Source organism: Fundulus heteroclitus, chromosome 3 (genome assembly GCF_011125445.2).
Source record: "Fundulus heteroclitus isolate FHET01 chromosome 3, MU-UCD_Fhet_4.1, whole genome shotgun sequence".
Lineage (NCBI taxonomy): Eukaryota > Metazoa > Chordata > Actinopteri > Cyprinodontiformes > Fundulidae > Fundulus > Fundulus heteroclitus.
The window spans coordinates 27366364-27504152 of record NC_046363.1 but is presented as its reverse complement, the minus strand read 5'-3'; the positions used below and the strand labels follow the sequence as shown (position 1 = coordinate 27504152).

Genomic DNA, 137789 nt, shown 5'->3' with positions numbered 1-137789 from the left:
CCTCAAAGAGCCCAAAGCTCTCAGACTGTGCAGCGAGTGACCAAGTCAGGAACACCTCAACATCTTAATGGGTGAAACGGAAAACAAGTTTTCCTAAGGAGAGCATCTATTTAGTTTTTACTTTATTGGACACATTTTTAACATTTTTCTAGACGTATCTGTAATGCGGTTCTCTAAATATAAACAAAATATATGTACAAAAGCAGCTCAGTCAGGTAAAAAAACACGTCTAATATGTACCTGACACTTGATTATCAGCCAGAGTGTTTAGGGGATCTTAAATGTGTTTTGTTCTGCTCCCTTTGCGCCTGCGATCCACTAATTAGTCATGCTTTGTTAGTGTGATGGGTGAATGGCTAATTGCATTGTGAGGCCTCCGTGTGTACATGCAGTAATGACTTAACGCTCTAATAAGATTGAGTTACAGGCAGCTGGATCACGGTCTCCCCAAACACTGATCTGAGGTCAGCACTATGCTTTTTCTGTAATGATAATCATAAGAGATTGTGGGAGATAAACTGATCTTTGATCTCCCATGAGTGATTTAGATCACTTTCATTAAGATCCATCATGAATCTTAAAGGTAAAGGTGAATGTGGTGTTTCTTTTTCAAAGTGATTATATATGCATATGGTGGCCTCACTCCCTGTTATATTTATATGCAGAATAGTTGAATCTTTTACAGCAGAAGCATACATTCACACTGAAAGATTTATAAAAAAAAATGGATGCATTTATTGTATGTAGTAGCAGATGTAGTTTAGTTGTTTTTTTTTTTCAATCTTGAACAAATAAATATAATCAAGCAGCAGTCAACAGTTTATTAAACTTCAATTACAGCCATTTAATTTAGTTTAAATCCTAAATGTTGCAAAGATTTAAAAAGGTAAAGGCTCAAGCTCTTCAGTTTATAGAAGTATACCCTTTAATTCTCAATTTCAGATAACCATTAATGCTCTTGAAGGTTTCAGTGTAGCAGATAAATACACTATTACTATCATCACTCCATTTTCTATTTTGTTAATATATACCTATCTATATGCAATACACACAAGCACACATACATACACTTTTTCCGTTTCTTCTTCATCCCACTGTCTTCTCCTTGGTTCTGAAAACCATTAGTCGAGATTTCTGCAATTTTGTAGTACATTGGTGTTGTAATTTTTTGTAAATATATGAATTGTCTCTTCTTAATCTCTTGGCTGATCTCCTTACTCCAATCAACTGAAATCATAGAATAAAAACCTATGACATCATCATCTGTTCTTAACCAGATTGTTTAAAGGAATAAAAACAATCTCCAATATCTCAACCAATATTTGGCAGTTAGCAAATATATTCACATTTTTCATTTTACATAGTGTAAATATCTGATTTAACTCTATTTGTACCAAATGAAAACAGGAGGCCGTGTCTTAATCTGGGCCGGATTAACCATATGGGCAGCTGGGCAATTGCTCAGGGGCCCACAATCTCTAAAAGGCCCAAGGAAGTGAGGGCACAAGCAAAATATTTGGTTATCTCCCACTTCATGTTAAACTCTCTGCCGGAGTCCTTGCGCTGCACAGAGAGACCAGAGAGATATAACTCTCTATACGGCGCTCAGATAGACGTTGAGAGACGCTGCCTGTGGCTGTGAATGTGGTTGAGAGAGCCTCTCCCCATTAATCAGTCCGTTCACATGAGGCGGGTCAAAGGTGACACCAATCAACGTGCACTTAGTAGTTTGTGTGACGTCAAGCGCCACAATGCAGCTCAGAAAATTCAGACATGGACAAGTTAAGTGGAAGCGTAGAATTAAAAAAGGAGAAGGACATCAGAAACATGGAAAATGTAAAGCATCTACCGTAAATAGGTGATTTCTTCCCTTCCCTTAAAGCTGCTGACTGTTTTGTTAAGTCAGCTTCCATGGTTTGAAAGTGGTTGCTTATTTATTTTTTGTGAAAATGGAGCCCATTTACTCTCAATGTAATGGGTAAATTTTACCAGATTATACTGATGCTGATGTGTTTTGCTGCGTCGTTTCTGCATTTGGGGTTAGTTAGGGCCTGGGCCCACCAGATGTCAGTGTGGAGCTCTATGTTTGCAACAATAAACATCTGAAATCGTAGTGCGCACGCCCAACATGCTCTCAGTAGACAGCCGTGGGGCACAAATCCTCTGGCCCCAATCTCGGATCGTCCAAGTAAAATACTGGAATTGCACACATTACGTTTACCTTTTGCCAAATACTATGTGACCATCTCATGTTGGTTGGCCTTGTCGGCTCGTTGAAGGATTGATGTGCATCTTTTTTGTTCACTAAATTAACATTTTGAGTGAGCCCTTATTTGTAGATTTATGTATAAAAATTTAATTACATTTAGCTCATATAAAATTGCATTTTTAGTGCGTTGGTTAGTGCTACTTTATCGTTTTTTTCTAAAATGTATCAAAGTTAGGTTGTATAAATCACAGAAAAATCAGTTGCTGGCAATGGGTGTTGAGCTTTTGTGCTCCACTTAACTTATCAAGCCTGAGACGCCACTGGTGTTTTGTTGTCCTTGCATCATATGTGAGTGTCATTGACAAGAGGGTATATAGTGCATTTGTAGTTCTATGACTATTTATTTTGTGGATCAAAATACACTTGATGACAGAGTTTGAAGTATAGTTTACTGTTTATTATGTCAATCTATTCTGTATTTTACCAGATTATGGTAATCTCTGGGTCATGATGATGGGGCCCTTGAATATTGTTGCCCAGGGTACAGCAAAGTGTTAAACTGGCCCTGGTCTTACTCCTCAAAACTTAAAAAAAAAAAAAAAAAAACCTGTGGTGAATTTTAGAAAGTGAAGCATAAATAACAAACAACCGACAGTTACATTTATTTTTCAGGACAGGTTATGGGTACCAGTATGTGGCACCAAAGATTTTTGTTTTAATGTTTACTTATTAGGATGTTTTTCCCCATATGATAAAAGAAAGAGCTGAATCTGAAGTGTTGGTGTGAGAGTATGCTACTGCAATTAAAGATTAATTATTTTAAGGCTTCTTAAATAGAGGCAACTGCAAATATGACATATTCCAGATTTTCTCCTGAATATTCTGCTCTCCACCTTAGTCCTCTAACAAATCTCTCTCTCTCTCACACACACACACACACACACACACACACACACACACACACACACACACACACACACACACACACACACAGTATTGAGTCACACACACACACACATACAGTATTGAGTCACACACACACTCATGACCAGGATGTGCTGCATTCCTGCTGAGGTGCAGCAGATTGATTCTGTAGTGATCTGCCGCCGGTTCCCTGGGGATTTGTAACGCATGCCTGCAGCACGGGGGCTTAACACTCTCACTCTCTTTCCGTCTTTGTCTCTCTAATTTTATCTCACCGGATTGCCTCTTGCTATGCAATGTTGTGGCTTTATCCTCCTTGCACCTCTGCACCTTCCATCTGTTTCAGGAATCTGCCAATAACACGCACCCTTCATTCTTCAAGTTATAGCTGTGCACCTTTATATAATTTTCTTTACTGTTCTTTTTCCCGATAGCTTGTTTCTTGCAGGCTTCTCAGAGGCTTAGGGTTTTTCACTGCTTTCTGTTGATTCTTTATCTAATGTTTCTTCCTTTGGCTCCATTTGGCAAACTGCACATGATGAAAATTTATCTGAATTTTTCTCCTTATACAGTATTTAAAAACGCTTATTTTCTGAAATATTTGTAAATTCTTTATCAGTGTCTGTATATGTTGACACACACTTCACTTTCATACACACAGCACACGTGAAGAGGATGTTCCGTTTCATTTTCATCATGTGTGCAGGGCTGCAGGCATCTACAGCTCATCAGCTTGATCTCTGGAGTTGAAAAAAAAAAACACCCAGAGATCCTTTCATCTCATTTTTTATAAGCTACATACCCAGCCTCATGTTTCCTCTATTTTCACATGAGGCTCACCAGAGCCGCAGCCAGTGATAAATGACCAAAGAGCCGCAGCTGATTCCACCAAATTCACTTGTGTGTGAGAGAAACAAACTATTTCTGGTCGGTTATAGGTGTGTATCTGTTATTTATAGTGCCTTTATTTAAATTATATACTATCAGGGCATATGTCAGTTTAGTTTAAGTCAATTTATTCAGTTCAGTGAACTTATATAGCACCAGAAAATGTCATCTCAACACTTTATTAGAGAAACGGGTCCGATTCATACCCTGGTATTATTGTTCCTCTTTCAGTCCATTTCAAGTCCAATTGAAATCAATCAAATTAATTACAGTAACAGTTAGGAGGGGGGGTGAGGGGAAAAGAGGTCAAATATAGAACAGTGATCAAGTATTTCTTTCTAAAGGAAACAGAAACTAAGTAAAAAGAAAAAAAGGTGGTGCGCCTAGTAAATGACAATATCTCCATTTATGTTCAAGCTAAACAGTATCAGCACACAGAAAACTGAAAAATAATTTCTACCCAGGGCTAGGGTATGCTATTACAAACATGCATTTTCATAATGTAACTAATAAAAATATCCTTTAGCGTCCCACAGTGGGGAAATTCAGTTGTACTAGTGGGAAATTAAAAGGCAATAGAAGCATGCAAATACACACAAAGGTATAAAAAAACTGATAAGAGACTGGACAGAAAGGGCAAATTTACACAATAAGAATAATTACAAAGTACAGTTATCTAGATAGCGTACTAATGACAGTAACTAGTGCCCCTAATGTCTGACACATAATGTCTGATTTGATTTTTATGGCGCTTCAGTCAGTGTTGTTGATGTCTCTAAATATTATAGCCAGATGGTGCATTTTGTTGAGCTTCCCTAAACCCTTGATTCTCTTATGTAACTCCAATTAGATTCACCCAGTTAGCTTCACACTGAAATCAGACACCTGCTCGGCAAAGAAACCAGTGTTACTGCAAATCCATGCATTTTGTTTTCTAACTGAAATAACTCTTTTAACTACCTCTATTTCTATGTCCCTCCCACCATACAATTAATACTTTAATAGTCCTAGTAAGTTTGAGTTATAATAACAATATAGTTAATATAATTCATAATCTTCTGCTTAAATTAAAGTAGAAGAAAAAGGAATAACTTTAAACTAATGTTATGCTAATTATGTGTCTGTCTGTGTATGTTGTAATTTAAAACTAAGTTGAAACTTTTTGAGTGCCCATTTGACAGAATTTAAAGTATGTTTGATTTTTTCCAGCATCATCACCCCATCTAGGACATTGTAATTATTCATAATACTCCTTTATTTGTCTTGTGGTGTGTGTCTCTCTTTGCGTGCCACCAGCCCAATGGGAATTCATCCTAGAAAACTGGGATGAAGATCAAGATATCCACAGACTTGTTCATTATCCAATCGCCCACCTTATCCTGAATCCCCCTGCCCTCTCGCTTTCATCCTTCCCCTCGAGCGCAGTTTGTACACAACCTCCTCTTCCTTCCTGCAGCAGAAGCTTTAGCAGCCCAGAGTCAATGCTTTGAGATTTCTCTTAGCGTGACGAGTTCTCAATGAATAGTAATATGTTTCAATGTGCACGGCTGTTATATCCGTGTTAGCAATTGATCTTCCTGATTCGCCATAAACTCAAACTCAGCATTTATGCAGTGGCAGAATCTGACCAACACAAATGCAGTATTTACAGATATATATTTTCAAGCATGGGTAGAAGAAGAAACATCAATAATTGGGTAGATAAAGCCTAAGATCAACATAATATGTACATGGTGCCTTTGGAGTTAGGCTTCATGCTAATTTATCTTCACCCACCGATAATTTCGACCTGAATGAGCCCCTCTTTCTGCCGCCCACACACAACCAAAAACACAACCCCACTCCCTGAGAAATACCGTTCTTCAAAAGGGACTTTAGACTTTGTAACCTATCAGACATTCAGAGAGGTACTTATCTAGGAAGAAACTCTTAACTGTGCTTAAAACCATCTGCAATCACTGCACAAACATCTGGTCTGGTTTTTCCAGCAGTTTTCTTTTTTATGGACAGTTAAGCACAAAGATTAGTATCTGCATGTTCTCTAAATCAGCAACACAATACTGACTTCAGCTTCTATTTCATTATATTTATTTGTTACTTTGTTTTGTTTTTTTGGCTATTTAAATCAGCTCTAGCTTAAAAGTCAATATTCTGCACTCAATTTGCGAAATTGTGACTCGATTAATTGACACAAAATCTAGATTGTTAAAATTTTTGGTACATTTTTTTCTGTTTTTAAATGTTTAAAAATTAGGAGTTTGTGTCTTTTATCCGGCACCTAAACCAGAAACAACATGTAGAAACTGAAGGTCTAGATGCCAAATAAGAAGTGTAGTCCCTCTTTGAAAATATTTTATCTGTTGATTCTGTTATGCTGAAGCTATTTAATAATAAAATAATTGTTATGGTATTTCAGAGTCTGATTTTCTACCTAAATTCATTTATAATTAATTTTTTTTAAATATTACACCCGTGTAGCAAGAATAAATAGTCCAAAAAATGGGGAAAGAACGGCATGTGGCCTTTCTTTCAAGTTCATAAAGCCCTGTAAAACTAAACTTATCAAAATGTTTGGCAAAAAAATTATAGGATTTGACAAATCAGAAGTTCTGAATTATATTTAAATCCCAGTGAAGAGCCTTTTAGTCCAAACTAATAAAGATTTGTTTTTATCTTTCAGATAACAGAATTATGTAAATGTCTGGAAATTCAAACATTTTCCCATACTCTTTTTTTTTCTTTCTTTTATCCAGACCTGGATAAAGATAAAATTTTCATATGTCTCAACATTTTTCAACCCTTGTCCAGATCTAATGTGGTCCTAACGTCCCATAGTCTATATTGTTTTTTCTATGAATAATAACAAATATTATTTGTGAGTACTTTTTAGAGCCACCTTTTGTGGCAATAACATCTGCAAGTTACTGTGGATCAGTCTCTGAGCTTGCCACATCTGGCCTCTGGGAGTTTACCCAGTCCTTAATGTAAAACTGCTCCTGGTCCTTCATAATTTTCACTCGTGAACAGCGATCATCAGGTCTAACTCCAGCTTTTCAATTAGATTAAGGTCTGGACTTTAAATAGGCCATTCCAACACATTTAAATGTTTCCTCTGAAACTACTCGAGTGTTGCTTTAGCAGTATGCTTTGAGTGAACCTTCGTCCCAGTCTCAAATCACAGGCAGACTGACACAGGTCAAGAACATCCCTGTATTTAGCACCATCCATTTTTACGTCGACTCAGAACAGTTTCCTAGTCGCTGCTGCTGAAAGACATCCCCACACAATGATACTGCCACCAGCATGTTTCGCTGTGGGGGTGATGTTCTTGGGTTGATGGGAGGTGTTGGGTTTCCGCCAGATATGGTGTTTTCTTTGATGGTTGAAAACTTCCCTTTTAGTTTCATCTGATAAGAGCCCCATCCTCCATACATTTGGGGAGTCACCCGCATGCCTTTTGGCAAACTTAAAACATACCTTCTTATTTTTAACACTAATTAATGGCTTTATTTTTGGGTACTATTCCATAAAGCCCAAATCATTGAAGTGTACAGCTTATTGTGGTCCTATGGGCAGATCCTCTCATCTCTGCTGTGGACCTCTGCAGATCCTTCAGGGTTACCTTTTGTGCTGCTTCTCTGGTTAATGGCCTCCTTCATTAAATTGTATACTATTTTCTAAAACCTTTGTCTTACATCCAACTTCTGTCTGTTTGAGTTCAGATCTCTGTTTTGAGAAGTCCTATCCTATAAAATATGACAGGTTATGACCCGCTGATCAAACTAAAGAACTCTAAGTAGATTAATGCTGGTGGGTGCTATTTACTGGAGTCACAAAACTGCATTAACAGTAGACTATGCGTAGCTTCTAGAAAATTATATTAAATAATTAGCTGTCAAAGTGAGTACTAAATGTCTAAATTGGGGTAGAAAGTAATGTATTTTCGAAACAAAATATTCTTGTGACAGGAAACTCAGTATCATATCAGGCAAAGTTGAGTAGGAAACACCAAAAAAAAAACTACAAAGGTATAAAATGGTGAAGGAAGAAACGACCATCAAGTTAATCTTTAGGACTCTTGTATCTTCTGTTTATGTTGTTTTTGTTTTGGTGTTTGATCTTCCTTTTTCTAACCATAGCTTTTCCTTATTCCCAGTTCCTTTAGTTCAAGTTTTCATGTTCTAATGAATATTTTCAATCAGCTTACCTGTTTCCTTTCACCATTCGCCCCTCCCAGTATCTTTTCTAAGCCAGTTCTCAGATCCTCTGTGCTACTGACTCCATGTTGCCTGGCACGGCTTTGATTTTGCCTTTGGACCTCCTATGCGTCAGATTAATTATTAAAGTTTTGTGTTTTGGTACCACCACCTGCCGTTCTGAGCCCTCCTGGATGTCTACATTTGGATATTTCAGAAGCTTATTCAGCAAAGACATCACTTCAACTAAGCATGTTTGTTTTGTTTTTTTAGTTTCTTAGGTTTTTTAATCAAACCATAGCTGAATCTTTAAACTATGGTTCTGAAAAGTTATCATCATTAGATGGTTGGGTAGCAACCAATACTTTAACAACTGCAGAGAGGGTGATACCTTACAATAATTCTTTCAGTTTTAAATGTTAGCCAATCATGTGTAACTTGCTGACATTTTATTCAAGATATTCAGCTAATCACGAATTAACATTTTAATAGCAATGTAATAATGTTATTACGATATTGGCCAGTTGTCATGTTACAGTTATAGCATTAAAAAAATTCTAACTGCATGTCGATAATATGTGAAAAGAACTGCATTGCTAGGAAATAAAAGATTATTTTGGTGGTTTTTATGCCTTTTGCTCATCAAGAACAGGTATAAAGGATGGCATAGTCCTCATAATCATTATATTCATTCATTAAGGCTAAGCACCATGCTGCAGACTGTCCCTATTTATTATATTTTAATTTCATTAATTCAATGTAGGCTATAGTTTATCTGTTTAGATATGTATATGTATCATTAATTCTATGAATACATTTTTTAAAATAGTTACTGTGAAGTTCATGTGGCGGTTAGGTCAATTAGTGTAATGTGAACAGAAAAAGTGGTCATATGGCCTAAATGTGTTACATTTTGTTATGATATGCCCATTACGTAGTAACTTTGTTACACTATTAGCTAAAACCTGTAGTAGAGAAGAGTGAGGTTTTAGAAAGAGAAACACATCTTGGCAGTGCAGTGAGGCTAATGGCTAGTGTTGCTGTGACCTTTTCTGGCCACATAAAACAAGTCTAAGTGAAAATTATTATAACAGGGTAATCCAGTCATCTTCATCCTTTTGCATGATGCTGTTGTTTAGGTTGTTACTGTTTTCTTAATTAAACAACACCAGCGTTATAATGTGAAATCACATGTGCTTATGTAGCAAGTGGTGTCAGTCCGCCTGATCAGTCGATACTGTGATTCCACCGGTCCGAGACAATAAAAACAAGGAATTACGTCAGCAATGAAGAGTTGCATTTCCTGAGGGGATAAAAGGATATCTTTATGAGCCAGAATATACAAAGGAAGAACTGTTAGAGGAAAGCGAGACAGAGCAGAGGGAGATAAGAACAATATACCATGAACAGAACAAAGTCTATCTGTATTGGATCACATTGTAATTGCTATTGTTACCATGAGTAAAACTGGTTAAGGACACAGCTAGACTGTTTATCCAGTGACAGAATGTGCTTTACTTTTTGTTCATAGCTTTTGTGCTATCAACATCCCTTGAATCTATTTTATTGTGGAGAGGCACGTCCTTCAGACATCTATGTAAGTGAAGCAAAGGAATTTGAATGGTAACCAAGCTTGCATTCAAGAGCTTTTCCACCTCTTGGCAGGTTACAAATGAACAATATAATGATTTTTGTCTGCTGAATTGCATATTATACGATCATGTCTTGCAAAAGAGTGAAGGTTTTACTGTCTGATAAAATAGCAATGGATAGCAACAGTGTAAATGTTGTCACTTTAACTTGATTTAAGATGTTAAAATCACCTTTATCAGGGGCTGCATGATGGTTAGTCATCAGGCATTCTTCCTCTTTTGTAGCTATTACTGCTTTCTAGTGCAGGCAAGTAGATGCAAAAATAACTCCACAGAACCCACTTAAATATATCCAAACTATGTTTCAAACATGGATAGAAACACTCATTGGTAGATTTGACAAAATGTCTCAAGAGGCCATATAAATCCTTTTAAAATCTTGTAGTTTCCTGTTAAAGTGTTTTTAAGGTTTTCTGTGATAAAAAAAATTATTAAAGGAACAATAAGTAATAGTGACACCTAGTGGTTAAAATCGGAACAACACATACACGATGCCTTTCATGGAAACCAGCCATTTACTCAACGGTCCGTTGTTGCACTGAATTTTTACGTACACAGGACAGGTATATGATGTTGTATTTCATTCTATTTCTGGTCCTCTTTTCCTACTGGCTTCCATGTTAGCAGGCTGAAGTAGAAGTAAACACGGCTACACTCTGAACCGAAGTAGTTCCTGACCTTACCGAGAAAAACGTGACTAAGACATTGTTGACGGAAAGGACTGATCGTTTATAGGTAATGTTACTTTCATCCTAGGTGACAAATGAGAATGTTTTAGGTTAATTTTATAGTAAATATCTTACTTATAGCTCCTTTAAACATCGAGAAGTGATGGAAAGGTCAAGTCAAGCAAAAGACAGATCTGACTAGAGACACTATTCGCATGTTTAAATGTTTTCTTATTGCTGTGATAATGTTTGAAATATGGAAAACAGTGGAGTGTTTATTTCATTGGCAGTTTTATTTTTCTGATAATAAGCATTCGGTCCAAATAGTCTGGGCCGGATTTTAGCAGGGGCTTACCGGGGCCGCAGCCCAGGGCCCTGGCATTTCGGGGGCCCTGAAGTATGTTTTCTATTTTTGTGAATGGATAGTGCCCGCGAGGATCGCACACCGCCCGCCCGCCGGCCAGACGGCCGGCGGGCGGGCCGGCCGGCTGTCTTTTGCTTGACTTGACCTTTCCATCACTTCTCGATGTTTAAAGGAGCTATAAGTAAGATATTTACTATAAAATTAACCTAAAACATTCTCATTTGTCACCTAGGATGAAAGTAACATTACCTATAAACGATCAGTCCTTTCCATCAACAATGTCTTAGTCACGTTTTTCTCGGTAAGGTCAGGAACTACTTCGGTTCAGAGTGTAGCCGTGTTTACTTCTACTTCAGCCTGCTAACATGGAAGCCAGTAGGAAAAGAGGACCAGAAATAGAATGAAACATTTTTTTCAAAAAATGTTTACCGCCCCAAAGTTGTTTTAACATATTAACCCTCATGTCAAAAAGTTTGGACACCACTGCCCTAACCAGTAACACCAAGCCCTTTCAGTAATGAGTGAAAGGGTTATCAGACATTTAAGCCTTAGTCTGATATGAAATTTGAACAGTTGCCCACTTTTCTGGATTTTTTTGCTGGAGGTTTCCCTTGATGCTTCTCCTCCCCAATGCGTAAGATGCGTCAAAAGTGGACCAATAACAAGCAAGCATTCAAGATGGACGTTTGCCAGAACAAATGGCGTTCAGCGAGTGAGTTATTTTTAGAACGTGACGTCATATCACGTGGTACAGGTAGGGCAAATATGCGTTTTCCTCCACTCTTTCGCTGTACGTTACCCTTGGTTTTACTCAGTAAAACTACTGCTTTTTCTAAGTCTAAGATGTCTCCTAACCATGGTTTTTAAAAATTGTTGTTATGGAACGTGCAACAGCGACTCGAGGTACGCTGATAGGCCGCATATCAAGGATGTTAAAGCCGCAAGCGGCGTCGATCGGCCCTCGCAGCCAAGCGCCGCTGCGGTGCCGGCCTGCGGGCGGGGTTTGCGCACCACCCACCGGCCGGCGAGGATCGCCCGCCCGCCCGCCCGCCCGCCGGCGGGCGGGCGATCCTCGCGGGCACTATCCATTCACAAAAATAGAAAACATACTTCGGGGCCCCCGAAATGCCGGGGCCCTGGGCTGCGGCCCCGGTAAGCCCCTGCTAAAATCCGGCCCAGCTTACAGTATTCAGCAAAGCTATCTGGCCACTGTTGAGCAGTTTGCTAAGGTGCTAGGCTAACATCTTCATGTTTACCTTCCATTTTGATATGACCCGTTGATGAACTGACTCATGATTTATTCCGGTGTGATTCTAATCAATCCTGTGTGAATAAAACTTACAGCACAAGATGCTCTTCTTTCTCAAAATCATACCACTTTGGTTTCAAAGTTATCAGTGAGAGTAGGCTTCTCTGTAAAGCTCTCTTTGACACTCAGCGATGTCCATATACTTAAGCACAGTGGGCAATGTTGCCTGCTCCTCAGTATTAGCTACCTAAGTAGCTAATGGCTGTCCTAAAGGTTGCTACATGTCAATGGCTGACATCACCTAATTTACAGTTGACCGTATACATGTGGAGTTGACAGATTTTTTTAGAAGAGAGGGGTAAGACAAAGAATTTATAAGAATCCCCAAAAACTTTAGAGCTACAAATGAACTTTGTTCTGTTTGTTTGTTTTAATTAATGTATATTTTACAACAAGCAACATTAATAGTATCCAGTAACACTTTATTGTGTCTCTAATACCCAATTAAAAAGTTCAGATTTTCTGCTTGTTGCCAGCGAAAAAAATATGCATTACCACAGTGGAAACGGGTAGAGCAGGTCACATGACACAGACAGACAGACAGACAGACAGACAGACAGACAGACAGACAGGAAGCCACTACAGCCTCTCTTTCACTGTGACTGCCAACATACCGTGTGAAACAGGCCTCGACTCTAGTTAAAAAGCCAGATTTTACCAAACAATAGTGTGCACAAACCACAGTTTTGCAAGTAAAAACGGTTGTGGATAACATGGCATTGTATCTTGGTGGAGGTGCAAGTGACAAAATCACATCAGATCAGCTTTTTAAAATATCTGGGTACCTGGGATCAGATCAAGACCTCTCTACGTTAGAGAAAACATAATATGCTGAAAATCTAAATATATGAAAACTAACTGGAAATGTTTTAACATCTATGTCCTTATACAGCTGATTTGATTTGCACAGTTGGTTGTCGCTTTTGCATCCCACTTTCAATTTCAGCCTTATTTGCTGTTGCACTGAAAGACAGGTCAGCAGTAAAATAAATATGAAGGGCAGGGTTATTGGCTTCCACACTCACACTGAGAGTTTGTTGCCCATGTTGACAGACCGTAATCGCCTGCCAAATGTCTCATCTGACTGGCTTTGAGGTTGGTTGCTCTCTTCCAAAAACACAGCAGACCCTACTCTTCATTAACAAAACAAATAGAAGCGCTCCACACCAAAAAAAAAAAAGAAAAAACATGATAAACTGGCAAACTGAGCCAGTTTGGTCATGAGTAGACAGATTTAATAGACTAGCTATGATTTCCACAGACACCACTTCTCCCCTGATTCCAAAAACAACAGGTACAAGTCAATTTACCTTCATTTCTTTGAAGGAGAAAGCCAGCATGCCGGGTCGAAGCCGCAGCTCAATGCGAATGAGCGCTCGTTAAACAATAATAGATGCACGTAATGGTTAAAGCGCTGATTGCTCCCCAACCCCCCGACAAAAGATTCTATCAGTGGTGAATTTTCTGTTTCATTAGGCCATGGTCAGAAATAATAAGATAGCCATCTGTAGCCAGAGACCAAAAGGGAGAGAATATACCCTGACGGTGAGGAGTAATTTAGAGACAGTTTAGTTTTAATAGTGTTTTATTAATTCATCTATCCCTACTTTTCACAATGCACCTGTCAGTGTTTTTATTTATGCTGTACGAATTTGTGAGTTTTTGCAGAGTCTGTGCTTTTTTTTGTTGTTTAATGCATCACTGGCTGGCTGCGCACCAGCCTGCCACTTGCTTTTATGATCAAACACTGGAAACAATGCTTCGTTGGGCATGCAAAAGCACCCTGATACAGAATCTTTGGAGCCACACATGCTGACTCATCTTTTCCGGAGAAGAAATTGATTTTTTTTAAATGTTTTTTGTTCTTAAATGCGCTGTTTAATTTCAGCACCGCAGCTTGTGTTTTTGTGGCTATGTCTCTCTTTCCCTGTGCACCACTATGCTTATTCATTCTCCTCATTTGTTTGTGACAAAAGAACATGACTAATCCAAGATAAGGCTGATGGAGAGTGAGAGTCTTATGAGCCAGAAAATGATGTCAGTAAAGGCAGCTCGTCTGGTGACGGTCTGTGTGCAGGAAAGCCCCCCTATCATACCCAATCAGCTGCTGTTTCTGCATGACTAATGCTGAAATAACATATCATTGTCAGACACGGCATGTTCACACAGCTGTTTCATTTTTTTTCATGCACAGGCACTCAACAATAGCCTCTGATGCACGCGCACACATTTCTGCACGCAAACTCATCCTTATCTTTCTGGATGACACCATTTTGCTCTCTAACAATCTTGCTAATTATAATTGTTAATTAATTTTCTGCCTGTGTCCTCATCAGGAGACTAATAACCTACATTTCCATTAATTAGACCTTCAACCCCTCGCTCCCTCTCTCAGTCTCTGTGTCCCACACCAATCCACCCCATCATCCCCTGTTCGCCTGCCTCTCTGCTCCCGTCTCGCAGGATCTACTAAGGACCAAATCCGTGCATGGACAGCGATTATGTGTGTGTGTGTGTGTGTGTGTGTGTATCACTGACATTGAGAGGACAAACATTTGTTCACTCTGTTGGGACTCAAATATGATTTTGGTGCAAAACTGCTTGAAAGCGTTAAGTTTATTTAAGCTTGAAAAAGTATTTTTACTTTGTGGAAAATATTGTTTTATTTTCTGTTGCTATTCAGATGTAAAGATGAAAAAGTCTGTGGCTTTTTTCGTTTTACTTTTTTATCCTCAACCAGTTTCCTCAATGACCCTTGTGTCAGGTTTCACAAACAAATTTGGTTACAAAGTGATCATTGAAAACGGTCTATGTTTAAAGCTCTCCTGCCATCAGGAGCCACTTGGGTTTTAGCGTTTGTTGCCCAAAGCACATGAAATGGCCTGAGATCAGCAGGTTTGCAATTAGTAGACAACCTGCTGTTCAATCTGAACCAGTGCCATTCTGCTGTGTGACGCAAAATATGAAACCAGATTTGCTGCTGGTAAGCTCTGCACAGCATAAAACCTGAAGAGAGAGAGCATCATTTGTCTCTACATTTTAAAAAAATATCTCTTTACTGACATGCAGATAATGCGTTTAAACTTTTAATCTTTTAAATTTTTTTTTTACATGCAGTGATATTCAAAATATTTCTTCCTCCCACATTTTGTCATTTTCCACCCAAAACATTCAGTGTATTTCTTTGGGATGATATCTGGTAGACCAACTTAAAATAGCACATCATTGTAAGGTGTATTTTTTTTTCCTTGCTACAGACTGGATATAAGTCTGGACTTTAAGTCTGGACTTTGAATGGACCATTCTAAACCATTTAATTGAACTTCTGGCTCTTGTGTTTAGGGCTATCACCTCGGCAGCCTCTAACAGGTTTTCTCCCAGAATCAACGAATATTCAGCCACATTCATCTTCTCATCCACTCTAGTCTTCGCCTCCACAGATTCTGGCTCCAGAGCTGTGGATCTCTCCAGAGTCACAATGGCCCTCTTGGCTGCTTCTGTCATTAATGCTCTTCTTGCTTGGCCTTTCAGTTTCTCAAAGAGTAAGCTAGCCCTGCTGTAAACCTCTTCTCTCCTTCATCTGCCGGGTGTATTCTGTGGTCTTAATGATGCAGTTGTTTTTCACTACTGTTCTCTGATAAAACTTTGAGGCCTTCAAAGAATAGCTGGATTTATAGTGAGATTAAATCATACAGAAGTGGAATAGTGATTAGGTAACAATGAAAGTTGTTACACTGGATTTTATTAGGTGTATTTAGGGGTACTAGAGAACAGGGGACTGTATACAAATGCACACAACAATTTTCAGATCTTTGTCATGCTTACTCTTCCTTTAACTGCAAAAACTCTTCACTACTTGGTTTGATCTATTACATAAAACTACCCCCCAAAAAATGCATTGAGGTTTGTTGTTGTTATGTGAGAGAATGTATTACTTTTGAAAGACACTTCATGTATGGATGGCCAAAAATACACTTTTCTGTCGATTTTCCCATGAGCTTCTTTAACACAAGAAACTTTAAGCCTTTTTCAAGTCCATCCATGCTTTATATTTGTGGTGAGCTGTGGTTCCAAGAGATCTGAAAGGACTCCAGTCGACCCAAAGGTCTGATGTCAGCTCCAAAAATGATAAAATATAAAAATCTGTTCCTAATAGCATTATTTTTGCCACAGGAAACTCACAATTATTTAGTATTAATTTAAATTAAATCTTTTTGGCAATTTTCTTAGACTACATATTAATAATATGCACTTCACCTATCTCAATGCCTCTTTTACTTCATCTCCATCTTTTCTATTCTCCTGTTTCTAAAATGCTTATCTATCATGCACTCAAAAAAAGATTAACTTAGAAACATACACACATCAGACTTTTCATGGCAGGCAGTGGCTCTAAAATGCAAATTATTATGCCAGTGTGATCTTAAGAAAAAATAAATTGGTTACAACTTGTGATTTTATTTTTATATATATATATATATATATATACACACATACATATATATATATATATATATATATATATACACATGATGGATGTGTGTGTGTGTGTGTGTGTGTGTGTGTGTACCACAGTTATTTTTCACTGTGGTAGTCTTTCCCACTCCCTAAAAGGTTGGCTTACTTCAGTTCAGAAATGTTTCAACAGGAAAATAGCACGTGCTTCCTAATGATAGATAACTAAACTATAACTTATATAGCAAATGATTCAAAGTCTAAAAGAAAAAGAAAAACACTGAATATTGGAATAGTTATTCTCATTTCTGTCTGCGTATTTTGTGACTTCACTTGTGGTTGTAAGAGGGAAGACACTTTGAATAATTCAAAAAACCAACCTTGCATTTCAGTCCATATATCAAGTGATGGTGAAAAAAAATCCTAGATGAGATTTTTTAAGCTATTGCTGCACCCTTTACTCTGACTATTAATACTTTAAATCCCCCCGTTCTGTTGGTAGGGCAGAGTTTAGCATTCTCCAAGACATTTCACAGGGTTGGAGCACACAAAGACAGGGTTCTTTGAATCTGGGGAACCATTTCTATGTTTATTTTCCCAAATTATGCATCCCTCCTGAGAGAACTGATGACCCATTTTCAGCTTTGAGACTGGGATGCTTTTTAAAAATTGCCTGCCATTCCCTCTAGCAAGGCTCCCAAGGCATTTGTGAGAAAAACAGGCCCACAGCATCACAGATCTTTCCCCATACTTAACAGGAGTCTGCTGAACTGCTTTTCCATGCATTCATCCTCTATTTCATGGTTTGTTGCTGATAGGGTTCTGGGTAAAGCCCCACTAGCATTTAGCAAAGTACACGTTCCTATAACTGTGATGGTAGGACATAAAGACCTTTTTTTTCTAAAGCTAGGTACAGACTACACACATTTTTACTCGACTGTATCCCCAATTCCCAGTCGGGGAAAGTCTGCATCAGTCTGAAGTAACTGCAGTGAGCGGAGAGTGGGTGTAAAAGTCTGAAAATGTGAGACAATGTGAAGACTAGAGTCTGCAAGTGTGTGAGGGGAACCAACCCGGGCTTAGTCGCAGTCAAGCAAATACTATGTTTGAATTTTTTGAGGCGCTTCTGAATGCAGTTTGGTGGGGTGAACTGCTAACCAAACCAACCTTACACATAGCTATATTCTTAATGTAATCAGCATAAAATAAGTCTCAATTAATTAATTTAGGTTATCTGCAATTGTGGAAATCCACACCTTGCACTTTCACACTTTAAAGTGATAGCTCTCCGAACCTGTTGTACACATCATAACAGTGAGTTTTGTAGGACAGGGAAAGGCTACCAGATTATCTTTGTTTTAGCCAATTTTAGTCATTTAACCCCTTAAATAGCATATATTTGTTCATATTTGATACACTGGGCTTTTGTAAATTATGCCGTTATCAGCAGCACCCTCCAGCAGGGGACCCCCTAAGCACCCTCTTATACGGTCTATGTCAAAGCGGGCTCTGTTTCTTATAATCGCTTCTCATGAAGATCAGCATAAATTCTGCATTACTTCAATAACGTGTAGTTAAAAGAAATGGGTCTTTGCGCCATATGATATTTATGCCCGGATAAAACTGAAAGTCCTGATTAAATAGTCAAAGACTCCTAGAAACCTGATAAACTCAAAAGTAAAGTAAAACACGGCTGAACAGAATAGTTTTAAAATTTTTTAAAAGATCTTTAAGGTGTGGCAAGAAGTGTATCATCAACAATTTCCTTTTAAATAACTATTTCATAATGTGTTTTTTTTTTTCTTTCATCTACTAAATAAATGTGTTTAAATTAGGAATTTGGGTTTTTACTAGAACAGAGTATTTAAACCACCTTGACCTACTGCTCTTACAATGTATCTCTATATCACTTTTCCTCCTCCCATTTAAACCATGCCATACAAACTAGAAAAATAGCTGCACTTATTGAGTTTGAATGATGACCTTATTTGTGACAGTTTTTTGGATGTGTGGGTGTATACATTTACAATCGATAGCCCGCCATGCCCTCTAAGAAGGAAACTACCATTCCCATCAGGCTCAGCTGACCTGGTTTCAGGACAGAGTGGGGTGCTGTTATCATGTCACCACTTGTTCTGATCTCAAGTCGTTGATATGCAGTGGACGTCCTGCCACTGCTCATTCTGCAGGCCTGGCGATCGTTCTGTCAATCAGATCCAAGCTTTGCTGAACCTAACTGAACATTGCTTGGACTCTCCACCTCTTGTGTTCTTGGATCTTTTCTGGTCCATGCAGAACGCTCCCTCTCTTCTCCTTCTCTTCTCCCTCTCTTCTCCCTCTCTTCTCCCTCTCTTCTCCCTCTCTTCTCCCTCTTCCTCCTTCTGTTTGGCACAAAAGGAAGTGGGAACCAGTTGGCACTTCAATTTCCTTACTGTACTGATTGTGGCAAAATGGCAGCTCCTGCTTCCTCTGTCCTCCTTGCTGTGGTTCCCTCACCCTCTCCTGAGAGAAGTAACCCAGATTTCAAAATGAATCGCCGCCTATTCCCCTCAATCTTTCTCCTCTCTCTAGCTCTCTCTCTCTTCATCTATTTTTTCCTACTCTCTCTTTCTCCCTGATTCTCTCTCTATCTCTCATCATCTTCCTCGTAAAACAGAATCAATCTTGGAAAGAGAATACCACCTCTCCATCCCGTACTCCTACTCACCCTGCCTCTGGGTTAACGGATATATACCGCTTCAATCCTCCGTATTTGCCTCTTTGAGAATTTGAACTAGTCAAATTGCCTGTTGCGCTCATTTGAAGGTTTTTTTTTTTGTTCTTTTTCGTTTCTTGAGCTGCTTTTTCTCTCCTACCCATTGGTTTTTCTGGCTTCTCTACCTCTTTTTGGGGGTTTGTTTCTTTTTGTTTTTTTCCTGTTTGAGTTGATCTGCTACAGGTGCACCCAGATTTTTAATTGAAGGCATTCAGGCGAAGAGTGAAGGAGAGGACGAGGGGACAACTGTCACTGGCGACAATTTTCTTCAGAAATACCCCAGACTAAGGTATTTGGAATTTTCCTTCTTTCTAGTACAGGTTGCTGCAAGTGTCTGAAGGATTTTCACCAGATTTCTTTTTTAACAGTTAACCATTTTTATTTTCATTCATTTTTTTATTAACCACTTCTTTGCTGAAACATCATCATTTATCTTTTTTTTTTTTTGCTACAATCTTATTTATTTATTCATTAAGTTTCGGCTGGCATTTCATTTATCATTTAGCAGCATGCAGCTCACTTCCTCCATCCAAGATTTGCCATTTTGCACTTTTTCCGCTGCACGCCCCGTTCCCTGCAGACTCGCACATGTTATTCTGGTCCTAACTTTTCTGTAGAAATAGAACTAATTGCTAATAAGGGCAGGCAGAGAAACGACGAGAGGATGCAGGCTCCAATAGTGGAGCAGCTGGTGGGGTGTTGTTGACATGGCAACAGGAGGTAGTTGACATAACGACCGAGGGGTGGGTGGGGTGTGGATATTCATAGCATATGAGGGGTGCAGCTGGATGGACAGCCAGTATGTGGGACACACAGCGAGTTGAGCTAATTGTTTAGCTTCTCAGAGTTTCTCAGGAGACTTTTTTCTCTGTGTTTGAATTAACCTCCCTGTCTTCTTCATTATGCTTCTTTCTCTTTTTCTTTTCTTCCGGTTTCTACCTGTCGCTTTCTCTACACTCCTTCTATCCTCTTCTTCTCAATCTTTCCTTTCATCACACCACTGTTTCTCTGCTTCCTACCCTACATTCTGGCTTCCATTAATATCACTCATGTCTCTACACGACCTATTATGTCCGTTGTCCTCTGTGTCCTTGCCCCCCTCTCCACATTCTCTAACGCACAGCTCTCAGCCTCCTCTTGCCACATCTCACAGACATCATGTCCACCCCGGTGTCCCCTTCCCCATCCCTCTCCCCCCTGACACTGGCCTCCCCCACATCACCATCCTCCGCGCTGCCTTCGCCCCTCTCCCCTCCGCCCAGGGTGCCCGTGTTTCAGAGGAAGGGAGCACTCAAACACAAGAGGATTGTCGAGGTGAAAGACCATCAGTTCACAGCACGCTTCTTCAAGCAGCCCACCTTCTGCAGCCACTGCACCGACTTTATATGGTAAATCACACACACAAATTCACACGCTGTGGCACATTCACACCAAAACCACCCCAGCAGATCATATGCTGCCTCCTCAGGCGTCCCAACTCTCAATCTAGCACTGGCTTCCACCATTCCCCCCCCTTCTTTCTTCAATTCCAGCTGCCAGCTGGAGATACTGCCCACACTGACCTGATGTGATCACACAACCTCATCTCCACACTGCTGCCCACACCATGCAGGAGTCAGTTTGGAAACTTCATGCTCTGTCTCACACAATATGCACACAAACACAACTCTGTTAGGACTCATCATGGACTGATATGAGATCCTCACAGAATGGAAACCATGATTAAAAGCATCAAGGTTTTACAAATCACAGCATTTACACTAAAATGTTACACTTTCATGCATTATGCCATTATCAACAACCCTTGCCAGATTTAAATTAAAGGTAAACTTTTAATTTGGCCAAAATGGTATTTTATTTCTAACTGAAGGTAATATTAATGTTTAGGAAAGGCCTAACTATAGTCCTGACTTAATTCTGATAGACAGTCTTTGGACAGAGCTAAAGATTAGGGTGATGGCACAGAGCCCTTCCAACCTCAAGCACATTGAGCTCACAACCATAGCACAATGCCAAAATACCAGTGGAAAAATTCTATAAGTGTTTTGCAATTATAAATTAGGTTTTATTACTGTAATACCATTTTTTTTAAATCCATCATTATTCAGAAGGATATAAATGATTTTTGAACATGATTTTATTGTTTTTAAATACATGTAAATAAAATCAGATAGTATATATTTTTAAATTGGTTCTTCCATTGACTTAGTTTTATTGACTTGTTAAAGAAATCTGTCTCATTTCCTGTAAGAAACATACTCCTTGGTCAAATGAAAGTATGTTCAAGTCTAAACCTGCCATACTATGAACTATTTGGAACTTAACTCTAATGGTTTTAGTAAATTACACATTTATGTGTAATATAATAACATAATAACACATATGTGACAAATAATACCAAATAGTCTATAGACAATAAAAATATATAAAAAATGTTTTTAAACTAAGGTGGCTACCTATTTTAGCATTTTCCAATATTATTCAGTCAAAAAAAAACAAAAAAAAAAACCTTGGCTTAATTATCCCAGGTGGGGCTTTTGCATGCTCTTGTCTCATTCATTCGTCAACCAGCTCTTGTATTTTAACAACAAATATTTAACAAAACAAACAAAAAAAGAAAAAAATATATAACAAAATGATTGCACTAAAATTAGTCATTAATTTTAGTTCAACATTAGTTGTGTATGTTAACTGTGTAATATACACGTCTAAATACAATAGACAGTTGTTACAGTTAAGGAACTTCGGTGTCTGATATGTTGCTTTATTTTGTCTTTAAAACTCTAATCAATTGATTAGTCTGTCAGAAAACAAAACTGTTACCTAATTCAGCTTAACTTTTCTAATTGTGTCTTTAGCATCACATTCATTTGACTTAGATATTATCTCCAGCAGTCTATATGCAGATCATTCAGTCATGTGCTGTGTTTCAGTGTTATTAAATGAAAAATATACTAAATGTAAAAAAAAAAAGATGCCTCAGCTGCATGTAAACTGTGAATTAATTACATGAAATTAATGAATGAATGAAAGTGTGTTTTGCACTTACTGCTCTTGAGGTATTCTCGAGAACAGATGATAATGTGATGTGTGATGTCCATTTGAATGGGCAGGTAAATAACTGCAATTTCCTCAGAATGTGAAATTAATGTTTCCTAATTTTTAGGAAATACTACTACTTTACCACTGTTGGGTCTCTTGACATTTCCACGTATTCTTTATTATGTTTGCATAACTTTGACTATGTTTTTGCAAATCATATCCACTTTGACAAAGGGTTCATCCAATTTTGCTTTTTGTGGGCGTGTCTTCATTTTATATTTTCCCCTTCAAGCCTTTAATGGATAGAGCCTTCTGTGGTTTTTCTATGTTTACTATTTTTGGTATGGTGAGGAGTCAATAATGGTATTCATTAAAATTGTTATCCTTTTAACCGGCATAGTCAGAACATCAAAACGGAAACAAACTTGAGCTAAAATCTCCAAACTGTTTCTTTTCATAAAGCCTCCTCATCGTTAGCTACATCTACAGGAAGTAACGGGATCCTAAAGTTTTCAACCTTAAACATGGAAATTTTGAATTGTTTTTCAGACAAAGTTTTGTGTTTAAGTTTTTATTAAGGTATTTTGTCACAGGGAACAAGTTTATATTTAATTATATCATATAGTTTAACAACAGACATTATAATTCCTGGTAATGAAGAGATGACCTTAACAATTTTACAATTTGTACATTATCTAAAAATAATGCTGCAAAAACTTACAAAAGCTCTAGAAACGGGTGCATTGTAATAAATAACATCGACAAAAGAAGCTACAGTCAACCTCTGATATATTAATATACGTTTTTTTTTAAAGATGTCAAGCTGTGAGTGTGTGTAGCCCAGGGAAGACTTCATAGCAGCCATTTGTGTGTGGCAGTGCTCGTATGTGTGGACATATGGTGGGGATGTACCATATGTCGATGCAGGCCGCTAACTCTGCCAGCAGCCTGTGGGCATCTTTCAGGACTTTTCCCCGACTTGCTGCTGTCTTTGCTGGCAGGAGCTGAACATATTTCAGGGTGAAAACCATCTTCTTTCAAACAAGACATCAGCACAGCAGCCCTCACCTGGCTGTCTGACGCCCCTGGAGGGTTTTTCTGATTAATTAAAAGATTAATGTTAGAATTAATACTTTGTATAGCGTGTCAAGTATGAGGAAAAAGGGAGCTGAATGTTATTGGTTATTTTTCCATAACTTGTTTTTCACAACTGAATTATATCTTGATCTAATTTAAAGGATGTTAGAATCATGGTTTTCATGTGTTTAACAACACCCAATAGAGATAAACACACAAACTGGCTGTATTTGTAGAAAAGGAGAAAAAGCTCAGCAATGTTGAGCATCGTACTAAAATTATTCTAACTTACTTAAAACTATCAAGGACGTCAGAATATTTTCTTTTGTAGTCAAAATTAGCAAGTTGTGGCACCACCTGGCTCCCTGTATCTCAGAGAATAGACTTTAAAATACTTCTATTAGTCTATAAATCTCTAAATGGCTTAGCACCTAAATACATCACAGACTTGTTATCAGCGTATAAACCCTCCAGACCACTCAGGTCTTCTGGCTCCAGCCTACTCTGCATACCTAGAACCAGAACTAAACAAGGAGAAGCAGCATTTAGTTCCTATGCTCCACTTATCTGGAACAAACTTCCAGAAAACTGTAAAAGTGCAGAAAGCCTGAGTTCCTTTAAATCAAGATTAAAAACACATTTGTTTAGAATTGCCTTTGAATGTTCAAGTTAAAATGTTTTACTGTTTTCAAATGTTCTTTTTTTGTTTCTACACTATCCCTACTTGCTTTTATTCTGTTTTATCTTCCAATATTTTAATCATGTAAAGCACTTTGCATTGTCTCTGTACTGAATTGTGCTATATAAATAAATTTGCCTTGCCTTGCCTTGCCTTACCTGATTAAATCATTAAGCGACGTGGCTCAATGGGTACTTGTCTTGCAATGGGAAGGTTGTGATTGATTCCAGCTTTGCCTTGTCACAAGTTGCCTACCAATCTACATAGGTCAAAGCATGAGTGAATGCAATTGTATGAATGTGGCTATAGTATAATGCACTCTCAGTGGCAAGACAAGAAACATGACAAAATGACAAGAAAAGCGCTAAACAAATAAAAAAAATAATAAATTATAAATTTACCATTTACCATCAGCCAAACAAATATGTCAACAACTTTGTCAGGTATTGTCATGTGAATACCAGTCTGTTTAGGTGGTAATATAGAACAACAGGTAAAGAAGTGAATTCATGCATTGACGTTCTCAATCAGTAAGCACTGCCCATATACACAGAACAAACACAAAAAAACGTATCTCCAAAGCATCGTAATTTTGTAACACAATAGTTCTACTCTACAGTCAAAATGTGTAATGAACTCTATAGCTACACTAGAAATGTTCACCTAAACTACCAAGCATACGGAAAAGTTTAATAATCTAACTGATGAGCCACTGAACTAATAAATACTAATAAATAAATATTGGCCTACACTTGTACGGCGCTTTATCAAGACCCCAAAGCGCGTTACACTACTTTCAGTTATTCACCCATTCATTTACACATTAACACGCTGACGGTGGTCGGCTACGTTTGTAGCCACAGCTGCCCTGGGGCAGACTGACCAAAGCAAGGCTTCCTTAAAATCAGCACCACGTGGTCCTCTGGACCTAACTAACAACCACTGTCGGCCATTATCTCATTAACAAACATATAATAGTGAAGATTATGACAAACAAATGAAAAACCAACCAATTAATTATTAATAGAAAAAAAGACAATGTAGCAATGCCTAATGGCCTTCTTACCCTATTTGATTTTAGCTGCCTTATAACACTATTATCACTGTGTGATGTGGATTTAATAGTTTTTCGTAAAATATCAAGTTTGATGTGAACGCAATGTATGATTACCGTTTACTACTAAATCGCTTACGACGTACAACAATTAGCAACTTCATCAGTGTCATCCATATACAGCACCAGCTAAGATAGACAAACAAAATCAGCTGTTCAGCTACATACATTACACTCTTCGATCCCAAATCCATCTGAAGCAAAACCGATCAAATAAGTAAAAAAAAAATAATAATAGTACAGTAATAAATTAAAGAGTTCTGTTTGGATGAAACTGTTTAATCAAATGTCCTTTCATAAACAATAAGTAATAGAGATTTGACAAAATGTTCTAATTCAGTGCATCAACGTCCGCTCCAGGCGCAAGAAGAAAAAAAAATCCAACAGGACACAAAAATACGTTGGAGTTGAAATTATTTATCAGTCTTGATCTAGGCTACCACAATAAGAAAACAATAATGAAAGTTGTCAGCAGTTTGTGGCTGGCGTGCAATCTGACATGCATGCAGCTGATAAAGAGGCACCTGTTCACAGCCCCCAATGCTCCGTGTGGCGGTTTATTTGCTCCCATCAAACAAACTTGTCTGATCTGAGCAAACAGGACAGGTTATTCCTGACAGGAATTGACTCACAAATCCAAAACGTATTATATTATTCTTTGTTTGTATAAAGAACCTTTTCAGAACCTGTGCAGCCTCTCAACTCATAATCTCTGATTAGTAGATGTAGGTTGTAGCAGCCGTCACACTGTGAGAGTTTGATTCTAGATATTCGACACTGGCTGATAGTGATGACAGGTTATCTTTGGCCCCAAGATGATGTAAAACCACACATTTAAAGCCACAACCAAAGATTTCTCCACCATCTTCCTTCAGTCCTCGTCTTTCATCTGCGTCAGCCAAAAATTGCATTGTGTCTACCAGGCATTACACACTTACACACCAGATTGGCAAATTAAAATCAAGTCACTGGTAAAGACAGGACAGGCCAGTCAAAAATCAGCTCAATCCTTTTTTTTATTTTTATTTTTATAGTGTCCTGTCTGGCAATGTGGCAATAAGAATTGTTGTCTTAACGCCAAAAAGAGCCCAACAGATTTACTTTCACAAGCAGAAAGTATTCGCCATAGTACTCTGCTTCATTTATACATGCTAGAAGCTTTATTATAATTTTTGCGGGGAATATTTTATGTTCTATGGACACTGAAACAAGAAGGTAGAAAAGAAAAAAAGGGAGAAAAGGTGAAAGAAAAAGGAGAGAAAAGGGAGAGAACAATATAACCTCAGTCTGCTTCTTCACCTGCAAAGAGAGATGTAAAAAGAACAGCACAACCAGCCGGTAAAGTATTACAGATATAATCAAGTAACACCTTGATACCATCACTGAAGAATATACAGTATTAATTATTATAACATGTATAAAGTGACGGATGAAGATAATAATAGGGGTTTTCCTTATAGAAGTGAGTATGTGATTAAAAATTAGCACAATCCTATGGGGCCAGGTGGATTTGAATACTGGTATAGAGGGGTGCCGTGGATTTTGTCATGTTTCTGCGTGAGGAATGTCATGTGTGGCCTGAGTGTGTGTGTGAAGTCAGGCAAATGTGTGGATCTCACACTCATTGTGTGAGACTTGACAGCTTTGCCATATGTGACGCAATATTGAAACTAGTGTGTGTAAGACGCGAGGGAGAGGGCTAAAAAGGCAAAGCCGAAAAACAACAACATAAGCAGACGCAGCAACATGGGTTTCCAGTGCTACTCACAATCTAACCAATCATGCAAAACAGACTCAGCAACCTGCTATGAACTCAACCAGTTAATAAACACAAAGCAAAAAAATAATCACACAATGAAATGAGCAATTTTTAAAGTAAACCGTGGGGAGGGTCGGCTAGTCGACCTGTACGCAACAGTTTAAAGTACATTAAACAAACAATAAAACAATGTCTAAATTGTTCAGTCTTAAACTAATTTATCTCTGCTTAGATACAAGCATCTTACTGTGAGACAACTCTGGGTAGCGTTCTCAGAATACGGAGTCTGGGAGGTCCAAGGACCCTGTGGCACCCAGCAATTGAGCTCAGTCAGCACCTGAATGGCTCATGCAGCTAATATCCTGGTACGGTCTTCTGTTGGTAATGTAGGGAAACCACTTCATTAACATAATTAGAGACATATGCATGTCTTCTTGGACAATCTATGCTTAGATTCTATAGGGCTGGTACCGCAAGTGGCATATCTCAGTTTTCGCTTGTAATGATCACCAGATACTCAGACAATGATCTTAAAGCTTTCTGCCAAGCTTCTTCTTCAAAGGTTCAAAGTCTTCTAATCGACTAGCGAAGTTCAAATGTTCACGGGTGCACAAGCACTCAATTACACACACCAAACCGTTGGTATCAAAAGCAAAATTTATGTCTTTGCATCACCTCTTATATATATATATATATATATATATATATATATATATATATATATATATATATATATATATATATATATATATATATATCAATGATGTCAGTGGAATCACCGGCACTACTGTGAGATGGGATGGTGTGATATCAGTCCTTTTTTAGCAATATACAGCAGGCATTAGGACCAGGTTATATATAGAGATTTTAAAAATATCAAGATTTTATTTAAAGGGATATAAGATGAGACTGTATTATTTTATTGAGATTGTCTATGTTGTGTTTTAAATCTACTTTTATGTATTGCAGTAGTATAGGCTACTTTTCAGTCGTTTCTCATATTTATCTACAGCTGTTTGTTTAAAAAATGTGCCTGTGCTGAGAAACATTTGGGATAAAGCTTTGATTCAGTAATACATTTACATATAGAGATAAATATTGTTGTCGGCATTCAGCTTAAAATATAAAGATATTATTACCCATACGCAGTTTTTGTTGTTGAGCTTGAATTTTACTCTTTTTATGTTTTGAATACAATAATTTTTGTTGGGGGCAGAAGGGGAGGGGGAGAGTAGTAGCCTGGTGGTTAGAGCGCAGCAGTCTTCCCTGTATCCAGGGAGCTGCAAGATCCTCGGTTCAAATCTCACTGAATCTGGGGCTGTGTCTGGAAATGTTTAATTATAGCTCCTACTCCTTGACCTTGTGTAAGGTCAACAGTAAGAACTCTATTGTGGGTAGGAAATGAGCTTCGGACTACTGTGCTGGTTTCGGACAGCCTTTAACTCATACATTTACACAACGGAAACGCACATGGATGATGCGGGTCAAATGTGGGCCTACAGCCTTCCGAAAAAGACTAAAGATACAAGTCAAACAAATGCAGAGAATAGCTGAAACCAAAACATATGAAGGCGCGTAGATTTGCATTTGTCACACACAGTACAAGTGAAGCAATAATATCACTGTGAATGGTACTAGCGTTAATGACTGACCTAGCATCTCTTCACTCCACCTCGTTAATTTCCGTGAGGTGGGCAGTGATTGTACGTCATGTGATGCAAAGGATTGTTGGGTTCCTTATAGCTTCTTAGCACCAGTGACTGACATCACAAGCTCCTATGTTAAAGTAACTATGATAGGAAGCATATACTGTAGGCTTTTTTTCCTACCTCCTTCCCTCCTGACTGCACTATTCGGACAATACTTATCATTGCGAATGCTGATGGTCTTTCACTTTGGCTAAAGAGTCCTTACTAATTAGACCTTCTCAGATGCTGCCTGGGTCTCTGAGCAAGACCCTTAGCCCCAGAATGCTCCTCGGGCACCGCACAGTGGTAGCCTACTGCTCCCTAAGGGATGGGCTAAATGCAGAGGACACATTTTAATGGAATGTGCACAGCTGCAATGAACAATAAAGGTTATTACTTATCCATCAGTTTTGTGCAGAAATTGGATTGACACTTTAAATATTGCATGTTTACTGAGCAGGTTAGAGTAACAAAAATAATGTGGGGGAATTTTGGCCACCATTGATTCAAACAATGTGTGAAATTTTCATAAACATCTTGATTAATATTAATTTGGTCTAAAGTTGTTGTTTTTTTTGTCCACGGGTTATTTTTTTTAAATTTACATGTGGGCTTGTCTTAGTCAACATTGACAAGCATAGGAGAATAAGCAGTCTAAGCTAGGCCTCTCATTTTCCAGCATAGTATCTTTACCAGCTGAGCTACACATCAATACAAATGACTATGCGTACAATTTCTAAGTCCAGGACTCTATGTGCATTCTGTTTATGGCTTTTTGTTTTTGTATGTTGTTTGAGAATTCATTAATTTTAACAAATGCAATTTAAACTCTCCTCATCTGCCTCAGTCACACTCTGTCAGAACTTCATGGTTTCTATGTTGCAACAACAGCTTAATAAGTCTCCTTCAAATGCACAACGATGCTGCTATTATACTAAAATGTAATAGCTGTTGATGAAAATTATAATTTATGCTGAACAACTTAAAAAAACTCCTCAGTATTGTTCTTGGTGATACACTGTATAGCTCAGCTGTTTAAATGAACTGTGGATACAAATAGGTGTTATCCTGCAGTACAGGGCAAATATGTAAATACTTCTCCATATTTCCAGTTATTTTCTCAATCTTTTCAGTTTCAGCCCTTGAATAAAGTCTTTTTAGTATAAACGTAACAGCACAGTTGAAAAAAAAGAGTAATTTATTCATACTAAATCAAATGAAACTGTCTTTGTATTTCAGTTAGAGTTTTAGCATTTCTACATGATTTACAGGCTTTTCTCCAATCAGTAGGAATTATTTCATTCTCTGTTTGAACCACTTTTAGACCAAACAGTTTTGCTAGATGTCCATTTATAGATCTAAGTCAGGACATGGCATATACTTTACATTGACTCATGTCTAAATAAGATTTACGTGTTGCCTCAATGACCAGATCAGCTCATTAGAATGTTGGTCACAGCACAACTCAAAACTAAAGCAGTTAATTAAAAGATGACCTCATTCTTTTATTTAGTACTATGTTCAAATAAAAACAAAGTAACATCAACATATTGGACTTCGGTATAACTAATTGCCACTCAGTTTTCCAGCCTTTCTTTGCCATGCTCTGCTTTTTCCCTACCAAATGGACTCAGATACAAATTTATCATTATTATTTACATGATTAGTAAAGAGGATCATGATAAATGTATCTGTTGTTGCAGAAGCTCAGGGGTACTCCAAGCTTTCAGAGCTACTATCCTTCAACTTTTGGATGCATCCCCGTTCCAGCATACCTGAATGAAATCAATGGTTCAATACCAGGCGTCTGCAGAACTTAATAACTGGATGAGGAGATTGTACAGATACTTAATTCAGGTGAATTGAAGCAGGGATGTACTGAAATGTTGCAAAACAGTTGCTCTTGACCTTAATCTCACCTGAAAAAAACAGCCTTATGATTTTCACAAAATGTTAAATCGCACAGTTATTGCAATTAAAGTTAACCGAACCATTGGTTATGTATGCTTACGTTGGTTTAACTGTGTAAAACCTTTAGAAACAATTCGTAGTACATGACTCTGTTTCCTTGTCGTAAAAGTGACTCCGAGGTTCATTACTCTCAGAAATTGGCAACCACTCTGGACAAGGACCCATGCTCATCTTGCCGCTGCAGACACTAAACAGGATCATAAGAGAGTGAAAACAAAATCAGCTCGCTAACAGAGAACTGAAGAACAGAGGGACATCTTTGGGTCTAAAATCTCCATACCCACAGGACACAGGCAAAAGTATTTTCTGTGCTGCCACCTTTAAAAGGAACCATTGCTTTGGTCAGATGTGTCTAAGATTGAGCTTTAGGTAACACACACTCCAGGTGGGTTTGGTGCGAAACAAAACATGAGCATGTGTCGTCTTCATCGCCACTGTTTACTAAGGTGGAGGGTGTGTGATGTTTTGGGCTCAGTTTTGTTCCAAAGGCCCTTGGAACCTTGCAATAGTAGGATCATTTACTCTTTAAAGGGGCCTTGTCACATATTTTGACCATAAAAAGAAAACCCAAGAAATTATACTTTCATCTACAAATAAAACTATAAATGCCAAACGTTTGTCCTGATAGTTTTTACTTAGTCCCTTTTGAGCCTGAGAAGAATTTTGCACCAAAGCGACCAGCAGACATTAACGTTGTTGTGCCATCTGCCACCAGGGGTCCGTTCTTCGTACGTCGCTAACTCAATTAGCAGGATTTCATTGTTGACGATTTGGCATGATCTTGGATCGTTTGGTTCTTCGAAAGACTTCCTGCACTTGTTGTCATAGCAACAAGTGCGCCAGCTTGAGCCTGCTCCAGAGCAGGCTTATTTCATGTAAACAAGATTAGATCACGGCTTTATAAGCGGAGGAGATGGGAAGTCTGCCGTAGCCATGTCCATTTTTACGACTGCAACCTGATGCGGAAGGTGCAAGAATAATTTGCAGAGTTTTTCGAATTAATCGCGTATTGCACAATAGACAGGATCCTTTAGAGCAGCGCGACAGTGTAGAGATTTTTCTTGGTGGCTGTTATAAACAGACAAACACATCATTTAACAGTGGCTTTTAAAGAGGAAAAAGTGATGTTGGAGCCATAAATCTAAAATTTTAAGTTATTTGTATGGTGGTTTGCTTTTTATTTTTATCATATTCAGTAAGAAGATTTGTTCAGGCCATTTTATTGTGAAGTTTAGTTTACTTTGAAAGGCTTGCCTTCTGTTGAGCCGTATATTGTATTAGAAAAAAATATGGTTGGATTATCTAGACACGGGGCAATACAGTTTTACCGTGTAAACTGTGGATGACTTGGAAAAGGAAGATTTTCATTTTTTATGGATAAAGATTGTTTTTGTTTTTTTGTTAAAATTCCCAGTTTGCACGTGTCCTTTACTTCCCGTATCTAAGGAATGACACTGAAATTTGGATCTCTTGACATAACAAGTGCCTTTTTAAAATACAGTATAATAATTAAAGGCTACCATTTTGTAGAATATTCTTGTATTTCACTTTTACTTGTCCCCATGTTCTAGTGGGTCCCGTGGAGGCTCTGACATAAAAGAACAAAGTAAATATGAGATTATTAAAATGCAAAAATTAATACTGTAGAAAGTGATAGAAACATCTACCATGGACAGTATTTACACATTAATTTGTCTGCTGCTTTTTGCCAGCCCTCTCTCCTGGCTTTAACAGATTTTTAGGTGTTTTAATTAATGACTCAAATTCGGCATAACCTTCCATTAAAAGCTTTTGTTCTGCTGGGAAAAAAACTGTGGGCGTTCTTTGTTCATGCTGAACAGCCAATAGCAGCGTTGCTGATCAATGTTTCTACTATCGATACATTTCCCCTTTTAAACAAACGCATGAACGCGCAGTTGTCTCAGATAACTCAATCCAGCCATATTAATCATAAACAACAGGTGTGTTCGAAGAACCCAATTAGCCGGATCATGATTAGCCGGATGAAATCATCTTGGATGTGTCATTTGATCTTGGATGTTTTAAGCAACGTACGAAGAACGGACCCCAGTACCACAGCACTATCAGAAAGCAAGATGGTAACAATTGCGGCAGCTACTATAAGAACAAGTAAACTCACCGTAAAGTGACATATTGGCATGTTCAAAGACCAACTTGATCAATGGGGTGAAAGTTACTTAACCTCTTTCTTTTCGCACCTCCACTGGACATTGTTGACTCGTTTGGCTCCATTGCATCTGCTTGCTTACTCATTGCACACAATGTTGTACTTCCGGTCATGTGGTCTTGTTGTAGTAAATATGCACAGAAGTGCTTTGTTTACTAACAAATAGCGCCAAAACACTGTTTAAAGCCAACAGGTCGTGATAATTTAACTGGAAAGCCTTTGTATGCAACCGGAGTGAGCTACTGGTGTAGAAATTGGTAAAGACTAGATCTCTTTAAAATACCAGAGCATTCAAAACAAAATCTGCTGGCCTCTGGAACATATACTGGGTCTTTCAGCAGGATCATAAAAATAAAAAATTACCATTTTGAACTAGACATTTACTTCAGTACAAAGCATAAACAGCAGTCGTCCCGGTGATTTTATCAAAAACAATTAGAAATTAATGTGGGATTTTCTTTTACACTAAACAAGTGTCAAATTATAGGTTGGATTTTACAAAAAAGTTTTATTTCTCATTCCATTGCAATTACAGATTTCATTGTTCGTAGGCTTTTTACACATCTTTACCAGAGATACAAATTATTTTTGCTTATTTCCATTCAGAAGCTTTGGTTGTTGATTTTCTATGAAGCTAAGACTTGTGTACACAAGAAACATGTAAAAATCTGTGAAAAGTATATTTCAATTTGCAAAGGGCTTTATGGTACATCAAACTAAATATAATTAAAATTGTCACAGGTGATAAAAATGGAATAAAATTCAAGAGGCAATGAGCAATAACTTCTTTAATCTAGTGTGACAGATTACTTGTCATTGTCAGGTCTCTGAGGACATTTACTGACAACCAGCTGACATAGATAAATAAAAAAAGAACAAAATGTTGGAGATACAAGTCGACAAATGCCTTCAAAGACATAAAATATCTTCACACGTTTACGTCTTGCTGACAGTGTGACATTGGATGTGAACAGATGGCGTAAAAGAGGTGGAAAGCTCATCCAAGCATGTTCCCTCAATGGCAGCGGAGGATCCATTAAGTCCCAGTTGTTTGTGAAATTACCAGTTGTAAAATAGTCAGAGACAGATGACACCAGTTTCACATGAGGGTTCAACCAAAACAAAGACTCTTATATGAAATGACAATAAGTCCTAAAATACATTGATTTTGAAATGTCGCTGTCTTGTTTCTTGATATTTACTTCTTCTTGCTTCTTCTCACTTATTTGCCCTGGTTGTGTTTTTCCAATTAATTGCTTACTGATAGTTTCACACTAAAGCAGCTTTGTTCGGTTTTAAAAGGCAATGCTAAAGACTAAAACACATTTTTTGATGCTCCTCTCATATTTACGAGTGCCATTTTAAAACATCCACACATGCATTTCTCTTACATCTACTAGAATATTATTTAATAATAAAGCTGCATTTTGTTATACATGCTCCCAACTGGCCATAACTGCTTTAATGTTATAAATTTCAGTGGCAGTGTTTTGTTATTGTCCACTTTGAAATTTGTCCATGCACATATTTGTACTAATAAACCACATCGACTGAAATATTATTTCACTATCTCCCTGCGGAGTTTTGATCCTCTTGACTTCAATTGTTTTGCAAATGCTTCATAGGAAGTGTGGTTTCTTTGAAAACAGCAGTCCTCTAACTGAGTTAGAGGAAGTCTTAAATGCAATCTTGCTCCACTGCATCCCCGGGCTACAATATCTTTAAAGGCGGGGTGTGAATGAGCTCCCAAATGTAGTCTGACAGTCAGTAGGCAGACAGGTGAGCTATCAAACTTTTATTTAACTAAAAGAAAGCTGAACGGGCTGGAAGGCAGGAAGTCACAAACGGATGGGTCCAGAACTAAAGAGAGCAAGAATAAAAGCTGACATGATGATGAATAATACAAGGTGAAACAAATGCAAGGATCTGACACAGAGCAAAGAAAACCAGGGAGTATATTTGAACCGAGGGAGGATGAAAACCGACATGTTGCAAGGGAAGTGGTCAGCAAAGCATGAGCAACTGAGAGGAAAAGTCAGAAAGCAAGCTAGTGAAAATGCTATATATACATATAAATTAAGACAAGATAAGATAGGCTTTATTGATCTCACATTGGAGAAATTCACTTGTCACATCGGCTCTGTAGTCAATAATCAGAAGAAGGTGCCAAAAGTAGGACAAGGTGCATCGGTTATACACAGTGTGTCCTCGTTTATACAGTGGATCATCAAAAAAAGAAGTAAATAAGAAAAATAAGAATAAAAATACAAAAAAGAAATAAGGCAGAGGATGTCTTATGTACATTCACGGTGACTTATGTGCATATGTATTGACATATATTCAGGTGGCAATAGCAGCAGAAGTCACTTCTTTCAGGATTATTGCACAGTGTATTAAATAGGATTGCACATTAGTTATTGCACGTTGGTTATTACAGTTATAGTTACAGTTATAATGACGTTATAATTACAGTTATAGTGCAGCATTGTATAATCTGATAGCAGCAGGGATGAATGACCTGCGGTGGCGCTCTTTTTTACAGACAGGTCTGTCACTAAAGGAGCTGCTCAGCTCCTCATCAGTCTGGGGTAGAAGGTGTTGTCCATGATGTGATCAGCAAAGCACATCATGATTAATACTGGTACACCAGATTAATACTGGTTTTAGCGCATTTAGCGCATTTAACAAACACAAATCCTGAAAAGCATATTAACCTCTTAAAACCTGACAGCTTTAGTCCAAACATAGGCATTTACTTAGATGCCTGAAAAAAGGCTGAAAAAAGATCAGTTTGTATTCGATTATATCAATTGTCAGCCTCATTTACAGATCTGTCTGGAGAAAAAAATATATAAGTTTGAAGAGAAGCTGAATATTTTAAGGCATCACAAAGCCCATGTTTAGACTAAAATGTATTGTCTCTTAAGAGGTTAATGAAACACTGCAGTTCAGAGTAAACCACTTTTCATTCATATTACTTCTTCAACAGCAGTTGTTTATCTATTTGATCCAGATTTTGTCACATTACAGCTGCAAACATTTAATGTATTTTTTGGGGGAATTTTATTTGATAGACCAACACAATGTAGTGCATAGTTGAAGGTTGGTAAAAAAAGATTGTACATGATTTTTTTAGCTATTTTCATTAAGACACAACTTGCAGCTGAAATCAAATTCCTTGTTGTTTGAAGCCACTTGGTCGATCTAATCTGATTCTGATTCAGATTTTCAAGATGGTTTTACACAAAAAGGGAATTGAAATGTGACGTGCACTTGTTTCAGCCCCATTTCATAACCCTAAATAAAATCCAGTGCAACCAACTGCCTCCAGACATCACCTAGTTAGTAAACAGTGTCTACCTGTGTGTAATTTAATCTCCATATAAATCTGTTCAGGGAAGGTCTCAGAGGTTTATTAGAGCTAACATCAGTGGACAAACGGCATCATGTAGACCAAGGAACACTGTAGGCATGTCAGGGAAGAAATTGTGGAGACGTTTAAAGCAGGGTGATGTTATAAATCTATATGTCAGGCTTCTCACAAAGTACTGCTCAGCTCATGTCTAAAAAGAGTACAAGGCAACCAAAAACCCACCAAGACATGGCTGTCCACCCAAACTGATAGACTGGGTAAAAATAATTAATCATAGAAGCTGACAAGCAGGCTGTGGTAACTTTGGAGGAGCTGCAGACAGCTATTTGTCTTGCGTTTCACAATTCTTGCTATGACTGAATAGTGGTAAGAAGAAAGCCATAAGAGCTGCCATTTGCAGCTGTGTCCTCTACTGGCCAGGTAAGGGACGTTGCAAATAGATAGAAGAAGGTCTCCTGGTCTGATGAAACCATAGCTACAATTTGCGCTAAACAACAAAAAACCACCATCATATTGAAGAAAACTAGCTCTGCACACCACCCTGAAACGAGGCAGCATTATGCTTTAGGGAGTTCTTTCATCAGCAGCCATAAGATTGGTAGGGCTGCATAAATTCAAGACAATCCTGAGAAAAAATCTGTTAGGCCCTCCGAAAGACAAAGGAATGGAGCAGAGGTTCATGTTTCATCAGGACAATGATCCTAAACCTAAACGGCTTAGGGCAACACAAATGCATGTCTTAGAGTCAGACCTAAATCTGTGGTAAGTCTTAAAAATTGATGTCGTACTGGTCCATCCAATCAACAAAGATGATTACAAAATGATCTACAATAAGTCAAATTAACCAATGTTTCATGGGGTCCTTGAAAAAAAGAGTGTGTCAAACAATTAGTCAAATGGTCTATTCACTATTGTTTCTGAAAAAAATATAGAAGAGGTTGATTGCCCATGTATTAGGGAAGGATAGATTTTCCATGAATCTCCAATTGAGATATTTTAACCTTGGGTTAAAATGAGGTCAACAAACTACACAGTCAAGTTCTGAACATTGGTGATGTGATATTTTAACAGTATTACTCATTTATGTATTATCCATGCTCTTTACTATCCAATATGTTGAATATAGCAAATAAATCTAAACATTTCTTTAAACTGTACTTTTATTTTTGCATTTGTAAATTTGTTAACAAGGCTTTTCTCAGATAAGCGGATATTGTGTACCTACATTATTGGAGGCATTTACTCAATCTGTTCATAAATCTGAAGTACACAGCACTGTATTTATTTGCTCATCAAGGGACGCACTCAGTTCTCTGTAGACCAATTTCTGGATCTTCATTGCCCCCTGCTGGTGAATTACCTGTACTGTCCTGGAATCATGTCTGCAGACAGTAGACTTCCACTGAATGCTGTTCAAGGATCAGACCCCCTTAATCATTCCTCATCCAGATGGTAAACTGATTGCAAATCAGTGTTTATGGTCACTTTAAATCCCCCCGGGGGCCTTCGGTATGATTGTATAGGAGCTCTTTGCCGTGTCTCAATTGTTTGACTTTCCAAACAACCAGATCAACTTGATTCACATCGGTTCGGCTGCTGAAGGGACGCATTGTCCAATCAATGGCTTTAATTATTCAATTAAAAGCTCTGTGGAGACACGGGGAGTAATCCAGTGTTTTACAAGAATTAAGTTGGTGTTCTTCTGTTTGACCAAGTCAGCTTTTTTGCTGTTTCACTCACAAAAAAGGTTGCTTATCAAGTTTCTAATGTAGTCAGTGGTGTTTTTGCTTTCTTTATTTTATGTAGGACAGAGTTTTATTGAGGTTGGATTGAACAATGAATTTCAAAAAGGAATCAGTGCAGTGTGTTTCTGTGTCCTAATCGCTATTTCTTTCTCATTCAGGGGTATTGGCAAGCAGGGATTCCAGTGCCAAGGTAACGATTAACCTGCTGTTTTATTTTTGCCTGTCATTTTTATTTTCTCTGATATGCCTCTCTGCGAAACAGATTAAATTTTCAGGCTCATCTCCCCTGTTTTCTGCAGTTTGCAGTTTTGTGGTCCATAAAAGATGCCACGAGTTTGTCACCTTCACATGTCCCGGATCTGTGACTGCCCCCAGGCCCGAAGTGAGTGTTCCTGTTATCGCCTTCTGCGCTTCCATTTATATCCTCAAGTTTCCCACCTTTGCCTGGACTTATACGGAGCGCCATCATCTACACATTTAGCCATCCCGCTCGGCGCCGGTGGCATGTGTGCGTGACTCATCCGTCAATCCGTGCTTCTTCTGCATCTCATCTGTGACATCTACGCTCATGTCATGTCATCCTGCAAGAGGATGCAGGGGGTTTGAGATAGAGAGGAAGGTTGTGGGGCAGGGAGGAATGCAGGAGGGGAGTGAGAAGGACTGATAAGAGTGAGAATTAGACGACGGTGAGAGCAACAGACTCCTCAGCCTTCCTCTGTGTGGCATCTTGAGGATATTAGGGAGATTTGTCTTTTCCTCAGGAGAAGAGCAGGGTGACAGCGGTTATTAATAGCAACGAGGGAGGGAATACAGTTTGGGAGAGAGGGTGGCGGGGTGGTTATTAAGAGATAAAAATGATTCATTCCTTCCTGTACGGTAAATATACACTAATGTACCCGCAACCTTGCATGGATGCAGCAAATTTCCTCTCCCAGTGGGGAAACCTAATTGGCTTGTACCTTCAAACGCCACCCACCTGATACGAGGGTGGAAACGTGTGCCTATGGGCATGCTGTTTAATGTGTGAATTCTCCGTTTGTTTGTTTGCTTTTTTTCATTCCAGGACCTGAAAAGTCGACACATGTTTAAGGTCCACACATACTCCAGCCCCACGTTCTGTGATCACTGTGGATCACTGCTGTACGGACTCATACACCAGGGCATGAAATGTACCAGTGAGTTTCGCCTTCCATTGTGACCTTCCACTGTGCACTCCGCCGCACAATCCCAACAAGTCGCAATGTTTGATATCAGTTTGGATAAAAGTTTACGCAAAATTAATCTCTGCATCATTAAAGGGAGAAAAGACATTGCAAAAAAATTACAAAAACGTAATAGAAGGGAAGGTTCTTACAATACGATATGTAACCTTCAGTAAAAACGGCAGTTTTACTGTGCTGTAATATTTTTTCAAAGATTTGGAGTGAAAAGTTCAACATGACCTGACAGATTTTAGTTACAAGAGAAAAAAATTCCTCTTTTAGCTAAAATACTGTGAAAATGCAGGTAGGTATATAAACAGTTAAATTTTATTTTGATTCTAAACCGTAGACTTAGACAAAAATGTAAATTATACACATGCTAAATTTAATTAACAGAATATGTTCTCTTACATGGTTTTGCTCTTAATTGAGTAACACAGATTAAACCAGTTGATTTTAGCTGTTTAATTAGTCAGGCTTTCTGCTAAAGTAGAGCCTGCACTCTGCTGCTTCACTGCCGTGTCGCCTGTAGCTCAACAACTGTAGTTTTAAAATATCCTCACCTCAGAAAGAGAGCTGGTGGTGCTCACTTAGCTTCCACATCACGACTGTTTCTTACTTTCCGACCAGAAATATGTTACAGCCAAATTTGTCTTTTTTGTCAGCAAGAGGAAAAGTGTCGTAGTCTTCTTTGATCTGATCGACGGTGCTTAGCAGTAGGTGAGGTAGGAGACACTCTGACCGTTCTCTAGCAGGTTCTCTAGCATCTCAGTAAAAGTACTTTAAACTACAGGAATGATAAAATGGAAAATGTAGCTGTGAAAAGGGGAACTGGATCCACCCCAACCGCCATTATAACCAGAAACAGTTAATCCCAAAAGGACGATCAATAAACACACTATGGAGAACCACATCTCGTCTGGAAAAAAGAAAATATTTTGTCCAGATGAATTTAGGTTTATGATAACTTTAGAACATTTAGCAAAGCTGGGGAATCAGAATCAGAAATACTTTAATAATCCCAGAGGGAAATTATTGTTTCAGTACAACCGCCATCACATACATCACAAACATTTCAGGGGGAGACGATTAACTGAGGCCATGCGGCAATGATCTTTCTTATTGTCATACTCTGGCAATGAGAATAGGAAAACTATTCATTTTCTTCCACTAAATTTAAGCAAAAGTTCAATTACAGAAAGTAATCTTACATGTTACTGCACGCATGATGTGAAATGATTGCTACATTCATACACTTATGGCTATGTGAACAAAGATAGAGAGAATGCACATCTATTTTTTTTATCTGAGAAGTTTGTCTTTTTTAAATGTCTCATATCGACATCGTCTTTTGTATTGTCACACACTACACGGTTGTTTTGACTGTGTTGTTTGCGCGACAAGGTTGCGACATGAACGTCCATCGGAGATGCGAGACCAGCGTTCCCAGTCTGTGTGGACAGGATCACACAGAGAAAAGAGGCAGAATCCACCTGACAATCAGAGGAGACAAAGAGGATATCTACGTCACAGGTGAGAGGAGCCGTTGGGTTGTGAATCAAAAAGCACCTTTATCCAGATGATAAAAGAATTCTTTTTCACTCTTCTTTTTTTTTCATTGATTTATTCTGTTGCCATCCTGCAGTTCGGGAGGCTCGCAATCTCATGCCTATGGATCCGAATGGCTTATCAGACCCATATGTAAAACTAAAACTGATTCCGGACCCGAAGAGCCACAGCAAACAGAAGACTAAGACCATCCGCTCAACACTCAATCCTGTCTGGAATGAGAGTTTCACCTTGTGAGTCCCTGTGAAATTTAATCCAAGGTGGAAACTTAATAGAAGCTCCACCAGGAATAAAACCCGCAGAGATAAATTTGTAAATATGCTAAGATGCATCATTACAACCTTGACATATATTTTTTGATGTTATTCTCTATTGTTGTACCTTCTGTGCTGTTTGATTTCTGGCAAGTTAGACAAAAAGATCCCCTACTTGAGTTTGATTTTTGGGTTTCCTCAGTTCAGTGCGGGGCAACCAGTGGGACAGGCGTCTGTCTGTGGAGGTGTGGGACTGGGACCGGACGTCCAGGAATGATTTCATGGGAGCGCTGTCCTTCGGCGTCAGCGAGATCTTCAGACGTCCTATTTGCGGGTGGTTCAAGCTGCTTGCACAGGATGAGGGGGAGTACTACAACATCCCTGTGCCAGATCCAGATCTGCAGGTAAGGCAACGTCTGTTGTCCTCACCGCATGAGGCCTGTGGGATAGTTATTCATGGAGCAACCTTTTCATTTCTTAGTAAACTTTTATGGGCTCATAATTATCTAGAGCCAATAAAAACAGTGGTGACTACTTAAACTGTTTCTAGGTCTTGAGTTGTCCTCTATTTTACAAATAATCTGATCAACAAATGCATGATTTATCTTAGCTTTTTATTATTATTTAACAATGCACTGTGTCACAAAATACATTCCTTTTGTTGCATTATAATTAAAACCTTGAATGTATTTTATGGGATTTTATGTAATGGCTTTCAATTTTATTAATTTTTTTGGGAAAACTGTGTCTCTGCATATCTATAGATTTAATTTGTGCTTTTTCTTCTTGGCCTTATATGTCAAAGTTGCTCATATTAGATAAAGCATGTCTGTATGCTATTACTTTGGAGATCTGGCTGCGTGTTTAGGGTGGAAGTTGAACCATCACCCCAGTCTCATGACTTTTGCAGCCTTTTAACAGGGTTTTTTTCAGGATTCTCCTGTAGTAAGTTTTATATTTAAGCTTAAAGGTGTGAGGATATACAATCCACACTTCTGGAATTTCTGCTTGTAAGTTTTCCTTCTCAATCATCCATTTATTAGTGTTGTTTTTTTCACATAAAATCCCAATAAATACAATAATAATAGTAGAAATCCACTTATTTGTTACGTTTTGCATCCGGTAGGATGAAAATTGTTCTGACAGATAGCGGATATGATAGTTTTGTTTATGATTATGGTAAAGCTGGACCTTCCCATTCGTCTCTCATCTGTCTCCTTATGACCCTCCAGGAACCTCAGCCAGACGTGACAACGCCCTCTCTGCCTCCGGTGTTGGTCGCCCCAGTGCCTGAGCCTTTTCCCGTGGTCCTGTCCCCGACCCCTGTCCCGTCCTGCCCGCCCATGCTCTCTCCTGTTCCCGGCAAAGTCAGAGTGGGAATGCACGACTTCAACTTCCTCATGGTCCTGGGCAAAGGCAGTTTTGGCAAGGTAGCCGCAGTGGATTCAGAGGCAAAATGTCATCCTCTTTGCACACAATCTGATCCACCGGCTACAAGCAATATCAAAGAGGCCACTTGTGCTGAAAACAAGAACAATTATTCCTGGCTATAAAATCTCTCCTATGGTCATGACCTTCAACTAGTATTTCCTTTATAGCCCCTGGAAACACTAAACCTGAGTTGGATTCAAAACACATTTTTCATTTATACTTAGATGCTTGTGTATTCTTCCCCTACTAAATGATTCACTTGACCCTGAGAGTTTCTTCAATATGGTAAAAGGCCGCACAGGCAACACTCATGGTGTTCATTTCAAGGGATAGTCTGCTTTCTATTCTCTCTTTAATTCCCCCGTAGATGAAGAATAATGAAGAAATATCAGTTTCGAGTCCTTTCCCCTCCGCTAAAATCCCCCAGCGTTGTTTCATAACTATCAGATAAATCCTCAGAGGACAGGGGAAATAGTCTTGACTTACGTAAGATGTGTGGAGAAAGAAAAAAAAAAAAGGAAAAGAAGAGACAGGCCCCGGGGCTGCTGAGTGAGGAAAAGTGAGAATGAAACTGACAGAGATGGAAAGAAACAGAGGAGGATTACTGAGCTGCTGAAAGTAGCAAAATGACCAAAAGAAAATTGGATTACACCGGAAACGAGAAAAAGTATGTGTTGCTGGGATTCTTAAAAGTATGAAGGATGATGAGTCCGGTATCTTTGTGAATTTTTGTGAAATCACAAGACAAACCAGGAGACACAATCAAAGACGGACAAAAGTGTTTCTCACAGTGGCTGCACACACACAATCTTCTGCAAAAAGCCGTTTTTTAGCTGCATTGATTTATAAAATATGAAAAAGTGTAATTTTCTCTGCCATTCAATTTGAAATGAGATGCTTTATCTCCAATAGCCAGAAACCCCTTACAGTGCAGCACTGCAGTAAGGCAGCAGAATTTTGAACAGGGTTGTTGTCAGCATATTGCACTACTCCTGACCGTATCGCTTTACTAAAAGCAGTGTCATGTGGCTCTCTTGAAGTGGAAAATCATACCATCATTAGCAGTCAGAGCTGCCCACAAGCAGCCAATTTCAAATCTCCTCTCAATGTATTTTTAATGTCTGATAATAACCAAAGAGCTGCTTTGCTTTTTTTTCATTTATGACATTAATGTTTCGAGAAATGTTCAGACTCGGCTTCTCTTTGATTACACACTTCATTATGTGAGGCTGAGCGTAGTTCTGTCTTCACAAAGTGATGATCCCCCCTGCATTTCTAATACATTCTCAACAAGTTCTGGCTTGAAATGCATTTTATCACAAGATGAATTAACCCTTGAACATATTTGCATGTTTTTGCAGCTTCAATATATATATATAAGAGATTTTCAGTGATAAATATTCACTTTTACTTCAATATCATGCAATTATTTGCATTGCTCTATCACATAAAATTTATTTAAAATACACTGAAGTTTGTTGCTGTAACTTGACAAAATATGTAACATTTGAAGTTCTATTAATACCTTCACGAAGCCCTTTAGTCATAAACCATCCCCAATGAAACAGCAGTAAAATTATTTTTTTTTAAGATTGAACTTGTACAGCAGCGTATGAGAAAAGTCCGACTTTGCCCAATTTTCTGGTAATCTTCCTGAAAGCCATTTGAAAAGTGTTTTTTTTTTTATTATTCAGACCTTAAATTGACCTCAACAATTTCTTTTAACTTCCCTTTTTTAATCACATTATAAAGCAGGGGAAGTGCTCTATGAAAATGCTATCTTCTGCCATTTTATGGGACTCAATTATTTTAATTTTCATAGTCCCAGGCAGCTGGACAGAGGAGCCATGCTTTATTGTTAGTAGTGATTATGAAGCCTGACCTATCCTTGACTATAATGGTGGCAGTGAACAAGCCACAGTCAGAAGCAGCATCGGCGTGCTTACAGTCTCACGAGGTGAAATGCATGGGGCAGTGCAATCTCCCCCATTTTTTTAAACCATCTCCACAGGATTCACAAAGCTGATTGCTGTAAAAATACACGCAGGAACAAACAGTCCAGCAGAAAGGAACAATTTGCACCTGTCTTTGCATAAGAGTGCACTTGTTCCTCCTTTAAACCACCATTAGTGGAGATGCAGAACTGATCAATGAGAGATCAAATAATTTTTTAATATCATTTTAATTAACAAAGACCTCCAGGTCCTGACTCAAAGCATCCTTCAAAACACATGACTGGAGAAATCACATCAGAACTGGTGCTGCAGACCGTAATAAACAGCGGGATACTTTCCTTCAACTAATTACTTTAGACACAGGAAGCAAGTGTTTGAAGTTACAAACGTGTTACATGTAGTCTACAAAAATCTGCTCTTCTAACTTGCAACTCTATCAGTAAAAAAAACAAAGATTTGTGTGCCAACACGTTCTTTTAACTTTGCCTGCTGAATGAAACGAGGGGTGCTGGTTTCTGTTGTGGAGAGCTGGCTGTGCTTAAATACCCTTCTACCCCGATTCAGTCCCTCTTCCTCATCACAACATCAGTGCAACAGCCAACCGGAGTGAACTCCGACTAAACTGCGCGATATGGACAGATATTCTGTAACAGACAGAGCTAATTTTATTCTGTTCTCTTTACGAACATCTGCAGGTGAAGCATCAGTTGGACTGTACCCCAGTTTTGTGTTCTTTATCTAAAGAAAAGACAATATTGTTTTTAAACAGAATTTAGACAATCTATTTGATTAGAAAACTTATTTGTAGAAATGTAAATCCAGTCCTCATTGGAAGAACAGATGATTTATATTCTCTGTGAGATCCCTGACACATTCGCAATAAAACAAGCAGCACAACCAGCTGCTTTTTCCTCTCCTGTCCCCAAGTTAGCAGCTTTCAGCTGAAGGTAGTTTTTTTTTCCCCTGCCGGCTGCGTGACACGAAGAATTTCTGATCGTGTAAGAATTGAAAGCTCTTTGCTCTTTCATCAATATAGATACATATAGGGACATTTTGAGGAGACCACAGGCGGATTGAGTTGCAAGAAGGAAAAACAAGCTCAGCAGGTCCAAAATAAAAAACTCAAAACTCTATAAGACACTGTGACAGAATAAGACAGAGGATATAACAATGAACTGAAGAAAACAGGGATCCCAAGCACTGGGAGGGATGATCGGAAAGACAAATCATGTGTGAAGTGCAGGGAGCAAGAAGGCATCAGAGGGCTTAAAAGATTGCAAGACAAGAAATAAATCTTCTCAAAATACTACAAGCAAAACAAAACCATACATAAATAACAAGCATTCATAAAAAATGAAAAAAGCAATGAAAAATACGACTATGAATGGCTTTTTGCAGTAGAAATGTGCAGGTCAGAGCTAAAAGGAGTGGGTTCTAGGGAACGCTTTCACACTAACTGATTGATCAGCTTTTTAGTTTTGCAGTTATTACCTCCTGAAGATATTTTCATTTTTTAGATTTCACCTCTAACTAAAGAAAAAAATTAACTCGTTTATGCCATAATTTTGCCTCAAAAGCACAGTGAAAGAACTAGTTTTCTCCCAAGTAGAGCACCTTGTCATTCATCACACAATGACCTAGAAACGTGTCACAGCTGGCAGCAATGTGCTACAGTAAATGGTTTTTCAATTAATATGGTGAATAAAGCTTGGCTGAGAATCAGTTTTTATCAATTATCCTCAGTTTTATGATAAAGAAACTTAAAAAAAACCAACAAGTTGTACATTTCACTGGTGTTTTGAATCTGCGGCAATTCTGGAAAAAAGTGAACCTTGAATCAGAAACTGCTTTATGCAGTGTAAGTAATATAAATATTAAATTTGTACAATTTAACAAGCCACCCTAGAATATTTGTTGGTTTTGGTAGACGTGCTGCTCCATCTGACACGATTTCTCTTCATTCATTGGTCCTGTTCAGGTGCTGCTGGCAGAGGAGCGAGGCAGCGAGCGCCTGTTTGCAGTGAAGGTCCTTAAAAAGGACGTTCTCTTCCAGGATGAGGACACGGAGAGTGCTCTGGTGGAGAGGAGGGTTTTGGCTCTCCCCTCTCGTCCTCACTTCCTTACTTCGCTCTATTGCGCCTTCCAGACCGAGGTGTGTGCGTGAACCATATTAGCTTTGTTAAATTGTCCATGAACAGGCTTGACATTTAGGCTCTAAGGAGTTGTTCTAGTGCAGGGCGGCTGCTTTTGCTTTTAATAAATGAAATAATTAGCTCGCTCTCTTTAACAAAGTCCTTGTTCCTGAAGGATGGGTTGTAATAGAGTGCTTTTTAATTTGGGGAATACAACGCTCGCGAACCCCTTTCCCACATTTCATCACACTGCAACGACAAGTTTCATAGCATTTTATTGGGATTTTATGTGATAGACCAACACCAAGTAAAGGAAAAAAATATTATACACAATTATGAAAGATTTTCAAAAACAAAAATCTGAAATATTTGTTGTGCATTTTTATTCAGCCTTGAGCTTTGGATCCCTGCAGCATACCATGACAGCCATGTCATGATATGTTTGCAGTTGTGTTATATTCTTTCCCTTGACAGATGTTGGATTAAACAAAGCTCTGTGGGATGTTCAAATCTTGAGATATTATTGAATGACCGGACCACTAACCAAACCTCTCCATAATTTTCTCCCTGACCCGTCTGCTCTGTTCCTTGGTCTTCTTGATGCTCTTTGCTCACTAATGTTCCCTAACACAACGTTCTAAGACCTTCACTGAACAACGAGATTAAAATATGCGGTGATGGACTCTGTTTATTCAATAGAAGGCTGTTAGTCACAGAGCGAAAGGGGCATAACATGTATGCACATTTTGTAAATTTAGTTCACAGAAATGTTTGAAAAAAACAAATCCTTCTATGTCACCGCCATGCACTACTTTGCGTTGCTCTGCTACAGAGACTCTCAAACAAATGTATTTTCTTCATAAATCTGGGATTATAAAGCGACAAAATGTGAAACAGTGTAAGGCGTCTGAATCCTTAACACAAGTGTTTTGTTTCTACAGGACCGTCTATATTATGTTATGGAATATGTCAACGGTGGAGATCTGATGTTTCACATTCAGCAAGTCGGGAAGTTCAAAGAGCCACATGCAGCGTATGTAGTCTGATAAAGTCTCGCTTTGATCTCCGCCTTCTTCTACACAAGTCTCATTACCTTTCTCTCTTTTATCTCTGTTTTCACTTACCTGCGTAGTCATCTCTTAGCTTTGTTCATTATACCTGGTGACTCATAAAAAAAAGCCATCAGCTCAAGTAGCAGCCTTCTCCTATTTCCTCTAACTTTGTCCTCGCTCTAATCTATTCTACTCATCACAGTTTCCCTCCCTTCTGGCTCTTCATCCAATCTATAATCTTTGATCAATCATCCAAACTAATTTTTACCCTGTTCCCTGTTTCCTTTTCTCTTTTTTTTCCCAATAAGCTTTCTTTCATGTATCCTGGGCTACTTTCCGCTTTCATCACCCTCTCAACCTCCTGCTCTGATCATGCTCCTGTACATTACCCTAAAAGATCTTGGTCAATTTTCTGAGAGATAAAGTAGCTACAGTGCTTTGCTCTTCCCCCTCCTCTCTCCCTCCAGGTTTTATGCAGCAGAGATTGCAGTTGGCCTCTTCTTCCTCCACAGCAAAGGCATCATCTACAGGTAAAGATGTGGCCCCCGCTGTCACTGCAGAACACAGACCTGACACAGATTTATCGTGCCTTTTTGTGGCCAATGACTGATGAAGATGCTATCCATCAAGATGATTTATAGCGCCGTAACTTATCTCCCTCTTTTTTTCAGAGACCTAAAGCTGGATAATGTGCTGCTCGACAGCGAGGGCCACATAAAGATCGCTGACTTCGGGATGTGCAGGGAGGGCATGTTCGGGGGCGACACCACTCGCACGTTCTGCGGCACGCCGGACTACATCGCCCCTGAGGTTCTCTGACTCCCTGCCCTAACCCATGGTGTCAGATCCCCCATTTCAACCCGCTTTGCATGCATGACCTGCTTTGCATCACTGTTAGACGCCCAGATGCTTCACAGCGGCTCCTCTCATCTGATCTGTCCTCTTTGACCTTGTCAGCATTTTAAAACAATTAACCTAACATGATTCAATTGGTAGTGGACCTGGGCACATACAATGTTGAACAGAACATGTTATTGTCCTTCAGAGACCTTGTTTTAATAGTTTCACTATAATACTTGAGTTAGTAATATTAAAATCTGTATTTAAATTGACAAAGTTCTCAGCTGGTAGATTTTTTTTGCTGTGATTTGTACCCTTGATTATTCCACTCTTAAAATGTCTCTATGCCAAACAGATTGTTGCTGTAGATCATAAAGTTTTAGCTTCATGGTTTATGTCTGCAAAATGTTTAAATTTAACTTAAAAATTAAGCCTTGGCTGCCTCAGTTTGACGAGTTCAGTGAGTGTCGTAAAAATATACAGCCCATATATCCTATTCCCTCAGTGTCAGAAGGTGCACATTAGTACTATGATGGTGTCTCACCAGTGGGGTCTGATTTTTTTTTTGATGGTGACAGATCTTAACAGGAGTTTCTGACAGGAGAGCACTGTAAGGTGCTCTGGCATGGGGTTCATTTTGTTAAGAAGGCTGATATTATTTTTGCCTCAAAACGCACAACGCATTACCAAAAGCCCTGCACAGCTTTATCACTTGTTTCTAAACATATTTTTAAAAGAGCACCAACACTCTTTCATAAACACATTTTTTGCTCCTTCTGTTGGTCAGTGCAGATTTATTTTACCTTGAACATCAAAAGATGAATGGCTGCTTTGCTTTCTCCAACTCACATTTGTCACAGAGGCTATTGAACACCCAGATACAGTCTCACTGTACAGTGATTGTCAATGTAAAGGGTGAAAAATACTAAACAGATTTATAAGATTAATAAAATAATATATATATATAACCTGGAATACAGCTTTGCAAGTCAGTATATAGAAATGTGACACTATCCAAAACTTATGATCAGAACGGGACATGCAGACCATCCGGACACAGCACAAAAGTTAATTCAACATGTTTCATGGTAAAAAATTCAACCACAACTTGCTTCATGAATGAATGAATGAATGAATGAATTATAAAACTAAAGGTAGCATCAAACTGTTCATTTTTCATCAGGTCCTTTACCAGCCCTAATTTTCACTCGACATTTACCAGACAGCGGTCATATTGCTTTAATATTAACCAACCATATTGGTTTGTAAACAGTAACCTTTTCTAGTTTATATTAAAGGACTGTTAAGACACGTACATGTAAGGGGGAGTGGAGATCTAGTTTAGAGAGCAGGGCACTTGTTCCTAGTTGGTCTCCCACAGACAGCCACTCTGCGTCCCCATTGCTCGCTAAGGCAGTGGTTCCCAACCCTGGTTCTCAAGTACCCGTGTCGTGCGTGTTTTAGATGTGTCTCTGTTCCAGCTCACTAGATTCAATGGATTGCATGATCTCCTCTGCAAGACATCAATGGCTGCAGAAGTGTCTTAATCACTCATTCATTGAAGTCAGGTGTGTGGCAGCAAAAAAATACATCAAAACATGCAGGGCAGGGGTACATGAGGATCATGGTTGAGAACCACTGCCCTAGGGAATGGGTTAAATGCAGAGGACAAAAAATAAATAAAAAAATGCAGAGGACAAATTTACTTGTAATGTATGTTGCAATGACAATAAAGATGATGATCATTAACAACAATAAATTAATAACTAAACCATCTCTTGTACTAATAAAGAAAAAAATCCACTTTGAAGAGATAAATATAAGAATAAAAATTCCTTTATTGTCCCGCAATGGAGAAATTTGGATGTGACAGTGAAAAACACACAGACAGTTACACACAATTAATAGCAATGAGAAAAAAGAAGAGCAAACCGGTCTAAAGTTTGTTCTAAAGAAACACCAAGAGTAGAAAATAAGAGTATATACCAGAGTAAATATTGAACAAAGGAGAAACTATTAGACAGTGGGGAAAAAATCCAGCCTATTTACATAACACACAATAATAGAATATGCAATATTTACATAACATAAGATGATACAATATACAATATGTATAGTAGTGCAGCATCATCCTTGGCTAAGGCATGTGCAAGTTGCCTTAGCATTTGGGAACAGTGTAAACAATTAATGGTTGGATCAGAACATGTGCAATAATTAGCATGATGTAAACAGTTATCTTAGCATCTGGGAGCAGTGTAAACAATTAATATATTTAAGGATTAGACAAACATATGCTTTCAGCCAATAGATATTGACCAAATCAGGTCCTAAACTACTTTGAATTGCCTCATCTTAAAAGATGAAAATGAGTTTCTATATTTTACAATACCTCCATTCATATTCTTAAAAAAAAATAGAATCTTCTACATAGCTTGTGTATATAGGGAGCCAAGCTAGTTGTAAGTGAGTGGGTGCGCATTTTTAACATTAAGCTGACATACTATATGATCCATGAAGAAGTGATGACGAGCAGCGAGGGAGGAGATTTCTTCTTAAATGGAGGGCAAAGCATTTGCCAGTGGGAGGAGATGTCACCTTAAATCAGGGACAGCTTGTCAGAGAAATCTCAGTTCCTTATGTAATCACAATGGACAGATTAAATGTGCTATAGAAAAATATTAACTACTGGGAATTACTTGCAGATTCAAGCTGTAGCCACACTGTTTTTACCATGCCACATATGTTGGCATCTTAAAAATGTTTTACATGAGTTCAAAGAAAGAAGCTCAGTATGTGCGATATACACATTTAAGCCCCAAATGATTCATGCCCCTGGCAGATTTAAGTTTAAAGTACTCTTTTAATTTGACCAACACACATTATGGCTGGAAATAATATTACCATTTTGGAGTCCGGACTGTTAGAGAACATGTGGAGACAGCTAAATATAAGGCTGATGGCAAGAGGACCTTCCACCTCTAAAGACTTAGAGTTAATCACCAAAGATAAATAATCAACATACCAGTGGAAATGTGCAAAACTTGTTTAGCAATTATAAACATGATGTGCCTGCTAAAATGCCAATAATGAATTTCCCATGGGAGGGGCATGGTAGGAATGAATTTGGTCTTTACTGTATCTACACACTATTTTAGAGCCCCCAAGTAGTCAATAGTTATTAGCTGATAACAAAAATCAACTCCCCTGCCACATCAGCTACTTCAAGCACTTGACATGTCGAGGTGAGTGACCATCATTAGTGCAGACAGAGCATCTGCATAGTGTAACACGGTATTAAGTAGGATTATTATTTGGGCTTTTTAAATTGTTTGTATATTTGCAAATTCACAACACATGTCATCTTAAGGGACTTTACAAAGTCAAATTTAATCAAATCATACAGAGATTAGTCAAAAAGTTTCATGTCTAAGGAAACCCAATATGTTATGACATATGTGAAAGATTTATGCAAATCTTTCGTAGTTGCACTTAAATACAGTGTACATTGATGTTTCAGACCTTAAATGCTTCTGCTGTGTTTTTACACGTCCAAAGGTAGACTTGGCTTAGCTGTGGATTGCATTTTGTATACTGGTTACCAGTGGCTGCTTGTTAAGACGGGGCACTCGGGCACCGCTACCATCAAAATTTCAGGAAAAAATTATAGACAGCTAAACATAAAATACAAAATAAAAAGTAGTTGTCATATTTGTTCTCCTATAAAATGTGTCTAACGTTTGATTTTTTAACAGTCCCGTTTGATGTGTAGTATTATTAAGTAATGTTCTTGTGTATAAGTCTAAATTAATATTTTTCAATGCTGACGGTGCTAGACAGATGAGTTTGTTTATATGTTCTCAAATGTTTGGGTTCCAAGTGACTTAATGCTGGTCTCTAATTGGTTACTTAGAGATTCTCGTTGGTAGCACAGCTCTCTGCACCTGTGGCCAATCAGTGCTTTTTATGTCATTGTTCATCCAATCAGTTTAACTGATCATACCAGATCATACCTGGCATTTTAGATGAGCAGGCATTAAAGTGACCCAGACATATGGATTATATGGGTACACTATTGCATGTGGACATATGCAATAGTGTCTCAAGGGATTTATAGTCAGTTTTATAGCCAGCATGAATAAAATCTGCATGTCCTGGAGATTCAACAATTTCTTTCTGTTAAGTTTCAGACATGTTGATAATGTATGTACATCATTCAAAAAGTCAGCATTGGTGTAAATCTCTATTTGAGCTATATTTGAGCAGGGCATCCTGTGTATGTACAAGTATATATATATATATATATGTGTGTGTGTGTTGGAGGGGGTTTATTATTTATAAAATCTAAATTTTAACATTAACTGTTGGAGAAGACTTGGGAGTTGACGCTAAGTATTTTCCTTCTCAAAAGTCAAATTACTGAAATACCAGCACAAGAGTCCAAGCAGAACTTCAGTGAAAACCCAAATGTTTGGAAATACTACAGAAGTTAAGTTGATTTTGCACAAAAACCTCACTTTATATGCAAAACAAAATGTTTAAAATATGCGTGTGAAAAGAATTGTGAAGAAGGACGTTTGGATATGTGTTTGGTAGATGTAGAAGAGCAAGAGAGAGATAGAGAGAGAGAGAGACGGACAGAGGGAGGACCTGACTGTTCTGCTTGTCTTTGATATGGTAAACCTTGCTGTGGAACCACTACTTATTGACTCTCTTATGTAAACACCTATTGATTCTCTTGGATCTGCCATTTTGGAATAGATACAATATAATTCCCCGGGGGGCTGGGAATTGTTCACTCGTGCCTCTCCTCCCTGTGCGCACTCGTACACACACTCACGGGGCAAAATGCATAATCAGGCAAGCACAGACACATAAACCCAAAGTCGTGTCTCATTCATCTCCTTCCTTTCCACAAAGCTTTTTTCTTTTTCCTTCGCTGATTTTTGCCTGTCAGAGTCTGAAAGCTCTCCTCAGGCTATTCCTATTGTGACAATTTGGTTTGTCTTCACTTCATGTTTCCTTTTTTGTTTGCCTATCTCCACCCTGCTGCTCTTCTAATTCATCTCCTCTCCTGCTTTTTTCAGATTGTGGCTTATCAGCCCTATAATAAAGCTGTGGACTGGTGGTCTTATGGAGTACTGCTGTATGAAATGCTGGCAGGACAGGTAACCCTCAGAATAATAATGCAGTAATATAAAAGCCTGTGGTGCTTTGTAATGACTTTAAAGATAGAACCAACACTATGTGGTTAAACTCTCTCCTTTAAGCCACCGTTTGATGGCATTGATGAGGAGGAGCTGTTTCAGTCCATCATGGAGCAGAGTGTCTCCTACCCCAAATGTCTGTCTCGGGAAGCTGTTGCTGTCTGCAAAGGAGTGAGTTAATTTCTCTTCTCATTTCACTTTCAGCCTTCAGACATTTAAGGCAAGATTTGTATCAGGAAAATGTAATAAAAGTGAATTAAAATAGTAATATTAATCCTGCACACGTTTTTGGAAGTTAGCTTTTTTGTTTATATTAGAGGCAGTCGGGCTGCTCTCTATGAAATTGTATGCAGGGGCCAGAAGCTTTTATCTTCAACGAGCAATGAGAGTATGAGCAGCAGAAACGGCGAGCCTCGACTAAAATTAACAAAACTCAACTGGCTGTGAATACAAATCACTCTAATTACAAGGCCTGGCAGAAATCTGCGGCACTGTTTATTCCACTTTAACTTTTTTTCCATTTTGCTACATTAAAACTAGAACTTTAAATATGTTATATTAGATTTTTTTGTTGTTGTGAAAAACCAACATAAAGTACTGTATAATTGGGAATTGAAAGAAACATTACAATACCTTTTATGAGTAAAATCTGAACAGTACAGTGTTTGTTTGTATTAGTTAGAGCCCCCTGAGTCATTACTTTTAGAACCACCAATTACTCCAGTTACAGCGCAAGTCTTTTGGGGTATGTCTTTACCAGCTTTACATATCGAGAGACTGAAATCTTTGGAGAAAATCTCTGAACATTGGTTTGCAAATCTTGCATTAGATTCTAGATTGGATTTAGCTGTGGACTGTGACTGGGCATAATCAGATTATCAGTTCATAATCTTGGTTTTCATCCTCGTTTGGGCTGGTTGACGTTCATTAAATATGTCAGATTCTGACACCTGATCAATCCAAAATAAGTCTAAAAGATCTTCCCGTTGCAGACACAAAATAAAACACAGTCAGTGATGTTCACGCAGAAAAAGGAACCATTTCATACCTGAAATAGTTGGGTTACAATTGACCAGAACAGCAAGGGTATGGAAATGGGGCCAAATGACGAGCCTCCACAGCTGACCAGAAACAGGAAGGAGAAGCAACCAAAATAAACACCATCAGAACAACTATAGTGGAAATCAGCTACTCTAAAAGATATTAGTGTTCATGACTCAGTTGACCCAATGGCCCATTACACTCCCTATACTGATGACGTGTTCATAAGGGGTAAATCTATCTGGATTATAAGAGTAAGGCTGTTTTTGTTCCATCAATGTTTTGTTCCCCTCAGACAACCTTAGATTTCTCTTTACTGTGTTTGGATTATTTCTTATCGATATTGTAAGACTCTAGCTCTCTTCTGGTTCTAACAGTGGATCGCCACCATCAGTGGCTGTCATTGAGATCTGTGTCTCTCAGGATATCCTGTAGTTTATCGCTGAGATCCGACTCAGCTGCTACCACCTCCTCAAAGTAGCTCAGAGGACGGATATTGATACTGGGTGAGTGTGTAGACTCGCTGAGTGCTGACAGTGTGGGGTACTTCTGCAGAAACTGGTTGTGATCTTCTGTGTCTGAGAGCTGCTCCAGCTCAGCGTCTCACCTCTTAAGTTCAGTGATCTTCTGCTGCGGCTTCTCCTGAAGCTGTTTAACTCGACTCGCTCCAGTTTCCTGCTGGGATCTGATCTGCTGCTTCACATCGGAGCTTCTTTTCTGGATGAGGCGGATTAGCACAGTGAAGACATTCTCTTCACTGCTTTATCAGGAGAGACATTGATGGCTTCCTTCCCCTGATGAAACAGTTTCACTTCTCCCCCTTGGTCTTGGATTCTCTGCTAAGCTTGTTGTTGACTCACGTTGACCTCCTTCTGCTTCTCCATCCTTTCTGCTGCAACTTGGACTGTATCACAGCTTTTTTTTACTTTACTAAGAGATTCACAGTGAAGTTGGAGGTGATTCTCACAGTAGGTGATATTCACAAACAGAACAAGCAAGACTTGACAGCTTTCATTTTTTCCTGGTGCAGATGTCGCAGTCTACACCTCGAGGTTCAGCATGGTAGGATTTAGCTTGGAGTTTAGTCTTCTTCAGATCCTCCACTAAGACTTCTGACTTGGTATTATTTCTTCTGGACAGGTCTCGATACAAATCTTTTCCTGCGCCAAAGGCTGGTCTGGATTCCTCCCTAACCTTCTGCATCCCAGTGGGATTTAATGCAATGAATACAATGATGTGTCTCCAGGGAATAGTCCCTGGATCTTCAATAGATCCAAACGTTGAACAAGAATATTTTTCTCCATCCTGCTGAATTACCTTATTTGCCATTTCACCCTTCGTTTCACTGTCTTGCCAGGGAAACTGGGTTGAGCTCTGTTCTAAATATCATGTGAATATCACGCATCAGTGACTGAGGCATGTCAGCTGTTTGGTCCCGCCGTTCATGTGTAAATCTGAAGGGAGGGGCCAAAGAAGTGTGTTGACAAAGTGCAGCATTTGCAGGAGCTATTAGACCTTTGATTCCTGGAAGCGCTCTGAGGTGTGTGTGTGTGTTTAAGCTTCTTTCACACCAGACTGATTTTGGTTTTCCTATTTTGTCAGCTAAGACAAACAGAAGCATCAAACATTGTCTGGTCAGACTAATAAAAAGACGGAATAAAATATTCCTTCTCTTGCATAATTTAGCTTATTAACTTAATTCAAGCAACAAAAAGGATAGCCCAAGGCATCATAACGAGAAAAGAACAATTTTAAACAAAACAAAACAAAAAAAACATAAACAATGAAAAATCATAATCAAAAGTAAAAAACTAAAATGAAATAAGTTACGATCAAAGAGATGCAATTGCACATTCTGTTCCATTTTTGTGTGAATGCACAGTGCCTTGCAAAAAAAAATCTCATTTATTATAGAGTTGTAAACTGTGAGATGTTAAAACCACAAACTTGTGGTTTACTGGGATTTAAATAATAAAGCTGGAGATCTCCAAACATGTGGTAAGATCGAGGAAGGTTTGCAACGTTCTGACACAATTCTCTTGGTTACCTCAGCTCCTCACGAAGCACCCTGCCAAGCGTCTGGGTGGAGGAGAGGAAGCTGAAAGGGAGATCAAGGAGCATCCATTCTTCCGTTGGATAGACTGGGACCGCCTGGAGAGACTGGAGATACAGCCGCCGTTCATACCCAGAACCGTGAGTTTAAATTTTTATTTGCTTGCGTGTTTATTTGGTCGCCTTTCATTTCCTCTTCGACACCACCTTTTTTCTAAATTCTCCTTCTTTCTGTACATCATTCCTCGCTCTGTTTCCTCACTCTCTGGCTCTCCTCCCTGTCGCTCCAACTCGTCAACTCGTTCTGTCTCTCATCACCTCAGCGGGTTCCCGGTTCCCGGCTCTGGGCACTCACTCACAGAAAGTTCACACATAACAGACAAGACCTCTGAACCCAAGGCTGCTTTTTACTCCTCCATATGCAAATGCATGTCATCATTAGCTCGCCGCGTGCTAGTCCGCCACCCCATCGGCCAATGGTGAAGCATGGCAGGAGGAAGCTGACTGTGCTCAGGGGTTAGAGGTCAGGCCCATTAGCCAAATGAGATTCATTTCATCCAGCAGAAGGGCTGTCATGAGGGGTTAAGGAGGTGGAGAAGATATGTGGCCGGCTTTCATCCTAAGACAGCAAGAAATGAAGGGTGTGGGTGGGCAGGAGAGAGATGTTGGCAGGTTTCAATATTTTTTAAAGGAAGTCGGGGCTTTCCAGAGTGATTAGCCGTGACATTTTTGTGTGGCTGGAGTGATTTATGTCGTGTTTACCTGCCTTTCCTCACCAGGGCGGGAGAAAAGGCGAAAACTTTGACAAGTTCTTCACAGCGGCCCCATCCGTCCTCACTCCATCGGATCCAGATGTGCTCGCAGCCATCAACCAGGAGGACTTTCAGGGATTCTCCTTCCTCAACCCAGACTTTGCTCCCTCGCCTCTCACAGCTATTTGAAAACTGCCCCCTCCGGGTTGTCCCTGTTATTTATCAGATAGTAGTTTTCTAGCGGAGAGAGAAAACATGAGAAATAGCAAACAATTATTTCACCTCTTGTAACCAAATTCTGACGTTTACATTAAAATGCCAAGACCCTTTGATAATCCCTCATGTTCTATTGCTGCATGTGTATCGAACAAGGCAGTATTATGGTTTGCCACACTAGAGTTTTTTTCTTTTTTTATATAAGATCTATCTTAACTTGCTGTAAGATTATTGTAGTGTCAGACAAATAAATGAATCTCTTTGCATGCATAATTTTTATAGAGCTAGAAGGAAGATAAAAGTCCTCAGTTGTCTGAATAGGCAGTTTACCAGTGGCATCTTTATTCTCACAGCTACACAGACAATATAATGTGCAAAAAAAAAAAAATGAACGTATTTTCGTCATAAGCCATAAATTATGTTTTTTCAAGGTCTATTCAGTTCAAATGTGTTCTCATCATAGATAGCCTCTACAGTGCCCTAAATGTGCATTTTTACATCTAAATCTAAATGACTCATGGACTGACTAACCAATCTGAACAGCTAGATATATTTCTTTGTCACTTTTTTATTACATTATCATGTGAAAAGACTCATTCAGGCTCCTCTGGCCTGCCTCAACCTCTCAGTTTAATGTCATAAGAGTGACCTCAGCTGATTCATGAAGGCACATAAATGAAGCAGCGGGCATAATGTGACGGTGACTGCATGTCACTGCTCTAAGACTGCTGGAGTTTGAGATGCATTACTTTATATCACACATATCATCTACTCTAACACAACCCGTTGCACAAGTATTCATACCCCATAATCCTTTTTTTTATTGACACGTTTATTCATCACAACAACAAACTTTATTCAATTTAATTAGGATTTAATGTGAGACACCAACACAAAGTAGTGAATAGTTGTGAATTGGAAGGAAAAGAATACATGGTTTACTTAAAAGAGTTTATGTATATGTATTAACCCTTCTCATTTCAATAGCAGAACATCATTTTGCTGAAATTACAACTTTTTGGGGTATGTCTCTACCAGCTTTGCACATTTAGAGTCTGACATTTTAGGCCATTCATCTTTCCATATCAGCTCAAGTTCAATTGTGCTGGATGTGAAGGTAAACTGTCACAGTTTGCCATAGATCTGGACTTTGACTGGGCCAGTCCAAATAATTAATGTGCTTTGACCTAAACCAATGTAGCTCCGGTTGTACATTTAGGGACATCGTCACTCTCCTGTATTTCACTTCATAAGTCTTCCCATCAAGTCTGATCACTGGCTGCTGAAGAATAGCCTCCCAACAGCAGGATGCTGTCACCACCATGTTTCACTGTGGGGATGATGTGTTCAGATTTAGGAGTAGTGTTAATCTGCAAACACAAGGAGGTCAACAAGTGAATGTTTTGTGTCATCTAACCAGAGTTATTCATGTAATGCTCCAACTCAGCTCGAGGCTAAGTTTAAACAAGACTTGCTATTTTTCTTTCAGTAAAGTATTGCTTCTTGCCACTCCTCCATAAAGGCCATGTTTGCGGAGTGCACCAGAAATAACCCAGGCGTTATCTTTGCTACACGTTAAGTTAGACTGTGGGTCTTTTGGTTGGTTTTCTAAATTATTTTTTCCTTGCCTGGCCGGTGGGTTTATGTTCCTGATGTGTTTCCTGGGTCTCCATGATGCTGCTCATTCACTAAAGTTCTCAAAGAAGCGTCATAGGCCTTCATAGAACAGCTGAATGTATAATAAGATTAAACTAAACACAGGTGGACTGTGTTTCTTAATTAGATGGCCTCTGAGCATAGTTTTCTGTACTGGATTTCATTAAGGAGTGCCAGAATGAGGAGGGGGAAGTAAAAACTCATTCCCACTTTTTGATTTCTATGTATTTAAAACAATTCTTAGAATCATGTCTTTTTTTTTCTCTTCTACTTTACAACTATGCTGTACTTTGTGCTGGTCAATCACAGAAAATTTAACAAGGATTTTGTATGTAATGGGACAACTTGTGAAAAAGTTTCCTTCTTTTCCAAGGAACTTTAAATTGAACGTTTTGTTTCACTGCAGTTTAAGAAAAAATAATCCTCCGTGGTGTATTTTTCATACAAGCTTGTTCGCCTGTTACAGTATAGAAGCGTGTGTTTTCATATGTGTACACCAGAAAGCTTTTTTACTGTGTAATGACATACAGCACACAGTATTGATTGGGAGTAATTGAAGGCTGGCTCAATGGGACAATCCAATACTGTCCAAAAAATAATACAAGCAGTGTGCTAATTTTAACCTGCCTGATCAGGGCAGGTGGCTGCAACATCCCCAATACAATCCCACAAATTGGATTTTATGTCTTTGATAAAACTTATGGGTTGATGATCACTTTCTGTCACGACAGGGTTTCAATACAATAGAGACAAGATATGTAATAATCAGCGATCTATTATGGTTAGTTTACCTAGTTGTCGGTTGTGTTAACTTTTTTTGTTTTCATGTGCTGGAAAAATAACTTCAAAATAAACCAACTGAGAAAGTCACACTGACATGTCTCATTCTGTTGTCGTGTGAAGTTGCAGAGAAATGCCTCCCGCTTTGTGTTCTCCGCACGCCTCTCTGTCACTCCTTCACTTTCACACATACTTACACTCCAAACAGAACAAAACACAGCAAAAAAAAAAAAAAAGGGCAATCTCCAGCATGTTGACTTTCTCTGTCACACACACATGCTGGGAGAGAAGATGCTGACCGCTCTGTTTGCTGTGGGACCGGAGTTGTCAAAGCAGCAAAACTGCCCCCTCCCCTGCATCGCACTTTCACTCCCTTCTCCTCTGAGGCAGCCTTTCACTTTCTCCTCCTCCTCCTCCCCCGCAGCTGCTCCGCCCACTCCCCTGTCTCTTCAGCCCCTCCAGCACCAAGCAGAGACTAATATCCCTGTAGAGATCCGAAGTTATAACAAGTTGACCTTCACATTAAAATCTCATCAACTTCCAATCTCCCTCTGTACCTCCCCCTCTTCTCTGCACGTCCTTCACGGCTCTTTCAGACTTTTTCTCACAGTTTTGGACAGCTAATGTGTTACTGCACATTTTGAAACTACGCTCTTTTAACTATACAATCAGAAATGATTGATGAAAGTATCTTTTTGATATGTCCCGTTGTCGACTGTTGATATAGGTTTTTTTTTCCTACCTTATAATCAATAATTTTCTGTAACACATGCTGCTGTCAGATTTTTAGACAAATGTTACCGTCAAATAGACACTTAAGAACCAGATCCTGAAGGTCAGGGATTACAACAAAACCATAAAATCTACTTGAACTAACATTTTTCTGTCCTTTCCTTCATGCCGGCCCATTTTTCAATGACTTTCTGATGGAAATATGTCATTTCTCAAACAGGTCTCTCTTCCATAGAGAGCGAGGCTAGTGCACTCAACCTCTCCTGGGTCATGGTGTTTCTGAGAAAAAAAAATTCTACTCTTTACAAGTTTGAGAATCATATCATGGGTGTGGTGATGAAAATATTTAAAAGAATGACAGTTTCTGAAAAGACCTTTTCTAGGTTATTTTCCATGAATGGCTATAGAATGTACACAGCACCACAGCAGGCTCTGAACTCTCCTTTGCTGTGGATGAGACCAAGTTATGTCTTCAGTGCTTGTCTTCAGGAAATGACCTGGGATGTTCCTCAGATGTGTTCCCCTGCAACAAGGTGGCACAGACAAGACGGTCTGTGACGTAAAGATCCAAACGTGTGAAGCGATCCCCGGTGTGTCCCAGAGTGGTGTTGTAGACCTACAAAGATAATAAAAATGTATATAGAGAAATAATATTTAACTAATTTAATTCTGTTGAGACACCTTTACTCTGTTGCAGCTGGAAATTGGAAATAAATATCCTGCTATTTTGGCGAGTGCAATTGTAAAAGGATTTGAAATGTTTTTGATGCATTTCATGGTTGTTAAAATAGTGACTAGGTGATAGGCTGGACCATCAACATAACAATTATATAGTTTTATTTAATGAACATTACAACCTCCATAGAAAAATGGACAATGACAGATTTCTTCAACATTAACCCTCCTCTTTTGCAGCCCTTACTCTGAACATGGACCCAGATGCCTCCTTGCTGGGAAAGTCTCACAGTTTTGCTCACCCCTGGAATAGAGATAATTTCTGTGAAGGATGAAGAGAGGTCACAATAAAAATCAAAAAGGCAATGTGATGATCAGGTTACCAACAGGAAAGCTTATCACCTGGTGTTTGGTACGTCCTGTTTGACCTGCTGGATGTGGACTGAGTCTATGTTCTTCTTCTTCTGGAGCTTGGCATAGAGGAGGTCCAAATGTAGCAAGATCTAGTTAAAAACTTTAAGTTCTGATTATATGGCAGCGTGGCCAGAGAGAAGTTTAAGGTCTCTGACCTCCACTGCTGTCAGTAAAAAAACTCAGTGCCAACACTTTAAACAAGCAAGCAGGGAAAGTAATAAAAGCATTTCTAACGTCACATCCAGCTGACCATCTGTGTTTGGCACACCACAGGCGTCCAGCATTGCTCACTTGCCAGCTACTGGATTGTTTAGTCTGGTGGGTTCAGTCCAAATTCCTCAGTCCATTATTTTTACATCGGCAAAAAACCTTGTGAAAATATTAATTTGTGAATAAATGCCCAAACTTTCATTTGCTGTTGTCATTGTCTTTATTGCTGTTATCTGACTCTCCCTCATGTGTGAGTGGCATTCTAAGATGCCAAGGGTGTGACTTTGATTGACAGGTATGATGAATTAATCTGATTGGATAAAGAATGACGCAAAAAGCGCTGATAGCCATGGGCGCAGAGAGCTGCATCCTGAGGAGAATCTTTAAGTAACCAATTATGACCAGTATGAAGTCACATTGAAGCCAAAAGTTTAAACACACACACACACACTTTCTCCCATGGCTGGTGTCATATGTGCATTTAGACATATAAATGCTGAAGAATCTAAAGTCAAACACATTTTATGAGAGAGCAAGAGTAATAATTACGTTTTTATTTTGTAATTTGCCCATACCTGTTTCCTGCAGTTATAACACAACAGCGCCCTAGTGCCCCCTACCAACAAGCCCCCTCTGTTAAGAACTAAACCAATGTATAGCATTTTCTACTATTTGGAAATAAGCATGAACATTTGAAATACTTTTACTTGTTTTGTATGGCATCATGAAAACAAAACCTATTTTCATAACTACAATGAAAATGAGTTTTTTTTAGCTTGTAAAGGTGCAGAAATGTGTGTATTTACATGTATATACATTTTTTTATATTGTTTTTTTTTTTATGTCCAAGTCCTACAATGCGTCCTTTTATTGTTGGCTCAACAATTATGCACTACTTCATGATTTTTTTATGACATAAAATCACTATAAAATACTGTAAAGTTTATGGTTGTAATAGGAATTAAATGATTTTCATGATTTTCTTTTAGTCTTGTCACTGTTTATTCGAGCTGGGAGGAGTTATCTGACAATTAGCTCACAGTAAGTAAAACTTTGGAGGAAAAAGCATCTTAAGTTGTCTCTCAGCCATCCCTATGATTCCAAACCCTGACCTCTTACTGCAGGGAGACGCACTCATGCCCCATCACTGTCAATCTCAGTCAGATGATACTGTCCCTCTTCTACGGCGCTGCTACCTCCTTTCTTTGCTCCTATCTGTCCTTAATCTCTCCTCATTTTCCTCTTCCTCTCTTAGTCTCTCTCACTCATGCCCTGAGGTCAGAGTGTGCTGTAGACTATTGATATCGTTGCTAAAAATATAGGATTTCTCCACCAGCCGGGTTATAAATAGAATAAAGGGACACGGCTCACAGGGGACAAAGAAGGAGGAGGGGGACAGAAGAAGTGAAGGATGTTGGTCCTATTGAGTCAAGTATTCATCTACATCCACAGTGTGAAGCCAAATAAAAGTGATCCTTACAAGATGGCTATTGAAAAATCTGCATTCAGATCGTAACCTTTGTTTGCTGCTTGTATTTCTTGATTAAATGTTTAAGGTGTTTGAATCCAACTCACAAGTCTGGTTTTTGCATTTATTTCCAATCTTTTGTCTTTCATAAAGGCATCTCTCCAAAGTTAAGTTGTAGATATTAATGTGTACATTAATTAGACATAATTATATAATAATAATATTTCTAGCTCTGTTATACAGTTTTATGTATATGAACTCCAACAATTTTGACAAATAGCGTAATAAATAAGAGCGCTAAGTCCTGCTTATTCAGTGAATGAGACTCTTATACAAAGGTTTGACCAACAGAGACAGTGAAGCGGAATATTTCAGAACAGCAAAAGGTCAAAGGAACTAAAACTAAACATCTATTATGAATGACATTATGACCACTGACAGTTGAACTGAATAACACTGCGTATTTCCTCATCACAGCCCCCGTTAGTGGGGACGCTTCATTATGAACAGGAACATTTTATCCTCAAAGTTGCTGTGTAAGCAGCAGGAAACATGAGTGAGTTTGACAGGGGCCAAAATCTGATGGATATACGACTGGGTCAGGGCTTCCAAACGGCATGTCTTGTGGGTTGTTCCCAGTCTGCAGTGGTTATGAGACAGACAGAGTCATGGGGGGTCAAGGCTTATTAAAAGAGAGGTGGCCTGTGTGGTCTTATCCAGTAGATTACCAAATAGCAACTGTAGTTTAAAAAGCTACAGAAGTCAGTGCTGCCTGTGGTTATATGAGGCCAGAATAGACAATCCTTCACAGCTTGCTATATCAGTGGCTGCATAGCCGAAGGGTCTTCAAGCCCAGTGCTTGAGAGCCAATGTCCTGTAGCTTTTAGATGCATCCCTGCTCCGACACAGCAGACTCAAATGGTTGAATGATCTCTTCAGCATGCCATCAAGTTTGGCAAAGGCCTGGTAAAGAAAGATTCGTCTGATTCAGGTTTTTGGGAGCAGGTATGCATCTAAGAGCTATAGGACAGTAGCTCTCCAGGACTGGAGTTGGAGAACCTTGGCATAGGCACAGATCATTAAGAGTGCCCGTGCCAGTCATAATATTATGCCCGATCATTGTATATACTGACAATGAAATACAAAATTAAGAAATAGGCTTAGAAAGATGCAGTCTTCTGCTGCGTGCTAAACTTTTAAATAACGCCACAAGAACCTTTGGGTTGTTTCTTTGAACTAAGGGTTGGATTTATGCTGCAGGGAGAGATGTTTGGTAGTTTTAACCAAACATTGTGACTCAGCTCGTTGAGTTAAGAAGACACTAGATTTAGCCTCATCATTCTTCACAGGCTGCCATTTAAATTACCTGATCAGACTTTACTGGACAACGGGATGAAATAAAAAATGGCAATGTGCTAAAATTATGCTTTATAATAACATTAATGTGATTGAGTTGTGTTGGCTTTTGGTCACAATGGCAAATGAGTTCATTCAACAAAGATCATTCTGTCCTTTTAAATTAAGAGCAAACTGGTGCTAATTGCGTTCATTAATTACATTTTGACCACAGAATGGGTGACAAATTTTTAATTTTTAAAAGCTATGTTTTATACAGAGCTATATATATATATATATATATATATATATATATATATATATATATATATATATATATATATATATATACATATGTGTGTGTGTGTGTGTGTGTGTGTGTGTGTGGGGCTGTCCCAATTCAACTGTTTGTCAGAAAATATCTTGACAGAAATTATGACCTTCTCGTCATTTTCTTATCTATTTATTTGTTTATTTTTTAGGTATTTTTAATGTGTCCATTTATTTTTGCTGGTGCAGTTGCTAATGCTGTTTTCAAGCAGCAAGAAAGTCCTGGGTTTGAATACTGCAGTCTTTACAGAAAAGTCAACAGAAGAAAATACTCCAGTGCAAATTCTTTAAAACAAAGTTGAGCTTTGAATATTTACAGACTGTCTCAGGAAACCCTATGCTGTGTGGAAACAGGTTGCTAAATATATTTTGAGAAAACATTGTGGATCTAAGGCTGCATAGTGGCACAGTTGTTAGCACTGGTATAACACAATAAAAATGTTTTAGGTTGAAATACGTTTCTGCGTTTGTTTGTTTGTTTGTTTGTTTGTTTGTTTGTTTGTTTGTGTGAATGCATGTTCTCCCTGTGCATCCATGGGTTCTCTCAGGGTGCTCTAGCTTTAACCAACAAACAAATACTGTATATAAGTGTTAGAGTAATTGGGCATTCTAAACTACCCTAGTAGGTGTATGTGTGCATGTAACGTTGTTTGTCCAAGATGATGTAAAACTTTTTATGGTGTTTGCAGTTTTTCACTCGCTAACTGTTGAATATAGCCACCAGCTCCCCACTAGGATTAAGCAAAAGTTGAGTGGATGTTGAATCTCAGGAAATCACTTCAGCAGTGAAGCACAAGCTGCAGATGTCAACAGAATGAGGGACATCATTCTGGCTCAGGAATGATCCAAGCTCTCTCTCTCTCTCTCTCTCTCTCTCTCTCTCTCTCTCTCTCTCTCTCTCTCTCTCTCTCTCTCTCTCTCTCTCTCTCTCTCTCGCAATACATATCTATCTATCTATCTATATATATATATATATATATATATATATATATTTCTCTCTGTTTCTCTCTCTCTCTCTCTCTCTCTCTATATATATATATATATATATATATATATATATATATATATATATATATGTATATACATACACACACACACACACACATAAAGCATCAAAAATCTCTAGGAGTTAAATTGTGCATGCAGTTTTTTATGTTCTTATTTTTTTTGTTTTTGTTTTGCTTCTTGTCCTTTGTGTTTCTGTGTTGCCTTGTGATACAACCTGTCACATATGTACCCTGCCTCCACTGACCACTGGAGATAGCTTTTTTTCTCGTTGCCATTCGTTTTTAGGCTGAGATATATTATTTGTCTATATCTGTGGAGACAAAATATAATATTTTTTTGACGTTGACAATATTTAGCTAGACACATTTATTTATTTATTCATGTATAGCCTTGATTTTTGAGCATTTTAAGTGTTTTATGTCCAAGTCCTTTATTCTTTTATGACTATTTTAACAATGGTCTCTGGTCTGCCAAACAAATCTACCTATGAGTTTTAACAAACTCACCTTGATCACTGAACCGTGAGTAGCACCAGAGCCCACAACCCTACAAGGTTCAAGCGAGTCCAGAAGATGGATGGATGGATGGATGGATGGATGGATGGATGGATGGATGGATGGATGGATGGATGGATGGATGGATGGATGGATGGATGGAATCATCATTTTCTTCAACCCATTTGTCAGTGGCCTTGACATTAAACCCACTTAACCTATTCAGATAACATAACCCTGCATGCTGGGTTAAACCTACAATGCAGGACCAGACGGATCCATGCTTGGCTAAGGATTGGGTTAGTGAATAAAGAAGGAAAAAACATTTTTTCTTGCTTTTAACCAAACATATTTAACATTTTTACAGTGTAAATTTGCGCACATCACACAAAACACTAAAACTAACAACAAAATCGACCTTAAAGGGCAACACGTGTGGCAAAATGCAGGTTAGATGAAAAGTGCATACATACATGTATCTCTCCCTCTCTATCTCTCTCGCTCTCGTTCTCTGTCTCTCCCTCTCTCCCTCTATCTATCTCTCTGTTTCTCTCCCGCACTTCTCCCTCCTGCCCCCGCTACAGCATCTCTCTGTGTTTGTAGCCAAAGTAGCTCAGTGAACGATCCACCGCAGTGCCTGGGACAGACTGCGTGGAAGAGGGAGAGAAACGGGATTTCGAGGATGGGAAGGGGGACTTAAGGGTAAACACCCAGAAAAGGAAACAGAGGAGGGAATAGAAGAAAGGAAAGAGAGGAGAAGAGCAAAGGACAAAAAAAAAGAACCAACACAGCCTCCCCTGGTGTGGGGTTTCTTGGCTTACTGACGTGTCTGCACGACTCTCGGTGGCACTGTGAGTATTTTTCCTTCTGAATTCCTGTGTTTTCTTGGCAGTAATCACGATGCTGACTGAGTCATTTGAATTGTAGGCGCGCATGTGTGTGTGGCAGCTGTGAAAAGAGCAGGATTCATGACGCGTCCTGGCGTCGTGTTAATAAAGACAGACAGCAGCTCGTTTCGGAGCGCACAGGGAAATGATTTTATTCTGACAGCCAAGTCATTCTCACACAACTCCACTGCAGTTTCACGTCGTTCGCATGTTCCTCACTCTGTTTATCATCCTCAGAAACTCTGTGCGCAGTCTCTGGCTCGGGTTCTTGATGCGCACACATGTATTCAACAAAAAAAAATGACAGTGTGGACGTACGGCTCTCCTCTCTGCTGTGTGATAATGCTTTGACACGCGTGTTGCTGCACAGAGAAAACGTTTGCTGAGATAAAACTCTCCCGTTCAGTCACTTGAAGTCATTTATTTCCCAGTGAGTGATTTCATAGATTTTTTTTTCTGAGCCTGATTTTTGAGGCGCTGCACAGAGGGATAATTAGTTCAGCACATCTTCTAGTTCCACTGCGTGGACGCAGTCCTGCCGTGCGCGCCCACGTTGGATACTCCTTCCATTTTTTGGGCCAAGGACTTTTCTTTTTTATCTTCTTCACTCGTTCTTGGTTCCTGTGTTTTGACTCTTATGATAGCTGAATGTTTTAACATCTTCCTACCTAGAAATCCTTTCATGCATGAAAGATTTCCTGGGTCGCTTCTATGCCCCCTTTTTATTTTAGTTTTTTACAAATGAAGTAAATGTTTCATCAAATGTAATCAGTGTAAAATAATCCAGTCCAAGGTTGTCCAGTCTAGTTATTCTTAAGCTAATTTCAGGTGGTGTTAATGATCAGATCTCGCTACTGGGGTGTTTGTGATTGACTCCATTCAAATGGGCCTAATATATGCATCAAATAGTTTAGTGTTTTCACAAATACAGCAGCGCCTTCATTGTTATAAAATTGTGTTTTGAAGAACCCCTGTTCAGTGTATAATAGTCCATTCAAAGTCTGACCAGTCCAAGTATTTCTGATTCTGAACCAGAGCTGAGCGAATGCAGGCTGCAGTTCTTAAAACACAGTAAAGTAGCCCTTTATTTCCGAATGAAAATCTCAAATCAAGCTTGAAATAAGCTTCATTAATTGAATGCAAAGTGCAGATATATTTTCTCTTTTATGGCTGCACTCACTCTCTATTGACTGGAGAATTGAGAGAAAAAATGTTCAGGTCTAAACTGACAGTTGACTTACATTTCTTACACTATCCGCACAACAGTGTCTCAAACGTTTTCTTCTACCTTGGGGTGCCCACCCCACGAAACATTTGGTTTTCTTCTCAAGTGATTGTGCCATGTTGCCCACATCAAAATTCACCACTACAAGGGATGATCATGATAAGCAACAAGAAACCTGTTCCATGCCAAATATTTTCCCCTTGCAGCGCCCCCCACATCTTACCACTTTGGGCAGAAAGCCATATCCCCTATATCAAAACCTGTTACTGTTCTTATCCCTCCCTGTTATCCATCACACTCTCTTTTTACTTGGCATCTCTTTGTCCTGTGAGTTATAAAGGCTGTGCCAATCTGTAGATTGAGATAGATTAGAGTGAATTAAACCTTTTGTCCCCCTTGTGGCTTCTATCTAACCAGTTAAATTGGTTCATTGCTTTCTGGGAGAAAGAGACAGAGAAGGTGTCAGAGCCTTAAAATGGGATCGCTATCACACTTTTGTGAAGGAAATAGATTTTTTCTCTACATTTTTGGAGTCTCCATCACATATCAAAAAAGTTTCCTTTTTAAACAAGCGTTTTAGATCTCACTGGTTCTTGGGCTTCTATGTCAAATTGTATGTGGATTTGAGTTGTTTTTAAATGTGCCTTTAACTGTAGTTTTACAGTGAAGCACTCCATGACTGCCCATATGAGAAAGGTGCTATACAAATAAAATTTACTTACTTTCTCTAAAATTTGACGTCATTCCATCTTCTTAGAATTTAAGTCAGTTTTATTTGGAGCTTTAAGAATTATTTTTATTTTATCATTGTATCTTTATATTTTTGGCTTTTTTATCAGTATTTCCTAAGTGCATTGTGCTTATTGCTATTTGTGTTTCACTACTTTATTTTTTATTACTTTATCTATTATTTACCATGGGCTGCATGGTGACATAGTTGGTATCACCTTAGCCTTGGCACTCACTTCTTCTCATTGTACATTAGAGATGGACAATAATTAAATATCAATATATATCGCAATATAACTTTATGCAATAACGGTGATATGACATTTCAGATATTTCAATGTACATTACAATCAATAACTACAGCTTTTGTGACTGACCTTCCAGGTTTTATGTAGTTTTACATTTAATTTTTTAAAGCAAATATTTCTAAAATATAATATTGGAGGAGTTATATAAACTAAGTGTCAAAAAATTTGTACAGGCATCTGTTGTGGGCATACTTGGCAGTCTTTCTGAGGCTTATAATTATCATAATAGGATATCATAATTATAAGGTATGGTAGTATATGGCATGTATGTTTGTTTGCTTTTTTTGTAGTTGGAATGTGGAGGTCTGTTTTTTTTTATTATCTAAAACACTTTTTGTTGCACAAGGTTGAATTACATTTCCTATAAAAATGACGTTTGACAGTTTCTTAAAACTGCACCAAAGCTATAGTGCTCAAAAAATACACATATTAAAGTACCCTCTTTGTACTCTGACCATTTTCCAATTATTTTGAGTAAAAATACATGTGAATAGATTTGCATTTAAAACAAAGAGAAAGCAAAACAGCTTATTTTTCGTGACGGCTGGTGGTGAAGGTGCTGTCCATGGTGCTGAAAATCTTAGAGTACCTTGAAGACGTTCATCCACTTCTGCAGTAGTCTGACTACTAATTGAATCCAACTCTTTTCTAACCACTTAGGTTAATTTTTTATATTGGTATATCGTGTGATGTGTCTGAGTGTCTGAGTGTTTTTCACATGCTGATTATCTTTTTGTGTCATCCATTTGTGTACCCTGTCAGGCTTTCTTATTTCAGTAATGCTCATTGATTTTAAAGTGGATTTATGCATAACTTCCTCTTGCACACATGGTCTAACATTCTGGGCCCTTAGAATGATAAGCATCTAAATAATAAGAGAAAAACTGAGAAAAAGACAAAAGTGTTTAAGAACAGGTTTGCAGCAAACTGATGTGTAGCTTAACTATTTATACAAATCTTTAGTTGTGCTCTGGTACCTAAAATGACAGAGTTAATTTTTCTTTAAGCTCTTGCAAATCTGGTTTTGCATCTTTTATATACCTTGTTTTTCTGATTAGATTCTTTATTTTGGTCATACAGTTTCCTATAAAATCTATCTTCCTTATTACTAACCGTTTCCTTGCTTCAGCTGCTTACTTTAGCATTTCAGATGCCTTAAAACCATCAACTCTTAGATACTTTTCTTTCTATTTCTGAAGTGCACCCTTTACCTCTCTTCTTACTTTTCATCCTCACTCCTCACAGACAAAGGAGCTCAATTCATCCATGCTGCAGCAGCACAGAAAGCTAAATAACTTCTGTAGTAGTCACATCTCCCACAATGGCTGTCCACATAAAAAGAGACCATGCTTAATCTTTGAGATTTTATTCCCCTGTAGGACGAGTGTTACTGTTATAGCTTAGATTTAAAAGGCCTCAAGGATTAGTCACACATGGACAAGGCAGAATAAAGAAGTAGCTTTTTTATTTTGCTTTGGGTTTTTTGGTTGGCAGCTTTGGAGATGACTGATAAATGGTTAAAGGCATCATAAAGATTTAACCTGATGCTTTGTAGTTTATTTTTTATGTGATTGTTCTCTTCAAGGACAGTAGCTGGCTGCAGGACAACTCTCCCTGTTGCCAATTTGTAGTTTCCTGCTTCCATTACATAATATATGTTTAGATTAATATGAATATATTTCATTTTTAGTTGAATAATCTCTCAAATAAATAATTAGATAAATAAATAAATAATGCATTAATCTCACTGAATTTTTTAATTTATTCAATTGTATATTGCAACTTTGCATTACAGCCTGTATCCATCTGATCTGTTTTTGATCCCTATTTGAATAAGCTGACTCTTATGGAGAATAACAGATTAGGACATCTGATCAAGTCAAAATACCTCTTAGCAGACATCTGTTTGTTAATTTTATTTTTTGTAGTCTTATAACATTCCTTTTGAGTACAGTATCCAGTATGATTACTTTCAATTGTTGGTTGTCAGATTTGCTACCAGAAAATGTCTATGATGAATAAATTGATATTGCAAAAATGCCAAATGGCAAAGTGGCAAAATGAGCAGCACCCTCTGTGGTTCAGGATCCTAGTCTGCTAAAAAAAAATATCAAATATCCCTGATGAATTGAGGAACACTTTAGACATTTAACACCTTGAACCTGCTTTGTTACACAGAGAACATCTCTATGCTGTTACCTACTGCATGAATAGCAGGGTGTGAAATTACATTACAGCTAAAATACGGTGCTTATTCAAATGTGTATACATAGTTTACGTTACCAATATTTCATAAAAATGTTGTGTTGTGTGAAATATTTGCCCCCTTACAGATTTTATTTATATTTTTTTCACACTGAAATCTTTCAGATCATCCAGGAAATTTTTTAATCAGACATAGATAGCCTGAGTAAATATAGAAAGGTTTTCAAACAAAAGTTAAATGATAATTTAATTTGTAAAGGGGGGAAAGAGTTACCCAAACCAACCTGACCTTGTGTGATAATACAATTCTCCCTAAACCTTGTAACTGGTTGTTCCACCCAACAGCTGCCATCAAGCGTTTAGGATTTCTACCAATAGCTCGGTTAAATGACTGCAAAAGAACTTGGGCCCACTCTTCTTTGCAGAATGATTTCAATAAGGCCACCTCAGTGGTTTCGAGCATGAATAGGCCTGTCAAAGGTCATGACACAGCTTTTCAATATGACTCCGGTTTTTATTTAGGCCACTCCAAAACCGATTTTGAGCCATTTAGATGTGGATGTTCTGTTGTGTTTTGGAACATTATTCTTCTGGATAACCCAAGTGTACTTAAGCTGAAGTTTACAAACAGATAGCCAGACATTCTTCTTCAGATTTTTTGTTAGAGAACAGAATTTATGTTTCCATTAGTTTCAATGATTTTTGCCAAATCTTTCTGTACAGAGTAAACTTGGTAGGGCTGAATCATCCTGGGAATGTTTACCACTGTTCTATGTTTTTGTCATCTGTGCATAATAAATTTATCTGTGGTTCCCTGGGAGCCCAAAGTTTATTTTATTTTTTTTACCCTATCAAGACTGATGGACATCAGTAACTGTGTTTCTCATTTATTCTTCAATTCCTTTGGATTGGGGCATGGTCTATTGCTTTTTGAGATTTTATAGTCTATTTTGTGTTGTCATACGGGTTATTGATTCTCCAGACCTGGAAGTAAGGAGGTGTGGCTGGTGAAATTGAGCTCAGCTTTCCAAAAATAAAGTGTGGCTAAAGAAAGGTAATAAATATTTAACACAAGGATAGATCTCATTTTTTTCACATAGGGTCAGGTTGGTTTAGGTAGCTTGCTTTCCCTTTATTGGTGAAATCTTAATTTGAAAACTTTCTTTTGGACTTATCCATGTTATCAATTCAATTCAATTTAATTCAGTTTCATTTATATAGTGCCAATTCATGAAACATGTCATCTCAAGGCACTTTACATTTTTGTCTGATATTAAAATGTACCTGTATTTAAGTGCAAAAACATTGCAAAAACAGGAAAACTATGAGGTTGGAAATAGTATTTTTTTTTCACAGTATTGCATCCTGCTGTAGCAAATGTTTCAATTCAAAATAAAAATAAATAGTTTGAAACCCCTCTGAGCAAGTCTTTGTGGAAAAAAAAAACATTTAATCTGTAGTCCAAGCAACACGATATTCTGTTTGAAAAGTGAAAAAACATACACAAAAAGAGGTCTATTGATGTCTAAATGGGATTAAACAGTGCATAGAACTGATGAAATAGATATAAAAATGTGACTTTCAACATTGTTGGATTATATATGTACTCAACAGCCTCATCACATAGAAACATGGACATCTGCTGACGATTGCCGAATTACAGGCAGAGGTCCTGAATCCACAAAGCTTATCATCAAGCCTCTGCTAATTATGTCCAATTAAATCACTGTCAAGTGTATCACCCTGGAAAACTCTATAAACTGTAATTATATTATACAATGAAGAGCCAGTTTATGTATATGCAGAAGAAAACTGTAAATTAACACAGAGGAGACACACAATTAGAAAGAATGTCTGCAGGTCTTCAGTGAGTCAGCCTCTTTACCTTCCTTAAACAACCTGCGTTAATAAGGTGAGGCAGCCATTATGCTGCCTGAGAGGCGAATCCGGAGGAAGATGAAGTCTGCTGAGCACTCCCTCTTGTTCGTTAGGCTTATTGCTGTGTGTAGCGCAGCGTAATAAGCGAGGGCACGCTCAGATGAGCCAGAATCTTTCTTTTTCTGATTTTTTCTCCAGTACCACATGAGGATAAAAGACAATTCAGGGAAAAATGGACCCTGGGGAAAATAAAAATACAACCAACAAAGATAGCTGCCGATTTTACGCTGTAGCACAGTATCTAATAATAAGTAAAATACCATGTATAAGATCATATGATGGCAAAATGTAATCCTACCCTTCAATTTTCTCCCAGTTTGTCTTGTAGCCACGATCTTTATAGAAGTGACAGACTAACACAAAGTTTTACCTAACTGCAAAGTGAAAGGAAAATAATACATGTTTTTATATTATTATCATTGTTATTTGGTGTGCACATAAATCCTGACGTGTTTACTTTGATTCCTATAAACATGTTACAGTGTAACCAACTGCTTTCAGAGACACCCTAATTAGGAAATAGCATCTGCTTGTGAATAATTTCAACTGCTGTTCTGTGAAAGCCTCAGAGCTTCATTAGGGAACTTTTTGGCTTTCATGTAAAACACTGTATTTGTGTATTTATAATAAAATTTTAGTGTTGTCAAAAGTTTGGTCAGATGACACCAAACATCTTACTAAACATCTAATTGTGACGGTGAGATGGTATTTGGCTGGAGTTTGGGGGCGGCTTTTTGGTTAATCTGGACAAGTCTGACTCCCCCTTGATATTGTTTAAAAAGAAAGATTATTTGATGCAGATACGCATGAGGATGGAGGATTCCACATGCAGAAGCTGCATAGTTGAATGCTTTATACTGATGTATCGGATTGGGCTGGGAATATTTTAGGTTTCCTTTTTTCAGGAATTTAATCCATTCATTATGTCATTCATTAGCCGACATGTAAAATGCCATTTGGTGGAAAACTAACACTGCACATCACCCTGAACACACCCATGCCGGTGTAAAACATGGTGGTGGCAGCATCATGCTGTAGGGATGTTTTCTTCTGCAGGGACAGGTTGGTCAGATTTTATAAGTGTTATATGTGTATTATGAGCTAGTGTCTCACCAAAACTTCATTATGGTTACATAATGACAAAAAATATTCTTGATTCTTGATTGGAAGATGGATGTAGCTGTATGCAGGGCAAGACTGGATGAATACCCACAAAAGGCTTAAGACTGAGGGGGGGGGGGGGGCTAGTTTGTTTCTAGCTGGAAAACATTGCTAAACAGAAAACCAGGGCTAGAATGGCATGTTTTCTATTTAAGCAGATTACATTTTTTAACTGGCCCAGTCAAAGTCAAATGACGTGCACACATCCACTCTAACTAAGCTTGAACTATGGCATCAACAAGAATGTGCAAACATGCTATACTCTAGACATGCAATGCTGGTAGAACCACCCCCCAAAACACTTGCAGCTAAAATTGCAGCAAACACTGGTTCAACAAACAGTTAACATTGGGTTTAAATAAAAATAAAGTTTTTTTATACAAACACACTTTGTGTGTTTGAATAAAAAACTTCTTAGATATTTTTTGACATACAAATAATTATTTTATTTTATTTAACAACTATGTGCTATGATCTGTCTGTCTACCACATAAAGTCCCAACAAAATAAATGGATGTTTGTTGTTGCAGCATAAATAATCGTGAATAGTTTTGCAAGACACTGTAGTCACATTAAAGAACATGCCTCTGTTTTCTCTGTGTTTTCTTTATTTGCCATGCTGATTCAAATGAACAGCAGTCCAAATTAAGTGGAGGCCAGAGGCGGAGCAACCACACGCAGCACACATGCAGACACATGAATCTATAGAGACAGCTCGCTCAAACGTGCAAGTGCAATTCTGCCAGAACTAAGCCACAGAAAGCCTATGTCTGAGTCACCGTCTCCTTTATGCTTCTGTTCCCTCAATCGCTGGGTTTTTAAAATCCTTGTCTAACTTCACCGGTGAGGTCATCATCTGTTACATTGGCTCCACTCCGACCTTTAATGTGATTGGCTGCCACCGCGCGTGTCACTAAATCATCTCCAGCAATAACAAGGCGAGACCAGAGGAATAACCAGTCGCCGTGTGTCCCTGGGAATAAAATTCATGTTTGATGAAAGGGTTCCCCCCGTTTTCAGGGATCTCCTCTTCATGACCTCTTATTTTTCGCCTTTCTTTTCACAGTTTTAATGTTGAATTACCGCTCTCCTCTGTCTGTCCCTCTGCCCTCCAGATGAGTTCATGCAGCAGCCGTGCATTGACCATCCTGTCTACAGTGTTTGGAGCCTGCGGACTGCTGCTGGTGGGGGTGGCTGTGTCCACTGACTACTGGCTGATAATGGTGGAGGGAATCATCCTGCAGCAGAACCAGAGCATGGAGGTGAAGATGGCTCTGCACTCTGGCCTCTGGAGAGTTTGCTTTGTGGCTGGTAGGAATATAACGTCACACTTGTGTGCATATGTTCACACTTACTCACGCACACAGCATATGCAAGAAAGTAACAAAGAAGCACGAGATGTTAAATATTGGCAAGCAGTGGGAGAATCAGGCTGGAGAGAGAAAATAAAGAGGAGAGCCTGTGGCTTGTGGAGTCAAATCTGTCACAAAACATGATCGTTAACAGCGGGAGAGGCCGCAGAGACCTGTGCTTCTTCATGCATGACCGACTCTGACCCTAAAAGCAAATCTAACGTTCTCCAATTTCTGTTGCCTCTCAGGATCAGAGAACGGGAGGTGTGTTGCGTCGGAGTACTTCACCGAGCCCGAAATAGAGATCACCACCGAAAACACTGCCAACATCCTGAGTGAGTGAAAGATGGATGGGATATTACACGTCTGGTATTTACTTAAGAAAAACTACTCTGAAGTTATACCGAGTTATGTATCCATGACTAGATCCGAGTAGTGGCAATGGAGAAGGCAAAGAGTGAAGGATCTGAAGTGAAAGGTGTTGAAAGAAAAAAAAAGTTGTGGGGGGACTTAAAGACAGGTGGGGAGTGGGGGGGGGGGGGTTAAAAGCCTGAGTTTCAATGGAATTAATATCTGAATCTTGGTTTTTAGCCCTAATTCAAATGTTTTATTATTTTGGGCAAATTCTTACCCATTTTAACCAACTTATATTTGGTATATTTGGTATTTTGTAAACATATTTAGGTGTTTTGTTGTTGATTTCTAGTAGTCTAGGTAATGTATAAAAGGCAACAAGACATTTCTTCTAATGGAGTAAAACATTATCTGTTAGTGTAAAATAATTTGGTTTTCCTATTAAATACCACACAAATTGCCTTGTAAAATCATTCATAACTGCTTTATTTTTTTTATTCACATTTAGTCACCACAAGCTTCACTGTGTATTATTGTATTAGCGTGGTTTTATGTGACCAGCACAAAGTTGCACATACATTTGAAAAGGAAGCAAATGAGACATGGATTTTTGCAAATTAAAAAGTCAAGAGTGTAGCGGAAAGTTGTGTCAAGCTATATTTACTGTGATACCCCTTAATAAAGTCAGATGCAATAAAGTGTCACCAGAAGTTGCTGAGTTACGTTCTAAAACAATATCCCAAAGTTTAGTCCACTATTTGAACGGGGCATGAGTACGCCACGACGGCTAACATACCTGTGTTTGAATAATATCTATTCTGTAGCGACATCCTTTCACTCAATCTATCCAGGGAACATCCGATGAGCTATTTTTAACGCGGCGACCTTTTGTTCCCACAGAGATGGTGCGTACGGCCACACCCTTCCCCATGGTGTCTCTGCTCTTCGTCTTCACGGCCTTCGTCATCAGCAACATCGGACATATCCGGCCTCAACGTACCATCCTGGCCTTTGTGTCCGGCATCTTCTTCATTCTTTCAGGTGGGACCCATTACTCATGCCGTCCTGTCACCGTTCACTCGTATTATGATTGATCACAGCAGCCTGCTGCCCTGCGTCACACGCGGCGATGCTTTGTTAATGAATCTATTTTTGGACTGGGATACAGGTGTGCAAGTTGTCATTGGAAGAAAGTGACATGATTCCTTTTCAAGATCCCCCCCCCCCACACACACACACACACACACACACACACACACACACACACACACACACACACAAACACAAACAAACACGCAAGGGGTTTAACATTTTCTTCTGTTATAAAACTGGCTTTTAAGTTGGCCAAAAAAATCTGTGCTCTGCAGAAAACACGACTTGGGTTTTTTTTTTTCTTCAGTGCTGTAGTGACGCTTCTTCGGCAGCAGATGGCTGTAATGTTCCCCTTTCCTGTGCAGGAGTGCGGAGTAAAAGCTGTCAGGAGGCACACTGCAGCTTGAGCTCTCTGGAGGCTTTTCCTTTTGACACTTTTTGAAAAGGAAGCAGAGATGAAAGGATTATCAAACCGATTCTGATACAACAGCTTTAACATCCAGGGACGTGGGTAAAAAAAAAAAAAAAAAAAAAGTGCTGTACAAAGAGTTATGTAACGGGTTATTGGATTAGAGCTGCATTTGTTGAGGTGTCAGTGTTTTACGTAGTTAGATGATGAAAGTATTTGCATTGAATTGCTTGGTTATGATGCTGCAGTAAACCATTACTTCTAGCATTCCTCTCACATTCCCTCTTAAGTCTGTTGTGGTTGTTGTGGCTTCAGTGGTATATGGATTATTCAGCATATTCCTTTTGTATCCCTGAGGCGGTGGTCTGGAGAATATTGCAGTTTTCGTGTAGTAACACCATGTTCTGGTTAATATAATACAATTCAGATAAGAAAAAAAACAGCATAGAGCCACAGATGTTTGAGCTTACTTGAAGGCTAAGGTTGTCGTTTCCCTTCCCCATTCCTGTTACTTCAAAGTTGGGCCATGTCCTGTCCATGCTCACTGCTCCTTTTCTGTCATCTTCTTTTGGTGGTATCACTAGGGATGCGTGAATGAAGATGTAACGTCATGGCACTGTTGACAACAGCATGGTTTCTGCATTTTCCATGCCTTCAGACTTTAAGTTGACAAGGAAACCTCTTAGACCTGCCAGTTGAGTGAAAAAGACCCAACTCCTTGCAGCTCTGCACCACATTTGAGTGTTCCAGTCAAATCTAAAATTATTCATATCTGCTTCTTACTGCAAACAGCTGTCTTTGAATATGGATTCCTTGATGGATGCCATATGTTGCACCTCATGCATTTAACATTTTCAAAGTAGTGGAAAGTGTGTGTCTGTGTTGCTGAAAGATGAGAGGGTTTAATGATGTATGGGCTACATCTGGGGTAAAGTAGCTATATAGTGCTGGCCACATTTATTGGCAGACCAGGTAAATACGTATAAAATGCTCTCAAAGGAATTCATCTTTTATTATCATTTTCATTAAGTATCTTAAGCTTGAATAAAATCCCTTGGAAAGAAGCAATATTTTAACAAAACAAGGTTTATGATAGTTTTTCCACAAGATTTGAGCAAACAGATAGAAAGATCTTTGATAGTTACAGTTTTTTCAGCTCTCTTAGGTGCTGGGACTTTTCTTAGGTCCTCTTCTCTTTAGCTCCCTCTACAAGTTTGCTGGCTTGTTTCTGTATAGATTTGTTTAGATTTTTTGCATCATTACCCTACCAAAATGACTGAAAATGGAACATTTTTGTTTCTGCAGAGTCAACAGAGTTCCATCTAAGATTTCCAACATGCTACGTTATCTAACAAACTTCCCATGACGTTTGGAAGAGAAACAGGCCCACAGCATCACAGATACTCCACCATACATACCGTGTGCATGATATACTTTCCCAAATATTCATCTTTGGCTTCACGGCCTAAGGTTGCAGTACCAGAGTTGAGTAAACACTCCATGTTTACTGACTTGTTCAATGAATACCTGATTGTCATGGAGATATTGTCTAGACTTGGTGGACCCAAAACGCCCCACACTAAGATTTTTATTTTTTTATGCTACTTACGATCTGGCTGACTTTGAGTGATGGCAAGGTAAAGGTAGGTGGTCTTGCAGCCGAGTGGCTAAAGGAAACAGCCCTCTATTTTACATCTTCTTTACACCCAAGGTAAAAAGGAAGTCATGGCTTACTAATAAGAAGCTTGTTGAAACTCTGATCAACCTCCCAAAGTAGAAATGCATAAAATGTCTTAGTTAGATTTATTTCTGTTGTATTGTGAGAGTGTTAAATGCTGTTGTTAAGTTCAAATATTTCATCCTGGGGAATCTTTTCCCCACAGAGGATATGTACTCAAATTAAAGATTGGACGTTTCTGCATTTTTCAGTATGAGAAAATAAGGAGTTACACACCTTTATAGAAATAAATTTGGCCAACACTGCAGCCTAGTTTCAGTCCAGAGAGTGACCATTGGCTTTCTATACCCCAGTTCAACTGAACCTAAACATAAATGGGGCAAGGCTTTCTAAACAATGCAGTTTCCACAGAAAGACTTAAAACTGTCACGAACGGGAGATGGAGGACCCAGTATTCAGGACGGACAAGAAGATGAATGAAAAAACAGGTTTAATGGAGGCGATCTAGAAAATACAGGGACAGGCAGAACTCAGCGGTCAGAATGACAGTCCAAAAACGGTACACAAAATGGCAGTCCAAAACAGGCAGGAATACAAACAGGGATAAGGCAAGCTCCGATAATCCAAGGGCAGAATCAGGTCAGCAAAACGAGTGAGCAGTCAGACAGGGCAGGAAAAACAGGTTCAGGATGGCTCAGATGTCAAAAAAAGGCAATTGGGTAATATCAACAGACAATATGGATCCTGGACAAAACTCACCAAAGGCTTGTTAAGACAGAACCTAAACCTAAGACAGAATAGGTAAAATAGAAAGAAGTACAAAACAAACCAATAACAAAACTCCAATCATGACAAAAACCTCATCAGCTCCTCACTTTTCTATGTAAAATATCAAACTCCTCAGATGAACTTTCTGTACCTAATGTGTAAATTAGATTTTCTACATTTATGTGATCCACAGGTTTTCGAACTCTCTTCAGAATCAGAATCAGAAATACTTTTCCAGTACAACCGTCCATCACATAAATCACAAACATTTCAGGAGAACGATTTGACTGAGGCCTTGCTGCCAAGGACCCCGCCTGACGCGGTTTCCATAAGGCGCTGCCTTTAACTCTGTGGAAAGATAGGAGCCACATTTGGGGAGGGAGAGGAAAAACAGGCATATTTCACAGTTTATCATTTTCCAGGATACAGTTTGAGGTTTCAAAAAAAAAAAACTCTTACTCTTCCTTTCATTTTAATTTTCTCTGCCTTTTATCATACTTTTGGTGAAATGATATTCTGGCAAAATTAATTAAATTAACATGTCCAGTTAAACACACAGCATCATGAAGGTAATATTATTGTGTGCTGGATATGAAATGGCTTTATTTTCATTATGTTCAAATCTACAAGTAATATATCACCTTAAAGCTGTTAAAATCATTTGAAAATATGTTACTATGAAGGACATGATTAAAGAAATCTGTAGTTTTAAAGCATTGTGGGGTAGTCTTATCATCAAATATACCCATCAAATATATGTTCTGAATGCAATACATCGATCTAAACTAAAGCATCTAGACTATATTAATGTCATAAAAAACTAAAAGTTTATTTAAAAACTTTTAGTTTTTCTTTACTTAAACCTGGTCAGGTTTAAGTAAAGATTGAGGTTTTGATTGCAATGTGACCTACTTAAAATGGACTCTGCGTATCATCAGTGTTTATCCAAAGCATTAAAAAAAATCACCCAAGCAAACACATAGTTGACTGCCTCTAATTTCCTCCTGGGACACAATACATTGCATCTCTAACTATTGTGACTGATCATTTACCCAAGGGAACCATTATTTGTTTCCCATCAGTAAAAGGTTTGTCGGACTAGAAGGTAGCACCTGAATGCTGCAAAAAAGCATCGGCCGCTTATTGTCACACAAACTAAACCTCTCTTCCTTGTTGCATGCAAATTGGGCTTAAGGGAATAATTTATACACAGGCCCACATTATAGACTCTAGAAATAATTGCTACATGTTCCTGTGAAAACTCCTTAAATTTCTCAAGCTTTTTTTCTGTTTTATGACATGCAATTTAAAAAAAAAAATTCATTTGTAGCTGGATTTTTAAAGTAAAAGGTCACTTCAAAGCATTTTCTCCTACAAATGGCTCTTGCATCTCTCTCATCTCGTTATCATTTTGGAGGCTAATTGGTTGTCATGGTCAGCTCATATCTTTCTCTCTTTCTCTCTGTCTCTATCACAGTATAATGAAGTTTCATGTATCTGACTCTCTCTATCTTTCTCTGCCCCTGTCATTGTAACTGTGCTACATGCAGGCCTCAGTCTGGTGGTGGGCCTGGTACTCTACATCTCCAGTATTAACGACGAGGTGATGAACCGGCCCAGAGAGCCCGAGCAGTTCTTCAATTACCACTACGGCTGGTCTTTCGCCTTCGCTGCCTCTTCCTTCTTACTCAAAGAGGTTAGTGTGGGTGTGTGCGAGGCTGTCTGTTTGCATGTATGGTCTGAACTGTGATGTCTGCCAACATAAGTTCGTATTGCTCATTTGTATAAATATGTCAGGATTTCATCTCGCCATCAGCTTCTGCAGCTGCCTGTTCTGAATGGATCCTCATAAAAAAAACACATCATATACCAACAAAACAGAGAACCCATTTGCACAGTGGAAATGAGTGTTTCCTTATTTTTAAAGCCAGTGCAGTCAGTGTGCTTCAGCATGGTCTGTTTCACTCAGACTGTGTGTCTTTTGATGGGAATGAGCATCAGAAGTCACTAATCAAGGTGATTAGAGATTGGACCTTCACCCACAATAACTCCTCCCCTCCTTTAAGATTGCTTCAAAATATCCTTGATGGACTTTTTATATGATCCAAACTCTTATCTGATGCCAGTGATTTCCCAGAATGTTAAAATCACATGAATGTTTTTGTAACCGATGTGCCTGAATGACTAGAGTATATGAATTATCTAATTTTGCTGATTTAAAACTTCAGAAAACTCTCTTACATAATCCACAATTATTTAACTAAATAGTGTGTGTAATAGGTTAATCTCTCATTATGCAATATAATCAATACAATACAATCTAACTTTATTTATAAAGCACTTTAAAAACAACACCGTTGACCAAAGTCAACGCAGAAAAACCTTGGCAGCTCTAGCAAGCGGAATTACAATTAAACTATGTTCAATAAAAAGAATATCAGAATAAAAAAACGAATAAAAATAGATGAAATAATAAAATAGAATATCCATAATAAATAAAAAAATAAATAACTAAGTAAATGAAAACCAACTTCTCAAACAGAGTTAAGAGCCAAGGAGAGGCAGCCGAGTTCTGAGACACACAAAGAGAAAGAGAACCGACAAACCAGCAGGACGCTGTTGTTTGGCTGCGTCAGAACCAAGCCTGTCCAACTTGTCAAATTTGTTTGGGAAAAATCTTTTGGCTTCATAAAATGCTTTGTTGCTTTCTTTGTTAATTTATGTGTGACGTTTTTTGTAAAGTTTTGTGTGTTTTTCATCTCCAACATTACTCAGTGACTTTCAACAAGTGCACCACCCGGTTCTAAGTGATTCGCCTCAAAACATCCCAAAAGCCAGTACCAGAAAAGCCCAGCATGGCTTGTCTTTTTATGAAACGGGTTTGACTTTTTGGAGTAAACAGAAGAGCTAGAAGCTAACTCCCTGTCGTGCTGGAGGAGGGACCAAAGCGGCAGAACCGCAGGGCAGGATTACTATTGGTTCTGAGAAACTAAACAGTCTTGTCTGACCCGCTGTAGGCACTTTTCTTTGTCCCCGATGCTCTACTTCAGTTTGCTGGATACTTGGCAATTCCAAAACTTTGAGTTTCTTTTTTCCCTTATCTGAAACTCCTAGCAAATTAACCCTAGCTGTTAAAAACTATTTCTTTAAACTCCTGAGAGAGGCAAAATTACTTAAGAAAAAAAGTTAAAGGCTACAGTTTTATATTTCTTATTCATCAGTGATACCAAATGCTATAAAATACACAGTTTTAAATGAAATAGTTTTAGGAGAGAAATATGACACAATTTTTGGTATTCTATGCGTATTGGAGGAAACATAAAATAATGCCAAACATCACCTTCTTAATACTTTAAGCTTGACGTGCGAATGATTGTCTTGACAGTATTTGGTAGAGCACCTTCTTTCTGCACAGTTTGCATTCATAGAGGCCCTTAAGGTTGAGTGTAATACTTGTTGTTTTGCAACAAATAAAAATATCCTAATTCCAGGTCTTTCTATAGATGGCTGCCAGTGATCCTTGGGTCTTGAATAACAAATTTTCCACATTATTTCCACTCCTATCAGAGGTTCTCTGAGGAAAACTGCTTATGGCTTGTTTATTGAAATTCTGTTATTTTCACAATCACGTGAAACAGTTTTTGAGACCTTCTTCCTTTTACTAAGACATGTTTCCTGTTGATACCTTTGTTATGAGAAGTCTTTTTACAACTCATCATTGAGGACTAAAGCAGCTGATATTAAAGGAGACACATTGGGCTTTTCAGTTCTTCCTTTTCACATTGAAATCATCCAGTTGTGGTCTAAATAAAGTGGAACTGTAAGGCTTTGGTCTGAAATTCTCATTGATCTATCCCCACATTCTCCCTTTTTAGCACTGTACTGAAGTGTGTCTGAGAGTAACTCGTTTTGCTACTGTCTCTTTAAATCTAAAGAAGAGACTTCACACACTGATCCCCTTCATTCCACTTCACCCTGTTGGGATATTTTTTTTGTAGTATGGTGTAATGAGCAATCAACGTTTTGACTTGTTTACTTGTAGCTTCGGTATCCTTCAGCTCAGAGAAATAAAAGTTGTGGATTCTCAAAATTGGCAAGCAGGAAGTCGATGATCGTCTTTAGATGTTCTGCAGTAAAAACTGTGATGTTATTGAGAGAGAACTGAACGGCTTGAAAAATATGACGCAATAAGAATATAAAATATATATACGTAGCACCTGGACAAACTACATTAAAATTTTCTGCTCTCCCAGAGACTCCAAGTACACAACTAAATATATTTAAGAGCTAAAAAAAAAGTGGATTTTGCATGACTTATCCCCTTTAATTAATTCAGTTGATGACCTATTTTGCTTCCTAAATACTGACATTTATGCTATTTGTATTATTTGTTGCACTGTTTGATACCAGCTTTCCCTTGTCCAGAGAATAATCTATCCACAGGGAGACTAATAAAGAAATCTTGAATCTTCACAGATATCATCCAGGATTCTGCCTTTCCATGCTTTCTTTATTTCTTCAAACATATTTTATAATCAATAGCCTCATTAGAAATATATTTAACAACGATATAATTGACATGCTGAACACTCATCTCTGCCGCTGTTACTTTTTCTTTCAAAGTGTGTCACTGTTCAATACAGTGTAGTCCTAACTTTCTGCTTCTTTTAAAATTGAATCTCTCTCAGGGGGCCGGAGTTCTATCAGTCTATCTATTCATGAAGCGCTACGCTGAGGAAGAGATGTACCGCCCCCACCCTGCGATCTACCGCCCCCGCTTGTCCGAGGGCAGCGACTATAGCGGCCAGTACCTCCACCCGGAGTCCTCCTGGCCTCCGCCAAAGAGAGGCCGCCGGACCTCGGAGGCCTCGAGTGACATCTCTATCCAGCTTAACCAGACTCCACCAGGACCACCAAAATGTACCCTCCAAGTTGGTGGCCAGGGGAGCCCTCCTTCTGTGTCTTCTTCTGCAGGGAGCTACCAGATGCAGCCACAGCCCTCTGGTTACCCGTCCACACACACCCTACCCAGGTCCCACTCCTCACACCCTCAGGGCCAGGCTCTTCCTATGACCATGCCGCCATCACCTGTACCTCCCCCTCACTATCACACACATGTGCACATGAGCGCCTCCCCCTGTTAGGAAAAGGGAGCATCAGGACAGGAATACGAGCCACTGACTCTTCATTATCAAATATACTGAACATTTAGATTTGGATCAGAGTAAACGCTGAGCTTTGATCGCGCATCAAATGAAGCAGAAAAATGTAGCTTTGAGACATTACAAATCAAAGAAAGAGAAGGAGAGGTCTTTTTTATGGATTTCAGATGACTTCAGAGAAACTGTGAGAGACGGAAAGAATAAGGAAAAAAAACAAAGAAAAATGCAGTTTAAAAAAAAGTCATCTGGTGACGTTAGAAAGAGGCAAACTGTTCTCTAGAAAGACGTTAGAGGTTAAGCTGATTGGCAGAGCAGGTATAAGGGAGGGAGAGTGAAGCAGGGAGGCTGCGGTATTATACAAAGATGCTGCAGTGCTGCAGGACTCTGTATACACTTGGAAATGTACAATGCAAAACACTGATCTGAAAAGACTGAGAATGCACATAGATTTTTACATGTATAAGTCATGCCAACATGTGGACTACTTACGTTTTTACCAATTGGTAATGTATGGTTAAATATATGATATTCTTGTCTGAATTTATTACATCATCAGTTCGATTTCATAACCCATAATGTCATGATAGTGCCCTCTGTGTTATTAAGTATTAGTTAATACGGCATCTGTTAAACGAATCTGCACAGAATGAATGTTGTTAGGCTTCTTAACATACAGAGATAACATTAAGAAATATCATGCAAACAACTTATTGTTTTATGTATTTAAGATACAGATCTTTAGCTTCTTGTACATAGCTGCACATCAGGATTTGGGTTGTGAAATTGCAAATTAAGCTTTTGCACAAGTCACAATGAGAAAATGTTTTTACTCGTTCAACTTTGGATATCAGAGAAGCAGATGTAATAACGTCCTCTGATGCAGAGCATGCTGATTTGCTCCAGGGTTACAGGAAAATAGTGCCATCTGCTGGCCGCAGCCGTGAAGACACCCCTGGATCAAAGGCGTTTGGATCACAACTTTTCTTCCACTTTTTTTCTTCTTCTGGGCTGTACTGTGTGTATTTACTTGAAGGAAGTGATTGAAGGTTTTGTCAATTTTAAATTGTAAACCCATAAATATCCAGAATTATTGGACACACATTAAGGACTGTGCAACAAAGACTCAACAGAAAACCTGGTTGATAATGTCTTTAAATCTATGAACACATTTGTAAAAGCCACATGCCACAAGTATTTGTTACATTTGCAAATGTATCATAACCCCACTGTTTTTCTCTCGCAGATCTTAGTCCAGTTATGCCATGAAATCAACAGTTTATTTTCTTTATTTTGCTTTATTTTAAAATACTAAAAAAAAAAAAAAAAACATGCCAAAAAATGATTAGGCATTTATGCAGTTGTTATACATGGTTGGATTTAAATCATGAGTAGGTAAAATAAATTGTTTCAAAACTAAATAAACAATTCTGCAATGGCCACAAATCTACTCTACAGAAATTCTTCTCTTAAAAATTTCACAACCATTTTAATAGTAAACCAATTTCATACAAATATTTTAAACTCATCAAGTAGATTAAATATCAAACCTTACTTGCTAAACATTTTTACAGAACCAAACATCAATCCTAACATCCATCTCCCACTATGCATCTAATTATGAAATTTTATAAAAAACTAAATAACGTTTTTCAAAGCAATTGACGAGCTTTCCTAATCACACATGCACAATGGTTTGCAGAGATATTTATACACATTTTGTCATATTACAACTAGAAACGTATATCTATTTATTGTTGTCTTACATGATAGACCAACACAAAGCAAGAATGCATTTTTCACAAAATAAACAAAAAAAAAAAAATCCAGAAGGTTTTGCAAGTATTATGTGTTCATGATGATGTGCAGTGGTAGTTTTACACTACACATAGAGCTTGGCATGGACACTATTTTTATTTTTTTATTGTCTCATCTGAACAGAACATTTTCTATCATATGTGCATTTATCACCAACACGGCTTGTGGCAAACTGCAAACATTTTTTTTTCTTCTGGCCACAGATCCACAGAGACCAGACTTGTTGAGGGCATGAATAACACATGGAGTCAATTTAATCACCCACCTGAACTTTATAACCTAAACCTGCTTCTGAATGTAGATCCCCCTTTTAGGAATTAATTTTACAAATATATGCTTTGTTTTGGTCTATTATATAAGATCCAACTAAAATACATTGAATGTGGTATGAATACATTTAAAAGGTAGTGTAGTATGTTATATCCGAGCCCAAATTTAGAAGAATTGATTTTAATTGATATTTGAAGCGATTGCAACTTACTTCTCATAGAGGGAACAAATTAAACGTGTTTCATGAGTACCTCAGGTTAAGCTGTTCCACCTAATTACTTTATAATAGCACATGAGGCACCAACAGCCAGATTTAATTACTAATATTAATGTTTTTTTGGTTTATTACTGTTGGCCCAAGTCATGTGAGGGAACAAGGATGAATAACACACAGAGAATAAAAATTCAGAATCCCAAAATGCCCTTTTTCGACCCATCCTCATGCACAGCTCCCAGGAAGGAGGATTCTCACAGCTGGAATTCCCGTGACCTCATAGAGCTACAAAACTCTGGTGCACAGCAGCTCCCTTCCTCTTTGTCTGCAGCCATCCAAAGGCTGTATCGGTGAGGACATATGCATGAACTCCTTGGTTTGCTGGCTGAGTAAAAGACTGCATCTTTGAAGAAACCTTGAATCCAAAATAAGTACAGTCTGCTGTGTGTGCACCCAATGACCCAAACCCAGACGAAAGTAAGACTAGCTGCCTAAACCTGGCTACTTGAGCACTTTCTGGGGGAAAAAATCTGAAATAATTATAGATTTCCATGGAAAGAGGGTGTCCTTAGTTTTGTCAACAAAGTGGTTTTCCCCACTACCTGAAGAAGATGGCGCTAAGCCAGCTACCCTGCACCCTCCAATGTGCGCCAGTCCGAGTGGACCCTTGCCCAAGCCGCCATGTTTTCTCTGCTCATCAGACCCCCCCACACAACTCACTGGCCCTATCGAACGTCCTCCTGTCCATCAGAATGGTTTGCATAAGATGTTGTGCCTGGGCAGAGAAAGGTGGTTCAGGATAAAGCAATTTCATAATTGTTGATTTCATTCTTTACTTTGTTTGTGGTGCTTTACAGCTTGAGTGCTAACAGGCCACTGAGCCCAGTGGTACAAATTTGTTTCCAAAAGTTCACGACCAGTAAAGACTCCTGGGTTAGTGGGACCCACACTCACTAATCTGCATATAATATGTCCGCAGAGTTCTTATAAATATGCTACATTTTGTCTCTGTTATCTCAGCTGCTAATGTTAGAGCCACAGCTCTGCTAATTCTGAAACAGTAGCCACTATAAGTTCTGTCTCGTTTACTACACAGCTCGTTCTGTTCGAGCTGCGAAGCAGCTGTAGCATGCCGCCAGCACTCATACACACATTAATATGTTTAATAATGGTACCTAAAGGTCCAGCTGGGACTAAGAAGGGTTGTGAAATAGCACAGCAGCTACTGTTTTCTTTGATGTTAGTTGTGCCGCTAATCCTGGATGTGACATCACCACGCCTGCCACCCGACGGCCATATTGTGAGTCCATATCTGCTTTGAGCCATTAGCTTAGTAGTTTATAAATTCCTGCGATGGCTAGTTGATGCAGCATTAAGAACCAGTTGTCCAAAAGGTTGTTGATGGCTAATTCAGAAAACTGCTTTTCAAAACGTTAACGTATTAAAAAGAATGTTTTTTTTTTTTTCCCTCTGCTTTGTGTTGTGAACTGGTTTGAACACAAACCAGTTCTTCTTCTTACTAAGAGAATTTTGCCCCATTCCACATTCAATAGTTTTTAAACATACACAATAACACTGAACTGTGATATCACTGCATGATTTATTGATTTCAGCTTTATTATTTAGTTTTCTTTATTTTGGGGGGTTTATTAGTTTTCCTTAATCTTTTAATTTTTACTGGGTAGCCTAGTTAAACGTTATTAGTATTGCTGAAGAGTTTGTTGACAGAAGCACTTTAACTTGAAGTAGAAATATTCTGATGATAAATGTTTGTATTTTGGAGAGAAGCTGTTTGTGTTTATGCTATATGAGTGTGCAGGGCTTGTTGTTTGGGAACTCCAGTACACAAATCTTACTTCTTCATCTATTGTTCAATAATACCGCACCTCACCGGGCAGGTATTCATAAAACAATATCTGACCGAGACTGAGAGCTGTTTGGCTATTAATTCCTGATAATCAGGTGGTGCCACAACCTGGTAATTTTGATTAAAATGACTAACTTTGTTAATAATTGCCTTTGGAATTTATTAACAGTTATTCATAGCCAAACAGAGTCTATTGTTACACAACATTCTTTTAATGTGAAATACAAAACCACTGTGATATTATAGACTAATTGGTGTGAATTATCACTGTGATGCTGCAGAGAGAGGAAAAGTAACTTCTTCAGTTTAAATGTGGGGGAGAAAAACTCCTAAAAACTCAGAGGTGAGAGAGTGATGTGGGCTTGCTGCTGTATCACCAAACTTCTGCAGTCTGGTTTGTTTTCCTGTTTTCTGTTTAGACAGTTGACGTAACTCTAGCCCCAGTTCTCTTTGTTAGGCAGTTCAGTGCCTTCCCCGCCAACAACGTCTGCAGCATCTGTTGAAGAGGATAAAAATACATTCTCTTGTCATTGCACTTGAAAACCTTTTAATCAAAATGTGCTTCAGTAACTTTGGGTTCCTGCAACCTCCATCACGACCAGTGGACGATAAATGCATTGTTCTTGCTTTAAACGAATGCCTTCTTTTTTATAATTTGTTTGTTTTTCTTCACTATCTGAAAAATTCTGATACTGCTTTACTATTTCCCGTGTTGTAGCTCTTTTTACATCTGTACACTCAACTCTTGCCTTGGAAATCAGCCCACAGTTGATTTGTTTAGGAGATTTTTTTTTATAATCACCAAACAAGCTAAAGCAAATGTTTTCAGTGCTTCAATTATGCTGTCGCTTTAAAATCTGATTAAGAGCAATAGAGAAAAAAGTGAGAAAATCACTTATGTTAAAGAGTTGACATCTGTAACTCACTTTGTGTTAATAAAACCTTTATTGTGGATATATTTCATTATGTTTTATCCTCTATGTGTGAAGGTTCTGTTTGTTTTTGGTAAATGCTCTTCACAGTTCTGGAGGGAAGCTTAAATACATTCTTTATAAAAATTCATGTCAAACTAATTATGGGCTTTTACCGGTTTATATGAACTGCTTTGGTTTTTTTTGTTTTGTGCTTTCTTTTTTCCAAGGTGGAAATATTGTACAGCATACATCATTGGTGCTTTTCTTTAAAGAATTAACTGAAAATTGCAATTTTCTTTAAGTTTTTCTCCAATACTAGGTCAAAATTATATACGCTGGGTAAATTTTTTTTATAAAATACAACACACACCCTCTAATATTCGTTTAAACATCTCATAGGAAGTTATACCTAAATCACAAATTTATATAGGAAGTAACAATCATAACTTTGTATTAACAGTGCATCAATATACATGACAGCAAATTTGTCTTAAAAGCCACATATTGACTCCCCCAAACAAACTTCTTGACACTTTGGGCTTAATTTTTGCCTCGACTGACCATAATGTTTTATCCAAGGTGCAGGGCTGTCACAATACCAACATTTCAAACTTGAAACCGGTGCTAAGGAAAATACTGGATACCAATTTTTGATATCACGGTTATATACTTTTTTGAAAGCACAGGGTTATTTCTGGTCAAGAGCAAAAAATATGATTAATTACAATACAACAAACTTGACTTTAACTTTCTTTATTTGGGCAAAACCAATATATAATTTAAGTGTCCCTTCCCTGTTTGTCAAAATAGTAGAAACGATAACACCTAGCATAAGGGTTAATATCTTTTACGGAAGTTTGTACCTTTTGATTCAGTCATGCAATTACTTTATTATAATTGCTCATCTTTCGTGCTCATCTTTTGTGTACCACTGTGTGGTTCTATTCTACTGTCAGTTTGGTGTTGATTCAAATAAATTTTATTGGTGAAAAAAAATTAAAGGTACATTTTGTACAAAAGTGTTTCAAAACAAACATTACTCTAGTGCATGCAAAACATCTTTTTACAGTGTAAATTAGGTTCTTGTCTATCCAAAGATATTCAGCAGCAGCCTCTACAATATCTTTTTTTTTTCGTAGCTTCACAATGTATTAGCCAACAGAACCAACAACTGATTTATGATTTTAAGCGATGATTCCTACCCAGTGCCATCTCCAGCATGATAAGTTAAGTGGGACACAAAAACCCAACACCTATTAGCAGCAACTGATTTTTTTGTGATGCACACAACCTGACTTTGATAAATTTTAAATTAAACAGATAAATTAGCATAAACCAACACTCTAGAAATGCCATTTTTATAAGCTAAATGCAATAAAAAATTAATATATAAAATTACAGATAAAGGCTCACTAATAATGTTAATTTATTGATCAGAAAAGATTCACATCAATCCTTCAAAGAGCTAGCAAGGCCAACCATCACTAGATGGTCGCACACTTTCCCGCAGAACGTAAACGTAACGTGTGCATTTCCAGTATTTTGATTGGACTATCCTAGCTTGAGGCTCGAGGATTTGTGCCTCACAGCTGTCTACTGACAGCGTGTTGGGCGTGCGCACTGCAATTTTACATGTTCATTATTTAAACAAATGTTGGTGGGCCAGCCCCAATATCAAGGCGCCTCAAGAAGATTTAGCCTATTGAGCTTGTCGGTTTTCTGGCAGACTTAGATGTATAGACACAAATGTTTGTAACAGTTTTCTTCTTTCTGCCTTAAAGGGCAATGTCCTCCGAGCAAGACTTGTATTTGTCTTATTGATGCAGAGAGTCATATATTTTTTTCAGGTTGTACTCGACATGTAGCAGAGTTTAAACATCCAGCAGCAAAATCATTTTTGAGATGAAGGGTTGCAGGGAGGTTGATTTGGGTTTTTATTTTGGTTTAATTTCAGTTTATATCGATTTTGACTCACAGGGGTATCTTTGAATAGTTAATGTACTTAGTATTGATTATTAATTTGACAACCATGCCAAGGTATTTGGATTACCCACTTGTGGAGCAGCAAATTTAAGTTTGAAGGTTTGAATTTTAGGGCAAGCGCTTCTATCCATGGAAAACTGTTTGAACAATTACACACCAATTTAACACCATGGAAATCATACCAGTCATAACGAAAATTGGTTCTGTGTCCAAGAGACAAGAGTCTTGGTGGGAAAACTGTGTGCCACCCTCAAAGCCAAAGACAAAAGATTTTGTGAAGACGCTGTCTGAAGGTGTAAAGACAGAGTCATTATTAACAGTGAAACGAATCGTTGTACCAACATTAGCTGAAAGGCCACTCAGCGAGGAAGACGCCATTGGTCCAAAAGCAACATCAAGAATCAAGAATCTTTTTTGTCACCATGTTTTACCATGGTGAAATTACTTTTTAGGCAGACACCGGCTTAGGATACACACATATAACATGACACACATACACATCAGACTTAGTATTAATAGTTTTTTTTTTTTCCCACGCATTAGAGCATGCAAGTTTATATCAGAGTCTGAGGGCTCTGATATCAATCCCTTTGCTAATGATATGAGCCATGTTACATGGATCAGTCCCTCCTTCATGAACCTCAAGTAGTGAGGTAATTTTTCTGCAGTGCTATTGAGCCTTCATTTACAGAAATGTGCAATTTGATATTCCTGAGTGTGCAAGAGTGTGCAAATAGGCAATATTAATAGTGTGATTGTAACATGATAGACCACAAACTTCTCAGCAGGGGGCGATAGCCCTCCCAGCTCTTGGAAAGAAGCTGTTTCTGAGTTTATAAGTGAAGCATTTCATAACATGAAACCAAATTTAAAGAAGCTGGTTATGATGGCCATTGTTACATTAGGTTAAAGTATTAAAACAACAAAGTGCTTGCTTTGGAGCTCAGTCCCATTGCAAATTTGTGTGAAGAGTTTTAAAGATGTGCGTGAGCAAACTTGACTTCTCCAGCTCTTTCAGAGGGGATGAGCCCAGTTTAGCAAACTATTATGGGAGGCTTGAAGAAGAAAACACAAATGAAGACATACAGTGTTAAAGCAAGACCAACAAATATTAAGGGTATGTATGCAAACTTCCAGATCTGAAGAAAGTAAAAAATATCCTCCAAAAATAATCCTGGCAATTTTTCGGCATTCACTAACTGAATGATCCTAACTGAGCTAAAACTGAACTGGACTTAAACTGAAAATTACTGGTTGCATTTATTAATTTGTTACCTTTTCTTCAGGCCTTTCTGATAAGTTAATTCTTTGTTACTGTATAACAAATTCTAGATCAGTTTAGCTTGTTAGTCATTACTGATTTAGTGTGTAACTCTGTGTTTTTGTCACTGTTACACCCGAATTTCCCCACTGTGGGATAATAAAAGAGTTTCTTATTTTATCTTATCTTATCTTATCTTATCTTATCTTGAAATGTTACTCTGATTTAATGTCAAAAAACATTTACATTTACAGTGTGAGCATCTAAGTAGGACCGTTTACGGCCTGTATATCTTCTATTTTATCAGAATTTAAAGCAAGGATGTGTTTTATTTTAAGAGTGTTAGGTGAAAACATGCAGAAGAACTGTTGTTTTCTGGCTTTTCCCTTTAATAAAAGGGAATCTCTGTAATTGGTGCACTGCAGTGAACCACAGGGTGTTTACCAGCCTCCCTCTTCAGTCACGCCAAGCCACCACAGCCTGGAGCCAACAATTGATCAGAGTTGTGTATGACTGCACGGGTCTGACTGTGCATTTGCCACTATGCATTTGTGTAAAGGTTATTTGTTTTTCACCCTAATAGCAGACCTGAAATAAAATAAAAATTGATCAAAATCAATAGAGATTTCCAAAGGAAAAAAATAGTAATTGTACCTCTGTTTTCTGTTTGTTTGGGTTTTTGTTTGTTTTTTTTCTTTTGGGGGGGGGGGTTAGGGAGTAATGAAGTGAGAAGATGCTCTTGTATTAATTAAACATTTCCTAATAGAATCCATCTGAACTATTATGCAAGTCAAAATGAAAATCAAAAGCCCAGTGCAGACATTTATGTGTGTCGGGGGCTCAGAGTCAAACACATCAAGCATCCACAGGTCAATAAAGAAAAGCATGCTTTCTGCAAAACTTCAACATTAACTCGAGGATTGTGTCAACAGCTGAGACTAAACCCAGGCTTGTTCCTGATACACCTTGTGTGATAACACGCTCTCTGTCTGTGGGCTGGCTTCAGTGCTTTTCTTTTGTTTATCCGTGTCAATGTGTACTCCACTTTATGTGTGTAGGTTGAGTGGATCTCTCTTTTCACCCTCACCATTACTGCATGAAAGACCCGTCACTCTGGATTAGCTCTATCAAGCTCGTCCTCTCCCCTCCTTTCTGTATGTGTGCGTGTGCGTGCGTATGCGCGCCCGTGTGTGTGTTTAACAGGGGGGTGAACTGGGTAGCTAAGCCATTTTATGGCAATTGAAGGTCATAACAACCAACAGCTCTGCCACTGGTTCGTTTTCTGAAGACACTGATGAATTAACCCAGCCAACAAATGAAAATATATAAAAAATAAAAAAACATGATACATCATTGTTGATCTCATTTAGTGGCAGTAATAATGAATTGCTATGAGCGATATTAATTTCCCTGTCTAATTCATTTTTACATCTTAACCTGTGGATGTGCGTTGCCATGGTTTAACGTCTCTCTGCAGGACCGCGCTCTGGCTCCGTCTCCCAGATCGACTGTGATCAGTAGCGTTTCCACGCAGGACAAGTGTCCCGCAGTGACGTTCCAGTAGCAAAATATTACAATCAAACGCACACGCGCGCGCACACGCTGAACCTGATCTAACAGGGTACTTACAAAGCCCTGCGCGCACGGCACACGCTCCAGTAAGCACGTCCAGACCACAGTTCCCTCAGAATGACAGAGAGGAGGTAAAATGAGGGGGTTTAAACCCGCGTCGTGATCTCAGCAGACTGTGGAGTTACTACCCTGTGTCAGATCTCACACTACTTGACAATAACGAGGAGTATTTCTATTCTCCTTTATTTATTTTATGGTTTTTTTCCCTTTTTGGCAGAGTGCGACAAGTTGCCTGCATGCGTCTGGCGCGATGTGGATGAAATAAATAGAGGGGCAAAAGGGAGAGACAGACAGAAGTTGGCGTCCGATTTGGAGCTTGAGATGCTCAACTTGACTAAAGGGCAATTCAGCCGCATTTAAAGTGTGTTGCCACGTTTCAAACTGAGGTATATTGTGGCCCTACTACAAAAATGCACGTTGTAATTTTCGGAAAACGTTTCTTCTCCCCCATCTTTTCTGTATGTGTGTGCGTGTGTGTGTCAGTAAAAGATCACAACTGATTGATTTTAAAGCTTCTTTTTTTTTTTTTTTTTTTTTTTTTTTTTTTTTTTTTTTTGCTTGGAACCCCTTTACATTTAATTTAAAAGTGATACAGTCATGACAGGTCGAACTTTGACATAAGTTATTACATATTACGAGGCTATCATAAACTAGAACAACCTTGGAAATTTTAGGAATTTTAGAAATGCATATATTAGAGCAGCACCATCTGTCCCTTACAAATTTCTTTTGTTTTTGCTGTTTTAGATAAATAAAATAAAGATATGATGTCCAAACCAAATTGGGTCAGTTAAATTTCACCAGCAACACCCAGGCTCCCCGACCAGTCCGCTTCAATCATTTAAACAGAAACTGTCTGACAAAGTGAAGTGCGCTGAAAGATCTTACACATCAAAAGAAATTCAAAAGCAGATGAGATACTAAATCATTGAAATCTATCAGTCTGGAAATTCTTTAAAAGTAATTTTTTCATGGTTTGAGACTCAAGGCTAGAGTGAAAGACAGTCCTCAATTCAATTCAGTTCCAAAATATGTCATTAATCGTAAAGAGAAATGTAATGCTGTTTGTAACTCATGTTATAGTTTTTTTCTTTTCTTGGGTTGTTGTAGATGCTTGTGGTTGTTTGCAGGAAAGATCTCCTGCAACAGTCAGTGGATCAGGAGAAGCCTCTGACCTCTCCTTAGAACAGAGCCAGCCTTCTTTATTAGCTTCTTTAAAGGAGCAATTAGTCAGAAATTTACTGTGAAATTAATAAAAATCACTCATTTGTTTCCCTTGGGTGGCAGTGACATTCCCTATAAACAAACGGTCCTTTCCATCAATAATGTCTTAGTTAAGTTTTTCTCCTTTCAAACCTAGAGATACGGTGCGGAAATACTTTGGTGAGCCAACTCATATGATTGGCTCATCCTTACTTCCTGAGCCAATCATATGAGAGTTCCCAGGGTTCCCAAAAACAGAGCGCAGCATTTTATCTTGGCAAAAGAGCAGCAGCCTGCAAACATGGAAGCCAGTAAGACAAGCTGACCAGAAATAGTCTCAACAATACCTTAGAAGCCTCGGCATCCTTCAAAATGGAAAACGATCTGAGGTAGGGTAAAACATGGATTAGTATTGGTGACTCATTTGAAAGCTTGAGAAATCTGGGTGACCTAATTCATTTCAAAACAGATGCACAGTTGCCAAAGTTCCTCCTCTACATGTAAGCAAGAGGTTTATTTGTTTGTTTTATTTCTGAACAATCAATTAACTCTAGTGGTTTGTTTATATTATTCTAACCAATAAGAAGAAATTGGAATTTGCATAGTGCCTGCCACTCTGACACCAACAGCATATTCCTATGCTGTGTAAGTAAAAAATTCAGAGGGGCCAGTGGGAAGGGTATTTGGCCACGTTTCACAGCAGCAACAAACCGTTGAGGAAACGGCGTGGGTTGTTGTCAGTGGCGAGCTGTTGACCCCATCTGTGAGCAACCTGTTTATTCAACAATAACTTCTTACTTTGGCTAAATAGGCTTCACTCATTATTTAAATGCTGCCGCACAACATCCTTGTCTCTCTTGACTTGGCAACCTGCGTGATGCTGTCAAAATGATTTGTGTGCTGTTTCGATTTGAAACACTTGGTGTCATTATTACATATTGCTCCTTTAAGTCAATTGCTCTGATGCTGCTAACCCAACAGATGATGACAGAAGAGATTACACTCTTCACACCAGAACTCTAAAAGATATGTATTGAGACATCAACTCTGTGTGGTCACCTCTCTTCTCAGATACATTTTCTCTCCCTCTAGTTTCTTTATTTTCTTTGTGTGTAGCGTGAGTTCTATTTCTTGGGTAAATACATGAATTTTTCCTGCCTCCTTTTGCTCATCTCGTTATCTAATCACTGTATATGTAATGCAGTTGACGCAAGTGGGTGCAGGTGTAATCTAAACAATTTCCCCCTTTTTAAAGTGGCAATAGGGCCCTCAAAGATCCTTCATTAATACAAAGTAATGCAAAATCCAGTCTCTGAACCACTTTGTTAAGTCTGGGTGAATTGGTTTTATTAGACATAAAAAAAAAACATACCCTTTTAATTTGAATCTTTTTAAACAGCTTCCTTAGCGCCTCAGCAGAGCCACAGGTTGACCGTACCCATGCAGTGCTGCATTGATGCAGTAATTCTTGCAAAAGGAGCCCCGACCAAATATTGAGAGCATTTACTGCATATTACATGGGCAGACTTTTCAGCATAGGCTAAAATTTCTGTATTAAAAATTGTTTTTGTTAGTGTTATACGGTATTCAAATGTCGGGGTAAAGTGAACTGTGGTTTTATTTACGTTCATTAAAACAAAAAAACACAACTGATGATTTGTGGAACCTTTATTTAATTTCTAAAAAAAAAGAAAAAAGAAAAAAGAACAATTCTAAGCTTCATTTATTTATTTTTTGGTGTCTTTACCTTGGATGGGGTCTAGTTTGAAAACTACACCTGGTAGACAGGTACAGACTTATTGCGTAAAGTTTTGTTTCTTTCAAGCAGTGTAGTTTTCTATTAAAAAAAGGCCTTTGAAAAGTTTTTCTGCATATTTTTTAGTTTAGTTTAGTTTTTTTTTTTTAGGTTTCACAAACAACAAACTATGATCACAATCATCTCTCTTTCTGTTTTTGTTTCCATCTGCTGTTTTTTGTTTTCGCACAATGATAAAGGTTTAGCACGTCACAAATTGTGTTTTCCATACGTCGTCAGTGTAAAATAATTGTGCCTAGATTTTTCTAAGTGGTCTAGTTTTTAAGATGAAACCGTTTTAAGTTTGTCTAAAGACATAGAAACAAAACCTTTTTTTTTCAACACAAAGAGCATAGGGTAATTCAGTGTAGGTTTGACTGTTATGAGTATTTAAGTTTTCGCTAATACTTTTTATTAAGCAAATAAAAAGTAGTCCAAAGTAGTCAAATGCAGCAGAATAACCCTTCAGGCAAGTTTTAAATCGGAAGCCAACTTCAGCGCACTCAGGGAGGCAGGCGAGCGCTCATCCAACCAACCAGAGGGGCGGGGGAGACGCATTCTCCCCGAGTACACACACAAGCAGCGGCCACATCCACGGCAGACAAATCCGTGCTCAGTGACGTGTCCTGTATTAGCCTCTTTTTTTTTTTGTAATGCAATGTTCAATCTTCCCCCATCAGAGACTAATTTAAATCGCTGCAAACCTCCATTGAGTGCTTCCGTTTTCCACAATTTCTTGCTAAAAACCCCTTTAAAATATATTTTTTTATTTATTTATTGCCTCGATTATTTATCCTCTCCACCGTCCACCCCCCCTCGTCTTCTTCTTCCCTCCCTCGGTCTCCTTCTCTTGGGGAGTGCAACGATGCTGTTGAAATTTTGAAATAACAAGGGGGCAAAAAAAGGGGGGAGATCTGAAGGTAAGACGTCTGCACGCTTCTTTTAACAATCCCACTGTGACAGTGTTGTTTGTGACTTTGCGGTGTTACGGATCACAAGTTTGTCCAGTGTAATTTACATGCAACATTAATCCGCTTCACTCACCTATTAACAGCGCTACAGTGTGGGCTCTGCAGAGACAAATAATGATAGTAATTTTCAGACTTCTGCCACCGCTCTAATTGAACGCTGTTGATAAATGTTGCCGTCTATTTGCGCGGGCCTATAATTAGCGATTACAACGTCTTTTATGCAGATTAAGCCCCAGTAACTGCCTGCTTGGATGGAGCACCCCCCCCCCCCCCTCAACTCACCCCCCCCCACCCCCCATTCTGCATTCGCACGGCAGGTGTGAGGCTGTTGAATTTGCAGAAATTGGTCAGCCACTCTCTGCGGTGGATGACTGAAGTGAAGCCGCGTCCTAACGGGTGATTTGTCTCCCTGTCTGCTCTGTGGCTGGATGCTGGCGTCCATTTTCCACCGTGCAGCCTCTGCATGCACGGTGCCGTGTCTGCCTTCCTCTGTTAATAAATGCACCGCAGTCTGCATCACTATAACTGGGCTGAGCACGCCGGCAGCGCCGTAGCTCCGAACTACTAAAGGTGTTTGGTCTGAATCACTGGTCCGCACTACTCCTGCTGCTGAGCTTCCCATCAGTGCAGTGCAGTGCAGGGCCAAACATCTCACAGCTCCATGTTGAACCTATGGAGCACATCATGCCATCTGATGCATGCTGGAAAATTCACCTTCCCTCCCCCAGGCAGCTTGACGGTAGTCACGTATTTGCAGCTGGTTATAGGTGAAAGGAAACGTGCAAAAGCAACAAGAGTCTTCACTGCAGCAGTTAGGAGTATCTGTGCACTGTCAGCACAATCGGTTCTTTAATGTGGCTGCAACCTGTCTTTTTGGAGGCAATAATACTTGGCAGTCTGCAGTTGTCAAATGTACTTATGGTCATTTATCTGCAAAGTGCTGCAGTTTGGGGATGTGTTAAAAAGCCAGCCTGAATGCCCAGCTGCCCCCGCCTCTACAGTTTTAAGGCTGACCCCCCCCCCCCCCTCCATCCCACCCCCGTGTTGATGTAGGTTTGCTTGACAAGCATTTTTTTTAACAAATATATAGGACTTTAAGTAATGTAAAATTGTTAGGAGACTAGACATGAGCTGGCACAAGATTCTCACACTGTGGAGCAAAAATTCTACGGTGTCATCCTGTACGTGGATATACAAAATAACTCAGCATATATTACTTTTATTTAAAGGAGAAAAGAAACAATGATTCATATTGCTTTGAAAATAAATAACATTTATTAATCTTCTCAGGGTCAATTGTTTATTTATGTATCATTTTGAGTTTGACACAGACTTAAGCAAAAAATGTGTTTAACTGCTGCACAGAATAATAGCCCTTTATACCATTCTGCTCTTTAGGACCTGGCCATGTCTGTAAGCGAGAGCCGCTTGGACCTCATCAGCACACGCTCTGGTATTCATACTAGTTTCGGGCTATGCTGTTCAACCACCTTCCACTCAGAGATTAACAGTTTTAACTACAGGGGGCATAGGGGGCAATAATGCCCTGGTTTGGATAGAGTTTACTCAGAAGAAGCGAAAAAAACAGCTAAAAAAGAATACATTGTTTTTCCACCCGGAAGGCAATACAGTTTTTGTATTGTTGGAGTCCTTGGGAGATAACTTATCCAGGTGGGGAAAACAATAAAACTCCCCACATCATATTTTTTGAAAACCTTGTCTTTTTGTCTCTCCTTCCTTTCCTGGTCTGGCTTGCAATTTTTGGTTGGGATTTTCCATTTGAAGGGGGGGGGGGTATTATTGTCATTGTCTGCATAGTCACAAAAACTCTGGGCTAACCTGGACATCTGCTGACAATCCTGGCAAACCCTATTGGGTGTGTATAGATGATGTCAGTTTGTTATTTTTCTGGCTATTGGCTCGTCGGCTAGCCTGCTATCAATGGCTTATCAAGCATGCCACCAATAGCCTGCCGACTTTAGTTTTGCAACTTAATAAGATTGATAATCTTAAATTTGTCTATCTTGTAAATGAGGTACTTAGAGGCTTCTGTCAGCCAGCTGACCAGCAGATAGCAACAACAGGTGGCAGGAGGGGGATCTGCTGAAAACTCAGAAAATTCAGACCCTAACGACCTCTTCAATTGCCAATTTTCCTACTTAAAGAGCACTTTTTAATATTATGTAGGTTCACACCTAGACATTAAGATAGATTAAGATTAATCATATAGTTCAGCATTGATCAGACAATGAGTCGTTTCATCTCAGGAGGTATAAAAGTTTCTTGCATCATAGTTTTCTCACTGACTACTTCCCCTTTTTCTTTAAAAGATGTGAAACTCCTTTAGAGACAGTCGGTTTATTGTCTGTTGGTCGCCCCCTCAGCTCCTCCACCTGCCATGTGCTAAACCTTTTCTGTGCCGCGCGTGTTGAAGTGTGATCCGTGAGGTTTTGATGATCATCTCAGGGGATGTTGGATTACACTGAAACCTCTCAGTTGGCTCAGATCTTGCTGCTTACACTGTGAGGTGACTCACTGCAGACAGTAGTGATGCGTGGCCCACTCAGGGTTATGTTTTGTTTTAATGATTGCCAAATCATAATCATCTAATACTCGAGTGGTTCACAGCAACCTGAAATAATCTCTCCGGGTGTTTTTGACTTGCTTTCTGAACTGTTTTGCTCAAATATGATGGCTGTTTTGGTAGCTAGGTCTGCCGCTTACTCTCTGCTCCCCTCTTTAGGGAAACAATTCTGCAGCCATCATCAGATCTGTCATGTAGCCATTGTTCAGAGGATCAATGCCTTTGTTGCAATTTTCCTGGTAGTCTGAGGTTTCAGAGTTGTTCCACTCTCCCTCTCTTTAGTCGAGCAGAGACTCAGGAGAAAAGCCATCCACTGCTGTACGACAGCATTGCACGTTTCGAATTAAATATGATCTCAGCATCCTAAACAAATTAAGCAATCCAAAACACTGCAGTCAGTTTAAACTACTGCATCTTAAGCCTAAACCCATCAGCTAAACAGCATGTCTTGATTCATTTTAAAACAAAGGAACCCTAATTGCATATTAAAACACAAAGTTGTTAAAAGTTCCATTGAGAAAGTTTTTAATTTCAGTCTTTTAATTGACCTCAGTCTCAGTGGAGACAACCTCAACGGTAATATATTTAGTTATCATACCTGTAAATGCATGGTCTCCCAAAGCCAGGTTGCAAGACCCTGTTATCAAACTATGCTAGCGACTATGACTAGGTGTCCCTTTGTATCTGGGCCAAGCTTTTTCCCCCTGGTCCATTAGGACAGGAAGTGGCAGTGTCCAAGACTCCAGTTTTTGCCCGTGAAGCCTGAAAAACATAGCAGTGTTGTCAAGTCTGCTTGATATAAGCGACTTTGGGGCTTGTTTTTTTCTAAAGTTGCTTGCAAATCTCCCGAGTTACAGGTAACAGTTTTTGGGCTGGCTTTAGAACCAGAAGTTGCTTATTTCTGTCTTTCTTTCCAAGTGAAACCCCTTTATTATCTCCCAGCTCCCCACGATAAAGCAGCAAAACATGAGTGGTAAAGGTAGTTTGTCCTTTCCATGCTCCCATTCCCTGGTTATTGCGCCCGCCCGAGATGACTTGGCAAACCCCAAACACATTCATGGCAGACCCCAAAGAAGCACAAAAAGCTATACATTTATTTTCCCTGTGGCTAACAAACATGGCTCTGTGGGTTTCACTGCCCCAAAAAAGGCACAAGACAAAAAAAAATTACTCAAATTTATCAAACAAAATTGCTGTTTGTTTGATAAAAGTTTAAATTATAAGTTGTTCAAATCATTTCAGTTATTTGAAGTTTTGATGATAAAGTGTTTAGTACAGTTTCACAATTGCTTATGTATAATACCATAATAAATACATAGACTCATACTGTTTACAAGTGGTTTCTATATTACAGCATGTTTGGTTGCCTGTTGGGCTTTTTTTCATAGAGCTCGTTGCTTGTTTCTCTCGAAAGATATGGCAAACCTGGCCTAACGTCACAATGACTTCGCACACAGGCAACAGCAAAGAACATGGATTTTTTTTAGAGCATGGGTGATTAAAAAAATCTTAGCTGTAAGATTGTTAGCTGCAGCTAACATTTTAATTGTATCTGAAGAGCTTTAAAATTTCAAACAGCTGAAACTGAATCTTCGCTAATTCTTCTTGGTACGTTCAAGATAGCATTAGCACTATAGCTCAGCTATCTGCTATAGATAGTTAAAAAAGCGGCTATTTAAAACGTGCAAGACTCATTACTTCAAATGTTAACGAGTCATGTGTTACCAGTGCATTATGTTATGTTATAATAATCATCTTTAGTTGTGGCTGCAATGTACATTCCAGTGAAATTTGTCCTCTGCATTTAACCCATCCCTTAGGGAGCAGTGGGCTGCCACTGTGTGGCGCCCAGGGAGCATTCTGGGGTTAAGGGTCTTGCTCAGGGACCCAGAGTGGCAGTCTGTGGGAGTTAAATTGAAGAACTTGCAGCCTTTCCAGAATGCAAGCGCCCTGCTCTCTAACCACTAGGCCACCACTCCCCTATGAGGCAGTTATTTTGTCAAATCAGGGTTACTAGATATAAAGCGCTGAAATATTGTTCTAGTGGATTAGAATGATCATATAGTTTGAGGAAAATATTTGCAAATTGCCTTCTGACATGGTTTAGGACACTCTAATTCATTAATTTGTGATAAAAGACCGTTCATATTATAGTCTGTAATTCCTTTTTCACCAATAGAATAGTTGTTAAAAACACTTATGGGCAGAACACAGCCTCCATATTCATGCGGAGGCACACAAAACAATTGCATATAAAAAGTGCAGTATGTGTAATGGTCCTAAATACTTCTTTGGTAAAACTTCAGTGTTGCAGCAGAGCAACTTTGGCAACAGAAAATAGTGTGTCTATGATGTGCCGCAAATGTAGGTAGCGTTGTTCAGCACAAAGCGTGAATGAAGAGGTTTACCTGGAACATGCAACTCTGCGATTCAGGCTGAGCTTGCAATTATTAGTTGGAGCAGAAGTCACAACAGTGCAGGATCCATTTCCCATTGTGCTGGTTGTTTAACATAACCATATAAAGAAGGGGTCCAATTATTGTACATTATGGTATATTTGAAATCATACATTTCAAATACAAACCCTAGTACAAAGAGTAAAATGATAGAATTAATTTAAAAGAGATAGCTAAAGGTTTTGCTCCTTCTGACCAGTAGGTGGCGCACTCGCACGATACTGTTTGCCAGCCGGTTGCCAGGTCAGTCAGCATTCCAGGTTAGCCTCGGCAAACATTAAGTTACCTGTCCAGAAAGAAAGCGGCAATCTCCGCATGACTTCTGAGCCCCTTTGCTTCCATAAGTCGACACCAAAGCTCAAAAGCTTGGCCGATGTTCACCCTTGTTTTGCTTCTTTTTTGGTCCGCTCGAAACTGAGAAACACTGAGAATCAGCCATTTCTCAGCGCTATGACGGAGCTACTACGATCTGGCAACAATTGAGCTCCATCTCACATGACTTCGACCTACTAATCGCCATTGCGCAGAATCATTTTGTATCAACAGCATCATAACCAGAGTAAATATTTACATATATTGGACCTGTCAAAATTTGTAAAACAGTTATTTAGATACCATATATTTATTTTTCCATAGAGTTAATACTTTTATTCTGCGGCACTCTAGGCGTTCTGTGAATGCATTATTTTGGAAAAAATACTTGTTTGTTGAAAAAGTTGTAGCTGTAACCTTTAATTGTTGTATGTCCGGCAACCCTGTACTAGAAAATTGAGGTATGTTCAGATATTAATGCAGAGATTGATGAAGATTCATAGTCATGACGAAAAATCTTTCTCCAGGATATGCTGCAAATTATTTGGCCAGTCTTGTATCTCTGTTCTTCATAAAGCTTCGACCTGCCACATCTGATTTTGACGGATCCTGATCTCTGTTTAAGATCTATAATGTTGGAATATATAAGAACATATTTTTTCCTGGCCTTCCTTCTGGGAGCCATCATTTATTATTTATGTCAGGAGGAGAGATGACATCATTGTGAGAGCTGTTGCTATTAAGTGAGTTTTTACTGTTTTCTTCTAAATGACTAAAGAGTTAAAAAAAAAAATTCTCTGGATCTTATATTAGCATTCAGCCTGTTTACCACAGCCAGTGAGTCTTGGTAAAGCAGCAGTCTCCATGAATATAATTTATAACCTCTTGATCCTTGATGTAAGTCTGATATTTCCAAAAAAGCTGCCAACATTTCCAAATTCAGCATATTCCATGGAAACGAATCCTAAAAGAATAAAACAGAACATATTTTAAGATATTCTGACGGGATTAGTTTTACCTAGGGACCACATGCGATTTGAAATAATTGCAGAGATTGTCCGTGTTGTTGATCTCGAGAAAATTGGCCATTGACTAGAAACAAATTTGTAAACAAAATTGCTAAAATTATTCTAGTATTTTGTTGTATTGGATACTGGATCTAAATCTAATACCAGCTAGTGATTTGCCTTGCCTTGTGCTTCTTCTTTGTCATCCCTTGGACTAAGATAATGTCTAATTTTTTTTGGCCCACATCCACTAGCTGCAAAGAAAGCAAGGGGGATTCTTATCCTAGTTGTTCCATTTAAAGTAACTCAAATGTGCATACATGGGTCAAGTGCTCAGTAATTTGTCACTCCTTTGAAGTTTTGATAGATCACAGTGGTAAATTTAGAGATGCTAATGAATCAGCTGTGCAGATTTCTGAAAAAATATGCTGTTTGGCTTTGACTTCACACTACACTAACCACAAGTATACAAACCCATTAAGTACCCCGTAAAACCTTTTCAAGATGACTTCATATAAACATCTACAGTTATATTCAATAAATTACAATAATATTGAAATCTTCATCTATTTCAGTAACTCAATTCATTTAGCAAAACACATTGTAGAGATTAATTACACAGAGACTGGTGTTTTAAAGCCTTTATTTCTGTTAATTATGATGATTTTCCTCTTGTGGCTATGAAAACCCAACAATTAAGATTAGAATATTAAATCAGACCAATAAAAACCATTAATACAGAAACATGGCTTAATGAAAGGTATGTTTATTACCTGGTTGAAGGTTATTAGTCATCAAAAGATACTTTTAATCTCACAAACGAGCTTCATCTGAACAAATGTGATCAGTTGAAAATGACTGTATGTACTATACATGTATATTTGTGATTGTAATGTAGTTCCAAATGCTTCCAATATACATGTTTTGTTAGTAAATAGGGGCATGATAACTTCAACAAACAACAAACAAGAGTGAGCTCCTGAACAGGGCTATTGCATCTCTTGAAAGAATAGTAAGTTTGTTTTTTTATTAAAGCTAACAGATGACACGGCGAGTCGTGTCACAAACAAAAGCCTTTGTGAATAATTCCTGCTAATTCTGCAATGAAAGAGGTCACTTGAGGTGGTTTGGAAAAAAAGATGCTAAAGATGCCTTCGGGAGGCCTTCAAATTGAGGTCTTCAGGAGGAGGCCTTAAGGCAGACCCGTGAGAGTCTGGAGAGATTATTTCACAGATGGGTTGGGAACACCTCACAGTCTCTATGGTGAGCTAGAAAGGGTAACTGGGGAGAAGGAACTCTGGGAACTCTTATCAGGCCTTTGCCACTGATAGTCTGTCCTGGTTAAGCAGGAAAATTTGCACGGAGTGAATTCAGAAACACGCGACATCAGATTTTGTTCGCTAATGCTTTCATGGCCTGGATGGAAGCCCCATGGCTACTGGCTACACCAGGGTTTTTAACCATCAGCTTGCTAATCTATAGATACTGTACACTGATCTAGGCACTACCCTTTTCTTGAAGTGACATATTTATGGCTTATACAAAGGAGTCCATCTGCATGAATGCCTTTGAAACATATGCCCTGTATTTTTTTTTTTGATTAAATAATGGGATGAATAAAATGCATTGAAACTCTTATTTTTTCCTTTTTCATTCAACAAAACCTGTTTCTGTGGTATTAATTGGATAATGATACAATGCATTCATACTAGCTTTCTTGGGCAGATAACTTTTTACCGATCGACATCAGATGTGTTTGTAATTGGATTGTGTTGGTTTGAACTGGATAATTTGATTTAGATATTTCTATTTCCGTTGGATAAAATGTGATCCTGTTTATCTTAAAATGGCCTGGGATGAAATATTTTGTGAATTAGAACTAACTAAATAATAATGATTAACAATAATCTGTAGAGAATTATCTTTTTTTAATTTCAGCATGACTTTCACGTTTTTTTGCACAGTTTATTTATTTCTGTAATAATTAAGCATCTGCAAGTATTCTATTTCATTACCAAGATACATCCACCATAGCTCTTACTCTTGTCTAGTAAGCATTTTAGCATTCAACTAATATTTCCCAGGATTCTGGGTATTCTCATAAAGTTAACAACCTTATAAAGCTATTGAAGAAAACAGCCTACTCAGTTAGGAACATAATTACACCACAGTGCTGATACTGGAGAACTAAAGAGGATGTCCTCACATTAGAGCAGTTAAGCACTTGCACATTAGTTTATATGCATTTAATCTCCCATTATATTTCTTGCAAAATGCATGTAAATATAATACATTTTGTACAGTGTGTTCAAGTCCACCTTTTAGGGCCTTGTTTTCTGCAATACGAAAATGGAAACAATTCATCATGAAATATTTCCTCATTACCTCATCAACAATGATCAAACATAAGAAACTAAAAAAAAAAAACATATTTTTGTCATCTGTTTACGTATGAACCTACATTTCAGCTGACAATATGACCAGAAGAGGCTTTAGTTTCAAAATTAAATTCAGTTTGGATTTAATTCTTTCTACCGATGAAATCTATAGATTTTTTCAAAGTTTTGTGGTTCTTGCACAGCTGGTAGTTGTAAAGGCTTTTATTACAAGGAAAATTATCAACTCTTTCCATTAGCTGTACTAACAGTAATGCTGTTTGGAATCACTGTTGTTGGCCTTAGAATGATTTTGTGCAGTTTATAACAAAATAATATAATATTTTATAACATTCTTTTTTATTCATCTTATGTAACAACCCACTGAATTTTGGGCTTTTGTTATCTATAAACAGTAATCCTGAAAATTACAAGAAATAAAGGGTTGAAATATTTCAATCTATGTGTAATGAATCTATATATTATGTTATTGTGAGGTAAATATTCTGAGATGAATGTCAAAAATGATGAAGTATTTCCCCAATATACTTATTATTTTTAGATGCACAATAACTGTAAGGCATCGATGCAACCATGTTTTATGTTTTAGACCCATTATATTTTTACAGTTTACTTTTCTGCACTAATTAGACTATTTTGTTTGTTTCTTTAAAATAGTCTTTTTAGTTTACTGCTGATGAGGTAAAAAAAAAATCTAATAAGGTAATAAAAAAATTGTGGTCCTCATGTAATTTCCTCTTGAATTCCTCCTTTGTGAAAAAATTAGACACCATTGCACTAGAGGATGTAAAAATGTCATGAATTCTACATTTGTCCTTCTGTATAAAATCTATGCATTTTACGGGCCATCTTCCAACAGATAGCTAATAGTCCAGGTACTTCGTGTGCTTGATTGCTCATGTGGCTGTTTTTAACCACAGGTTCATGGGTTCATGCACATCAGGTCATTCTGACACACTTTATTTTCAGAACCTTTTAGACCAAGGTGTCACTGCTACTGCCTTCTCTGGCGGGTCTGCTAAGATTGAGGAAACGCTGGGTTACGTGAGGACCTTAGCAGACTTTTCACTCTGGCTTAATAGCGGCTCCGCTGTTCTTTGATGCAGCTTTTAAAGATGACCTATTTTAGAATTTCATTGTTTCCACTTTGACAGTTGTGGGGGTTTAAGCCTGGGTGTGCGCTTGCATGCCGAAGGTTTGCTTGCTTGTGGATTCTGTTCTGTGCACCTGCACATGTGCATTTCTGCTGACATGGATACAGCTGTTGCAACAGTAATAATGCATTATTCCATGCAGTCAGCTCAGGTGTGTAGCTTCCTCACATGATTAAGGAGACTGATCATTTTTGCTCTGAGTGACTGACTGGGATGTTCAAGTGTTTTTTTTTTTGTTTTGTTTTTTTACAAATGTTCCCTCTCTTGCCATCTCAGAATAGAATGCACTGCTTATATTTTTAGAAACTTTCATCTTAAGTAGGCCTTGTGCATTTTTTTTCCCTTTTGGTCAAGCAATCAGTAAACACTTTTGCAGTTTTCACCAGCTGTAAATGTGGCATTTAATATTCAACAAAAAAAAAAAAAAACTGTTTCTTTACTTTTGCTCGTATTAGTCAGTGTGATGCCACTTTATTATGCTGATTCTCGAATAAGACTATTGCCTTCCACATGTGTGGAAAAACTTATTACAGCTGTCATCATTTATTCAACAAGCAGTTTGGTGGTTGATTTATGCAATGAATAGCTAATGGGGCAGCTGCTACAAGACTCAAATCTCCTCTGTGATTTATGGTTACGGTATTAGAGCCACAACACATTGGGTGGGCTTATATTCTACAAAAACAAAAGTATTTTGTCATGCTTGGAATGAGTCATGCAGGTAGATGTGATTATATATGAAGTTTTCTGACAAGTGAGTGCCTGGTTTTGTAATGGGTTCTCCGGCCACTGCCTTCCAAAGCTTGGCTGTTGGCGTTTAGTGCTGCAGTTGTACTGCTGCAACTAATAGGCCTCTGGCTGGCTTATACTACTTTGGGTGATGCAGACATACTATAAAAAGCATCACGTTGAGGTCCCTGATTGCAATATGGAGCATTTGTTCTACAAAATCTACATATTTCCGTTTTCCATCTTGAAAGCGTCACACTATGGGTCATTTACGGACATTTTAAAAATCGGCTTCAGTATTCAAGAGGTCAAGTGATTTTAAAGGGTCAAAATTCAATGTATCAGGCTTACAGTGATATAAGGCGACTTCCATTTGACTCAGAGGCAGTTCTCTCTGGGAATGATGACAGACTACTTGCGCACGATTCAAGGAACAAGTCCAAATACCATCAGGATCGTAGTTCTGGTCACTGATACTGTGTTCTCTAATCCCCAGCGCAAGCTGAAATCAATATCTTGAGCTGCAATTAATATGTACACTTACAGCATTACCACAAAGGTATGTTAATAATAGTCATGCATATAGATAGTTTATTACTGCACCTACTGGGCTGTCAACTAACAGCATTGCAGACTTGTCAGTTTCTTTTTCATATTTAGACAAATATTGAATTTTTAGACATAGCAATGCGCTCTGTCTAACACTAACCAGTTAGGTTTGATTTCTTACTATTATTGTCATAAAAGTGTTCATTATGAATGGACTTTTTATTACTATTTGGGTAATAAATGATAACAAACAAAAATAAGTTGATTCTTGATTACATTGGGGTGTTGGAGGAAATAGAGGCATTTAATCCTTGCTTTGCTCCAGAGAGGTTCTTCTGAGTTATATTCAGCAATGTAACAAAACCTTGAAATTGTTAACACTACTCTCAAGCTGTTTCCAATGCTTCATTGAGTGCTGGCATATTGAAAAACAGGTCTAAAATCAGGAAATATGTAACATTTCACAGAACATCAAGTACTCACATCTTTGAAGCATGTATGTCGCTCTAGAGATGGTCCTGTTCTGAATAGTGCATGTGTAATTGGATCAACGTTGTGGAAAAAAGTTTTTTGCTTCATCAGGATAGGGTACCTAACTTCTGCATTAAGGTCGCCATCTTGTTTAAAAAAAATTACCTTAAAAGTTCAACTGTTTTGGAAATCAAAGTTTAAATATTCTCCAAGAGCTTTCAAGTGGAATTAATGAAAAGTTGGTCAAGCTATCAGTTTCCGTTTTAAGTATCCATCATGCTATGTGAGTGAATCTTCATCAGAGCTGAATCCAGAGTGTTGTGTGATAGCGATATTTTTGAGTGATTTGAGTTGCAGTTGGGTTGATTGTGTGCAGTATGCATGGCATGTAAGAGCTACACCACTCTTGTGCAAGAATCTTTCAATATGTCCAAAAACCTATGTGGCAATCTGGTAAACAAACTCTTTATGCTACAGAGTCAAATGTATAGTAACGTGATGCCAGAGGGTCATTTTCCTATGCCACCGTGTCTTCCTACAACATTGAAATGGAAGGGAAGTGTACAATGTCGTGAGATGCAATGCCTTTTAGTTGCAAAAGTAGGGGCTTTTTAAAGTATGCATTTTTATATATTTTATATTAAAATAATGTTTTACGGTTGGATCAGAAGTTCTTCATAATTTAGCCCTCATGTAGGGTTGGAAGGTATTCATATTTAATTAAGCATCTCTCAGCACAACTATGTGCCTAAAATGGCTTGTCATGGTTTTATTTCTGCCTGTAATATATGAAATTTTCAAATTCATTTTGCACCTTGTTTTCATTAGATGCTAGATGTAATGTTTACATTTTTGTTGCTCTTGCACTACGCATCATACTGTAGTGAATTAACAATAAACAAATCCAGCTTGCACAGGTTTCTTCTCTGTTTAAGGTTCCACTCCAATGACGCTAGAGTATCGTGAAAGGTAAAGGCTATGAAATAGAAGCACATTCGTGAGTTGTAAGATTTGGTATGTGCAATTTACAATAGTTATGTGATTAAAGACACTTTTCAATAGGTAATGTGATGTAATGGTATGATAGATGGTCCACGTATTCACACTAAAGTGTCACAGAAGACTTGTGTGCTCATGTGAAGATTGAAAAAGCACTCACCTTTCTCATGCTAACAAGGACACACATATTGTATGTATTTGTACTTTGTGCTGTTAAGTTTTATGAAAGGAAATTGGCAGATTAAGCAAGTGTCTAACGCACTCCACCCCAAACTAATGCAACACTAAAAGCTCACTTTTTAGCTTACCGTGATCAAAGGGAAGGGTTAACATACAGGAAAGCTCATTGGGCACATAATAGCACCCTAGCGGTCAGTGTGTTTATGTATTTATTCTACTATATCTTTGAAATCAGGTTTGATTTTTATCAAATTGACCACTAGGAAGAATCAGACCAGATTAGAGGCAAAGTGATTTTAACAAACTTAGTTTACTTTGTTAGATTTTCCATAACAAGGAATTTTATATTTAGCCAGGACAATGGATGGAAATTTCGAAACTACTTTCTGGTTTCGAGTGAAAAACAGTCTAATTTGCATTAAATATTGATACCTAGTCTGTGTATTACGTCTTGGTGGAACAGTTAAATTATACCTTTTACAGATTATAAAACAAAAATCACAATGATTGAAGAACAAAAAGTACAAAGAGTCATGCCAACAGATGATAAGTGAATATTTTAATTTAGTCCACATGCTTACCCAGACAGGCTGCAGGTACGCAATAAAATAATATTTGCGGTTATCTCCAGTTAATTAACAGTACATTCTCTGTGACCTGGATGATCTCCAACTGATTTTTAGGTGCGCAAAACTTAGAGATTGTGATGCTTCATAATCATGGCCGCAGCACACCTGGGCCTTGGATGCTGCATTATGTGGCTTCGTCACCAAAACTTTTGAGCTAACCACAGCCACACCTGGTTGGCAATGCTCTAAGTAATTTATTGTAAGGCTTTTGGCTCTGTGGGAGCAAGCCGTGTGGCATTCTGCCATGGCTGTGGCCAAAGGAGGGATTTTAACAAGCAGCTGAAATGAAAACACTCTGCTCTCCAGACCAAAAAGGGGAAAAAAGAAGAAAATTATACTCAGGCTTCTTGCACATAAAGTTTGCAAGGGCTCCCAGCTGCATTGGGAGAAGCGCACAAACCTCTGAAATGCGCATTGAGCCTGGTTGATGGGTAGCCAATGTAAGCTTTGGGTATTTTAGGCATCAGTTCAAATTAAAATATGTCATGCTGTCATAGAGAAGCTCTGGCATGATATTTAGCAATGATTGAAGAAGGAGGAACAGGAAAAAGACTTAAGGCTCCAGGCCCTTTCTCTGATCAGCTGACAGTGATGAGTAAAAAAACACAAACATGCTTTCTCTCCTGCTGCTGATAAGCTAATTAAATTATTCTCTGTGTTTCCTCCGCTACAACTAAGGGACTTCCATGGATTTGCTGGAAACATACCACTGAAGTTGTGATACCTGTACCTGTAGCTTTGGGTTTGGATGACCAGGGAAGCAGCGGGGAAAAACCTATTACCCAGTCAAAGAAGAGTACTGTACAATTATGCAGGTTTTCCAAATTTCTGCAACCCATTAATGATTACAAGATCCTGAAGTACCAAATAAAACTCAGCCATCAGTCCTCAATTACTATAGACTCACTACCCTGACATCCCTCATCACAAAGACTCCTGTTGGTCCACCTGAGTAAGCAAACAAGCAGCTCTCAGGACCCCTGCAATATACTAATCCCCATGGAGCTGGAGTTGAAGATGCCATCATACCTTCCTCAACCAACCCACTGTCATTTAGACAAGACAGAAAGCACTGTGGAGATTATGTTCTTTGATTTCTTCGATGCATTTAACACAATTCAGCCTAATTTACCTTGTCAGAAACTGCAGAAGACTCAGGTGGAGGCCTCGACGATTGCCTGTATCAGAGACTACCTGACAAAAAGACCCCCGTTTATGAGACTGAAGGGTTGTGTGTCCAGGGAGTCAGTGGCATAGAGCCACAGGGAACTGTACTTTGATCATTCCTTTTTATTCCTTTTATTCCTTACCAACAGTCTCCTTTAATCTGCTGAAATACTCAGAAGACTCTGCAGTCATTGGGCGCGTCAGAGATAGACAAGAAGCTGAGTACAGGGAGCTGGTGGACCACTTTGTGGCATAGTGTGGATGCAATCATTCTGAATTTAGATAAAACAAAGGAGATGGTTGTAGATTTGAGGAGAAACAGGAATTTTACCAACACTATTACTATCCTGAGAGAAGGAGTAGAGGTGGTTTAGGAGTACCTCAGGGTTGGACAACAAACTGGACTGGAGACACAACTGTGAAGCTGTTTACAAGACGATACAGAGCAGAGTGTACTTTCTGAGGAAGCTTAGGCCATTCAGTGTTTGCAAAAATATGTTGCAGATCTTCTATAGGTCTGTTGCAGAGAGTGTGATCACTTTGGGGTAGCAGCATCAGAGCAATAGACATAAAGAAGCTCAACAAGCAAATAAAGACCTGCTCTGTTCTGGGGATCCATAACCTCTGGAGATGACTTTGTAAAGAAGGATTCTTCATCAAATGAAGAACATTATGGACAACTCTGAGCATCCTCTTCATCAGACTGTCATACAAATAACAGAGCATCTTCAGTCAGAGGCTTTTTCAGATCTGCAGTAAGACAGACCTCTACAGGAGAGCCTTCATGCCCGCATTTTTGAAGTGAATTGGAATTGAAGACCATAGAGTCGTCTTATTCTAATGAGAAATGTTGTTTAGTGTCATATAAACAACCTTCCTGCATTTCATAAATACCCAGAGCTCCCTAATATATGTATTATTACACACTCCTAGCGAAGAGGAGGCCTTTCACAGGGTTTTCTTTCATGGGGATTAAAAAACCTTTGACTTATTCAGTCATTTTCCTTTTGCCCGATCATTTTTTTATGCTCCCTTGGTCTTGTCCCCAGTGTCCCTGTCATATTCTTCTTTCTTAGTTATTAGAGAGTAATGGAATTTACAGATAATTAAATGACAATTATGATCTGCTACACAGGGGACATTTTGCCTTGTGGAATTACATAGTAGGTTGTCCTTAAGGTCGTTTGTTAAATGCAAAAGCCACACACACTTGCGCACATTATAGCCTCAGTGATTGGAGTGTAATGCATTTTGTTATGTTTTTTTTTTCCCTCGGGAAGATTCAGTATGGAAAACACAGAAAAAAAAAACATAAAATAGCTTCTCATTGCTTAAACATATGGGTGCTCTGTGTATAATAAATAAGTCACACTGCAGTGGTGGCATTTGACAGTTTACATAATAAGCAGCCTGAACACAGAGATATGAGGCTAACCGTCAACCATAGGGAGCTGAGGAAAACATTACTGGGATTCAAAAAGATTGGACTAGACCCATCCTCGGATGCACTGATGAGGATTTGCTCACACACACATAGATACACACACTTTAAAACACACCGGCTCTCCTTCTGTCTCCAAGGCAGCTCTGCTTTGGGTCTTACAATGCAAACAGGATGTAACCTATTTTGATCACGGTGCCATATTGCATCGTTAAATATTAACAGACTTGACTGAACTGCATTATGTCTGCTAAACACTATTTGTAGAATGCTCTGTACTGATTCTTCAGATCCTTTATCTTCACACTGGATCTATTAAGAAAAGACGGGGATGGAGGGTGTTTTTTTTTTTTTTTCTCTTACACATGTCTTAAATTAAGTAATTTAGTTTGAATTACATTTCGGTTTTTTTTAGTGTTTGTGTGCGTATGGTAGCATCTGAGCTACAGTGGCAGTGGATATTTCTACTAACACAGCTTTGACGCACTGGACTCTCTTTAAAACTGAGTCAACCACTGTTTGTGACTGGAAATATCCTATTTTCTGCCTTATTTTCATCTCTCTTCCCTGCCCTTCCCTCACTCTGTTTCTCATCTGCCCGTCCCTTTTCCTGTCTTTGCTCTCCCCTGATCCCAACTTTGGAGGGTTGCTATGGTAACAACGTGGGGTTGGTCCTCTATCCCTTTTCAGACTAGATGCTGTGCCACATGGTCTAAAGTCACTCTCTCTTTAGCCTGTCACAGTGTCCTTGCTATAATTACCCTCTTAAGCAGAGTGCAAATCTGGTTTTTACAGCAATAAAATATGGAACCTGCTAAAAGCTCAAACTTGGAAATAATTTTGGGACTAAATTTTAAATTAAAGCACCTCTCCCAGTAGTCAAAAAAACGTGCAAAATTGTAGCTTTTGCATGCACTGGGAGAATGATTGATTGGTGTTTGGTCCCACATCATGTCGTTTTCCATGGTAATCTTAGGAATTCAGTCAGCACTGAAGGGAAAACAGCACCTGAACCTGAAAACAGGACGCGCTCGTTTTTTGTTGAGGGCACTATGCTCAAGATTGCAAATGTGGTCATAGCTCAGTTTTATTGTTCAAAGCGGCGTGTTGAAGGGATTACACACAGAGAGGATCTCAAACAGTCAGAACCAATCCTGGGACAAAAACAACCAGACTAATGAAGTTTAACGTTGTGTGAGATGGCTGTGACTTTAGCTGCTGTCAAACTCTTGGCAGATGTTTTGGCAGATCAAAACTGCATTGATTATAATCAAAGAAATTAACTACATTCTCTGAAACATCTTGTTCTGTTGTATAGATTAAGTATGTGTGATGCAGCCCCACTTACAGAGCACATTTGTATTGGGAAAAGGAGTGTAAAATGTATAGCATGCTGCTTTAAAATAAGTACGTTTTTACATGAGGTTAAACTCGGGATATTTTTAAACAGATATTCTTTGCTCAGTTTTTGTCAAAATCTGCATCCAGACAGTGTGTGGGATTCAGCCTCACTGTAATACCCATGCCGCACCAGCAAGTGGTAATCACTACTACAGACATGAAAAGTCACAAAGGATCCTGAGCATGGCTGAAGCTCTGCAAGGCCAGAGATTCTCCTCCAAGAGTTGCAGCTCATGATGTTTTTGACCTTCACCCTTTGCTGTCATTCATGAACTTCCTCAGCTGGCATTTGAAGCTTAATCGAAACAGAGTCACGACAAAGCACGACTGATGTGGGACAGTAACGGAAAAGCCATTGCATTATCAAATTGCATTATCTAGCAGTTGTACGGGGCACGTGCAAAGCAAGACTTGATGTTTGACTGCGTCATAATCATTTATCTCCAGACACTCTGTCCATACTAACACACCACTGATTGGAGCTCCTAAATACTCCTGTTTCAAAAGTGTGAAAACCTAATTTTTGTTATCAAGTTCTCCATTTGCATGTCGACGGGAGGTGCAAACAGTTTTTTCAAAATATTGATGTTACGTCGGACAGTGCAGCTCTCTCCCAAACCAACGGCTTTATCAATGAAGCATAAAGATCAGATAACATGACACGGACAGCCAGGGGGCTTCAGCACCATATACAGTCTCTCTTTCCCTTGTAAAGGAAAACGGTGCCATCAACATAGTAATGTGCACGGCTTTTAATGCAGGTTTGTGAGCTGTTAACACAAACAGATAGACAGGGATAAAAAAACAAAACTGAATATGCAAAATGCAGTAGCACGGACTGATACCAACCCATGCTGGACAGAAAATGACATACAGTACATCAACCAAGGGTGTCAGGAATCACATTTTGAAGGGGGACTCCGATTCCTAACAGATCAGATGTGAAAGTGAATGTTTTTATTGAAAGAATCTCTACCAGGAAAAGATGCACCAATCAGACGTTTCCTGGGCAAAACCATTTTACGGTTTGATGGAGAGTCAAGTCAAATTATGACAAATAGCTTTTTTCCCTAGCAAATAATGACGCAAAAAATTATAATGCAGGTTTTCCCTTAGATGTTGTAGCTTTGAAATAAACAGACATTAAGGAATTAATTTATTATCTACATTTATATGTCTATAACCTTTATGAGATTTTTATTAAATTAAAAAAGCACACCAAATCACATACTGTTTGTTAATGTGTTTATAGATAAAAAAAAATTATGTGAGATAATAGTTTAAATGCATATCTGATGCATTTTAAAACATAGTTTGAAAAAGGTTTTGCTGTATTTGGTTGTCGATCACTAATCAGAGCCGATTAACAGCAAAATAGTTCCTTTTGCTCCCTGGCTGATTGATTTGTGCTTCTTTTATAGCAGCAATAAGTCGATCAACAATGCATATTCACTGATGTGACATTCTAAGCTGGAGTTTGTTGGTCATATAACAACACTTAAAAGTGAGCTTTTTGTTTTGCAGTGTTTTTTTTTTTTTTTAATGTTTACATTACAATGTGTAATCGGCTTTTAATTAAATTATCTTTGGAAAAGAAAGGGATTTAATCAGTCGTAATTACAAAAAAAAAAAATAACATTGTTTTATTAGTTATACAACAGATATAAATAAAAATGCCTTTCTAGTTCAGGAAAAAGTTTGGCCTCAAGAGCTTGGGTTATCACTTTAGCTGAAAGAACTTCAGTTAGATACTTATTGTAGCCATCCACCATTTTCTGACTTTGGTCTGAGGGAAGTTCGCCCCACTCCTCACTTTCAGCGGTGAGCCTTTTGAAAGGTTTCTTGCATGTCCGGCCCATTTCAAGTCACCCCGCAGACTTTGACTCAACCCAGCAACTCTTTAGTTGATTCACTCGTATGTTGTGGCTGATGTCAATATTAACTTTATGTCTATATTAACTTTTTTAAAGATCAGTGATGCAGAATTCCTGACTGAGTCTTTGATGGTGAGCTGACCAGGTCCCGCTGCAGGAAAGCGTCCACAAACCATGAGACTTTCGTTTCCCATCCAGTTGGTTTCAGGTTCTTTACTTAGATTGCTGCATTTAGTTTAAACCAAACATGTCATCTGTTCTGTTCTAGTATCCAAACATTCGAATGTCCAAAGAGCATCATTATTAAATTACATTAATATAAGTCATTGTATTTGTCTAGGTTCTCTCTGGGAAACTTTATGTTTTTTTTGGAAAGCAAAGATTTGCTTCTTCCAAACCTACCATGAAAGATAAACTGGTCCAGTCTGATTTTACAGCCGTGCTCTTTCACATCAACAGTAGCAATAGCCTGCTGTTACCGTGATGGCATTTTAAGGATTTTGGAGTCTGCATTTAGCATATCACGGTCTACTTTCAGGGTGGCAGCTGTCCTGAATGTACTGCACTAATAGACAGGGTTCTCTACACTGGAAAGGGCTGATTTCAAATTATTTCAGGCCTCTTTAATTGCCTTTTCCAGACTCATGAGCTGACAACTTTTCCGATCAACCATCAGGAGCACATCAAACTAAATGTCTGAGATTTAAACAGTGTAAACGTCCTTCAAAAGACTTAAATATGGTTTTCTCATCATGTATCCTTAATGTGATATGCCTGTTTACGATTCCTACATCTTAGTGTGAATTTATGATGTGGTGTCAGAATAAAACCTCAATGGAAATTGCATTTTTTTAAATGACATTTTGCAGAAGTTCGTTTCTTCAGTTCATATTGCTTACTGATTATAGTTTGTTGAAATGGATAATAAGGATCTATATGCCCAAATATGTTACATTTATTTTACATGACTGCATGCATTTATACCTGTTGTATAAAACAACAGTTTGTTTTGTTTCATTCATATGTTTCATATGTCAAAAGCTAATATTCAAAATTAGCTTTTTTAATGTCAAGATGGTGTAAATAGCTGTTTATCTCAAGACCTTGTCATGAAAATACATTCCTTAATATTTCTTTCATTGGATTTTATACCCAAATCTTTAATTTTAAGAACAGTTCTTTTTTTAAAAAGACACATATTAAGAACATGTTCCCCTAAATTCTGAAGAAATTACATGCAAAAATGTATTTACAAGTCATTACAGTTAAAACATGTCAACACTTGGAAATAAAAGGTACTCATTTTACATAAGTAATGCTATAGTTCCTTGGTAAAGACATGATCTAATGATATAGTCATCAATGAGTAATACACTGGTTTATGAACACTTAATATTCAAAAGAGTTAGCAATAACTTCATGTTCTGTGTTGTCCTTGTTTTGCAGCAGTACACACAGAGGAGCAGTGACCATGAGTTTTCTGCTGCAAGTTTTCTGCTAACAGAGGACGGACAGAGCGGGGTAGCTGTCCACATCCCCCCAAGCTTCACTTTCTCCAGCAAAGAAAGAAAAAAGGAAAAAAGACATTGGGGTAAAAAGTGAGAGAGGCAAAAAAGGAAAAACAAGCGCAAGAAGGAGAGGGGGAAGCAGGTGAAAACAGTCGATGGATGCTGTCCGGATTGAGGGGGCAGCAAGTTCTTCACTTACGAGGAAAAAAAAGATTTCAAAATGGAGCCGAAGGATAGAAACTCGTCGTCAGGTAGGGGTCAGTCTGCAACATGCATGCTGCATTTCTTTTCCTCGGCAGATATTATCTGCATGAAATGGAACGATTTATTGGTAAGAGATAATTCAGGTTTGATGGTGAGCAACTTTATAGAGCACACTTGCACAGGTCAGTATGGCATGCAGTAAGCGGGGTTATGCAATGCAATCTGTGCAAGTGAGTGCACGGAAGTTGGTTTGTTAAACGTACACCCCACCCTCCACCGCCTTTCTGATAATGGCAAGTACAAGGTGATCACATTTGTAATCTGCCGTGCATGTGTTTGTGCATTCATCTTCATCTCTGCTGATTGTGATGTGGAGAACGGAGTCCTGGTCATGAATATGTAGTAGGCTGAGATTGGGAGGGTGTGTGATCCGTTCTGCCACACATCAATTCAGTCTTGTTAAGCAGAGTCAGCAGAGTCATTAAACTCTCCTCCAAGGACGCATCATAAGGTCCACTCACACAGCTCCCACACCTGCCTCCACCTCTTGTCGTATCTCGTCTCATCATCTCACTTCTCATATCAGCCTCCCGCTTATCACCTTACCCCGCTGCTTTTTCAGCTTAACTGCACAGCGTCCATGACTGTAAATCCTCTCCTCCACAACAAATGCTTGCCTGTTCCCTGGCTGCATCTTTTAATGTCCACTCTTTCCATCCTCTCCCTCGCTTTCCACCTCTCCTAAAGGCATGGTGTGTGAGAAGGGGATCCAGATCCTTCTCACCACCGTGGGGGCTTTCGCTGCCTTCGGCCTGATGACGGTGGCCATAGGGACGGATTACTGGCTGTATTCCCGTGCCCTCATCTGCAACAGCACAGCCAACGTCACCCAGGACGATCCCCACAACAAGGACAAGAAGGACCCTGGGGCACTCACCCACTCAGGGCTTTGGAGAATATGCTGCCTGGAAGGTAAAGGGGGAAACAAATAGTGTTGAAAGGTGGGATCGGATGTGTGATTAAGTTTTGGTTGTTCAGGTTGGCTGGAATAAATATGGATGCGCTGTTTCAAATTAGTATTTAATGTAAATCAGAATAAAAACTCTTGCCTTTAGGGTCCTTAGAGACTGGACAAAATGTTCTTTTCTTCTTCATTGCATTAAAACCGAATGGTTTTTTGCACACTTCTGAAGTTAAATTACACTTGAAAATGCTGGAGAGCTAAAGATTAATTCACATTTTATAGGGAGTAATGTGCAATGTGCACAACTGTTTGCAAAATTATTAATATTAAAGGTAATAAAGGTCATTTCTATGCCGTGCTAAAGTAGCTGGTTAAAGTTGTTGTATGTAATCAAGTATAAGTGAAGACGAATTATCTTAAATTCTAAAAAAATTAATAAAAAAAATAAGTATTCATCTGCCATGAAACACCATCTGCGCTCATACATATTTATTTTCTTTTTGCTTATTTTGTCACACTTTTTTTTTCAGATCATCAAACCAGTTTTTAGGTTTAGGGGACAATTTATTTTACACAAGGTGGCTTCCATTTGAAAACTCTTTTTGTTTTTTTGTTTACTTAGATTATTTTCATCTGACAAACATTTGCCTGAATAGCTAAATCATTTAAGCGTGACCAAATAAGAAAAACTGTAATCAGAAATCTGTGAATTGATTTGCCAGCATTAACTGGTGAAGCAGATATTATAACAATCAGGCTTCTTCTGAACGATTCTGAATTTCAGTTTTATTTGAGGTTTGATCTGCTGACTAATACTATATTAGGGCCTAATTATTTATTTAGTTATTTTTCTAAACACTAAAGCCACTTTCAATTTGTAGTTCCACAACAAACAATGAGCCAAATCATCATTCCTTCTACTTTACTTCTTTCATAGAGATAGTGGTTTTGAATAAAACAGAAAATGAACGATTGTTAAGTTTATCCCCAATAACACTTTAAAGTACAGACCCCTAACCTTTATTTGATGTTTAATAAACCCAAAAAGTCAATCAAAGTACATGCTGTCGGTTGATACATTAAAAACACCATTTTCAATGTATACTTGGATTTGATCAGTCCAATGAGTAAGAAAAAAATGTGCATTCTTCAGTGTTTCATCCGTCACTCATTGATAAGAACCAATCAGGATTGAAACAAGCCTATTAAAATCTCTTGCTAAATTATAAATAAACGACCTCTAGAAATCTCACGTTTCTTTCAGATATAAATGTTTTCATATAGGAAAATATTTTTCAATTACTGTAGTTTCCTCTCCTTGAATCTATTGGGGGGGGGTTGTTTCTGCACAGAGGGAATAAGATTTAGAAGAAAGGTCGTTTTCACCAGAAGTCATGGCAGCATCTTATAAAAGAGTAATATTATAATGGCATGCAGTTTTCATTTGTGTTTGTTACATAGCGCCAAAGTGACAAGAAAACAATTTTTTGCATAATTGCATTCTAATTACATGACACTGAAGCGTGACCTTGTCTCAAAATAATCCATTACTCATTGTCTTTGATTCAGGCTGCATTTATTTCAGTCTTTTGCTGAAACAAAAGCCTCTGCTCACTCATCGATTTCGGATTTAAAAGAGGCGGTTGATACAAAAACTGCCAACAACCATCTCTCGATCTACAGCTTGTTACAGCAGCACAAGCTGCTAATTCATTATATATTGAGTGCCTGGCTGGAGCTCAACACTGAAGGCTGGGATGGAGTTACAGCTCCAGTCAAAGGGGTGGTGTGATCTTAGTGATCTGTGCCTTCACTCACATCCAGATTGAGGTGGAAGCCTTTCTGGTCCCAGGAAAATCTTTTGGCTCTCCTTTTGAAGCATCTCCTACCCATTCTGAGCTTGGTCATTGTACAAAGCTAATTTGTCCTCATTGCTAAGCTTCCTGATAGCAAAGCAGCCAATTAGAGATAAGCTCAAGCCCTTGCAGCTTTGCTGCAGTGCAACCCCCACCCTCTCCTTTCATTACCCCAGTCTCGCAGTTTCTTCCTTCTCCATGCTTTGTCTCGCTCTCTAAACATTACATTTAATCTTTCACTGCTCTTCCTCCTGTTTCCCTCTTCATAATTTCCTCTGTCATTCATTCATTTCTTGCGCGTTGTGGTGCAGCAAAGCTGACAGTGTTTTGGCACAGCTTGGAGGTCAAGTATCCTTGATGCCTGTGGAGTATTCAGCAGAGACAGATGCTCAGTGGTCGCGCAGTGATGCAGTGAGGTGTAGCTGTGGTGGAAATGCGGGACAGGCTAGCTTTAAAAGATTTATGTCTGTGGGTGGCCAGCAATATTATGCGGTGGATGGAGACGTCCTGTTCTGCTCTCCCTTATTTGCAGGTTACTGATAGAGATGTGGAACCGAGAATTGCCTGATTTTTGGTTACATGTGAATGCGTCTTTTTAAAATAAAATATGAAAAGGTAATTTATTTCAAATTATTCTTTACACACGGTAACATATTTCAAACATGGACGTGCAGTCAATGCTTGGCATTACCATGAGTTACTGCATCAAATGTGCGTGGAGGTGTTCAGCCTATGTTTCTGCTGAGGTGAGATGGGAGCACAGGTTCCTTTAATAGAGACCTTCAGGTCATCTGCTTTGTCGGGTCGGGTGTCACTCATCTTCCTCTTGACAATGCTCCATATGGGCTTCAGGTCAGGCCAGTTTGCTGTCCAGTCAGCCCACTGATGTTGGTACTAGTGGTGTGAGCAGGTCCTGCTCAAAAAGGAAATCAGCATCCCTGTAAAGCTTGAATTCAAGGAGGAAGCATGAATTAATCTACAACGTCCTGGTAGACCTCTACTCTGACTTTGGACTTGATGGTAACATGATGGCCTAAATCATCACTGACTGTGGGAACTAAACACTGGACCTCAAGCAAGGTGGATCTTGTGGCTCTTCACTCTTCTTTAGCAGTCTGGGACCTTGATTTCCAAACTTATTTTTATCTGAAAAGAGTTATTAGAACCACTGAGTGACAGTCTAGTTCTCTTTCTCCTTGCCTAAGGTAAAGACACTTCGGACGATTCAGATTCTTCTGGTTCAGAGGTGGCTTGATGCGAGGAATGTGGCTGTTGTAGCTAATGTCATAGATACATCTGTGTGTTGAGTATCTTAAACCAGCTTCACTCCACATTTTGTAAATCCCCCTGTGAAACGCCTTAATGGGCCTTGCTTCACAGTCCTCTCAAGGCTGTGGTTATCACTGCTTATTATTCTTCCAAATACTTTCATCCCATTCAGCTTTATTTTACTATGGCTGGATACAGCACCTTTTGTAGCTTATTGTCCTTGTTGAGGGTGTCAGTGACTATCTGCTGGACAACTGCCAAGTCAGCAGTCTTTTTTTAGGCAATAAAATAATATTTCTGTGTAAATAATAAATATAGATTTTATGGGTCAAAAATAATATTGTAATATTCCTTTAATAATCATTATTATTAACATAAATAAATCCTTGCTGAATATGTGTAATGTTCTCACAAATTAAGACTAGGTTTTAGTAATCTGATGGGAAAGTCAGTTTTATAAAATAAAATAATAATGCATACTTTTAGGATGAATCCTTTCAGTGCTGGCCAGTTTCCTTGCAATTCATTTGATTTTAGTGTGGATAATTATAATGAACTCAACTCAACTCAACTCAAACTTTATTTATAAAGCACATTTAAAACAACCGGGGTTGACCAAAGTGCTGTACAGATATTACTGTTGCAGGAAATAAGGTAAAAACTAAAAAGCTAAAAAACATAAACACGAAGCAGTAAAATAGAATGAAAATAAAATAGAAAAAAATAAGTTAAAATTTAAAAAATGTAACTAAATAAATGAAGGCAAATACTCTTTTCAGCTGATTTCAATAACAAGAGTTGTTCCTTCTATAAATACTAGTTAAATTGTACCATAAATATTAAGATAAAAAAATGACATTAAGCATACAAATGTGAATACTTCAAACCGTCTTATGGATATAATTGATTTTAGGTTTTTATTGTTTATTTAAGGAGGTAAAGGTTTAAATACATTACCTCGTGAGATCCACCTGTCATTGTGAAAAAAGACCAAAATGCAGGAATACAACAAGCAGATAATTAAAATGATGATTTGTTACAAACAGAAAAACAAAGGAGCTGAAGGAGCAGGACATCATAAAGCCATCGACATAAAAACTACAAACTAAGACTGTTAATTACCAAGGGATGTGACAAAAGGCAACATAATAAGAGCTATTTAAACTGAAATTAGGGAGCAGGTAAGTGGATGGAGGTGATAAATGACTTACACCTGGTAAAGTAATTAGAGACAAGACAAGTTATTGAGCATATTCAGGGACAACGGCACCAACCATAAGAACAAAGTGAGAAATTACTAGAACCAGATGCAGATCTATTAAAAATCCATTTTGAAGTGAGACAAGAACCAAGTAAAACCTAAAAAGTATCTTCTGTACCAAAAAAAACCACTATCTAAGAATTAAAGAAATAAACCAAAATAATTTTACAGACAAGGAAAACTAACCTCAGACTATAATCAGTAATCTGTCACAAAGGAATCTAAACATAGAACGATGATCTCTAATTTCTTTCATAACAGAAACAGATTGAAGACAATTTGTAGTTCAGCGGGTTTTATTGGGATTTAAGATGAAGAACCAACAAAACAGCATAATTAAACAATGGCAGACAAGTTAAGGGTAAACTTCATCATAAGTTTAGAGCAGAGTTAGAATACGAAGCTATATCCCAAGCTTTAAACATCTCACAGAGCTCTTTTCTGTCCATCACCAACATGGGCGTATAGCACAGCTGCAAACCTACCAAGACAAATACAGTCCAAGCGAGGAAAGCATTAATCAGAGAAGCACCAAGAGGTCTATGGAGGAGTTGTAGAGATTCACAGCTCAGATGGAGGAACCTGTCAACAGGACCGTTATGAGTCGTGCACGCCACAAATCTGGCCTTTATAGAAGTGGGAAGAATAAAGCTTTTGTTTACACCTATTTAAAATTTGCCCAAAACCATGTAGGGACACACTGCATGAATGTACAAATAGGTTCTCTGGTGAAATGAGACAGGAACAGAACCATCTGGGCTACATAGAAAATGCTGTATGGCAGAAAACATCGTGCTGTAAGGATGCTTTTGTTAAACGGGAACGGGGAAGCTTGTTGGAGTTGGTGGGAAGATGAAGAGAACCAAATATGTGGCAATCCTAAAAGAAAACCTGTCAAAGGTTTTTAAACTCTGAATGAACACCATAGTTTTAGTATAGAAATGAAAAGCCAAACATAATTTTCCTTGCACTTCACAATATATATTTATTTAAAGAAATACACTGATGTTTGTGCTCATAACATGATAAAATATGAATAGGTGGTGGGAATACTTTTGCAAGGCACTGTATGCGCAGCTTATGGTTGCCTTGAAGGTGTTAGGGCAGAGTCCAAGAATGTGACCCGACTGACATCCCATTCCTTTGTACCTTCATCTATATATATATATATAAACCACTGGAAATAAAAGACCTATGAGAAGGAGATCCGCTCATCTCACATCTGTCCGTCTCATCTGTTTCTCCTCATTCCATCACTTCATCTGTCTCACAATCCATCTGTCAGCTATCTATCAGTTTTGTGCTTTCAGCATAATGCCCTCGCCTGTCTGTCTACATGCACAGGAGGCGGGTAGTTATGCGTCTGGCTGTGTGTCTGCATAGGTGTAGATATGAACCTGTGTGATTTTACACCTTCTGCTTCTGGAAGTAGTTCCAATGAGCCTTGTGAGTTTTGCAATATGCTGAAGTTTGCTGTTTGAGACTTGAGAGACAAAAAAAAAATATCAAAAAATTAAGATACTAATGTTTTTGTGTAATTGAGCTTGTTCCTCATGATTGCTGGTGTTTTCTATCTTTACGACTACAGTTATGAGCTTGGGCGTTTTGTTGACTCAGGTCACCCTTCTTCCTTTATTTCCCAGGAGTGAAGAGAGGAGTGTGTTCTCAGATTAATCATTTCCCAGAGGATGCAGACTTTGACCATGATGGAGCAGAGTACGTCCTACGTAAGTCAATACTCATGCATCAGAACTTTAGACATCATTAACTGTAAAAGCAGGCTTTACCGTTTCAAAACAATGAAAAAGATATTATGAAGGGGACATTTTAAAGGATCTTTAGCTTCATATATTAGTAATTAGTGCATTCCAAAGAGAATGCAGCTCAAAAGGATAAATTAATATATTCCATTTAGCCTTCCAATTTTTTTCTGCAAATATTGCTCTCTCTCTCTTTCTTTTTAGGTCTATTGCAACCTAAATGAACCTCAGACATGAAAATATTGTTTCCTTTCAAATCACTTCTTCTTTAAGTATAGTTCCTATTAAGTTTTTTCCCCCTCGTTGGCACTGAAAATAACTCTCTTTGGGTCTTCTTCCTTTAATAACAGCAACCACACCGAACAGTGTTGCTGTTTTGGTGGATTTACTGAATGGAAAATACACACATTGTATCATACACGGTCTGATCACCAGATAACCTAGGATGCCACAGATCTTTTTGGGCTGGTTTAAACCACAGATCCCATATGCCATGTAGGCCGCAAACGTTCACCGCTGCTACAGAACTGATGCAACCATGCTTCAAAAATCCCTGCAATGACCCAATAACATCATTACTTAATCTCATGCCACGCTATCTGTATGGTTCGCTCACCTCACAACGCATCCCCTACTGTCTGATCAGGCTGGCTAATAACAATCTGAGCACCTTGCACTCATGGAGTCCTAAAATTTCCTTCCATGATGGTCACTTTGTCTTTTAATTTACAAAAATACGTGAACACTGCGATGGCGTCAGGGAAAAGTCACATATTCGGTCATGACCAAGCAGAACACAGTGAATTTTAGTACTTTGGTCTTAGACTACATGCCGCAGGAAGAATAGGAGCACATCAAATGCTTGGTCCTATGTAATATGTGTTTTTCAACACATTTCCATGCATCACAAGATTATAAACACTGTGACAGCATCCTAGGTTACCTATAAGGGGCCAAGCTATATTGAGCGAATGTAGTCATTACTTGGGTTTTTCACTATGTCTTCAGTACAGCTGACGGGACCAATACTGTATGTGAAGAAAGTAGTGCATAAAGTGGAGAAACTGGGGTTTGAATTGCTTTTTTTTCTCCGAAAATAATGTCCCACAGAAACACACAAACAAACATATGACAGAGTGTTGAAAGGCAAGGGAGCTGGGGTGCCCTAGTTCGCACTCAGTGCCCTGCAGTGATGTCTTTCTGCTCTGTGATATGCTACATGTGAGCCTGTGCATGCATAAAGCCTGTGCTCTGTTTACAATGTTGCAGAGGCATTTTGCTGGCATTTAGGTGGCATTTTCTCTCCAGTGGCCTAGTTGTCCTAGATGAGAGAGGAGTGTTAATGTGTGTATGTGTGTGTGTTTGTGTTTATGGTGAGCTAATCCAAAGAAAGAACCGAAGCCACATGAGAACATTTTATTTCAAATTTCTGTCAAGAATCAAACACTTACTGTCCTCACTTACTATCCTGCAAGGATTGTTTAAGCAATTTTAAAAAATGTCGTTGCATGCTACATTTAGTCAGTAATGTAGCATGCAACTACCATTACAGTAATGTAATGGTAGCTTTTCAGGCCAGGTTTATTTATTAAAAAGTTGTGATGTTTATTTAATTTTTAAATTTAATTGTGGAGGCATGTCCTGTGAAGTCAAATAAATGCACTCTGTTACCAACGATAAAATTGGTAAAGTTGACACATTAGAGCATCTCGCTAGCCAAAGCGGGGGTATTGATGGCTAATTTATGAAGGCATTTTACTTATTTACTTTTTTCATTACTTTTTGATTGACCAGCACATAACAAGTTGTTGTTACTAATAATACATTCCCAGCTTAAGTTCCTCCATATTTTTTCTCTAGAAGCAGGATTTCCTGTATAAACAACTGAAGCATTAAAAGTTTCCCGGGTTGCTGTTTTTATGGCATTATTCTTTTATTTTAAACAAGCAGTTGTAAAGAACTGTGTATTTATTTTGTAATTGCAGCCCTTACAAAGTCTTATTATCTGACGCATTGTTCCAGAAGAGAATGGGTATAAAAACGCAAACAACTAAAACAAAAGTGTCACCTGTTATAGTTACACCAACAAGGTAGTATTCTTACCCACCAATAACGATTATTGAACTAAGTGTGTTCATTATTTGGTGTTGTTAAATATGTTGTTTTAATATTTACGATTAAAATGCATCATGATAAATGTTGCTCCTGCTGATCATAGGACGGATGATTTTTTTTTATAATTGTCAACATTAAAACAACCTACTTGAGGAAAAGGCTTTTAAGAAAAATTAAATATTTTTTCCCATTTCATGTATTATAGTTCTGGTTTGGTCTTATGTTTTGAAATATATGTTCCTCTCTTGCACATTTCCTCTGTTTTTGCTTTTGTCAGAATTAAATGTTCAATCAAACAACATCATAAAACATAAAACTAAGTTTTTAAATGATCAAATCAAGGGAAAAAGCTTTATAAACAAATCTGGGTCTATGTGAAAAAGTAAGGGTTGGTTCTTAAGCATAAAAAGTCTATTGAAGGTGATACCATGTCACCTCATTTGGATTTAATTCTGGAGTTTGACTAGACCGCTCTAACATGCCCCAGACCATCACTCTACCACCACCATTTTTTATAATGCCTTTTTTTTCTGACAAACTCTTCCAGAAAGTTTCACTTCTGTTTCATTTTTTTCCACAAATGATTACCCCAAAAGTCTTGGGGATCATTAGGATGTGAAATGGGCCTTTGCATCAGATTGGTCAACAGTGCTATTTTCCTTAAAATCAAATGATGCCATTTTAACCTGGAATTTTTCTTTTAGTTGATTATTGTTGTTTGATATTAAAATTTGTTTCATGATCTGGAAGATTTAACTGTGATGAATAAGCAAAAACGGCAGAAATTTGTAAGAGAGCAAACAATTTTTCAAAGTACAGTAGCTCGGCTTGCCAGCATTTACTGGTATTACACAATGCCCTCATCTTTGAAACACAAAATAAGTGTAATTAATACAGATTGCACTACAACAACTTTCAGGCTCAGATCAAACATTTTAATAAATAGTAAATTATATAGAAACAACCAGTTCAATTATAACTCTCCCACAACTTGTCAGATGCATCCAGTTTAATCTAAACAGAATCTGAACAGAATGGCAGCTATGAAGTGTGTGATCGACAACAGTAAAAGAGATGTCCATCATAAATATGCCAGTCTTCCTAGTGACTAAGTACGCTCAGGGTCCCCAATTATTATTGTGTTCAACAATAGTGGCAAAATCTGCCCAACGAACCAGCTGACCAGTTGTAGTTTTCTTCCACAAATAAAGCATTCACCTTGTCTTTTTAACTCTGGCACAGTTTGAAGAGTTTAAGTGTTTTTGTGCTGTTACTATTTAAAAAAAAAATTAAATGTTATAAATTCTAATAATTTTCTCTGAGGTAACATATTTGCACCTGTCTTGTTTTTCTACTTGTTGCTTAATGTCATTTCCCTTTTCTTTTGTAGGGGTAGTCAGGGCTTCCAACATCTTCCCAATCCTTAGTGCCATCCTCCTGCTGATGGGTGGGGTTTGCATTGCTGCTAGTCGTTTCTATAGAAGCAAAAGGAACATCATCCTCGGGGCAGGAATCCTTTTTGTAGCTGCAGGTAATGGAGGAATATTGCATGAAAAGCTTGTAATAAAAAGTGTATACACACACACACATACACATATATATATATATATATATATATATATATATATATATATATATATATATATATATATATATATATATATATATATATCATATACTTTCATGTGTGTACAATCATCTGACAAAAAGATTTTTGTATTTGGAAATGAGACCTTTTGGGCTTGGTTGTCTTTGGGGGCTCCTGAAACAAGTGACAGGTGGCCAGAAGCAGCTCCTGTACTTCCAAAAGAAAAAACTTGCGCGTGGGAGGGGAATTTAGAGGACAATGGAGAATACTTTGTGGTTGGTCTCAAGGAAGCTCTAAAAAAAAAAAACACCTTAAAAAAAATCAGAAAATAAAAGCAAAGGCCATGGCAGACTGTGTTAGCCTCGTGAGACCATCCTGATCTCGAGAGCTTTCAAGGTTTCACTCGCAGATCAGTCTGGCTACTTTTCCGTTAAAGAAAATTTGGAGCCGTTCACCAAACGAACGTCCAATCAGCGTTGGCTTTGAGGCAGGTTGAGGTGTGACGCAATGAGAAGCGCGACAGTTCAGTCTTAAGAACATGGCGGCTTCAGCCGATAAAACTAGCGTTAGCGTGGCTATCGAGCAAGTTTTGTCAGAATTACAGAGTATTTCTTTGCTGAGCTAACGAGCCTTTACCTGCAGCAGCAAGAGTAGCTTGGCTTGTGGTTGTGTTTTCGTCGTCGCTCGAAGCATGTTGACGAGTACGTCATATGCTTCGTTGATCTGATTGGTTTATTTGGCCCGTCTATCACCAACATAGGCCAATCAGCTAACCAGTATTTTCGCCCCTTCCCAAAATTACTTCAACGGAAGGTTTCCAGATGGATATGCGGAGCAAATCTATCTGGCGGCGTCAGGTTAAGACTGTGTACAGTATAGGGAGGAACAGCAGAGCCGGATAGAGGACATTGCCTGGTGAAGTTAGTCACTGTATCCTCTGTGGAGGTTGCAGAGTCACAGGACTTGGTTAGTAGCGATTCCATCACCGTGGTTGAGATCGTTGAGGCGTTTAAAATGCTCCTTGTTGGAAGGGCACTAGGGGAGGACAAGCTTCATCATGAGATGCTGAAGGATTAAAACATTTTGGGATTTGGTTGACTCGCCTCTTTAGTGCCGTATGAAGGACTGCGACAACTCCTGTGGAGTGATAAGCTGAGGACACTTCTGTCCCTTTTCTTAAAAAGGGGTCTAGAGAGTTTAACCTGTTGAGGGATCACACTCCTAATTTACTGTAAGGCTGGGTTGTCAAAAGCCTGTCCTTGAGGGACATTGTACCCAGTGCGGTTTGCACTCCTCCAGGGTTTCTCCGTGCCAACAACCCTGCTTGTGGTTTTCATGGACGCCATCGAATGACTCAGCTGGGAAGAGAATTTGTCTCAGGTTTGGGAATCTCAGGGTCTTAGCTTTGTATTTTGCAGGTGGTTTAGTTTTGCTGTCATGGTCTTCAGTCTGTACTGGAGCAGTTTAGGCATGTGGAACAAATTACTGAGACAAAAAGGAAATTTCTCATTTTACTGGTCCTTCTGCATTCCAACCTTCACCTATGGTCAGGAGATATAGATCATTACAAAAGAATGGGATCCCAGATACAAGAGGCTGAAATACAAGAGGCTGAAATGATCCTCCATCAGGAGGCTGAATTTTTGCTTAGAGAAGAGGTTAGGAGGTCCTTCATCCTGGAGGAGCTCAACATTGAGCTGCTGACAGTCTGCATCGAAAAGAATCAGTTGAATATGGTCCAGGCGTCTAATCAAGAATCTAGACGCCTGTCTGCAGAGGTTTTCCAGCCATGCTGAACTTCAGGAAGGCTCCAGGGCAGAACATAAACCCACAGGAGGAACTATATATATCTGGTCTTGCCTGAAAACACATTGGGATCCTTAATAATGAGCTGAAGAGTGTCTCTAAGCAGAGTAATATCTGGGTCTCCCTGCTGAAACTGTGGCCCCCGTACCGTGATGTTGGATGATATTTTCAGCCAACATCAACAGTACTTTTTCATGCATTTCCCTGTTAACATTGTACTGTAATCGCTGCTGAGAAAAATTGCTTAGTAATAAAAACATTGTTTTTGCCGTTACAGGTCTGAGTAACATAATTGGTGTGATCGTCTACATTTCGGCTGCACTAGGAGACATCTCACCTAAGAAAGACGAAGATAAGAAATGGCAGTATTCCTACGGGTGGTCCTTTTACTTTGGAGGCTTGTCCTTCATCATGGCCGAGATGGTCGGAGTGCTGGCCGTCAACATCTACATCGAGAAAAACAAAGAGCTCCGCTGCCGCTCTCGCACAGACATCTTTAAAAGCACGACGCACGCCATGCTCCGCCTGCCCAGCTACCGCTTCCGCCGCCGCTCCCGCTCCTCGTCCCGCTCCACCGACCCGTCCCGCTCCCGAGACCCTTCGCCCGTCGGGGGTGGCGGAGGGAAGAACTTCGGCCTGCCTCCCTCTGCTCTGCTCTCACAGGGCCCCATTTCAGTTTCCACTCTGCCCAACCCGCACTCCCGTTCGCACACGGCCCTGGCTGGCGGAGACATCTCCCTCTACACGCTGTCTCGCGACCCCAAGCTGGCGGGTCTGCCGCCGATGTACGGCACAGTGGACAGGGCCACACTCTACCAGCTCCACAACTGCTTTCCGAAAGACGGGGGCGGAGGAGGGGGAGTCATGATGAGCGGCACGCTGCCTTCACTCAAGTCACATAACCCTTCTAACACTTCCAACTCCAACACACCGATGGCTAACTCTGTGGCTCCTCCGCCGTTCACATCATCCACAGTAGACAGGGAGCGAGGGATGGGGACTCTGGACAGGCTGAAGGGAGACAGGGAGAGCAACTCTAACACTCTTAATAGGAAGACAACACCTGTGTAGATGGAGGTGTGGAGAAAGCTGGTTGAATAGTGGAAGAGGGAACGTAGAAAAAAAAATAGGACGGCAGATAACTCTCCTCCTTGTTCACTGTTATTTAGTCAACTCAATCTCACTGAGAACAAAAAAAAGAAGAGTAATAACAGAACGATAATAACAACAACAATGAACTTTCACAAAAATAAACTATTTTGATATCTCAATGCGCTAGAAATGATTTATTTTATTAATGATCAAATGCAATTAACCTTGGGCTACTATGAAAACCTTTCACTTAATTTCTGTGCAATAGTACTGCTAATTTAACCAGAGCATCATTACTGTAAATTGTTGTTGTGATTATTCTCGGTGTTATTACAGGCTAGCTGTATTTGCAAACGCTAGTTTGGAATGAAATGTTAATTTTCATGGTGTTGTGGGGTTTTTTTTCCACTTTATTTTATTTTATTTTTTTAGATCTCTGTGACTTTTACTGTGAATTCTTCCATGCAGAGCCACTGAGAGCAGACAGTGAGCTGTGTGTAGCCGTGTGTTAAAGAACGAGTGTGCACAAAACGTTGACGAATGAGAGCCTGCTTTATTTTTTTAACTCCCATGATGTAGAGTTTTCCTTTATAAAAAAAGAAGTCAGATGTGAATACTGTAAATTGTCTTCCAAATACTGATGCTAAAAGAAATGCAACAATAACATGAGCGACTGAGGCAGCCGACAGACTTCATTGTTAGTGCGGGTTCGGGTTTTCTACGGACCTCTGTTTGTCTCATTTCCATTCTAATCAGTGTTAGCAGATAGTACTTGTAGCTTTATTGTGTTGAAGATGTTTGTTCTTGGGCATTAACGGAAACCTCCATTGGAGGGGAAAAAAAATAAGCAAAATAATATGTTTGTACAGAATCAGGTGAAGATTGCTTCCTGAAAAGAAGAAAATAAAACAAAGAATCCATTAATTCTTTTTTTTTTTTTTTTTTTTGTATTAAAGAAGTCCCAAAGTGACACATGCAAATAATCATTTTCAGTCACAGGAAAAAAAAACACTATGTTGGTTAAAAGGGTTTCCACACAGACTATAGAGGAAACATAAAAAAAACTACATGTACATTGTAATTTATGCATATTTGTAAACTCTATAGATACCTTCTTTTGGGACCACAGTTAAAGCATTTGGAAACAGCAGATTCAGATTGATGGACACCTGTCGGCTGAGCTCCGGTCAGACTTGGCCCTATAACCTGTCTGTATTTCATCTGTTTGTTTGTTTTTCTTCTAACTTATCAAATCTCCATTAACAGATTCCTCACAGAGACGAACCCCCAAACATCCCCAAAGAATCTTTTCACTGTGCTTCCCGTGTAACTGCTGACTCCTGAGTGTGAACTGTTGACGTTGATGAGAATGAAACACACGTGGACCCCCCCCAGCCCCCACTCCCACCCCCATCCTCCCGCCGCTCTGCTATACTGTCCCGTGGGGCCACAGATCCAGGTGGAAACCTGGGATACACCTGCTTCATGATGAAGGGAGGAAAATAAATGATAACCACATGCTTCCAGATTCTACATGTTTTTAATTTGTTTGATTTCATTTTAGAAAAGTACAAAAAATAATAATAATCTGTCAAAACTGCACACGGACAGCATTTGTGTGGGCAATATGAATAGTATGTAGTTGAGAATAGATATATCTAGACAAATGATTATGGTTTATCTAAATGTGTGATAAACTCAAACACTGTATTGCACGAAGTTTATAAAAAAACAATAACAGACATATTCACAGACGTTTGTCTTTTGTTCTTTTTTATTGAAAATGGACTGTTTTCCACTGTATATTATATACTTTCTGAGTCGGGTTAGCCTGCAGAAACTTGGGAACAAAATATCAATTGCTGCTGAAAAAATACAGACAAGAGACACTGCAGGGTTGTGAACCTCGTTGCTAACCTATTTTAAACCTACACAATTACAATATTAATCTAGACTCATTATACAGATAAAACTTATAGTGTGTTATTTTACTCCAAGGCAACTATCAGATTGGGACTCATCATTGATAAAAGACTCAGAAACAAAGACACTACATCTTTTCCTAAGAGTTTTTAATGGTATATAGTCATTACATTACTGGAATTTGTGATCATTTACGTTTGTGGTTTTGCACTTAGCATGAACTATTTAGTGATAACTCAAATAGTAATAATAATAATCTTTATTGTCATTCCAACATACATTCCAATGAAATTTGTCCTCTGCATTTAACTCATCCATTAGCGAGCAATGGGCTCCCACTGGGGAGCATTCTGGGGCTAAGGGTGTTGCTCAAGGACCCAGAGCAGCAACCGACAGATTCGAACCACAGAACATGTAGCCTTCCAAAGATGAAAGCACTCTGCTCTAACCACCAGGTCACTACTCCCCCTATTCCAATAACACTGATTTCATAGGGTGACATTGTGTTCTTCCAGGTGCCATTTATTCTACATAAGGTTTTGTATATTTAAACAAGACAAAGTCTATTGACATAATGCTAATGCTAGTCCACCTCATTTTTCTTGTAAAATAGTCTTGAATGCTAAACAGGCAAGCCTGTGTCCCAGACCTGAAAACATTTAGAACAATGAAATTAATAAAAATATTACATATGGGGTCTGAGCACATAAAATTAAGTAAATAAAAGGTTTAAATCGTTGGTAAATAATAAGCGGTATGAACATACAACGTACAAACTTTCCAAGTACATGAAAATCACTCAAATGCAAGACATAATCCTGTATTTTGCATACTCAATAATTCCTGCCCTCATTAGGGCTTTGCTGTCAGCAGCTATTTCTTCACATTCAGAAAACAGTGACCACAAAGTTTCATGTATGTACATGCGAAAATTAACTTGAGATACATCTTAGAGTTTCAGAGTTCATCGTTTTAGTATGTTATACTAAAAAAAAGAAACATCACCAAAACCATGATTTATAGCAAAGTAATCAAACATTTTT

The 137789-nt window shown here is 38.5% G+C and overlaps 3 protein-coding genes and 1 long non-coding RNA gene across 9 annotated transcripts; 3 read left to right on the top strand and 1 right to left on the bottom strand.

Moving 5' to 3' along the window:
• Positions 1-16774: 16774 nt before the first annotated feature.
• On the top strand, positions 16775-58144 carry prkcg (protein kinase C, gamma). Of its 3 annotated transcripts, none has more exons than XM_021322897.2 (17): positions 16775-19709; positions 20544-20808; positions 38215-38246; positions 38356-38438; positions 39120-39231; positions 40663-40791; positions 40904-41060; positions 41284-41485; positions 42314-42511; positions 46446-46619; positions 47541-47632; positions 48119-48181; positions 48323-48461; positions 53576-53656; positions 53759-53866; positions 56789-56929; positions 57568-58144. In XM_021322897.2, exons 2-17 carry the CDS (start codon positions 20579-20581, stop codon positions 57727-57729), a joined length of 2103 nt encoding a protein of 700 aa, XP_021178572.1. In that variant the 5' UTR covers positions 16775-19709; positions 20544-20578; the 3' UTR covers positions 57730-58144. The 3 variants fall into 3 exon arrangements, with proteins under 3 accessions (XP_021178572.1, XP_012730660.1, XP_035990901.1); XM_036135008.1 differs by lacking the exon at positions 16775-19709 and adding an exon at positions 20953-21034 and having other exon boundaries at positions 20729-20808; XM_012875206.3 differs by lacking the exon at positions 16775-19709 and having other exon boundaries at positions 19716-20808.
• A 9282-nt stretch (positions 58145-67426) lies between these two features.
• cacng7b (calcium channel, voltage-dependent, gamma subunit 7b) lies at positions 67427-89144 on the top strand. Its single transcript, XM_012875112.3, has 6 exons — positions 67427-67709; positions 76427-76622; positions 76912-76998; positions 77918-78058; positions 82515-82660; positions 85653-89144. Exons 2-6 carry the CDS (start codon positions 76427-76429, stop codon positions 86106-86108), a joined length of 1026 nt encoding a protein of 341 aa, XP_012730566.1. The 5' UTR covers positions 67427-67709; the 3' UTR covers positions 86109-89144.
• A 104-nt stretch (positions 89145-89248) lies between these two features.
• Positions 89249-96312, bottom strand: LOC118562552. Of its 2 annotated transcripts, none has more exons than XR_004930663.1 (2): positions 96080-96312; positions 89249-90788 (listed from the first exon to the last, which is right to left on the bottom strand). It is a non-coding gene; the product is annotated as an uncharacterized LOC118562552 (long non-coding RNA). The 2 variants fall into 2 exon arrangements; XR_004930664.1 differs by lacking the exon at positions 96080-96312 and adding an exon at positions 95888-96065.
• Positions 96313-99648: 3336 nt separating this feature from the next.
• On the top strand, positions 99649-136565 carry cacng8b (calcium channel, voltage-dependent, gamma subunit 8b). Of its 3 annotated transcripts, none has more exons than XM_036134975.1 (6): positions 99650-100000; positions 120850-121159; positions 121860-122084; positions 128106-128189; positions 131728-131868; positions 134009-136565. In XM_036134975.1, the coding sequence occupies exons 2-6, from the start codon at positions 121129-121131 to the stop codon at positions 134800-134802; spliced, it is 1275 nt and encodes a 424-aa protein (XP_035990868.1). In that variant the 5' UTR covers positions 99650-100000; positions 120850-121128; the 3' UTR covers positions 134803-136565. The 3 variants fall into 3 exon arrangements, with proteins under 3 accessions (XP_021178540.1, XP_035990868.1, XP_012730664.1); XM_012875210.3 differs by having other exon boundaries at positions 120847-121159; XM_021322865.2 differs by lacking the exon at positions 128106-128189 and having other exon boundaries at positions 99649-100000; positions 120847-121159.
• Positions 136566-137789: the final 1224 nt, after the last annotated feature.

Bases quoted from the DNA above. Each gene is read 5' to 3' on its own strand.
- cacng8b (XM_036134975.1), top strand. From the start codon at position 121,129: ATGGAGCCGAAGGATAGAAACTCGTCGTCAG. The intron at 121,160-121,859 runs GTAGGGGTCAGT...CCTCTCCTAAAG, and splicing joins GGATAGAAACTCGTCGTCAG to GCATGGTGTGTGAGAAGGGG. The intron at 128,190-131,727 runs GTAAGTCAATAC...TTTCTTTTGTAG, and splicing joins TGGAGCAGAGTACGTCCTAC to GGGTAGTCAGGGCTTCCAAC.
- prkcg (XM_021322897.2), top strand. From the start codon at position 20,579: ATGTCCACCCCGGTGTCCCCTTCCCCATCCCTCTCCCCCCTGACACTG. The intron at 20,809-38,214 runs GTAAATCACACA...TTTCTCATTCAG, and splicing joins CACTGCACCGACTTTATATG to GGGTATTGGCAAGCAGGGAT. The intron at 53,867-56,788 runs GTGAGTTAATTT...TGGTTACCTCAG, and splicing joins CTGTTGCTGTCTGCAAAGGA to CTCCTCACGAAGCACCCTGC.
- cacng7b (XM_012875112.3), top strand. From the start codon at position 76,427: ATGAGTTCATGCAGCAGCCGTGCATTGACCATCCTGTCTACAGTGTTT. The intron at 76,623-76,911 runs GTAGGAATATAA...GTTGCCTCTCAG, and splicing joins GAGAGTTTGCTTTGTGGCTG to GATCAGAGAACGGGAGGTGT. The intron at 78,059-82,514 runs GTGGGACCCATT...TGCTACATGCAG, and splicing joins CATCTTCTTCATTCTTTCAG to GCCTCAGTCTGGTGGTGGGC.